Source organism: Podarcis liolepis (assembly GCF_965112155.1).
Source record: "Podarcis liolepis genome assembly, chromosome: 3".
Taxonomy (NCBI): domain Eukaryota; kingdom Metazoa; phylum Chordata; class Lepidosauria; order Squamata; family Lacertidae; genus Podarcis; species Podarcis liolepis.
Window position 1 is genome coordinate 1,180,063 of NC_139557.1, and position 121,896 is coordinate 1,301,958.

At 45.6% G+C, this 121,896-nt stretch overlaps 2 protein-coding genes and 1 long non-coding RNA gene across 5 annotated transcripts; 1 reads left to right on the top strand and 2 right to left on the bottom strand.

The window, feature by feature from the left end:
* Nucleotides 1–8,947: 8,947 nt before the first annotated feature.
* On the bottom strand, nt 8,948–53,894 carry CD2AP (CD2 associated protein). 3 transcript variants are annotated; one of them, XM_083495070.1, is made up of 18 exons: nt 53,708–53,894; nt 47,440–47,600; nt 41,752–41,905; nt 39,784–39,884; nt 36,081–36,201; nt 35,526–35,671; nt 33,741–33,849; nt 32,204–32,298; nt 30,282–30,386; nt 29,619–29,655; nt 28,978–29,040; nt 25,407–25,566; nt 24,443–24,585; nt 23,299–23,414; nt 22,927–23,016; nt 22,031–22,218; nt 20,024–20,087; nt 8,948–12,416 (listed from the first exon to the last, which is right to left on the bottom strand). In XM_083495070.1, the coding sequence occupies exons 1-18, from the start codon at nt 53,709–53,711 to the stop codon at nt 12,375–12,377; spliced, it is 1,899 nt and encodes a 632-aa protein (XP_083351196.1). In that variant the 5' UTR covers nt 53,712–53,894; the 3' UTR covers nt 8,948–12,374. The 3 variants fall into 3 exon arrangements, with proteins under 3 accessions (XP_083351196.1, XP_083351194.1, XP_083351195.1); XM_083495068.1 differs by having other exon boundaries at nt 35,526–35,713; nt 53,708–53,878; XM_083495069.1 differs by having other exon boundaries at nt 35,526–35,713; nt 41,752–41,901; nt 47,436–47,600; nt 53,708–53,748.
* Nucleotides 53,895–60,953: 7,059 nt separating this feature from the next.
* Nucleotides 60,954–62,697, bottom strand: LOC310703085. The gene is made up of 2 exons (XR_014523937.1): nt 61,864–62,697; nt 60,954–61,560 (listed from the first exon to the last, which is right to left on the bottom strand). It is a non-coding gene; the product is annotated as an uncharacterized lncRNA (long non-coding RNA).
* A 1,920-nt stretch (nt 62,698–64,617) lies between these two features.
* Nucleotides 64,618–98,755, top strand: TNFRSF21 (TNF receptor superfamily member 21). Its single transcript, XM_083495073.1, has 6 exons — nt 64,618–64,927; nt 68,259–68,910; nt 71,498–72,004; nt 78,263–78,528; nt 95,994–96,207; nt 97,326–98,755. Exons 1-6 carry the CDS (start codon nt 64,886–64,888, stop codon nt 97,553–97,555), a joined length of 1,911 nt encoding a protein of 636 aa, XP_083351199.1. The 5' UTR covers nt 64,618–64,885; the 3' UTR covers nt 97,556–98,755.
* Nucleotides 98,756–121,896: the final 23,141 nt, after the last annotated feature.

Below are 121,896 nucleotides of genomic sequence, written 5' to 3' on the forward strand. Positions count from 1 at the left end.
GGGGGTTGGACCAGAGAGCCATGTGGTCCCTTCCAACTCTACAGTTCTGTGATTCTGACTTACATCCAAAGCACAAATCATGGATGAGGATGTTTTTATTATGGTCCAATCCGAGGGCTTAATGGATGTGCTTCCTTCAAGAGGAGGGGGAAGGCTGGACAAGGAACAGATACCAAACACCCAGGTCTCTGCCCAAGATGGCACTCCTGAAATTAGAAAACATATTTGAAACCCCCTGGTACCTGCCCACCCATTTTAGCACCATCATTCAGCATTACCATATACAACTGGGAGATCAGGGCCACAGATGAGAAGCTAGCAGTGTGCACATCCCACACTCTCAGGAAAAAGATAGTAAGTCCGCTTCAAGTCTTCCCCCACCAAGTCAAGCTTCCCCTCTGCCAGTCTCCCCAGGGTGTCACAGGACCGTCTCCCATTATGCCTGGCCTACAATTCCACGGCTGGCAGTGGGGGGCGCCCTCCCCTGTGACTGCCACAGGTGGTATCCTGCCACAGCAAAGTCAGGCCCCAGACCTCCCACCCCAGCGATATCCATTCAGCCAGCCACCAAACACAGCCCCACCCTGCAACTGCAACCAACACTCTCCTACCTCCAGGCTGGTATCTCAAAGGGCAAACAAACTGATGCGGGCCAAAGACACAATACTCTTCTTGGCTGGGAGAATGGGGACCAGGATGATCCCAACTAGCCTCTCCTGGCTTAGTCCTCTGCCTGTTGGCTACTACAACCCAAGGTACAGCACAATAGTTGCAGCAAAAGCACTCTAAAACACGCTTTATTGCGGTGTTTCTGCACTCACATTTAGGAATGCCACTCCAATGGAACCCCCCCCCCCAGCCACTTGTATGCCTTAAGGACAGCATTTTGTAACTGCTGAGAAAATGGCAAGCCACTAATTAGAGCAAAAACTTCTAATTATCAACACTCTGCAAAGTTAAGACAAATCAGGCTTTTGCTTACATTGTGTACTTTTACATTCAGCCAGATATATTGACGCTCTAGGAGCATTGGGGCCAACTTAAATTATGGTAACATTCTGATAAATGAAAGAGATAACCAGGCAACACAACCTTTATCCTTTCCACCCCAGAGGGAAACTCATAACCAAATTCAGATTGTGAAGAGAGCTGTAGGGGAGTTTTACATTAAAAGTGTTACTTCCAAGAACGAGCATCTGACTGATTTATTTAGCGTTAGGGATTTAATTAAGAACCTATGCACTCATATAAATAGTGACAGAATAGGTCGGGAGATAGATTCTAATTTTGTATTTCCCACACGATACAAATGTCCTCAGGCGGTGTCAGGGATCAGGCTGGGGAGTCCTACTTTGGTGAGAAGTGGTGGGAGCCCCCCCCCCCTGCACAGAACCAGGATCCTGGGGCTCTACAGGAGCAGGAGAGGAGGACTGACCTGGTATGATGGTTTGCTGAGGGGCACAGTTCGGAGGACGGGAGCTGGGCAGAATTGAGGCAGAACGGGAGTAGAGTTATGTTATGTACTGAAGTTCTCACCCTGGGCCAGCAGGGGGATACTGTAGATAGTTCAGGTCCACATATGCAAATAAGGGATCGAAAGTGATGTTCAGTGATTGGATAGTTACAGAAAATGGTTACTGTTGCGTTCTAGTGGAGCTCTATATAAGCAGGCTGGCTGAACCCTTCAGTTCAGTTCTGTTCTGGCCTGTGAATAAACAAGAGCTGTTTGAAGAATCGATAGGTAGGAACCAACAGGGGAAGATGGCGGCTGTAACAACTTCTCCTTCGTGAACCCTCCGGATTACAAACCTTCTATAGCCTTTTATAGCCTTTTACAGCCGTCTTTATAGCTGTTTTATAAGACTTTTAAATTATTTTACCTCTGTTAGAAGTTTTTAATCGTTTTACTTCCACGGCTGGCCTGTTGGGGCCAATATACGTATAAACAAGGATATTCAAACCTTCTGCTGAGAAAGCCCGCAGCTGATTAGTAACGCCGTCTTGAAGACTGGGTTATGTTGAGCAGTGGAGGAGGAGTGTCATCTGATATATTCACCCACAACTTAACACTGGCAACGAGGATGGGATGGATGGACAACAGAGCACAGCCAGATGCAGCCACCCTCTGAGCGGAGCTGAATCACTGAGCTGAAACATCGAGCGAAATCACTGAACAGAACCAATTCAGAGGTGACCGTTCTGGCTAGAGCACTGTGTTCCATCCATTGCCTCCACATCGGCATCGGAACCATGGCTTCATTCGTGCCTCTATTGCCGTTTGCCCCAGCCTCTGAATCATGGGACTCCTACCTCGCTCGGTTCGACTGCTACCTCCAAGCCAACGAGCTGACGGAAGTATCACAGGAGCGTAAGCGGGGCCTATTCCTCACCTCTGTGGGCCTGAGGTGTTTGAGACGGCTCGAGTATTGGTTGCACCTGTAGCAGTCCAGGCAACACCATGGGACACGATCCAAGAGAAGCTCCACAACCACTATGCGCCAAAGCCATCCAAGATTGCTGCCCGCTATGCGTTCTACCACCGGAACCAGGCAGAGGGGGAGTCAATTAACAACTATACCGCTGCTCTCCGACAGGCTGCAATGCACTGTGAGTTCCCAAGACTTAGACGATGCCCTGATGGATCGAATTGTCTGCGGGGTCCGGGACATCCATCTGCAAGTCTCCTTGCCAAGCCAGAACTCATGCTGCAGAAAGCCATTGAGGAGGCTGTGGCCTCGGAAGCTGCTGAACGCTCCGCCCCGGAGATCCGCAAGGCCAGCAGCCCGCGTCTTGCTAGGAAGCCAGTTCCAGTGCATCATGAAGAGGCCAGCAGTGATGAGGCATCCTCCAGTGAAGATCATGACATGCACCAGACAAAGCGGGAGCGCAGGAAGTTCCAAAAGAAGTCCAAGGGCCAACCAGAATGTGCCGGCTGCGGAAGCAACCATTCCCGTGCCAAGTGTCGATTCAGAGACGCCATCTGTCGGACGTGTTCCAGAAGGGGCCACATCGCTAAGGTCTGCCAATCGGCTCCGTCTGACACCCCCCCTTCACCGACTCGCAAGTCCAAGTCTTCACTGCAGTCTGCCAAGGAAAGCTGTTTCGCTCTCACCAACTGCCGTTGCCCGTCTGGAACCACGATTGGCCAAACCGACTCGCCTACGCGATGCAAGCTGAACGTCACGGTGCTCATTGAAGGAGCTCCATATGACATGGAGATTGACACCGGGTCTGCCCTGTCCATTGTGTCTTGGAGCACCATCAAAAGACTGGTACCCAGAGTGTCCAAAAGGCAACTCGACTCTCACCGTGTACACCTGAGAGACTACCAGGGAAACGACATTCCCGTGGTAGGCGTTGGCTGGTTCCGGATCGCCTTCAAGGATTTTTCGGGCCTGCTCCGACTGGTGGTGGTCGAAGGTCAGCAGCCAAGCCTCCTAGGGCTAGACTGGTTTGATGCCCTCGGCCTGGAAGTCACTGGCATCAACTGCATCTCTAACGCAGAGACTGAGGGTCTGGTCAAAGACTTTGCCAAGGTTTTTGATGGCACTTTGGATCAATATACAGGTACGCCCATCTCCTTTAGCCTTGATCCTGGGCTATCTTATCGATGCCTCCGGCCTTCACCCGACCACATCCAAGATCCGCGCTATCCAGCAGGCCCCCATCCCAAAGAACAAGACGGAGTTTCACGCGTTCCTGGAACTGCTGAACTTTTATAACATGTTCCTGCCCCACAAAGCCAGGGTGGCTGAGCCTCTTCACCGACTCCTCAGCACGAAGACACCTTGGTCCTGGGGTCATCGGGAGACGGCGGCCTTCAACGCGGTCAAGGCTCTCCTTTCATCGGACAGTGTGCTGGTACAGTACAGTGAATCCAGGCCGCTGGTCCTTGCCTGCGACGCTTCACCTTTTGGCATCGGCGCTGTCCTCAGTCACAGTTTTCCAGACAGAAGAGAAGCACTGCTCGCCTACTTTTCCAGGACGCTATCTCCAACGGAACGGAATTACAACCAGCTCGACACGGAGGCACTGGCACTTGTGGCTGGAGTGAAGAGGTTCCATGAACACCTCTACGGCAGGACTTTTGACCTCATCACCGACCACAAGCCGCTTCTGGGCCTCCTTGTCGGTGATCGACCAACTCCACTGGTACTCTCGCCGCGCATGCTGCGATGGACTGTTTTCCTGGCTGCCTACCACTACCTCTATCGCCCGGGTAAATTGATAGGCCATGCTGACGCCCTCAGCCGTTGCCCTCTTCCAGTGTTTGTGGAAGACCCGGCTCCTGCTTCATCGTTCCTCCTGATTGAAGATCTTCCGGCAGCGCCTGTATCGGCTGCCACTGTGGCCTCCGCATCTGCCCAGGATCGCACCATCAGCCGTGTGCTCAACTGGGTGTGGAGGGGGTGGCCACAAGGGCCTTTTGCATCGGAGTTCCAGCCCTTCGCAACCAGACAACACAAACTCTCAGCTCATCGCGGCTGTCTGCTGTGGGGAGACTGCGTCGTGATTCCCCAAAGACTCCGTCAACACATCCTTGAGGCTCTGCACATTGGCCACCCGGGAATCGTCAAAATGAAGGCGTTGGCTTTGTGTTACGTCTGGTGGCCTAACATGGACGATGCCATCACTGCCTGGGTTTCCGCCTGTCAAGCGTGCCAAGAATCTAGGCCTGTGCCACTGGCAGCTAAGGGACACACCAGGGAGACTCCCAAGACACCCTGGTCGATGGTGCACATCGATCTGGCAGGCCCCTTTCACGGCCGGACCTTTATGGTAGTGGTGGACGCCTATTCCAAATGGCTGGAAGTGGCCCTGATGCCCTCCACCACTACTGAGGCAGTCATCCGGGTGCTTCAAGGCCTCTTTGCAACGCATGGGTGTCCTGATGTCCTCGTCTCTGACAACGGACCGCAGTTCACCTCAGGCACTTTTGAGCAATCCCTTTTGGGAATGGGCCTCCGCCATGCCCTAACAGCACCATTTCATCCATCCAGCAACGGGCAAGCAGAGAGAATGGTGCGCTCGGCAAAAGAGGCACTGGCACGCCTGGACCGGGGAGACTGGCATGAGTGGGTCGCTGAATACTTGTTCATGCAACACATCAGCCCTCATGCGGCCACAGGGCGGAGTCCTGCTGAACTGCTTATGGGCCGCTGCCTCAGATCTCCGCTGCACCCTGACTTTGCCGTGGCCGAACCCCCGGGCTGTGCCAACACGCCACGGTCCTTTGTTCCAGGAAACCAGGTCTTTGCCCGGAACTTTGTGGGGGACATTCCTTGGGTGCCAGCCACAGTAGTGGGAGTCACTGGACCTCGCTCGTATCAGGTGGCACTCAAAAATGGATGTTTGTGGCGCCGGCACATAGACCAGCTTAGGCGCAGGGTTGGGGACTTGGACACTACCGCACTGCCCCCAACTGCACTCGTGGCTCCGTAACAGACACTTACAGATGGCGAGGCTCCACCTACACCTCTCTCGCAAATTGCGGGCATTGAGCCGAACCAAGCCACTTCAGAGGGTCTGCCGGACTTACCACAGACTCAGACCACTGCTGTGCCTGACATTCCACCAATTCCACTTGCGGAGGTTCCACCCACAGCAGCGGATCCAGGGGACTTGGTTTCAACACCACCTAGGGTTGCGCCACAGCCTCAGCAAGAATCGGGCGGCCCCCCCCCCCAGACCTGGGTACCGGTCCCCGGCGGTCTGGCAGAGTTTCTAAGCACCCAACTTATTTAAAGGACTATGTTGTTGGACATGTAACACTGCCGATCTAATGGAAGTATGTGAAATGTAACCGATATGCTTTTGTGCCTAATTGAACCATTACGTGTAGTGCTGTATATAAGGAAACCATCATGATTGCAACTAACGCCTTATCTCGGTGGGGAGGGGTGTTATGTACTGAAGTTCTCACCCTGGGCCAGCAGGGGGATACTGTAGATAGTTCAGGTCCACATATGCAAATAAGGGATCGAAAGTGACATTCAGTGACTGGATAGTTACAGAAAATGGTTACTGTTGTGTTGTAGTGGAGCTCTATATAAGCAGGCTGGCTGAACCCTTCAGTTCAGTTCAGTTCTGTTCTGTTAATAAACAAGAGCTGTTTGAAGAATCGCTGTGTCATCTGATATGTTCACCCACAACTTAACAAGTTAACCAAATCTCCCACACTGGAAGGTATAGAGACTCTTAGTCCCAGGGCTAGGAGACTGGATAAGGTAACTTCACAGAAGGCTATTGGTTGAGATTGGGTAAATAAGAGAGGGGGTGGTGGAAGTGGGAGGAACTTAATGGGGAGCACCTGCACTGCGAAAATGGTCGTTTGTTTTTTTGCTGCGTTCATTAAACGTTTCTGATGCTGGCAAGAGACTGCTTTATCTTGCATTGCTTATCTACGGTCCAAGTGAGAAGGAAGCTGGCCCAAAGCCTGACAGGCATCAGGATTCACAGGGGCAGATCCAGATGTTGATCTTTCTTTCTTCCCTCCCCTCTTCTTCCCTGGCAGGGCGTGGGGACACCATTTTGGAGTCTGCCCCAGGTGCCAAAGTGCTTTGGCCCAGCCTTGCACACAGCACCCCCAGGTGGCAGCGTCACCCCATTGGCAATTTCTTTTAGTGAAGTATCTCTCACACATAATCCCAGAATATGTTGACGGAGCTTTAGCATTCACATGACAAGTTACCCACCAATCACAAAACTAAGGTAATGGTATTTAAGCATATGCCTGTATTGCAAAGCTGATTTCAACAGATAGAAAAAGCTCAAGGGAAGATGTCCTGCTGTCGTTCCTTCAGAAGAGTCTAAAAGGCAGTGTGCTGGAGAGTAGACAAAGATCTGCAAGATCTTACCCCCTCTTGTTCTCCCAAAATGTCTGCCAAAGGAGCCCCCAAGTATGCCATCTCTGGAGCTGGCCACAATTTACCCTTACTTCCCAGTGGGCAAATGTTTTCCCCGGCTTTATGAGGAAAGGTTGAAGGAGCTGCATATATTTAGCCTGGAAAAGAGGAGACTGAGAGGAGATACGATAGCCAATTTCAAATATCTCAAGGGCTGTCACATGAAAGATGGAACAAGGCTGTTTTCTCTTGCTTGAACCAATGGCTTCAAGTTACAAGAAAGGAGATTCCAACTAAACATCAGGAAGAACTTTCTGACAGTAAGAGCTGTTGGACAGTGGAGTGGACTCCCTTGGGATGAGGTGGGCTCTCCTTTTTGGGAGGTTTGAAGCAAAATATGTAATGGATGCTCTAGTTGAGATTCCTGCATTGAGGCAGATTGGACTAGATGACCCTTGGGGTCCCTTCCAACTCTACAATTGTATGATCATGTAGCAGGAATAATTAGGAACAGCTGAACTGTTTGGCATTTATTTAAAATGTCATCCAAAGGAGAAAAGGCAATCTTAGTGTTTTATGCTCAAAGCAGCTTTAAGGGAAAATAGTGCTTTGACAACTTCTGTGCAAAACTATCACTGGAGAATAAATTCAGCGCACAGGATTTCCCCCTATACTGTGGTTGGGGAAGTCGGAATACCATAGCAGAACAACTGGAGCATGCAGATGAGCCCCAAGCCATGCCTTGTAAGATAATGAAGAGGAGAAAGTAAAAAAAGCTGGGGGGGGGAGACTTCACCTTGCTCACTGGCAGGTATCTGTGGGCTCCAGTTCACTATGATCTGAAGGGGCATTAACCAATCAGCTCCATTTGTGATCCTGCAGTTATCCACAGAGGCAATAATAATAATAACTAAAACAAGTAATTTTAACACAGTAGAAAGGATGACAAATAATTATGTATATCACTTTACCAAGGAAGTTTACAATCCAGAAAAGCTCGGAGAGAAGGCACAGGCCCGCCTCCGCTACTGGAAAAGTTCCCATTTATATTACACGACAAATGGAACAATGATGTCTCTTGGCACCACGAAGGAAGGGCAAAGGCCCTCACCGGTTTCAGCCAAGGTGTAAAATAGCCCCAGCCGCTTCCTTCTCACCTGCAGGCACCTTGTCCTACTCAGCACACATCCCTTGCCCCACACAGCCCTGTCCTCAGCTGCTGCTCTTCTCTGCAGAGCTGCCACGGGGTGTGCGAAGGCAGTGCCAGCGGAAAGACGGGGCAACATCCCCGGATGCCCATTTCTTTCCAAGTGTGCAGTGCTGGTATTGTTTTGTATGCTTGAACCGCAGAAAGAAAGACATGAGAGGCGAAATGTATCTAAAGAACAGATTAAACATTTTAATAGGCTAATGCCATTTGGCTTTAAGAATATACAGTAAAGGATATTTTCTAACAGTCCCCAGTAGAGCTGTGTTTTTCAAGCTATTACCAAGGGTACTGATCAACAATCCCCTCAAAAGAGAACTTTCTCTCCACTTAAAATCTTGTCGTATAGAATTTTTTGTTACATTTAGATTATGAAAACATGCATCTATATTCCTCGTATACAAAAATGAAGGGGCATAAATATATAGCACCACCCTATAGACATCTATGTCTATGGGGAAAGATTTCCAGTTTTGCAGCTAGGTGTATAAATTTGGATTTTTAAAGAAACCCACAAACAAGAAGCCCACGTGACATTGGATCGTCTTTTCCCGTCTGAAAACAAACTGTATGGAGGGCTGGAAATAAGTGAAATGAAAAGAACTCTCACTAGGGATTCTGAAACACCTCCCCCCCCCAAAAAAAAGTTGCACTCAACTTTCTATAGCTTCCAAATGAGAATATTATGGCAGTTAAAAAGGGCAGAACAAAAGAGAACCATAATAGCCATGACCTCAATACAAATAATGAATATCAGTGGTAGCAATATGGTTGAATTATTTCCATATTGCAGTGTGGACTCTTTAAAGCATGGAAATATTTTGTTCTATGTTACATCTAGCTGAATTACATCTAAGGGGTCTGAATGTTTATGGAGGGAAAATCACATAACATATTAACAGCATATAATTTTATTGTGGAGTTTCAATAGCATGCATAATTTTACAGCACCTGTGAACAAGTCAGTGAAGCATAACTGCTTGAAATAACTTGCATTCTTTGGAATGTCTGCATACGTTCCCTATTTCCCATTATACAATATTAATTTAAGACATATCAGTGAGACCTCTATTGCTAAAAATACTCATAGCAGCATCTTTTAGAAGATTTTTATTATTATTATTATGAAATCAAGTCATTGCACTTCATCATTTATTGCTGCAGCAAAAAAGGCCATTTAATAATTAACACGTCCGATTTCATTGATTGTCAGGTCCTATTCATCTGCTATGAGCTTCAAGGCAGACAAAACTGTCATACAACAACTGATAATTAATACCATTTTGCCTTACACTCTGAATTTTATGTGAAGACCACATAAAAGAACTTTTTTCCAGTAGACTCACTTCTTGTTCTGCACAAGAATAAAACTTCAACAAGCTGGGATCAGAGAGGAGCTCTTTCATTGCCCATTTATCTGCACAGACAGCACAGACTAGTATTTCTGATGCAGCTGAACTAACGCCAGGTTGTAAGGACTAGAGGCAAGGGCCCCTTGCCCAGGGCCACGCAAAACGGGTTGGGGGCCCAAACCAGACAGGACAAATGTAGGCCCCATTTCTACACCTATTTTTATCTGCATTAATCTCTTCTGAATCTTTTAAAAATATTTATATTTTGTGCCCTTGACTTTCTTTACAATACCAATTATCTTTACCCAAGGGTCCTCCTTTGCCTCTGCCAGTGGGGCTCAGAGGGCATCCCTTCAAAATCAGAGGCCCAGACCAACTGGCCCCTCTTCTGTTCTGGCCGGCCCTCACCCAAAGTCCGGCAGGTATCTGTGCTTCCACCAAAAGTTCTGTTTGTGGGGAAATACTTCTCCAAGAAAGAACATAAGGATAAGGTGTTTTGCCTCCTACAAATTGGGCTTCTGTTGTTTCTTTTCCCAAAAACCTTTTTGCACCTCATGGTAGTTTTCTGCAAAAACCCAACAGAAATGGAGAGAAACTGTTCCTCTTTTCTTTCCCACAGAGGGTATTTTTTTTGAGAGGCAGTAAAGAAATGCTACTCCTAAAAATTCTTGAAAAGCCTTTTTTATGGCAAAGGAAAGCAGCTGCTGTTTGGCAGGAGACAGCAGGAGAGTGTGGCTGGTGTTTCTAAAAAGGCCCAACTTGCAGTGCAAACAAAATCACCTCCCTTTTCCTTCATGGAGAATAGAGAAGAAAGGAGTGGCAGTTTCAGTCCTGCAAACTGTGCTTTTGTAGAAAGCTCCAGGAGCAAAGTACTCCTGTAGAAATCCCAATGGAAAGGAAAGAAATGGCTCCTTCTTTTTTACATGAACCAGGGCGGTGGAAGAGATGGCTTCTTGCTCCCCCTTTGGGCTTTTCAAGGCTGCAGCAAAAGCACAACCTGTAGGATGGCAGTCACCTGTCTCCTCCGCTTTTCCTTGAGCTTCTGCAGCAGCAACGGCAGGAAGGTGCCGTTTGAACCTTCTGCAGAAGCAGACGCCCTCCTCCCCACGTCCTCTGCACATGCCAGGAGACTCAGTGGGAGGAGGAATCAATGGCAACACAAGTCACAGGTCTGGCTAGTAAGACAAGACAAAAGTTGTTGACCAACAAAAATTATGAATTAGTACCAGATTAGATTTCCTAGATCTGCCTTTCTTAACCATGGGTCCCCAGATGTTGTTGGACTACAACTGCCATCATCCATAGCCAGCAGCAGTCAGGGATGATGTGAGTCCGGCAATATTTGGGAACTCAAGGTTAAGAAAGGCTGCACTAGACTGATGGTTTGACTAGTAAGTTAGCAAGTGTGAAAAATGGCACCAAAAAAAAGGGGGGGGGGACCATTAACAACTGATTTATTAGATGTTTGCCATTAGTTAAGCACCAATATGGTAACCAAACAGGCATTTTGTTTTTAGACACCCATTTCTGTTCCTACATTTTAATCCACTAATTCATAAGTGATATACCTGCAAGTAGAAATTCAGATTTCTGCACTTGCTAACAATTAATAACAATTAATACAACTATGACAAAATACTTTTGTTTAATTAAAGGAGAGCAGATGAACATGAAAACTACTGACACGGAAAAAGTTAAGATTTCACATTATTTTAATTTGGTTAACTAAAAACCACTCTGGAAATATTGCCTTTTTATATTCTTTTAGAAAAGAAATGAAGGAGAAACAAGAGACAGAATGGGTTTTGTATTTTTAGCATTGGCTTGAATGCAATGTGGAGCCTTTTTAGTTTTCCTCCTTTGTAGGAAGAAATGGGGAGGGGCAAAATGACTCCAAAAAGAAGTCTTTTCTTCCAAACAAAATCAACTCCTTTCATTTAGGAGCACATTGCAGTACTATGATGTACACAAGAATCCAGTCTCTACGAATCCTCTTGTGCCTTAGTGTAGGTAGCAGCAACCCCGGCAAGATTGCATGTCGTCAACAGGTGGGTAGCTCTAAACACTTCACTGTCACATGAAGATTTTAATAATGCTATTAAGATTAGTGCTAAAAATCTGTACAAAGCTGTAAGATACTGTAGTGTTAGAATAAAATTTATGAAAGTGAAGAATTGCTTAGCATGCCATGTGCTGCAATATTTAGGCACAACAGGGTGAATTACAAGACCATTTCAACCTTATGCCCACATTCCTTGTGGAAATTAAGCATTGACCTGGGTGTGGGGGTTTGTGTGGGGTCCAACCCCAAGTCCCTTTCATGACTCCTATAGTGCAAGTGACAGAATATTCTTCTCAAACTATTAAGCAGTTGTGACTTTTCTGCTCCATAGCAAGAAAAACTCCCAGCATCATCCTGAACTATAAAACAGCATATTATTAATACTCTCACTGCAGACAGGCACAACAGTGTAACCCTGGGTAGAAATGCAAAAAAATAATAATTAAAAAAATACAAACATCATATTCCCTTTAGCATTGTGGGGAAAGTAGTGGCTATAATAAGTACAAGGGTAGACCAGGTGCCTCCCTAGAGGCTCCTTTACAGAGTTTCTTTGCAAAGATATACTGCCTTATATATATAGTACAGATCTCTTAAAAATTAGACTATAGATGCTCAATAAAAATCTAATAAGAACCCCTCTTTTTATACAGATTCAGTAGTATTTTCAAGCAAACCAAGGAAATAAAGGTCTGCGATTCCAGCACAGTAAGAAATAAGGCCCCTCCTATATTGCTAAGAAACAAAAAAGCGGTTCATTTTCTTCTCTTAGCTCACTAAATAGAAGATTATATTCATTTATCCTTTTTTATGGAATGCTGCCCATTCATTGGTTTGAAGTAAAAAAAGAAAAGTCAAGTTAGCTTCATTTGTATTTTCTCTGAAATCCTGGCAGGTCTATGGCTCTTTCATGTCGTTATGACAGCTTTCTTCAGCTTCTCTATTTCCACCTGTGGATGAGACACATAATAACTTTGTACCATAAAACACTCCAGCAGATAAACATATTTGCTCACAACTGAATGCGTTGAATACAAATGTGTATTGAAACTGTGGTTTAAAAAATAGTAATTCTAAAGCTTTTCACTAGCACAAATGATAATAATTTCATGTTATTCATTATCTGCTTCTAGACTAATTGCAACTGAGGCTACTTAAGCTTAAGGTGTGATTCATGAAGAAACAGGGCAGAAGCCTGGGCTCATCCCCTCAGTATTTTGGCACCTAGCATTGTTGGTGGAGCATGAGACTCAATCACGGCATCGTGGCTTCAAGCCCCCACTTGAGGCAAGACTCCTGCCTTGCAAGAGGCACTAGATGAGCCTCATGACCCCTTCCAATTCTATGAAAAAACTGTTCCTTAATACAAACCTACATCAAAGTGATACAGCATAAAATTATGATTAATTTAGTCATGAACAGCTGCTAAACAATCTTAAATGAGGCATATACCGTATTTTTCGCTCTGAAAGATGCACCAGACCACAAGACGCACCTAGTTTTTGTTTTTTTTTTTATAAAATTTTTATTGGTTTTACAACATTTTAAAAAGACAAACAGACAATGAAAAAGACAAACAAACACGCATAGTTTCATACATATTTTCTTATAAACCACTTTTCTTGGACTTCCCCATACCCCCCCTCTCTGCATCCCAATGTCCATACCTCAACTAGCAACTCCCAATTATTACTTTCAATTCTCTGTCAACTTAGTCCTTTTCAATCTTCTAACCATATACCCCTGTACCCCCTTGTGTCTGAAAACCACGACATTTTTAACATTCATTAAGTTTATAATAGTCCTTCAGATAACTCTTAAATTTTCTCCAGTCTTCTTCCACCGTCTCTTTTCGTTGGTCACGGATTCTGCCTGTCATCTCAGCCAATGTCATATAGTCCATCACTTTCATCTGCCATTCTTCCAGAGTGGGTAAATCTTGTGTCTTCCAATACTTTGCGATGAGTATTCTTGCCGCTGTTGTAGCATACATAAAAAAAGTTCTATCCTTCTTTGTCACCAATTGGCCGACAATGCCCAGAAGGAAGGCCTCTGGCTTTTTAGGAAAGGTACATTTAAGTACCTTTTTCATTTCATTATAGATCATTTCCCAGAAGGCCTTAATCTTCGGGCAAGTCCACCAAAGGTGATAAAAGGTACCTTCAGTCTCTTTACACTTCCAACATTTATTATCAGGCAAATGATAAATTTTTGCCAGCTTGACTGGGGTCATGTACCACCTGTATACCATTTTCATAATGTTTTCCTTTAAGGCATTACATGCCGTAAATTTAATACCGGTGTTCCATAACCATTCCCAGTCAGCTGACATGATGTTATGTCCAACATCCTGAGCCCATTTAATCATAGCAGATTTTACTGTTTCATCCTGTGTGTTCCATTTCAACAGCAAGTTATACATTCTAGATAGAATCTTAGTATTGGGTTCTAACAGTTCAGTTTCTAATTTTGATTTCTCCACCTGGAAACCAATTTTCCTGTCCTGTTTAAAAAATTCCATTATTTGACGATATTGAAACCAATTTCCAACTTTATGCTTCAATTTCTCCTGACTTTGTAGTCTGAACTTGTCTCCCTCCTGTTCTAAGATTTCCCAATACTTCGGCCATCCGGCCTCCGTATTGAGTCTCTTCACTGCTTTGGCCTCCACTGGTGACACCCATCTAGGGGTTTTATTTTCCAATAGATCTTTGTATCTTATCCAAACATTAATCAATGCTTTCCTAACAATGTGATTTTTAAAAGCGCTGTTTACTTTATCATACCAAAGATATGCATGCCAACCAAAAGCATTGTTAAAACCTTCCAGATCCAAGATATCAGTGTTCTCGAGGAGCATCCATTCTTTCAGCCAGCAGAAAGCTGCTGCCTCGTAGTACAATTTTAAGTCCGGCAGGGCAAAACCCCCTCTTTCTTTGGCATCTGTTAATATTTTGAATTTAATTCTGGGCTTTTTGCCCTGCCAGACAAATTTCGAAATATCTTTCTGCCACCTCTTGAAGCATTCCATCTTGTCAAGAATCTGCAAGGTCTGAAACAAAAAAAGCATTCTAGGCAACACATTCATTTTAATCACAGCGATTCGGCCTAGCATTGACAGTTTCAAATTTGACCATATTTCTAGATCTTTTTTAATTTCTGCCCAACATTTTTCATAATTGTCCTTGTACAAATTCAGATTTTTAGATGTTAAATAAACCCCTAGATATTTCACCTTCTTTACCACAATCAAACCTGTTTCCTCTTGAAATTTCTCCTTTTCCATATCTGTTAAGTTTTTCCCTAAAACTTTAGTTTTTTGCTTGTTCAACTTAAATCCAGCTACCTGGCCAAACTGTTGTATTATTTCTAAAACCTTTTTTGTACTAGTGTTTGGCTCTTGCAAAGTCAATACCAGGTCATCTGCGAACGCTCTTAACTTGTAATGTTTAGCTCCGACCTGCACACCTTTAACCTGCTGGTCATTTCTTATCATATTCAGCAACACCTCCAGAACTGAAATAAAAAGTAATGGGGAAATCGGGCACCCCTGTCGTGTTCCTTTTTCTATCTTAAGTTCCTCCGTCATAACATTATTTACAATCAGTTTAGCTTTTTGTTCAGAATATATTGCAGCCATACCATTCTCAAAACCCTGGCCTACCCCCATCCCATGAAGGTTCTTTCTCATAAAACTCCAAGAAATGTTGTCAAAGGCCTTCTCCGCGTCCACAAAAATCAGTACTGCTTTAGTGTTTATATTCACCTCTAGCTTTTCCAGAATGTCTATTACATTCCTTACATTGTCTGCCAGGTGTCTTTTGGGGAGAAAACCTGCTTGGTCCTTATGAATCTTCTCCATCAATACTCTTTTAAATCTTTTTGCCAAAATGTCTGCAAAAATTTTGTAATCCACATTGAGGAGTGATATTGGGCGGTAGTTCTTAAGTTGGGTCTTTTCAGTCTCTGACTTTGGTATGAGTGAAATATATGCCTCTTGCCACGATTCAGGGGCCCTTTTTCCCTCAAGGATCTCGTTGCACACTTCTCTTAGTGGTTGAATTAGCCATTCCTTCAACGATTTGTAGTATCTGGAAGTCAATCCATCTGGTCCCGGAGATTTGCCCAATTGCATGTTCTGAATAGCAGCCTCTATCTCCTGTTCTGAGATTCTCTGGTTCAACTCCATCTTGCTTTGATGAGAGATGTTTTGTAATCCATATTTTCCAAGGAATTTGTCTATATCTTCTTCATTTTGCGGGCCTTGAGTGTAGAGTTTTTTGAAATAACTTAGAAAGCAGTTTCTAATTTCATTAGGTTTAGTTATATTCTTTCCATCCACCTCTAGGCTTGTGACTGTATTTAGTTTCTGCCTTTTCTTCAATTGCCATGCCAAAAGTTTGCCACATTTATTTGCTGATTCAAAGGTCTTTTGCTTCATTTGCTTTATCTTCCATTCAATCTCTTGGTTCATCAATTCCATATATTGTGTTTGATATAACTTGATCTCTCTTAAGATGTCCTGAGATTTTGGTTTTGTTCTTAATTTTCTCTCTCCTTCCTTTATCATTTCCAATATCTTCTCTTTTTTCTCATTTTGTTTTTTCCTCTTTATTGAATTTTGTTGAATCAAGAATCCTCTCATAACCGCTTTACTTGCATCCCAGATCACTCTTTTCTCCACGTCGGTCCTCAAATTTATTTCGAAATAATCTTTTAAAGTCTTTTGGGCCTTCGTAAGAATCTCCTTGTCCCGAAAGAGGGTGTCATTCATTCTCCATCTGAATTGACCAGTTGTTGTAAGTTTCATCTCCATCTTCACGGCGTTATGGTCGGAGCAAGTTTTTGGGCAGATTTCCACTTTCTTGATCTTTGGAGCCATTCCACCAGTAACCCAAATTTGATCAATTCTGGTCCAGGTCATCATTGCTTGGGAGAAGAAGGTTCCCTCTCTCTCCAGAGGGTTCCTTGTTCTCCATATGTCTATCAAGTCCATATTTTCTGTCATTTCGAAAAAAGTCTTAGGGAGTCTCCCTTCTTTACTGACTGTTAGTCTTTGTGCCTTGTCCATGTTGGTGGAGACCACACCATTCATGTCTCCCATGATTATCATATTGTAATCCAAATAGTCAGTGAGAGTTTCATGAAGTCTCTTAAAGAAGTCAGATTTGCCTTCATTTGGTGCATAAATTCCAACCACTAAAAATTTTTCTCCTTGAACTTGTATCTCCACTGCCAGATATCTCCCTTGTTCATCCTTAAATATCATTTTTGGAGCCCATTTTTCCTTCACATATATTACAACTCCTCTCTTCTTGACTTTGTCTGATGAAATAAATTCTTGTCCTAGCCTTTTATTTATAAGTAGTCTCCTGTGGGCTCTGGTTATGTGGGTTTCTTGTAAACATATCAAGTCCATTTGTTCTCTATTCAATATGTGAAATACTTGTCTTCTCCTCAAAGGCACATTGAGTCCATTACAATTCCAACTAAGGAATTGCAGAGCCATCTTGTTATTTTTCTAAGGCTCCTCCAACAGCTCCAAGTTGTTGCTCTTCTTCTGATGGTGGTGGTTTTTGTCCAGTCGAGAGACTCAGGATCTCCAGTGCTCTCCTCTGTTCTCCAAGTACGTCCACAATCCCCTTCTGTAGCTCCTCCTGATATCTTGCCAGAAATTTTTCTTTATCTTGAATTGTCTTTATTTTTACCTTCTTTAACTTGTAGTCAAATGACAGTCCTTGTGGGAACTCCCACCTGAAACGGATGGAATTTTTCTTTAGCAAAAGAGCTAGGTCCTTGTAGAAGTTTCTTAAATCCAAAATATGTTTTGGGATGTCTTTGAAGAACTGTGCAGTTGAATTTCCAATTTGGAAGGCCTTTTCAAAGTGTAGTCTTAATATTTTGTCTCTTTCCTCCTTGGATCTGAATGTAATCAAACAGTCTCTCGGGGTCTTTCTGTCTTGCTTTTTTCCCAATCTAAAAGCAGTCGTAATTTTGAATTCGTCTTCCTCAAGGTCCCAGCAATCCACAAACTCCCGTGTCAGATATTCCACAAGGTTGTCTCTTTCGTTCTCCGGGATCAGTCTTAATTTTAAGTTTCTCTCTTTCCTCTGTAAGTCCCACAAGGCCAAAGTTGAGTCATGCTCATAGACCTTCTTGGCAATCGGCTCTAATTTCTCCTGTGTCTCTCCCGCCGTAGCCTTGGCATCTTCCGCAATTTGACGCGTAGTGGCATTTTCCTCGACCAGTTTATTTATAGATTCTGTATTCTGGTTTAATCTTACTGAAATTTCTGCTAATTTTAGTGTGTTCTCTGAGGTCTGTTTTGTTAAAGACTCCAAAGTTTGGTTAATCTTAAGCAGCGCATCTGTCACAGCTTCCATAGAGGCGGCTGTCCCTTTATCTTGTCCTGTTGTTCCTGCTGCTCCAGTTGTTGGGCCTGAAATTGATCCTCTTTTCTTTGCCTGTTGTTGCTGCAGCTGTTGTTGTTGCTGATGGTGCTTGGTTTTAGCTCTTGTGACTATCTCTTCTTGTGGGCCGCTCATGTCAAGGTCACTTCCCACGGGAATTTTCTCCCTTGGAAAGTTCCACTGTCAAGCTGTGGCAAACTTTACTTTATCCTCTAGAGGGAGCAAGTCAAAATGGCCATAAAGCAATGTTCCAAGTACAAAAAGCAGGGGAGATTGTCCAGAATACAAAACAGGAGCTTAACACAGTCCAAATCAATATTACTAAAAAGCTTGTAGCTTTAAGCTGCCACAGTTATCCAGTTTGTATTATTTCTTCTTATGCTACAGAGTAGCCAGACACTGTGGGAACTTTGTATCAAGATATCACTTTACAGGGAAAAGTCAGTTCGGTGTGCTAAAAGAAAAGGCAGACCGTTTCATGCTTTCAGATGGGTGAGACGGCAGAGATTTTTAACTTCCAGTAGATCATGCAATTATTAGTCCAATTCACCTCCCCTCTGCCCTGCTAGCTGGAGGGGAGATCAAGGGTTCAAATGTCCGGTTTAGCTGATTAAAGAGCTGGTTTAAACGGATGCAAGTTTGGAGCTCCGTTGCTTTCACTTTCATGCAGTCGGGGGGAGGCAGACTTCCTTTGTTTAGATCTCCCCCGTTTTTAGTTCAAATTTTAAAATTTGGAGGGTCCCAGTTATTTTTCAAATCTTACTCACGGGAATTCAGTCCAAATTTTGTTTTCAGGAAGGAATCGGCGCTCTCCGCTAATGGCGACGCGGCTTCACTTCGCAGGCTGGGTAGCGACTCTCAGCACCGCGCTCGCTCCCGGTGTCGCTTTCACGGTACCGGGGGGCGCAAAGGTGCCCACCGAGTCTCCTTGTTCTCAGGCTTCAGCGCCTGGGATTTTAGGGGTCCCCCGCTTGCCGTAGCAGGTAAGACCCGAACTTGCGAAGCAGTCCTTCTCCGGAGCTCGGAGCTAGGACCGCCATTAAGCGCTGGCACCGACCGGAAGTCTCAAGACGCACCTAGTTTTTGGAGGAGGAAAACAAGGGGGAAAAAATTCTGAATCTCAGAAGCCACAACAGCAAGAGGGATCTCTGCGCAGTGAAAGCAGCAATCCCTCTTGCTGTTCTGGCTTCTGGGATAGCTGTGCAGCCTGCATTCGCTCCATAAGACGCACACACATTTACCCTTACTTTTTAGGAGGGAAAAAGTGAGTCTTATAGAGCAAAAAATACGGTATATACCCAGTTTTCTAGAAAAGGTTTTAGCCATTTTGAATGCCCCCCTTCCTGCTCTCAAAACAACACTCGTGGAAATGGCAACACCTGGATTTCAACCTGAAGGCAGCACTGTTTAGGGAAGTTTTTAATGTTTGATGTATCACAGTATTTTAATATTCTTTTGGAAGCCGCCCAGAGTGGCTGGGGAAACCCAGCCAGATGGGCGGGGTATAAATAATAAAATTATTATTATTATTATTATTATTATTATTATTATTATTATTATTATTACTAAGGGCTGGGAGATATCTCAGGAAAAACAATGCTCCAATATTGTTCCCCCAAGTCTCCTATCCAGTCTAGTGTCTCTACTTTGTTTTGGGGGAATTCTTCTCCCCGTCAGCAAAACAATAAAGTCAATGTGTGAAGCATTTTTTAGTGGCAGAGTTGAATTTAGGACAGAGCGAGCCATGCAGCCACCCTGGGCATGCAGCCGAGGAGGGCACCTGCTCAAGGCCCAGTAAGTGCTTGCCTGTCTTTGGGAAGGAGGTGTGAGGACCCTGAGACGGCCCTAGAGTCCTCTTGCTTCCTTCCTCAAGTTGAGCAAGTATTACCTGTCTTTGGGAAGGAGATAAATGGCTCTAGGACTCTGCCAGAGCCCCACACCTCCTTCCCAAAGCCTGGCTCTGCAAGGGCAGTGGGGAGCGCATCAAATGGACTTGCCCAGGGCAGCATATTGCCACGGTCCACCCCCTCCCACCCCAATAGGGGCTGCTTTATTAAACAATAGCCTCTCACTCAACTTCTAAAAATAATGGAATTATGAAAAACAAAGCCTCCTACTGCTTCAAATAACTTATTCAAACACATTACCTCTAGGTTACTTCGCATCTGCTTCTCTTTCTCCAACTCCCTTTTCAGTTTTTCCAGTTCCTTCCTTTAAAAGTTAAATGCAAACCTAGTTAAATTTTGCCATGTGAAATTTTACTTCTTTTTGTGGTTGAAGAAACATGATAGTATATAAACTGTGCCCAGACTCAAAGCAGAAAGAACGGCCACAGAGGAAAGTTGCGCAAGTGCTTTACCTCCAGAATTACACAGTGTGGATCTAAATCAGCAAGAACATCGGCTGGTTTAAATCCATCTCATTCATATTGCTTTATATAGTTCCTAAACAATTGTGCAAAATCTGACCACTAAACTATGTTAATTTGCAACTAATGAGCATTATTGACACTCATTTCATTTTTATAACTGGGCCTTGCACCATAAACATTTTGACTGCTCCCTCCCCTTTTTTTTACCACTAGAGGGAATGTCTTTAAAATATTACCCTACAGGGTTTCTCATACAAGTAGCACCCATGACAGCTTGTTAGTCAAAAACAATCCTATATATGTTTACACAGAAGTAAGTCCTGATGAGTTCAAGGGGGCTTTCTCCCAGGTAAGAGGGTAAGGGATTGCAGCCAAAGTGTGGGAATATAGGAGCTGGCACACTGGAGAACGGCTTGTCTTCTTTCTGAGGCTGCCCCTTCCTGCTTTCCCCTGTCTTGGCTCAGACCCACCCTCAGAAAAACAAAGAAAGAACTGCCACCACCAACCAATGAAACAAGAAACAAGGAAAACAACCCATGACTGATGGTTCGAAGGAAGGGCTGAGAGGCATGGAGCAGGCTACAGCACAGTAGAATCACACCACATGCAGGAGTTTTGCTCCAGAGGCAGTGCAAAAATGCTTAACGCCAAACTTCTTGGCTGCTGGCTGGCAAGCAGGGGGCAGCCCTGTGTGAATGTCCTACTTGTTTCTCCACTGCCTCCCCTCAGTTCTCCACAACTGCTTTCCCTGCTCCCTGGGTTGTTGAGGCAAGGAGGAGAGAGAGCCAAGAGGCAACCCGGCTCCCTTGGAGAGACACTGAGACAGAAGGGAGGCAAACCCTGAGAAACGCAGGCAGAAGAACAGGGCAGAAACAGGTCTGCAATGGAGCTGCACCTTCAGCCTGCATCCCTGTCTTCCTGCCACTCCTCTGCTGCAACCATTGCTTGGAAGGCCACCACAGGAACCAATCACCCCACCACTGCTTCTCTGCTGGCTGTCCCAGCCATGGGAGCCAAGTTCCTGCTCCAGACTCTGTCCTCCTCACTGTGACACCCCAGAGGGGAGGGGAGGGTGCAGAGTGGCACCCGGCTTCCTCAGCTGAAACAGTGGGAAGCAGCAAGACAAAAAGGGAGCTGGAGGGAGACCCAGGCAGAAGCTGCACTTCCATTCCAGGCTTTTACTTCTGCCTGGAGATCAGCTCGAGCCCAGGAAGTTAAGACTGAATCTGAACAAGTTCAATGCATGGCGATGTGACTCCACTGTAGTATAGTTTCCTCAAGTCTCAGGGTATCATCTGAAGGCACATGAGACCCACACCTTAAAGCTAAGGACACCTGGGTCTGCTCAGCGTCTCGATGGAGAACCTTAGAAAAGGCCTGCTCCCTTGCAATCCATAAGGGAGCAAAGGTGGAACATTGGGAGGTATTTAAATGGAATGAACAAATAAATGAATAAAATGCTGGCTAGATAAAAGCTGAAGCCTAGCAGGCTAGTGCTTAAATCTTGGGTGGTCATATCCACACACACATCCCAATTTGTCCATTTTATAAAAAAAATGCAAGATAGATTCTTTTTTAAAACAAACAAACAAACAAACAAACAAACAAACAAACCCTTACTGCCCCTGCTGATCCCCACTTGATGCCAACCCACTCCCCACCCTGCCCTTAAGACAAGATATAATATTAATACAGGAGGCTATGCTAAAATCCTTGCACAAAAGAGCCATGACATAAATCTGCTGTATCTTTCATCTACAAATCCAGTGAAATTAGCACTTACCCATGTTCTTTCTTTAGTGTTTCTACGACAGCTAGCAGGTCAAAAACCTGTGACCTGAGGTCTTCCAGAGAAGGCTTCTCCCTTTCATCTATTTCCTGTTTAAGTTTCATTTCCCCACTAACAGCACCGAGTACAAAAGAATTTGGTCTGGGTGATGAAGACAGAAGTGGCTGAGCAAACAGAGATGGCTGAAATAAGAAGGAAGTTATCTAATAAGTAAATGTACACTATGCAAATAATGCAAGCTGTCAAAATTGTATATCGAAGGACAAGCAAAGTCTGCTTAATTGCTACTGACCCCCACCCCTGCAAAGAAGTGAAGCTTGAAATACTTCCAGTGACCCCTGGGAAGACAGCTGCCGGGGGCAGGGGAGGCTTGCCTGCGGCCCTTAGAAGGTGAGGGACTCCCTCCCATCAGCCCCTGACAGCCTGCACAATAACCAAGGGGGGTGGAAGTGGAAGTGCAGCAACATTTGGAGGGCCACAGATTCACTCCTGCCACTCGACAGTGGCTTAAAAAGCTGTTTCTTGTATTTCCCACACAGTGGAAAGCCAGGCTTATTTCAGTGTTTCTTAAAACTCTGTCCATCTGACAAAGAGCATCTCCACAAAAGCAAGGTATCAGTTATGACCCTCATTACCTTTCCCAAGCAATCTTCTAAGCGAGTTTTAAAAATGTATGTTGCTAACAAAGTTAGTGCTAATACTCTTGAGGAAATTTTACTTAGAACAGCAGAGAATACATTCAGCTAAAGTGACTTTTTCTATGAGCCACTCAAAATAAATGTATACCCCTTTTCTTTATAGAATCATTACATGAGTGGATACAACAAAATTATGACCTGCTATTATTAGATTTCTTATTACAACTAACTTAAGCCATCTCAATTCTGTACCTTTTTAACTTCGGGTGGCTTTACTTTGGCACTTTCTTCCTCCTCTTTATGCTCCTTCCCACTTTTCTCTATGCTTAAATTCTGAGTAGTCTAGAGGAAAAAAGAAAAGGGAAAATCTGCATTCTGTGTGAAGCAAACCCACCTATTTTAAAAGCTAAAAGCACACATTTCCATCTATTACTCCTATTTGTAATATGCATCTAGTACATTCATTCATACATACATTAGACTTGTAAGTGAAAGAATTATGAAACCTGACATTTCTATGTATTATTATTATTACTATTATTATTACCTATTATTGATTAAATTTATGGTATACCCCCCAATACACAGAAGACAGACAGAAGACACACAGTTCCCTGTACTCACAGAATTACTGCCGTTGAAGCGAGTGGGAAGCCTCCTGCCAGGCATCTTTGGCCGATTAGCAGTGGGATGTGATAAATTATCTGAGGTAGCTATTATATGATCAAAACTTGAAATTTCTGGAAAAGATTTGAAAACAGAGGTCACAATTAAAGCTCAGAAAACAATCTTAGAGGAGAAGTATAAAATGTTGTCAAAATATATGACAAAAACCATCAACACAATATGACAGCTGGGACAGCTCGGTCGGTAGAGCTGGAGACTCTGAAGCTCCACGATGAGCATTGCAGGACTAGATGACCCTCGTGGCCCCTTCCAACTCCACCCTTCTAGGAATCTATGATTCTACCAATATCAGTGCAGAAAATAAAGATTAGAGTGGCAATTAATATGCTAAAAGAGGACTCCATATTAAAAATAAAGGTGACAATGAAAATTGGGAGCAAGACACAAAACTCAACTGACTCTGTAACTTTCTGATCTCTTTCTCAGAATAAGATTGCAATTAAACATTTAGAAAACCATATACAACTACAAGTGTTAAGTAAATGATTCTATGCGATTCAGCCACTCAAGTCTCAACTTACCGTATCTGTAATGCAGCAACCTGAGTAACAAAAGGATGCATGAATGTCTGTATATGAGCAGGGTTGCCAAGTTGTGAAAACTAAGCGCCTTGAGGAGCTCATTTGTGTAAAGCAGGGGTCAGCAAAGTTTTTGTGGCTTGGGGCAGTTCACGGTCCCGCAGACGCTGCGGTGGGCCGGAGTGTGTATGCGCACATGCGCAAATGCTATTTCCAGTGCTCCTTCCGGCGCGGAGGAGGCGTGCGCAGCTTCCCATTGGCTGCAGAAGCTTCCTGCAGCCAATGGGAAGCGAGCCAGCATCGTGGAAGGCGGTCCCCGCTCTGCTCCGCCCCGGTTTAGCCAACTGAGCGGGCGGCAGGAATCCCCAAGCGGCAGCGAGGGTCCATGTGGCCCATGGGCCTTAGGCTGCCGACCCCAGGGGTAAAGTCTATGTGTTAACCTGCTGCAGTAAAAGCAAGCATCATACTATGCCACAGACTAACCCACGCATTTATGTCATTAGCTTTCCTGAACAGAACATTTGTCCAGTTGTTATACTTCTTCCTTTCTTTTTAAAGCTTACCTGCTTCTTTTAAGTTCTTTATTGCAACTGAATCTACCTCTACTGATTTTGGTCTCAGTGGTAACTGTTCAGAATCTAACTTTGGTTTTGTTGCTGGTTCAATTTCCGATTTTGGTCGCCAGGAAACAACATCCCCATTTGTCCTGTGTTTGAAAGAGAAAATGATTTAACATTAGGTATTACAGCAAAATAGGGAAACAAACCCCCCCAGCATAATTTTGACAATTTAAGGCTTATTTTTTGATACACATGTTCATAAAAATAGGCTCATGAATCTAGTTCTCCAAATCTTGATTTGGAGGCTCAGGAGTGGATCTGGTCCCACCTGCGTCAGTCTCTCCTCTTGCGCATGGATTCTTCCCTTTCATCATCCTTCTAAAATATTCTCTCAAGGAGAATTACACGCAGAATAATTTAAAACAGGTAAAACAACAACAACAACTACTACTACCACTACATTTAAAGCAAGACTGAAACCCTAACAAATGGATACTTGTGGTAAAGACCCATTTACCCAGCAGGGAAAAGCCTTTGGGACAAAACCATCTTCAAGTGCTTCTGGAAAGAGCTGCTGGCAGTTGCTTGTCATAGCTTGACAGAAAGCTTGCTGTTCCACAGAACAGGGGCAACCACACTGTCAACCTGCTGAGTTACTGCAGAGGGGCCTTTGGAGAGCTTAGAGCTTGCAGGAGGAGCTCTCCTACAGACTGCAGCGACCTACTGGGTAGATAAGGAATAAGGCAGTGTCTTCAGTAACTGCTAGTTATGACAGCCACCTCCAGGATCAGAGGCTCCCGTCTCCAAATACTGGCCACTGGAGAACAGTGGAAGAGGGCAGTTGCCCTCCTGTTCTACCTGTGGGCTTCCTGTAGGCATGTGGTTGGGGTTGGACTAGATGATCCTTGGGGTCCCTTCCAACCCTACAATTCTGTGGCTTTCACATGTAAGGAAAGGGCATACTTACTTAGATATTGGTGGTTGCACAACTGGTTTATCTGGCCATTTTAAAGGCGAAATCCCAGATCTCAATGAATTATTTGCCTTGTTTGGCGGGATAGGCTTTTTGGGTGGTACTTGAGGAGCTGCTGGTTTAGATATTTTCTGATCCAAACTTGATTTTTCATCTGGCAAATAAAACAGAAATATCTGTCAGTAGTATTTGGGTGACTGGAAGAAAACAACCTTCTACAACTACCATTAGCTATTTCATAAGCTGACATCATACAAACAATGCAGTTACAATTTATTAGGAGCTTCTCCCAGATATAGGGTGTTCTGTCTAAGCAGAGGGACCCAAAATGTGTAGCCCTGCTAGGAAGAATTCTGAACAAGGCTGGCTGTGAAAGAAGTAGAGAAAGCCAAAACTGGATTAAGGCCTAAAGCAACAAACGACTCCCTTCTAGTCGGTATTCTCAGATCCAGAAAGTCCCGTGGGGACTGAAGCTGGTGTCCAGAAAGTCAAGAGCTGAAAAAAGTTACACTTCTCAAACATCAACATTCATGAACATTATTAAGTTCTCTAAATCAGTAGGTGGGTCAACAAGAGCCCTAGGAAAGGAAGAGCCATCATTTCTAATGGGCTCCTTGACTTTTAATCAAAAGATAAAGATGTGTACTGTAAGAATTTCAGAATGATCAGAACAATGAGGAAACTCAAATATATATAAATAGTATCTATATAATACTGAATATAAATTATCAAGAACATTTTTTTTAAAAAAAACCCCACACTCATACAAAATATCCAACAAGAAATACTATGAACCACCAACTACAGGTACCCGGTAAAAAGTCAATTTCAGCTATGAGTCTCTCTCAAGTTTATACAACTGATTGATGGCTTCTAACTTTTTAGGAAATGCTCTTTATCACGTAGTCCTTCCAAAATGGCTGTGTAATATGTACAATTCTTCAAACTTGCTGCACCGCTCTTTATACTAAACTGTTTCCTTAAAATGTAATTCTCTCCATAATAATATGCTGCATAATATTAGAATTAGAAATACTAAAACAAGTTTCACATCCAACATACTTGTTATCAACTAGACCTCCGTATAAAATGCAAACTGGCTGAAAATCAGTCTTAATTCCACAACCCTAAGGAAGAAAACTCACCCCAAATGTATCTCATTTTACATTAACTGTAACATCCTTAAAATGGCATAGTCTCTATAACAGACATGGCTATTTATTTATTTCCTTTGCCTGTCCCCCTACTCCTGAGTAGGTTGGTGAGGGTCCTGCTGTCCCTGAGGAGAGCCAGGCAACAGCAGAATCCTTGCCAAGGGGCTTCTTCCCTTCTAGGTTTGTGCTGAAATCGGTGGACATGGTTCATGGCAGGCAACGTGCAACAGGCAGCAAGAAATGAGCTAAAGAAGAAGAAGCCATAATCTTTCTCTTATAATGCTTTATAGGCAATTTCTCTAAATTTCGAAAACCTGAGTTTTGTAGTTCTAAAAGCTCTTGGGTCTCCCTAGCTGCTTTGGATACTCACCTGCTAGGAAAGAACAAATCAATTTGCTAAGTGCCCAAAATAAGAGGGTGGAATCTTGTAACTTCTACACGCTGTTGAAATCTCTCCAAGGTTCAGTTTACAAGCTGGCTTGCAGAGCAAGAACAACCCATAGTTTCTTTGTTTACATGAACATCAGACAATACCGTATTTTTCGCCCTATAAGACGCACTTTTTCCCCTCCAAAAATGAAGGGGAAATGTGGGTGCGTCTTATGGGGCGAATGCAGGCTTTCGCTGAAGCCTGGAGAGCGAGAGCGGTAGGTGCGCACCGACCCCTCTCGCTCTCCAGGCTTCGCGGACCTCTCCTCAAGCAGCGGGAACGTTCCCGCTGCTTGGGGAGAGCTGCAGGCATCCCGAAGCCTGCGCGCACTGATCTCAGCGCGTGCAGGCTTCGCGGATCTCTCCTCAAGCAGCGGGAACGTTCCCGCTGCTTGGGGACAGTTGCCGGCATCCCGAAGCCTGCGTGCGCTGATCTCAGCGCGTGCAGGCTTCGCGGATCTCTCCTCAAGCAGCGGGAGCCACCGCTGGGCTCCCACGGCTTGCAGAGAGCTGCCTGTTTGGGGGCTGGGGTCGGGGGAAGCTCGGGCTGCCCCAGCCCCGCGCCTGGGGGGAAATAATTTTTTTCCCTTTATTTCCCCCCCAAAAAACTAGGTGCGTCTTATGGGACGGTGCGTCCTATAGGGCGAAAAATACGGTATATTGCCACCAAAAAATACATTTGAAGTACAGAGCCTGCGTGAAGGGGGAACATGCCAGCTCAAGGTTCTTAAGTGTTTGTTCACATAATGCTTTGATGCTCTGTTTTCATAAGTCCACCATTTGTCGGTCTTGACATACGCGGAGCCCTGAGTTACTATCCTGCCCTTCCTCCCAAAGGAGCCCAGGGTAACAAACAAAGCAGTAGAACACCACACCATGATGAAAAATAAAATAAGGAAAAACATTTAAAAATTGTACGAGGATCAAACAATAAAGACTACTGCATGCCCTTGTAGCTAATACTGTAACCCCACAGTTGCCAGGCGAAGTCTGAGGTCTGAAACAGAACTCGCCCCACCTTCTGGGAGCTACAGTCCAATGGAGCTAAGGTTGGTATGGCAAATAGCAACTGCATCACCACAAAAAAGAGGCATCTATCTCGCCCCCCCCCCCCCGCTCTCTCTCTCTGCCCTATTCTAATGTTAGATGACTGGGGGCGGTTTGCCCAAAACACATGGCAGGGCTTACTGGACCTGCAGACTCCCCACTGTTGCCCTAAGGGCTCACTTCTTCTCTTATGACTGGTTTTAGAATTGGCTTATTCCAGTTTTAGTAATTAACCTTTAATTGTACACCACTGTGAGCATTTTTTAACAGAGCGGCAGACTATAAATGTTTAAATAGAGTAGTGTAAAGTAATTCCATAAAATTCTCAGACCTCTGTAGCACAAAGTCTCAATATAAAATAAACTCGGCATGCTATAAATTAAAATCCTACTTGATTGCATCTCCTTTGACTGATAGATAGCCCAGAATTCAATTAAGAACTTTATTCAAGAGAAGCATTAAAAGGGGGTGGGGGTGAGAGAAACAGTGAGCATGTGCCAGAAGAGGAAAATAAACCACACTGGATTACCGGTCTTCCTAGCTCTGAACTGGATAAACAAGAAGAGCAAACTTGTCCCGCTGTTGCTTCTGCAGTTGGCAGGCCCTTGAGATGGTTGACAGAGGAGTGACAGAGCATAAAGACAGAAGGGCATGTTTTACGAGGCCCTAGTGAGGGGGAAGCCCATGCAGGTGGCGGAAGCACCAAATGTTAAGAATTGGCAAAGATGCAGCGAAGGTTTCCCTGTCAGAGAGCCCTGTGGATGAAGAGGGAAGGTTTCTTGGGGAGTGTAGAGTAGTAGTCAACTACAGAGAAATTGTCAGGCATGGCAGGTTCAGAGACACTGCCCATGTACATTTTTTAAAAAAATAATTTATAAACTACTGTGTCAGTCATTTATTGTCTTGATGTGATCAGGGATCAAACTGGCCTTTACCTTTTTCTTCATTCTTAGGAAGAGGAAACTTCTTCTCTGCCATCAGAAACTCTGGCTTTAAACCTGAAGGCAAAGCCAATAATTAACTTAGGAACTATGTTTTTTTCTTTTTTGGGGGGGGAGGGAGGAAGGGAGAATCAGAATCCTTATAGTTTTTAAGTTTATACAAAAATGGCAGGCAACACAAGAAAGTAGAAGTATTTCAAAATGTGTGTTAAGTCAACAGTCCTTGTAAAAAAAATAATAAATTGAAATAATTCCATGACATGGCCATGGAAAACCCTTTATACTATTATATGCATTGCTACAAAGGGAACAGTAGGAAAATGTTGGATACATGACATTCAAGGTATCACACGAAAGCAACTCATGCAACACACTGGTGTTTATGCTTACATACACATTGCAAGGTAAGAACTCATGCAATCTCAGCCATAGCAAGATTTCCCCTACGATCTTTAATACTGGTCAACTGTGTTTCAGTATATTTTAATGTTGGACCACCTTGAGGACTATATTAAACTAAAAGGCAGGGCTTTAGAAACAAACTTGTGAATCTCCAATAGAACAGTGTACCAGCCCCAAATCAATTCTTCTTCTTTTAGTCAAAAGTTAAAGAGATAAAATCTTGGTTTGCATACCTGGACCTTTTGCAGGAGGTGGTGGCTTCTTTGGCTTCTGCAAAGGGGACATGATATATCAGTCACCACTGAGGGTCAATTATAATGCTGAATGCTATATGCTGACTTAGACAATGATCCCCAGGTGTATCCAGCAAGTCCATTTTCTTTGCTGTAGGTTAGCTGCACTTGGATTAAGGACACCTCTGGTTTACTGGATGTACCCAGGGACAAACTGTGCCATTACTAGTCTCTGAAATGCCACAGGTATTGTAAAATTTTCAAGAGTTGCATATATTTCTGTAACTTAAGTGCTATGACTAAGAAGTAATTTTAAAAGAAATTACCATATTTTTCGCCCCATAGGGCGCACCTAGTTTTTTTTTGGGGGGGGGGGGGAATAAAGAAAAATTTTTTTATTTCCCCCCCAGGCTGGGGTGGGGGAAGCCCGACACCTCTCACTCTCCAGGCTTCAGCGAAAGCCTGCATTCACCCCATAGGACGCACACACATTTCCCCTTCATTTTTGGAGGGTAAAAAGTATGTCCTATAGGGCGAAAAATACGGTAATAATGAGGCCTAAAGAGTAAAAATGACTAATGAGCTAAATATGTTCAGTATTTGTTCTATCTCTGCCTTGAAGTAGGGGTACATGATTTCTATAAAATGATAGTGAGAACTTACAGGAAAATCTTTATCTGATTCATAAATCTGAACTGCGAAGTTGTCTGGAAAAACTCCTTCTTTTCCACCAAGCTCGCCTTTCCACCACCCAGCCTCTCCAGTATCCTAGAACAACAAACAGTTCTTTGTAAAAACAATTTTAAAAGTTGTAGAATATGTATTTTTTTTCTTCAGAAAACACATAGTTTGGAGGAAAATATAATTTATTGCTCAGTTTTCAAAATAAATGCAACTTACACAATGAGAGCCCAGATTTTGTTTCTTTAAAACAACAGCTGTTTAAAAAGCCTGAGCGACTAAGAAAGCCTGGCACCCACAACTGGCCTTTCACTGCCAAGTCTGCTGTGTACCTGCCTCAACCTCATTTGGCTGAAACATACAAAGCAGGGACTCTGAATAGGATCTAGAGGTTCAGGCAAGCATATATGGAGGAGAAGGCAATCTCCCAGGTAACCTGGTCCCAAGCCATTAAAGCGTAAACAACAGTACTTTAAATTGGGCCCAGAAATAGGCTGGCAAAACAGGCTCAAGCACCCTGTCTGTTAAAAACCTTGTGGTCCTATTCTGGACCAACAACAGCTTCCAGACCATTCTTGAAGGCAGTCCCACACTCTAAAGGAAATGTGATCATAGCGCCCAAGCTCTTTCCATCTGGCTGTGGTATATTGCAGCTGGTATATTAGCGAGAAAAGCTGATAAAAAGATCTCTATCTACGAGAGGCCACTTGAGCCTCTAACAACAACGCTGGACCAATAAGCACCTCTAGACAGTGGACCTAATTCTTCAGGGGGAGTGCAAGCCCATCCAGAATGGGCTGAATACCATTCACCTGGGTGGACGACCCGCCCACCAATAGTACCTCCATCTTGTTTGGATTGAATCTCAGTTTGTTCACCCTCATTCAGTCCTTTACGGCACCCAAGCACCGATTCAGGTCATCTACCACCTCACCTGCATCTGATGAAAAAGAGAGATAAAGCTGGGTGTCATCCACATAGTGGTGACACCTCAGACCAAATCCCCAGATGACCGCTCCCAGAGGGTTAAATAGCATGAGGGGCGGGGGGAGAACCAGATCCCCCAGGGCCCCATAGCAAGGGGCCAAGGGCTCGATCAGCGTTCCAACAGCACCACCTTCTGCAATCAGCCATACAAGCAGAAGTGGAACCACAGCTAAGCAGTGCCTCCTACCCCAAACCTCCAGAAGGATACCACGGCTAATGGTACTGAAAGTCACTGAGAGGTTCAAGAGAATCCACAGGGTCTTACTCCCCATCCCTCTCTTGGCAGAGGCCATCCCACAGGGCGGCCAAGGCAGTTTCTGTCCCAAAACCATACTAAAACTCAACTGAAATGATTCTAGAAAAACAGTCTCATCCAGGAGTGACTGGAGGTGGCCAGTCACTTAGGAAGGGAATGTTAGTCACTGGCATAGGATTGTTGATATCCTCTGGGTCCAGACTACATTTCTCCACGAGCAATTATCACTTCCTTTAAAGAAACTGGGGCTTCAGTAACTGATGCACGAGTTGTCATATGAGTGCATATTTATGCATATGCTTACAAGCATTTATGTGAATGCTTACATATGCATATCATGGCAAACAAGTCTAATAGACCAATTAATGAATGATCATCATCATCATCATCATCATCACCACCACCACAAGAAGTATGTCCAAGCAAACAAAAAATATATATTATAAAGGTTAATTATATAGGGAAGCTCCAATTCAGATGTACAGAAGTCTTAATCATAGTCTCTTATAAAACATATGAACCAAGAATAGTCCAATACTGAATATACTTATTTGTTAGTTTAAGCATTCAAAACTTAATTTTACTGGACAACATCCAAAAACTTTTGAAACTTCACTTTGGCATGCCTAGAACAGAAAAGGAACATGGATTAATGTCTTACCTTGCTTATTATTTGAATAATATCACCTTCTTTAAAACTAAGTTCATCCTCATTAGTCCCTTCATAGGCAAATAAGGTCTTGCAATATTCCTTGGCTGAAAAAAGAAGTATAAATATTATGCATGCCCAGTGCACTCCTGTTGCGTGAATGCCAGTGTTTCAAAGCTCACCAGTAGGACATTGGGGAGATGGATAGCAACAAAATAGCTAGTAAAATATGCTGAATTTACAGTAATTGAACACAAATGTACTTTTAAAATCCAACATGTAATTGCCCAGAACAAGACCACTGTTTAACATTTAGCTGGCAACAATGTGTTGGTGGTTCCTCAGAACATCAGGGATGTGTCCACAAGACTAGTTAGATGGGCAAATAGCAGTGGGAGGGAGCAAGGATTGGTGAGCTGGAGTTGGCAGCGGGGGGGGGGGGGAGATTCCATTGGTAGCAGAAGAGCAGCAAGTAAAATATAGTCAGCTGTGGCTTCAAATTCTGAGTCATAAAGAGAAAGAGAAGGACAGAGGAAGTGAGCTAAAAGGATAAGAAAGAAAACAAGGAGGATATACAAAGATGCAACATGTGGATTTTATATATCGTATTTTTCGCTCTATAAGACTCACCAGACCACAAGACGCACCTAGTTTTTGGAGGAGGAAAACAAGAAAAAATTTATTCTGAACCCCAGAAGCCAGAACAGCAAGAGGGATCGCTGCGCAGGGAAAGCAGCAATCCCTCTTGCTGTTCTGGCTTCTGGGATAGCTGCGCAGCCTGCATTCGCTCCATAAGACGCACACACATTTACCCTTACTTTTTAGGAGGGAAAAAGTGAGTCTTATAGAGCAAAAAAATACGGTACCTACCATGTGCTTGCATACATTGTCTTGCAATATTCTCTTTCCTTGAAACCCTCATAAAGCAGAAATGCTGTGTTTGTGTGTGGGTATTTTTCTGTCACCCATAAGCTTCCCCCCCCCCCGCCAAATTGGTATGGAGACCATGGCGTATGGGGCCCAAGAAGGTGGGCAGCTGCAGGGCTTTTCTTCAGTGGGAACTCACTGAAACTCAGTTCCGGCACCTCTCAGGTGGGCACCATTCTCATTCTAAGAGAACAAGGGAGTCCCAACACCTTTTTTTCTAGAAAAATAGCACTGGGTGGCTGACAGATGGGGGATTAATATGGCAGCAGGAAAGCAGCGTCTTGAGGGAAGGGGTGACGGAAGAGGCAGAATGCTAAACTATAAGCCGAGAGAAGCCTCCCGCGATCAAGTGTGGCAGGCTGGGAGAAAGCCTCCCGCAGAGCCTGGGGTTGGAGGGGCTACATTATCATGCTGGTAGTAAAGGGACAGAGAGGTAGATGAACAGCCGGACAGGGAGCTATTCCTATTCATCCGTCAAATGAGGAATTCGTGGAAGCGTTTGAGAAAAACACTGGCTTGCTGAAGTTTTGCACAGCCTTAACAGCAAACCTTTCAATAATGGCTTCTATTTTAAAGATTTAACATGAAGATCACAAAACAATATGAAAATATAAAACAATACCTTTCTGTTTGCTTTCTGTTTCTGTTTTTGCTACCTCAGTTGCAATTTCTGTTTTCGTTGCACCAGGAAATTGGGTTACTTTTGGTCCAGATGGATGAGTAAATAATGGCTACACAAGAAATGTGAAGGTTAAAAACGGTCCCTAGGCAAGAGCCAAATATACTTGAATTTGCAATTAAAGCTCCTGCCCATTTGATCAACAAGGTGTAGAACAAGCATTATAATGTAATACCTATGGCAAGAATTTTATTCTTGTTTGGAAAATTATTACTTAAGTTTAGGAACAGTAGCAATGTTTCTGACTTGGAAACAGTCACCTGCCAACTAAAATGCTACTACAGTGGTACCTCTAGTTACGAACTTAATTTGTTCTGGGGGTCCGTTCTTAACCTGAAACTGTTCTTAATTAGAGACGTGCTTTCGCTAATGGGGCCTCTTGCTGCCGCTGTGCTACTGGCACATGATTTTTGTTCTCATCCTGGGGCAAAGTTCTCAACTCGAGGTAACTCTTCCAGGTTAGCGGAGTTTATTATCTGAAGCGTTTGTAACCTGAGGCGTTTGTAACTCGAGGTACCACTGTACAGGAATCAAAGCAGTGTTCCTTAAAGGTAATATGCAGACATTTACACAATTTGTACCTGCTTTCTGTGTCAAGCTACCTGGATTTGCATTTCTACTTCTATGGCTGCTAGTTTAAGAATTAATCCTCTCCAAATGGAGCCCACGAATGTGCTTCCTCCAGCTTGGTCTGTGTTCTAATGGTGCACTCTCTATCCTTAAGAGCTGCCAAGCTCTATGATGAGGCTTCAGCATTCCCAGAGGGAACAGCAGCGTTGGCGAATGACAGGCGGCAGCACCAGAACCAAGGTAAGTGTCGCATATAGAGAATCATGCAGAATAGACAGCTCTCCATTCACTGTCAAATAGCAGAGCAGGAGAAACCTCTATACTACCAGAATGGGATGATGAAACACCCACAAGGGAGAGAGCAAACCTCAACTATGTGAGGGGGTCTTCTCAAGGCAGCTTTGCACCTACACTTACCACATCAGATATCATACATACAAAAACTGCTTTACTACCAAGGAATTCTGGGCATATGGAAAGACTGCACTTTCTCTTTCAAAAGTCAGCCTGGCAGGTTACTGACCAATATACTTCCCGAGGCGAATCTGCCAATTGTGATACGTGTATAGAAGAGAAACAACAGCTTCTAATGCGGCAAGTGCCCACCCAAAACTGCCTTGAGAAAAGCACAGCTACAGCAGGAACTGATTTTATCCAAACGTGTTTCAACAGGCACACTTAGAGGACCACAGACGCGACTCCCTACCCTGACTCTTACCTTGACTATCGGTGGACACAAGAGCGCCAGTCAAACGGGAGGCTGCTCTGCCACCTACAGAAGGGCATTTTTCATTTCATGTAATATCTGAGAACATTTGGCCGTGACTAGTTGATTGGCATCCCAACTTCAGATTTTTTTAAACTGTCACATTTTCAAACTTCTCCCTGTAACGATCAAAGACTAAGGATGTTCCTCTCCCAATGCAAAAAGTGGGATACTGTGCAATTTAACAATTCCGTGCCTGCCACTGCTCTACATAAAAGCCCCCAACAGTAACTGTTGCAGAATGTCGTCTGTGAAGCAGCAACTCTTCAACAGAATAAAAATCTTCGGCAAATAAGTTACAATGCTAATAGACGCTTAAGATGCTGAGTAGTAACTAATGTTGCTGTTTTGGAAAAGATGACATCACAAATTACACATGGAAAATAAAATACCTTATCTTGCTTCTTCTCTTCTGAATCATTACTGGGTGATCTTGTCTTAAGCTTCACAGAACCTTCTTTAAAAATATCTCCAAACCCAACTCCTCGGATTTTCTTTGGCTGTGCTATCACTGCAGGCCCAGACTCAGTAATATTCCCTGGTGGGGTTACAGGTGAGAGCGGGTCAGGAAAAACAGGCTCTGTGTGGAAATGTGTGAAAATAGTTAACAAGCAATCTTAAGGAGGAAAATGTCTTAATACGTATGTGACAGCCCTGCTTCTAGGACTTGTTTCAAGTTTCACTTTTTGTTTTAACTTGGTTTAAAATTTTGAACTAAAATAGAATTACAGTTGACGGTTGACACCTTCATACATTACAACAGCAAAAAAATCTTGCAGAAATTGTTACATATACCAAGCAACCATTTCCTCAGAAAATAGCAGACCTTTTTCCTTTAGTCTATTAAAATACTGTTTTTATCACTGACCCATTTTGCACGAGTGAAGATTGGAGCTGCTGCCCTCTTCTCCTACCATATAACTGTCTGCAAACACAAGACGCGCTACCTGCATCATCCGGGTCTTCATGGGTTTCTCCGTCATCTATGACCTCCAGCTCTTTTACAAAATTAGAAGGAAATAATCCTAATTTGCCATTTAGTGTTCCGCTCCACCAGCCTTCTTCCACCTGTAGAAAGGATGATTACAAGGGGAAAATTAACTCACAGGTTTTGTAATATGACAATTAAAGAAGACCGTCAGGAATTCAATATTGGATAATATGTATCCAATATTAGCACTGGGGGATCAAACAGAACACAGGTTGCTCACAGCGAGGGTTTCTCCTGCCTTGGTAATTCAACAATGGCTTAATATCCTGCACTTGCTTAGGAAGGCAGCAAATAAAGTAGTCTAGCTTTCTGCACTGCAGATTCTGCCATCAGTTCTGCCCCACGACCAAGCTTGAGGCAGAATGCAGAGAGGAGAGAAAAAGAGAAAGAGCCTTAGCAGGGCAAACCACATGCAGCCCTCGTGAATGGGCTAAAGCAGGGGTCAGCAAACTAAGGCGCTCTGGATTTGGCCCGCGGATGGTCCTGGAATCGCTGCTTGGATCAGCGTGATCGTTCAGGCTGTGCCATTTTGGGGGCATTTTTTTTTCCGGGCGTCGGGGGAGCTGGGCTTTGATTGGTGCCAGCCAATCTGAAGCCTGTCGCGGTGAGGCGCGGCTCAGACTCACCACCCACCCGCCGGCCTCTCCGTCCATGTCCGCGCTGTGGGCATCGGGACGGGCGTTGCGGGGCTTTGGCTGGAGCTTGGCGCGCCTTCTGGCCTTGCGCCAGGGAAAGCTGGCCCGAAAAGGAGAGGCACCGCCACTGTCGCCAAAGCGCAGGCAGAGCAGCGGAGGAGGTAGGAAAGCAAGGGGGAGGGGCCGGGGAGAGAGAGAAGCCCCCCTCCACCACAAGGTCTGAGGGATGGTGAACCGCCCCTCTCCTAAAAAAGTCCTGACCCCTGTGCTAAAGAGTAGCACCAAAGGCCCATTTCAAGTTGTTTTGTGCCAGCGCCTGAGAGCAGAATATAATCTTGGATCCATCCATGCACCTAACCAGAATGAATCCTCATGGCAAGTAAGTAACAAATGTCCTGTTCTACATTTTAAGTCAGATATCAAATAATCAGGCACATCACAGTTACATTCTACTTAGGGGGCAGTGGTTGGTCTAAGGCAGTGGGGGACAGAAAATGAACTTCCTCTGAGGCAAAGAAGCTGATTTTGTGGTGGCCCAGTTGAAATCAGAACACGGAGACAGAGATGTATAAAACTGCTCAGATGGGTCATCATGATCAACTCACCTGTAAAGGCAGTTCCAAAAGCTAAGGCTGAAGCTTTGTAAGCTTTCTAAAGTGATAGACTACAGTGTCTCTTGCCCACCAACATGGTGGGTGCCGTCAAGTGCTGGATTCCAGCTTGCATCAGCCCCAGCCAGCATGGCCCAGGTATCCGGAATGAGGGGAACTGGAGTTCAACCACAGCTGGTGGGCACCGCACTGGCAACTCCTACCTCAAAGTACTTAGAAGTGAGATAAGGCCTGAGGCCAAGGAATGGCGAGCAAGGGGAGCAGGAACTTGCTTTGTCTCCACTTTCACCCTTTCCAAGCTGGATACTGTAACTCAGTGTTTTTCAACCACTGTTCCGCGGCACACTAGTGTGCCGCGAGATGTTGCCTGGTGTGCCGCGGCGGCGGCGAGGAGAGGCCGCCCAGCACGGGGCTCTCGCCGTCTGCCTGCCTGGCTGCCTGCGAGCTCGGCGGGCAGCGCCTCCATCCGCAGCGCCCGCCTCGCGGCTCTCATCTGTTTAACCTTGAAGTCCCCCCCCCCGGCGCACTCTCCTTCCTCGGCGCTCCAAGCGGCGCTCCGGCTCCGGGGGGCGGAGGAAGAAGCTCCCGGGCTCCGGTGTGTCCTCCCAGGCGAGCGCCACTCGAGAGCCACGAGGCGGGCGCTGCGGACGGAGGCGCTGCCCGACGAGCTCGCAGGCAGCCAGGCAGGCAGACGGCGAGAGCCCCGCGCTGGGCGGCCTCTCCGGGGAGCGAGAGGCACCGAGGAAGGAGAGCGCGCGCGGGGGGGGGGGGGGGGACTTCAAGGTTAAACAGATGGACGTTGTGACCACAATCAGTTTGAATCCCTCTTTTTTTTTCTAAGAAAATAAACATTTTACTGTTTTTAGGTATTCTCGTCTTATACCCATTCATGCAGTCCAGTGTGTTTAAAGAATAATTGGGTAAACAGGGTGGGAGCAAAGCACCCCTTTGGAATTATCCTGTGAGAGGATGTTATTTTAAAGCACCTGTGTGCCAATTTGGGATGTCTGTAGAGTTTATTTTTCCACATTATAAAAATATGATACTCTCTCTTCTCAAAGGCAGATGTAATATTTTTAACAAATATTGTCATGAGTAAAAATAAGCCTAAGGTTTTTTTTTAAAAAAAGTCAAATTTTCGCCCACTAGGCGGGCGCCGGACTGTGTCCACCCTATTTCCCATCCGTCCTGGGTGGGGATCAGATCGGATGGGATCGGATGAGAGCGGACAGGCGGTCTGCTCTCATCCAATTCCCCATAGAGAGCAGCGGGGCTCTGACATCTCCCTCTCCGCACACAGTGGTGGTGTGCCTCGTGATTTTTTTCATGAAACAAGTGTGCCTTTGCCCAAAAAAGGTTGAAAAACACTGCTGTAACTAACACACACCAAACCCGTCCCCTGTCCCTCCATTCACGTTACACCAGAATCGTTCCAGCAATACCTTGCCACAACTTGTATGGGGGAAGCAAACAGCCAGGTGCTGGGGGATTTCAGGCCCACGACCAGACGTGGTCCTCCAGGCTGCTCTCTCTGGGCCTGGAGGCTCTCCCTAGGCCCTGCCTCCAGGCTATGGCCCTCGCAGGGTGCTTATCCTACTCTGAATGGGCCTTGAACTGGAGCAGGGGCTCTTGTTTGCCTGGGGGGAGGATGCCCCTGGCGCTACTAGAAGCTGTATATTCCATGTAGAGGCCCCAAGCCTGTGCCTCTCCCTCTCTACTAAGATTAAACAAGGACCCTCCTTGCTGAACTTCAGGCACACAACTAAGGTTGTATTGTTCCAGCAGGAAGTTTAAGCTAGTGTTCATTTTCATGGTAAGTTTGTGTGTGTGATTTTCTGTAAATTGTTTTTATGCAAACTGCTTAGAAATATGAATAATCAAGCAGGATATAAATGTCTTAAATAAATAAAATAGATAAGCCTGAGGTTTTTTGCAGAGTTCCAATTTATCTTCCTGAGGATGTAGAAATGGAATTATCCAATCTGGTGATTTTAAACAGATTACAAGTGCTTCCTGCATTTTGCCAAGTACTTGGAATCCGTCACGATGGAACACTAAGCAAGTTATTTCCATTATTTTCCCATGACGTTTTGTATCCCGAAATGCATTTCAGACAGAGCCCCTTACCACCTTCTCAGTCAAGTCTATTTGTTTTATAAAATAGGCAGCTTCACATCCTCCTCTTATCAAATCTAGCTTCCTCATTATTTCACTATGTATACAACATACTTCCAAAATACTCTAATCCTCTAATTTCTAAGTATCTACTTCTAGGTTATCTTCAACTGTCGACATCTTCATTCTGACTATCCCATTTGGTTAATTTCCCAATGTTTATGTGGATAGTTCGGTTATTTCTTTCTGTGAGAAACAACTTTCATTTTATCCCCCATAATTCTGTAAAATGGCTTACCTCTTCATTAACGTCTATAATATCTCCAAGCTTGAGCTCCAACTCATCTTCATTCTGAGGAACATACTCAAAAAGAACTTTACATTGCCGCTTTTTCGATTCTGTTGAAAGTGAGAAACAAATTAACTCAAAGTGAAGTTTACCTTTAAAAACAATTTTATATGTTACATTTTGGAATTAAGTCATTAAGATATGCATTCTTATAGAATGATCAAGGACTCTCATGGCAGCTTAAAGCCTAACATATTGTTTATAGCACAGGCTTTGTGGTCTATATGTACACCATGGCTGAATGTTAAGTGAAGAAGCAACAGCAAGCCTTATGGTTCCTGTCCTAAACTAACGGTGATTTGTCATTATGTCCCCAAAGGATGAATTGTTCTTTTTGCATGCAATGATAAACCAGTTAGTTAAAAGCAGGAAGCAGGTGCTTGTAAACTCTTCCTTGTAGCGACACCCTCTGGAAATTATCCTATATATATATATATGCCTTCTTTCTGGTTGCCTAGAACAAGCAATTTTTGTGTGGATCAGTTTGAAATTCATTTGTGAATGCTGAAACGTAGCACAGGTGTTCATTTTAGTTTCATTACTCATTTCTAAACATGAAAAACTGTTGAGAATTGCAAGGGACTCTCAATTCAAGATGGTGGCTAGGAGACACCTTGAAATTGATGGGGCATTTAACAATGAAAGGAAGACAGAACTCAGTCAATCAATTGTGTCCTGACTTGCATTTGGAACCAAAATTAAACAGATCTGTAAAAGAAACTATACTTATCATTGCACTTGCTGAAGCTGCGTGTGAACAATGGTTCCTAACTGCAGCTATTCAAGTTCAAATACAGGAAGTGTTATGTGTTGGTTTATTAGCAGAACACATAAATATTTTCAGAAATGGGTGTCCTTAAAATCATTAAAGATGAGTTAGCAGACAGCAGTTTCAATAGAAATTGAGTAAATCCACATGAACAGGCAGATACTTGCAGCACTTAGTATCTGGTTACAAGGCTCCACAATGTAGAGCATAATCCGTGTATCTGTTGAAAATGGAATGAAACAAGTTCATGATCTTCTAAAAGTGTGCCTACAAACATGTTTGTTTGGGATCCCTCTAAGGATTTGCACAAACATACTACCAAAGGGGAAATTTTCTACCCTCTTATTGCAAAGTTGTATGTCATTTGAAGATGCATTCATTCAGTGAGCCATATTTGTGCATCATCATTATCCTCTAGTCATGAGGCTCTGGAGGAAGGCATTTCAGAGCAATGTCGAGAAATACCTCCTGATATCAGCACTAATACAGGCCAAATGCAGATATTTGAAGGGATATTTGTAGAGACATTTGGGAAACTTGCTGAAGATCTCTTAAGGACTATTCTCACGGCACCACACACACTTAAGAGAGCAGAAGGAGTGGCATGGAAGAGTTCTGCTAACGGTTCAATAGAAAACATGATGGAAAAAGCAGATACCCTTGCTGGGTGCTGCCAAGCAGATGGAAAATGACTGGAGTCTAGAATGTAAGAAGAGACTGCTGTATCAGGCTAGGAGCCCATTTACCAGGATCCTGTTAATGATTATCTAACTACCAGCAAGTACAAAAGGATTTTCCTGTAGTAACTGTACATTCTAACAGCAGTGGGGCATGGCTGTTAGAATTTGTGATCAGATTTCAACTTCTTCCACCAGCTGATTTCAAAAAATAAATGTAAAAAACATGTCAACATGTGAATAAGAAAAGTATGACAGTATTTGAATTATAATGGTTTGAGAGGGCAGTATAATACCTGCCAATGGAGTGACAATGTTATATATTAAACAGATATCCTTGCATTATTATTTTTTCTGAAATAATTTAGGAAAACAACCTGCAAGACCTATTTGCACATGATCTGAGAGTACCCCAATGATATCACCACTTAACAAGAGATTTATCTAGCTATCAAAGAAATGATTGCATACTCCTCTTGAAGCTTTTAGACTGGGAAGTGGGCAGGAATCCTCCTGCTGGAAGCCCGTAAGTGCTCATGCGCTGAACAAGGTTGGCAACATTTCCATGCCTTTCCTTCTTGACTGGCAAATCATCATTCTGAGAGTCCGTCTCTTTCTTAACTTCCTAGTAAAGATAAGAACAGGGGGGCAGTGGGGTGAGAAGAGAGATTGACTACAGGAGCCTAAAATATTCATAACAAGCTATAGCCCTGCACTGAAGGAAGGGAAGCCTCAGACAGCTTGCTCCCTCCTCCACGGAACAGCCCTGTAGATATCTGAAGATGTCTCTCATATCTCCTCTCAGCCTCCTCTTTTCCAGGCCAACATACCCGCTCCTTCAACCATTCCTCATAATGTACCAGAAAAGGGTCATTCCTGGTCCAAACCATTTATTTAAACCTCTATATAAACTCAGAGTTATCTAAGATTTGCTTTGCCATAACAAATATAGGAGAGATTTGATTTGAAAACACTTTAAAGGACTGACAAAGGCAAAACCACATTTAGAACTTCTGCACTGACGATAAAAGTAGAGAAGTAAAGTTTTTCCTTACAGCAACTGTCACATTTGGCGCAAGAGTTAAGGAAATAACCAACAACCAGAGTCTATTTGTATTTTCACTTTAGAAGACAGCACCAAAGCAAAATTGTACCAAAAAACCCAGTGCAAGCTTCCTGAACAAAGCAGGAACACTGTGAGGAGCTCCACTCCCCAGTATGTAAATTCAGATGAGCTGCATCTTCATGAGTTCACGAAAAAAATTATTAACAACTTGCCAAAAAATTAAAAGCAGCATCTGAATCCAAGCATAATAAAATTGAACTAAACTAGGCAGTTATGTAAACCTAGGAAACTTCACATAATTTACAGACATTACATCAGACTAGGTCATGAAATTAAACATTCAGCTTAATTGTTTTTAAAAAATCAGAGTACAATAACAGTTTAACCAGGTTCAACCCACTACTCACAAAAGGTTGTGTTTCTCATACTATATCACTGCTTTTAACAAGGGAAAAATGAACTTACTGGTTCTAAAGACATATTTGCTTGAACACACCCAGGTATGTCTGTGCGTATTGTGTATTTTGAACCAAGTTTCAAGCCAAGTTCTTGCTCTGGCCAAAGTTCAAGTATCAACTAGCAACTTCCTGGTTCATACGATGTTTCTGGCAGCAGCTGCTGCTGCACAAGGAAATCACCAACCTTTTCTCCAGCAGTGAACTGGAGCTCCAATCACAGCTCATGAGCACAAACAATTAAAAATGAAGAAGTTTTAAAATAAATAAATAAAAAGCTCCTTCATTTGCCTAAGTGCCTTGAACAGATAATCAAAGTAACAGTTCAGTCTGCAATATTAATATCAGAAATATTTATGCAAAAGATTCATTTTCTTGATAAACTGCTTCACAAAGTCAAAATAAATATTTTTAAGAGTACTAGCAGAAAGAACAAATGGTGGGGTGTTCATGACCTATTTACTGGAAAGATAAAGGTTGCAAGTTGAATCCAGTGCTGTTCCTGCGTAAGCAGAAAAGGTCTCCATTTGCTCAACAGGACTTCTTCTCACAGCCCCCAAAATCTGCTCTGGAGGCTGGACTGGGTCTTCCAGGCCTACAGTAGCTTCTGGATTACCTGAGGGACCACAGGGATGTTGCTGGAATGGGGGGGGGGCAGAAATAGGAATATAATCCATAGTTTACAAAGAATGACGTTATGCAGACAGAAACATACTCTGTTTTGCTGCCTGATAGTGGAAGGAGTACAGGCCAGTAATCTTGCACTGGGTCTTGGGGGGGGGGCATTGTTGCTGTTTTGCAGGGGGTTTTTTGTATCTGTATTTTAGATCTTATTATGATTTGTGTGGAAATGGTTCAATTTGGCTGTGTACTTTTTGATGCTTTATTTTAATGGTGACTTTTGTTGTGTTTGTAATTTTTTATGTTGTAAGCCTCCTTGAGCATGGTTTTTACTAAGGGAAGACAGCTTACAAATACCTAAAATGATGTATGTATGCTGTACGTAATCTTGGCAGTGACTGAGAAATCAGAATAGGTACTGCTCTTCAGATGTTCACCTTGTGAGTAAAAAGTGGCAGTTTTACAGGGCAGAACTCCCAGCAGTCCAAAAGCTGCTTTCTCCAGAAGTACCATATTTTTCACCCTATAGGACGCACTTTTTCCCCTCCAAAAATGAAGGGGAAATGTGTGTGCGTCCTATGGGGCGAATGCAGGCTTTCGCTGAAGGCTGGAGAGCGAGAGGGGCAGTGCGCACCGACCCCTCTCGCTCTCCAGGCTTCAGCGAGAGCCCCAGGCTTCAGGAGAGCCCCAGCGCCAGCCCCACAAGGTCGGGGAACAGAGGGAGGCGGAACGCCGCCATCCCCTGCCTCCCGAAGTGGTTTGGAGGCTGATGGCGGGGAGACCCCACCGCCAGCCCCGCAAGTTCCGGGGACAGGGGGGAGGCGCAGCGCGTCTCCCCGCTGTCCCCGGACCTGATCTGAAGGCGGTCGGCGGGGAGAAGAGCGCTTCTCTCCGCTGCCGGCCTCGCAAGCTCCGGGGACAGCTGGGTGGCGCAGCGCGTCTCCCCACTGTCCTCAGACCTGATCTGAAGGCGGGCGGCGGGGAGAAGAGCGCTTCTCCTCGCTGCTGGCCTCGCAAGCTCCGGGGACAGTGGGGAGGCGCAGCGCGTCTCCCCGCTGTCCCCGGACCTGATCTGAAGGCGGGCTGCGGGGAGAAGAGCGCTTCTCCCAGCTGCCGGCCCCACAAGCGCCTGGGGGGGGGGAAATAATTTTTTCCCCCTTTATTTCCCCCCCAAAAAAACTTGATGCGTCCTATGGGCCGGTGCGTCCTAAGGGGCGAAAAATACGGTACTCATGATAAAACAATGTGTACAGCATGTGGCACTCAGGAAATTCCAAGGAATGTGGAGGAGTCTCCTTCTTTGGAGGTCTTTAAGCAGAGGCTTGACAACCATATGTCAGGAGTGCTCTGATGGTGTTTCCTGCTTGGCAGGGGGTTGGACTCGATGGCCCTTATGGTCTCTTCCAACTCTATGATTCTATGATTCTATGAAACTCCTGCTTATGTGAACCTTCTTGTTGCAGGAGGAAGCAGGGCAATAATGGTAATGTGAAAATGCTGGGGGGGGGGCAGGGGGACTAGTCAGTTTCAATCTGGAAATGAAATGCTGGGGTGGGGGAGGGGAACATGCTAGGGCTTCAAGTTGGCTTGTTTCTAACACCCAGTTAGAACTGGATTGACGTTCTAATGGTCAGTCAGTGAAAGGCAGTTTTATAGGCTACGCTTTAGCCTCTCTGAAATGCTCTTCCTTTGCAAAATGTAGCTCTGTGGCAGAGCAGCTGCTTTGAGTGCAGAAGGTTAAACCCCCAGCATCTCCAGGAAGGGCTGGATCTTAAGATGCTCTGTCTTGTGCTGCAGACTTGAGTTCAAAAAGCAGACAACACACATTCAGTAAATCTCACTCACGGTCACAAGTGGGCAGGACCAAAACCCAGAATGGTTTTGTTATCTATTTCAAGATATAAGAATATTTATTCCACTTACACTCTTCTCTCCATACCAAATACGCCATCAGATACACAAAATCAAACTTCAGAATGCACAGGTAGGGCATCCCGCCCCCTGGCAAAAACCCTCTTTTTGTCGTAATTTCCAGTCTGCTCTCCCCACCCCCATGCTCAGCCTGCACTCCTAAAAAGCAAAACGATGCAGCAGAATTCAAATAAAGGGGGGGAAACCATTATTCTTCCTGGCAAGCCAAGAAAAATATAATTATGAGAAGAAATGAAGGAAAATGCAAGAAAAGAGGTCCTTGCACTCTTGAAAAGCAAGATCACCATGAGAAGCCCCTTCAATAATCAACCAGCTCATGAAAGCCTTACAAGTAAAACTTGCCAGCCACAAGGTGTCTCACCCTGAAAGACTGTCTTCAGTTGCTACCTGCAAAGTTCTCGATTTAAGGGGAGGTTTCGCCAAGAGAGAAGCAATCCATTTAACCACATTCACAGCTTGTTTACTTATGCAAATCACACCACCATGGAAAGGGTCCCTCCTCAGCACATCAAAAGGCTTCCTGGGAATTTCGAACACTGCCCATCTGCTGATGCTAAGGGAGAGTGACCCTGCTGAGTTGAAGCACTGCCAAAGCGGGGATCCAGTGCTAAGCAGGACCACTCTCCCTTCAGTCAGTGCAAAGGGGGAGTGAGGCTGCTTGGCACTGGGCTCAGGCGCACAGTCAGCTGGTGCAAAAGAGAGGGAAGCCCCTTGAAACTGGGTCCCAGCTTTGTGCAGCGCTTCAAAGGCTCCTGACAAACAGCTGGTTGCCAGGCACTTTGGGAGCCGCACAAAGCAGGTTTTGGGCAAGCCCCATCCTCACCTGTATGATGCCAGGTGTAGGGCAGGTAGGTGTGGCTTGCCTGAAATGGCCTCAGCGGACAAACGTGGAGAAGCCTGAAGGGGCACAAGGGGCATGCCAGCTGAAGGCTCCTCACCCCTGAGCTAAACGAAGCTTTTGGGAGAACAAAGAAAGCCCACTGCTGCTAAGTTCATTACTTAACATCACCTCACCTGGCAGCTGAGGTAACTTACACCTGGCCAGATCCAATTCTCCAATTCTGTTTTAACAGCTCTTTTCACCACACTCAAGTCATGATATCCAGGGGATCAGAATCTTCTCCATCCCATTTCACCACCAGCTGTTTCTCCTTTTAAATTTATATTATATTATGAGATTTCAAGGAGTCATTATGTCAGGCAAAATAACAAGTAACTCATACAATCCAAATTGCAGAATGTCAGATGGTGGTTGCAAACAACAAAGCAGGTAAATATTCAAGAAGGATGAAAACTTCTGTACAGTGCAGAAGAATCTCTGCATTGATTGAGAAATATCTTGGCCACAGATATTCATTTTTTATAAAGTCTTTGAACTTTAGCTCCAAAACCACTCTGTACAAGCTTCTGTGCAGAGAGAAGACCCATTCAAATGGAGCAGTGAGGGAGACAAGACCCAAACCCATTTCTGGACCAAAAGCCACTAGTGAGGTACCAAACATAAATGACTCTGTACACTATCCATTTTCCATCCAACTGCATCTAGTACACCATCTTGAAGTCATTATATTGGTACAAGCAAAATCGACATAAAGGCTGAGAAGGGGGTAACTAGATGCAGGGATACAATTTTCATCAGTCACCCGTAATGTCAAGTTTGGCCCACTGTGATGCAATATGCATGAACCTAGTAACTTTTTCCTTGCACATTTGTTATGTCAGTTGCAGCAAGGAATACAACTGGCATTAAAGAATAGAATGGGTTCCAATTCAGAGCTTTTGCAAGTTGCAACCTTAAGAAGAAAATGCCATAAAATATAAATAGGGAAAGTCGAATAGTAAGCTGCAATACGAAAGAAAACAAATCACAGCCTTAAATTTACAACTCTTCAGAATATTCCCAGCCAATTTCTAGAACTAATCAATGTCTTTCTTCCTACAAAGGTTTTCGCACACCACTCTAGAATTTCAGCTGTATCATTATTGAAATAGTTCTGATCTCCAAGCTTAATGTCAAGTAGTACAGGTATGATTTAATGTTTGAAGTTGCACAACTGTTATAGTGAAGAATTGCGATGAACTTGCCTTAACAAAGTTGTCAGGAAACATGCCTCTTCGCCCACTGAGCTCTCCTTGAAGCCATCCTTCTTCTTCTAGTTTTGCCACATTCCTTATGATTTCTCCAACTCGAATAGTTAGCTCGTCATCATGCACTGCATCATAGTCATACTCCACAACATACTCAACTAGGAGGGAGAAGAGAAGAGTCAATAATAAAGAATAATAATAATAATAATAATAATAATAATAATAATAATAATAATAATAATTTATAGCCCACCCATCAGGCTGGGGTTCCCCAGCTATGCTGGGCAGCTGCCAACAGAATATTAAACAGAATAAAATTTCAAACATTAAAAAACTTCCCTAAACAGGGCTACCTTCAGATGTCTTCTAAAAGTCAGATAGTTGTTTATTTCCTTGACATCTGGTGGGAGGGCGTTCCACAGGGCGGGTGCCACTACCGAGAAGGCCCTCTGCCTGGTTCCCTGTAACCTCACTTCTCGCAGCCCTCAGAACTGGACCTCAGTGTCCGGGCTGAACGATGGGGGTGGAGATGCTCCTTCAGTTATACTGAACTGAGGCAGTTTAGGGCTTTAAAGGTCAGCACCAACACTTTAAATTGTGCTCGGAAACGTACTGTATGTAATTCAGGCACATGGAAGTACAAGCCCTACTTGTGTGTGTTTTTACCCACACCATTCCTGAACCTGCCTTTGCCCTTCCAATCTTTATCCCTTTTAGGCTCCATGGCCCATCAAAGCTACTGCCACCTGAGGAAGCCACCCTGGCACCCAGTGTTAGCGTTGAACCCTGTGCAGACCCGAGGTTTCCTCAGATGAGGAGCTGGGCCCTCCAGCAGATATCCACCATGGCCACAGTCTTCATTCCAAGGAGCCATCAGATATGTCTATCTGATGAGGAGAAGAGGAGACTAAGAACCAGGCAAGAACTTCAAAGCCGCTGGCGAAGTGTTCACCAGCTGTGCATGGGGCTCCTCAGGAGTACGGGAAAGCACACAGTAATGCTTGCTTGGATCAGAACCCAACTGAGAGCCCCAGTTCCTATAGAAGCTCCCAGACTGAAGCAATTGCTCTTATCAAAGCTTCAGTCTTCCTGACCTGGGAAAACAGACACCCAAATAAGCAGACCAGAGGTTTTTTTAGCACTGGCAGGCAGTCAATACAAAACAAAATAAATCACTTATCAACTGATTAACGGCTAACAATCCCCCCCCAAAAAAAAAACACACACATCACCGATTCCAACATGCTCCGGAGGGAGACAGAATAAGTAACATTCCTGTTCACCCAAGGCAGGGTGCTAGCCTTCCAGTAGGCCCTCAGGCCAATAAAGCAGCAAAAAGAAAGAAAAAAAGGGGGGATAGAATAAAGTGCACTCTAGAAAGAAAAGAACCAAACAAAAGAAAAGAGAAAGCAAAAGAGTTAAAGGTCAGGGCAGTAAAAGGGAGGATGAGCTCTCTGGATGAGGAAATAACTTGACAACAGTGCTCTTGTGGTGGCCAGAAGGGAACTTAATGGGAAGATAGTAATTCCTGCCCCTTGAGTCTTGTACACTCTCATGGGGCAGCAGGCCTCTTGTACCCAGAGGTTTGTAGCTCCCTTCCAAATATTGCTTTGTTCTGGTGTGGCCACACAAAGGCCACAATGAAGAATTTAGGTGACAATCCTGTGCATAATCACATGGAAGTACCATATATACTCGAGTATAAGCCGACTTTTTCAGCAGATTTTTTATGCTGAAAAGGTCCCCCTCGGCTTGTACTCGAGTGAGGCAGGCGGTGGCAGGATGAGCGGCCCAAAAGGAGCCGTTTCGGGCTGCTTGTTCTTCCTGCCGCCGCCACCAGGTCTGTGGTGTGGTGAACCAGCTTATACTCGAGTCAATAAGTTTTCCCAGTTTTTTGTGCTAAAATTAAGTGCCTCGGCTTATATTCGGGTTGGCTTATACTCGAGTATATATGGTAATCTTTATTTACATAGGATTAGGGTGCAAGTCCAGAAGACAGGTTTTGTTGTTATTTTAGTTTGCTTGTTTTTTTAAAGTCACAGATTTAGACCTGAAGGTTAAAAGCAAGTCAATAATCAAGAGTTAATTTTAGCCATTTTTGTGTGTCTGCTGTTTTTCCTCCTCTCTGGCTATAAATAGACCGATATAGCGTCACCCACACTACCACAAGCATTTTCTACATATGCCAGCATTTCCCATTTCAGCAACAGGCCGTTTTTTTTTAAAGAATAAAATGGAAAAAAGGCTTCTGGCTAAACAGTTCAAGTACAGCAATTTACATTTCAGTAACTTTTGGAGATAAAAATATAAATTATGTTACGGAAGGGGGGGGCATGTCTTCTTCACTACAATATATTTGCTCAATTTCTCTAGGACTCCATCACCCCTCCCCTGTCCTCCATAATCTCTCAAGTAATCCTGTCAAAATCACTCTGCCAAACCTTTCCTCGGGCAATGCCAGGGGACAGACTATGCATACATGGACCATTGTCTTCTCAGGATGTGCTTATCTGCGCATATCTCCAGCTCTGCATATTCCCCCCTCCCTCCTCCATATGTTAATCCAGTGTAACCCAACCTCTCCTTAATGTATTCATGATGTAACTAGGATGTATTTTGCACTGTATTCTGGGATATGGAAGGAAATTTCAAAAGTTCATGTCACCCCTTTCTCTCTGTTCAATCTCGCCTTGAACCTGTTGCGCAATAAACTTGGATCTTCTGCAGTTTGCTCCTGCGTCCGGCTGAGCTCATTTTCTTCCGCAGGGACCCACGGACTTAGTCCGATGAGCTGGGTGGCAGAGTAACACCGCACCCAGATTTTTCCGTAACAATTATTAATAGTGGTCAAAAGTTTTTATTTCATTCTATGCACAAGGGAAATAAGGATTACGTTTTGCATTATTTTATTAATACTATTGCCTAATACAAGTTTGTCATGGCTTTTGGCTAGAACAATAAACTTATGAGCTGAACTTGGCAAACTGCTTTGCCACCACTACACGCCCCCCCCCCCTGGCTGCTACTTCCTTATTTCTCTCTCCAACTTACGAAGTAACATTCAACCACTTTAGACTAGTGGAAAAGCTTTAGAGATGTTACACAATATGTATATGTATAACACATACATACACACATACTGCATGTTAAACTTTACTTTGTGCCCAAATGATTATAAAAGGATGACTTTAAATTAGGATAATCAAAGGAAACTTTTACTCAATTTTGCACAAGACTATTGTGGAGTAGATGAGATAAGTATGTTTTGAAGATGTTTCCTACTCATTACATATTTGCAGAATGTTAGAAGCATTCTGATGTGTCTAGGCATGTGACTATAGCAAAACATACTTTGTAACACACAGGAAATTCCTTCCCCACCTCATCCCAGTACAGTGGTACCTCGGGTTTCATATGTTTCAGGTTACATACTGTCAGAGCTGCTTGAAGATCCTAGCTCACAGAGGATCACGCTAGCCAGCGATCATTAAGTAAAAGTCTTTATTGAATTACAGTTTCCATTCTCACGCTGCTGCGCGCAACTCTACGTCTAGTAGCTAGATCGGCGAAGCTCCGTCTGAGTCTCCGCCCCGTGTGCACCAACTTAATATCCTAGCCTTGCTCCACCTTTTCCGCCTGACTGTCCTCCTCTGGGTCCCTCTACCCCCCGGGGCTTCTTCCTTCCGGGATTCTTCTGACGCTGACCCGGACCCTCCTGCCTCCTTGCGCCGGGCTTTAGGACCTGGTTCCCTTTCGGGGCTGCTTACTGCGCCGCCTTCCTCTGCATTTGAACTTGGCGCGCGCGCCCAACCTTCCACTTTCCTCTTAACCGTTTCTTCGCTCCCCGATGGAGGTGTGGCCACTCCTGACTCATGCCCTCCCTCCTGTGGTGAGCTGCCAGCGCTTCCCCCCTGGCTCCCTTCCTCTTCCCTGCTTCCTGGCGGTGACGCTGGTCCCGATTTCCAGCTGCTCCCCCCTGAGTCCCCTCTGGCTCTATCTTCCTGGGGTGCCCCCCTAGACTCCCCCCTTGCCCTGGCCACTGGTGCTCCTTTCTGTGAATCCTCTGATTCACTGGAAAGACTAGGAGATCTCGGGTCGTCGTCATCACTCATCTTTTCTTCTGCCTCCTCCCCTTCGCTCTCTGTTTCCTCCCTTGCCCGTGCCTCTGCTCCTAAACCCCTGACACATACGCTTCAGGTTACAGACTCCACTAACTCAGAAATAGTACCTCAGGTTAAGAACTTTGCTTCAGGATGAGAACAGAAATCGTGCAGCAGCAGGAGGCCCCATTAGCTAAAGTGGTGCTTGAGGTTAAGAACAGTTTCAGGTTAAGAACAGACCTCCGGAACAAATTAAGTACTTAACCCGAGGTACCACTGTATCACAGCAGAAATCAGCGCACATTTGGGTAGGTAGGCTGTCCTAAACATCTGTTTGGTAGAGAAGATACAAGCATTTATAATATGCAAGAATTTCTGAATCAGAACTTCTAGCCTAGTTCACCTGTCACACTAAATCAAGGGTGGTTAACCTTTTTTTGGCCTCGCAGGCAGAAGGAAGTGATGGCTGAACAGTCACATGTGATTCAGGGACTTAAGAAAAAAGCTTCCCAAGTCCTTCTACCAAGCTGTGCTGGATGAAGAAAGCAGAACATGGAAGCCTGAGGCTCTTGTCAGCTTCCTCCTCCTCCTCCTCCTGTTAAACCAGGGTTTAGCAAGAAATGCAAATCAGGTCTTTTCATCTTTGAAAACTGCCCAGTTAGCAGGAAACAAAGGTAATTAAAACTATGCAAGCGGTAACGGACAATAAATTTACCTCTGAACAAAGAGAAAGGTGTAACTTGTAGACCCAGTAAACTCCAAAGAAAAACTTTTCCTTCTTACTAAGAAGTTAGGCACACAGTGCTTCTTTTGCTACACTATGTGATCACTGACAGCATATGCTGGAGTCGTGGTCAAATGTAGAGCAAAGCCCATCAGCAACAACATCCTCTTCCCAAGGAAGAAAAATAATCAAGTTTTATCAAGCAACATTACAATACACAACATATACTGTATATTATTTCCATATAAAAGAAGCCAGAATCACTGTTGAGCCACGTTTAAAGCAAGTGGTAATTAAAGAGTAAAAACAAGCCATTGGGCACTTCCTCCAGTTATTACATGGCATTTGTTACGTGGATTTTATTATTTTCAATAACTATATACAGTTGCTTTTTGAAATGTAGCCTTCTGTAACTTCCACTGCCACCTCCCAAATGTCTTCTCCAAAGAACTGCATGTCATTAGTTTCTCATTAAATTTTTCTACTCTCTGTGGCTCAATGAATTCTTTCCCAGCTAGCCTCCAACGCTACTCTGGCCACAGGTGTTCTTCTTTCACATGAATATCCTCTCCCTTTTACAATTTTGAAAACATGCATCATTTTGCAAGCGGGCTGTTCAGGGGGATTCAGGCTTTGCTGGTATCTTTTTGTGGGTTTATTTCCAAAACCATCAAAACATTCAACAAACACAAACATTTGTTTGGAATTAGGTTCCTCTGGACAAGCAATTATTGACTTCTAAATCGTACACAGGATCAGGTTACATGAAATTTCCCAACTGCCCCTTGTAATTCCAATTTAATCTTAAAGGCAACTGTTGAGAGACAGTGGCCCTTATACTCGACAGAGAAAACCAAGCCATCCTTTCACACTCCCCCACAGGCTGCAGCAACTTTGCCTGAAACTTTCATCTGGAAGCAAAGAGGAGCACGCAGAAGAGTCTTCCAGCCGGGGGGCTGCGTGACCACAAGAGGCCTTTGCACAGCCACGCGGCGCCGGAATCAGGCTCGGAAGAAGCACCGGGCAGGAGGGCCGGGAAGCAGCGCGGGAGGCGCCAGCGGCTTCCCCGGCCCCGAGCAATGGGCGCCCATCTCTGGGACGAAGGATGAAGCCTTTTGCCTCCTTCCAAAATGGAGGAGGAGAGGCTGCAAAGGGGCCGCCCAGCTTCCCGGCCACTCGCTTCCCGCTTCGGAGGAAGCCCCTCCCGCTTCCCAGGTGGGGCGACCCCTCCGGCTCGGAATGCGGGGGGGGGGCTGGCCGTGCAACCCCGGGAGGGGAGCCCTGCCCCCCCCCCATTATAGCCGGAAGGCGAGGCAAGCTGCCCTCTCTCCCACGCCGCCAGTCCCTGGTGAGGAAGGGAAGGGGGAGCGGGGGGGGGAGCAGGACCCGCCATTTCCACGAGGCGCCCCCTCCTTCCCCCCCCCCCCAGGACGCCCCTTACCCATGCTGCGCGGACCCGGCTGGGCGGAGGCAGCGCGCCGCTCGGAGCCCCTCGCCCGACACCGCTCAGGCCGGACGCGGCGGGTCGCCAGGCGAGATTGGCCGCCGCCAGGAAGGGAAGCCCGGCAGGCCCCGCCGCCGCCGCCGCCTCCGCCCTCCTGGGCGCCGCCTCCTGCCCGCCTGCGCCGCCCCCCCCCGACCGCCGGGCCAGGCCGCGCCGGAGACGGGCCGGGAGGGGGCTCGGCGGGGCCGCCAGGCCGAGGGAGGGGGAACCACGAAAGGGAGGCGACGGCGCGGACCCCCCCACCCCCCCCCCCCGCCGAGAGGCGCCAGGTCTTCCTTGCCCGGGAGTCGGCCAAGGTGTCCTCCTTTTTCCTTGTTAAGTCGTGGGTTGACATAGCAGCCGGCACAGCGATTTCTTCAAGTAGCTCTTTATTAAGGTAAGCTGAAATAGAACTGACAGCGAACAGCTCAGCCGGCCTGTATTTATAGGCAGCCGGCTGACAACATTGTAACCACAACCGCCCAGAGTTCCCGCCTAAAATAACTGCCGCGGACCTGAGTGAAAACTATCTACAGACCTGAGTGAAAACTATATACAGTATCCCCCTGTTGGCCCAGGGTGAAACTACACTACATAACACCCCTCCCCACCGAGATAAGGCGTTAGTTACAATCGTAATGGTTTCCTTATATACAGCACTACGCGTAATGGTTCAATTAGGCACAAAAGCATATCGGTTACATTTCCCATACTTAGACCAACAGTGATACCTGTCCAACAACATAGTCCTTTAAATGAGTTGGGCGCTTGGAAACTCTGCCAGACCGCCGGGGACTGGTAGCCAAGTCCGGAGGGCCACACAGTTCTCGCTGAGGCTGTGGTGCGACCCTAGGTGGCGTTGGAACCAACTCCCCTGGATCCGCTGCTGTGGGTGGAGCCTCCACAAGTGGAGTGGTCTGAGTCTGTTCAGAAACGGCTTGGTTCGGCTCCACGCTGGCAGTTTGCGAGGGAGGTGTAAGTGGGGCCTCGCCATCTGTACGTGTCTCTTCTGGAGCCGCAAGCGCAGTTGGGGGCACCTCGGTAGTGTCCAAGTCCCCAACCCTGCGCCTAAGCTGGTCTATGTGCCGTCGCCACAAGCGTCCGTCTTCGAGTGCCACCTGGTACGAGCGAGGTCCAGTGACTCCCACTACTGTGGCTGGCACCCAAGGGATGTCCCCCACATAGTTCCGGGCAAAGACCTGGTTTCCTGGGACAAATGACCGTGGTGCGTTGGCACAGCCTGGGGGTTCAGCCACGGCAAAGTCTGGGTGTAGCCGGTCGAGCGGTGACCTGAGGCGGCGGCCCATAAGCAGTTCAGCAGGACTCCTCCCTGTGGCCGCATGAGGGGTGATGTGTTGCACGAACAAGTATTCGGCGACCCGCTCATGCCAGTCTCCCCGGTCCAGGCGCGCCAGTGCCTCTTTTGTCGAGCGCACCATTCTTTCCGCTTGCCCGTTGCTGGATGGATGAAAAGGTGCCGTTAGGGCATGGCGGATGCCCAGTCCTAAAAGATACCGCTCAAACGTGCCTGACGTGAACTGCGGTCCGTTGTCAGAGACAAGGACATCAGGACACCCATGCGTTGCAAACAGGCCTCGCAGCACCCGGATGACAGCTTCGGTGGTGGTGGAGGGCATCAGGGCGACCTCCAGCCATTTGGAATAGGCGTCCACCACTACCATAAAGGTCCGGCCGTGAAAGGGGCCAGCCAGATCGATGTGCACCCTCGACCAGGGTGTCTTTGGCGTCTCCCCGGCAGGCCCCGCCGCCGCCGCCGCCTCCGCCCTCCTGGGCGCCGCCTCCTGCCCGCCTGCGCCGCCCCCCCCCGACCGCCGGGCCAGGCCGCGCCGGAGACGGGCCGGGAGGGGGCTCGGCGGGGCCGCCAGGCCGAGGGAGGGGGAACCACGAAAGGGAGGCGACGGCGCGGACCCCCCCACCCCCCCCCCGCCGAGAGGCGCCAGGTCTTCCTTGCCCGGGAGTCGGCCAAGGTGTCCTCCTTTTTCCTCTTCACGCAGTAGCTCATTAAAGGCGATTCCAAGCTATTCATATTAACTTTCTCATTAGAGGGTGAAAAATGCAGCTGTTTCCACAGCAAGACAAGGGGAAGGAAAGTCTCCCTCGATAATTTTGCTTCGAGGATTGCTCAAAACCTCTTTAATATTAAAAATACAGAAGCCCAGGCTTTACAAAGGCCATTCAAAAGCAGAAGCGGATGTGCTGGGTTCCCCTCCCAAAATATCTGGGCAGAAAACATGACCCACCAAAGGGGGGGGGGGGAGAAGAAAAGGTGACAAATCAAGCAATCCAGGTTATTTTCCCGTAGGAAGGTGGGTGCCTCACGTTTCCAGGCCTTGTGGTGTACAAAATAAATGGATGCCAAACCCCACAATGCCTTTAAGGTGTTGATTTACCTCTTAGTAGTCCAGAAATTATTGGTTAACTCCTCCAGAAGGGCAGAGGTCCCAATCTCTTGCACAGACTGCCTCCTGTCTGCCTGCCTCCTTCCAATGGTGTGAAATTGTAAGATGGGCAGCCATTGACATAAAGTTTATCAAGTTACCATTTTTGTCCATAAAAATGAAAGATGAGCATAGTTCAGGAGCTCCATTTACAGGTAGACCTCACTCCGCAGAGGCTCAGGTGGTACCCACTGCTGGCCATTCCCACCAGAAGCAGCAGGGTTCCTCCAGAACCACATTCCCTCCAGCACAGCTGAGAGCTTGGTCCCATTATTCTGCAAAGACACACGGGTGTGTTGTGCTAGCACCAGAAGATTTTAACCACATTTGCTAATAATAATAATAATAATAATAATAATAATAATAATAATAATTTATTTATACCCCACCCATCTGGCTGGGCCTCCCCAGCCACTCTGGGCGGCTTCCATAGAAACCAAAAATACAATAAAATATCACACGTTAAAAACTTCCCTGAACAGGGCTGCCTTAAGATGTCTTCTGAATGTCAGGTAGTTGTTTATCGCTTTGACATCTGCTGGAAGGGCGTTCCACAGGGCGGGCGCCACTACCGAGAAGGCCCTTTGCCTGGTTCCCTGTAGCTTTGCTTCTCGCAATGAGGGAACCGCCAGAAGGCCCTCGGCGCTGGACCTCAACGTCCGGGCAGAATGATGGGGGTGGAGACGCTCCTTCAGGTATACTGGACCGAGGCCGTTTAGGGCTTTAAAGGTCAGCACCAACACTTTGAATTGTGCTTGGAAACGTACTGGGAGCCAGTGTAGGTCTTTCAAGACCGGTGTTATATGGTCTCGGCGGCCACCCCCAGTCACCAGTCTAGCTGCCGCATTCTGGATTAGTTGTAGTTTCCGAGTCACCTTCAAAGGTAGCCCCACGTAGAGTGCATTGCAGTAGTCCAAGCGGGAGATAACCAGAGCATGCACCACTCTGGCGAGACAGTCCGCAGGCAGATAGGGTCTCAGCCTACGTACCAGATGGAGCTGGTAAACAGCTGCCCTGGACACAGATTTGACCTGTGCCTCCATGGACAGCTGTGAGTCCAAAATGACTCCCAGGCTGCGCACCTGGTCCTTCAGGGGCACAGTTACCCCATTCAGGACCAGGGAATCCTCCACACCTGCCCGCCTCCTGTCCCCCAAAAACAGTACTTCTGTTTTGTCAGGATTCAACCTCAATCTGTTAGCCGCCATCCATCCTCCAACCGCCTCCAGACACTCACACAGGACCTTCACCGCCTTCACTGGTTCTGATTTAAAAGAGAGGTAGAGCTGGGTATCATCTGCATACTGATGAACACCCAGCCCAAACCTCCTGATGATCTCTCCCAGCGGCTGCATGTAAATGTTGAAAAGCATGGGGGAGAGGACAGAACCCTGAGGCACCCCACAAGTGAGGGCCCAGGGGTCTGAACACTCATCCCCCACCACCACTTTCTGAACACGGCCCAGGAGGAAGGAGCGGAACCACTATATAACAGTGCCCCCAGCTCCCAGCCCCTCAAGACGGTCCAGAAGGATGCTATGGTCGATGGTATCAAACGCCGCTGAGAGATCCAGCAGAACTAGAAAACAGCTCTCACCTTTGTCCCTAGCCCGCCGGAGATCATCAACCAGTGCGACCAAGGCAGTTTCAGTCCCATGATGAGGCCTGAATCCCGACTGGAAGGGATCCAAATGGTCCGCTTCTTCCAGGCGTGCCTGGAGTTGTTCGGCAACCGCTCGCTCAATCACCTTGCCCAGGAATGGAAGATTTGAGACTGGGCGATAGTTGGCCATCGTGGCCGCATCTAAAGATGTTTTTTTAAGAAGCAGTTTAATAACCGCCTCTTTCAGCGGGTCTGGGGAGGCTCCCTCACGGAGGGAAGCATTCACCACCCCACGAAGCCCATCGCCCAGCCCTTCCCGGCTAGCTTTTATAAGCCAGGATGGGCAAGGATCCAGGAGACAGGTGGTTGGTTTCACTCGTCCAAGCAGCCTGTCCACATCCTCGGAGGTAACAGATTGGAATTGATCCCACTCAACTTGACTAGACAGAACTCTAGCACTCTCCCGCCCCGGCCCTGCTCTCACAGTGGAGTCTACTTCTTCCCGAATCTGAGTGATTTTATCTGCAAAAAACTTTGCAAAATCATTGCAGAACATGTGGCCCGTTGCAGGTGGTTCCGCTAAATTGTGAACCACCTGAAAAAGTCTCCTGCTGCTGTTTTCTGCAGATGCAATAGAGGCGGTGAAGAAATTCTTCTTCGCCGTCGCTATCGCCACTTGGTAGGCTCGACGTTGAGCTCTAACCTGTGTCCGGTCAGATTCGGAATGAGTTATCCGCCACCGGCGCTCTAGCCGTCTCAACAATTGTTTCATTGCCCTCAGATCCGTGGAAAACCACGGGGCTGTCCGGGCTCCATGCAATCGGAGAGGGCGCTTGAATTCTAGCAGATCTAGAATGGAGGTGGTTGCCCGTGCCACAGCTTGTTCCCATTTATTTCCCTGTATCTTGTTCCCGCTTCATTTGATTGCTCCAAAGTCTGTTCACTCTCATTTTGAAGAGTGACTAGAAGCTCTGCATGGTCTCATCAGATTTGTGCCTTGAAGGAAAACTCTGCTCTCTTTCACCTGGAGCCATCCTGCCACCTCCCACAGACCATTCTGGGCAGTTATGCTGTAGCCTTTCCTCAATATAATTGTCCTGGTTTTCTTCCCAGGAAGGAGCAGGGGACAGCTGAGCACTGTGTGCCATCATCTTCAGCTAGGAAGCAGAAGCCCTATTTCTAAGGCAGTTTGGCTTCGTGAAGTTAGAGACAACATCTGCTGAGACCAGCAATGTTCAGTGTCAAGGTTTCAGAGCTCACATCCTGCAATGCCAGTAGAGCTGAACCATGGGCGGTTGAGTTTTGACAGTCATAGGCTGCCCGTGCCAGTTTGTATTTGACACTGAACCTCTCAAAAGAAATGATAGCAACTCTGGGCCTGGGGGTAGAGAAGGATGTAGCCTAAGGCCCTTTATGCTCTTTCCAGATCATCTGCCTTAGTAACCAGGTTCAAAAAATTGCCACCGTTTTGAGAACATTTTAGCAGCTCACAGAAATGCACCCTACCTTTCAACTCGTTGGCATACCTTTTGAGCAGAAGACAAGCAGGCTGGCCTCTTATGGCACTTAAAGGGTAATACAGAAATCACGCTGGAGTAATCCAAAGGGCAGGGGAAATGGGCAGATGGGCAATTTTTAAATTTCATGTAGCCTTTTTTCCACCCATATTTATTGGTCAAAGCGGGGGGGGGGGGCTTTAATAAAATATTGGGGGCCCAGGCAAGCCCCACTCCGCATAATCGATAACATGATGCAATGCACGGACACCATTTGAACAGCAATGCCCATCATCTTGTTTGGCAGTCCCCTCAAATATTTAAGGGGGGGCAAAGGGACCTCAGCCCTTAGAAGTTGGCTCCTGTATATGAAGGCAACACCAGACATTTTTTTATATAGAGTACAAAGCTGTTATGCTTAAAATTCTACAAGGAAGGCTCAAGCAGTATGTGGATCGAAAACTCCCAGAAGTGCAAGCTGGATTTAGAAGAGGCAGAGGAACCAGAGACCAAATTGCAAACATGTGCTAGATTATGGAGAAAGCTAGAGAGTTCCAGAAAGACATCTACTTCTGCTTCATTGACTATGCAAAAGCCTTTGACTGTGTCGACCACAGCAAACTATGGCAAGTTCTTAAAGAAATGGGAGTGCCTGATCACCTCATCTGTCTCCTGAGAAATCTCTATGTGGGACAAGAAGCTACAGTTAGAACTGGATATGGAACAACTGATTGGTTCAAAATTGGGAAAGGAGTACAGCAAGCCTGTATATTGTCTCTCTGCTTATTTAACTTATATGCAGAATTCATCATGCGAAAGGCTGGGCTGGATGAATCCCTAGCCGGAATTAAGATTGCTGGAAGAAATATCAACAACCTCACATATGCATATGACACAACCTTGATGGCAGAAAGTGAGGAGGAATTAAAGAACCTTTTAATGAGGGTGAAAGAGGAGAGCGCAAAATATGGTCTGAAGCTCAACATCAAAAAAACAAAGATCATGGCCACTGGGCCCATCACCTCCTGGCAAATAGAAGGGGAAGAAATGGAGGCAGTGAGAGATTTTACTTTCTTGGGCTCCGTGATCACTGCAGATGGTGACAGCAGCCACGAAATTAAAAGACGCCTGCTTCTTGGGAGAAAAGCAATGACAAACCTAGACAGCATCTTAAAAAGCAGACATACCTTGCCAACAAAGGTCCATATAGTTAAAGCTATGGTTTTCCCAGTAGTGATGTATGGAAGTGAGAGCTGGACCATAAAGAAGGCTGATCACTGAAGGATTTTGAATTATGGTGCTGGAGGAGACTCTTGAGAGTCCCATGGACTGCAAGAAGATCAAACCTATCCGTTCTTAAGGAAATCAGCCCTGAGTGCTCAATGGAATGACAGATTCTGAAGCTGAGGCTCCAAATACTTTGGCCACCTCATGAGAAGAGAAGACTCCCTGGAAAAGACCCTGATGTTGGGAAAGATGGAGGGCACAAGGAGAAGGGGACGACAGAGGACGAGATGGTTGGACAGTGTTCTCGAAGCTACCAGCATGAGATTGACCAAACTGCGGGAGGCAGTGGAAGACAGGAGTGCCTGGCCTGCTCTGGTCCAGGGGGTCATGAAGAGTCGGACACCACTAAACGACTAAACAACAACAAAGATGTTCCTTTAATCTCCATTTTGGGATCCCAGAACTTTAGCAGCCTCCATTTGTTTAAGAGAATTAATAGGAACATGCTAATCAAAAGATGTAGAACTGGTCGTGCAGTTAATTATTATACACAGGAAGGTGGGGTTTTCCTTGCATTGTTCAAAGCAAATATTTTTCCCCACAAGGAAATGCGATGAGATGTCGGTTATTAAGTGTTTGCCGCCACCTCCTCAGCTGTACTCAGGTTCAAGATAATCTCTAGAGCTTTAGTGTAGCAAGTTTTTGGAAATGTTTGAGGAATGATAGCTGACAGCTTTGGAGCCTTTAATCTTCAGCCCCCCAACAACACTCTTGACATCTAAATGATGGATCTTTCAGCATCCTTGTCCATTGGGTGACACTCCTGAGATGTAAATAGGCACAGGAGACATACAAGACTCAAAAGTAGAAGCCTCTGACTGAAGGTCATTTCAGCTCTTTAAAATATGGCGAGTTGAGGACATGTCCAGTCGCTTCCAGTGAGAGGCTTGCTGGTGCGTTCCTGAAGACTGCCATAGCCTGTAAGAATGTTTGTGGTTTCTGGGCTGCTATTGCCACCTAGGGGTACTGTAAGAAATAAAACAAGTCACAGTGTTCTCATTTAGTAGTGCAATTTCTAGCTAAACCGTTACCAGTCCTAGACCACTTCATTTTGACAGCTTTATTATATTGAGTAGTTTGCTTGTTTCCTTACATGTTTCTACCCTACTTTTCTTTATTGAAAAACAAAAACAAAGCAGCATACTAGATTTCCAAAACACACACAACAATCCAAAATCATTAAAAACTGTACCTATGATTAATATTAAATATCACTCAAAAGCATTAAATTACAGCACTCCTGATTTTAAAAGAGAGGGAGCAACTAACCCCTGTCAAAAAGGCCTTGTCTTGTGTCCCAGCCAATCAGTTGTTGTTGGCACCTGTCTCAAGAGACAATGGAGTGTGCCTCTGGAGGCAAAGTCAAACTGCTGCTTCAGCAGCACTGAAGTGACCTCCTCAGCGTGTGAGCCTGGCCAGTGTGTCTGCAGGTCCTGGGCTGCCCAGACAAGACCCCCCTCTCAGCCTCCCTGATGGGGTCCAAAGTAGAGCAGAGCAATATTTTTGGCAGCAGCACATGCAGAAACTGCCCTTTTGGCCATTGGATCCACTATTGGTCTCACCCACTCAATCCACCGGAGCCTGTCCGTAACTCACTGAGGGTTTGAGACCCATCGGCTGCCCTCTCCTGGTTTAGCCGGCCAGTCAAAGCCGTTTCCCAGAGTGTGGCTGCTGTCCCAGGCTAACAGCTTCTAGGAGCCACAGGTGAGAGCTGAGTGCAGCCGGGGGATATTTCTAAATTTGTTTTATAACCCCCAAACCTCCCCAAAAGATTTATAAGCATCTCAGTTTGCCTAATGACTAAATTCCTTTTATGTGCTTTATCTCTCACTGGGTTAATAGAAAATTAGGAAAGGTGTTAAGTTTCACAACTTATTTGCAATTTCCATTGTGAACATTTCTTTAAGCCAGTGGTTTCCAATTAGCTAATTACTGAGGACCCCCAATTTTTCAAAAGCCAATCCAACCCCTACTTTTGAAAAAAAATTGATAACTCTATGGTGGTTACCTCTGCAAAGCAATTTATTGAAAATGTGGGGTAGCCCCTGATAAGCAAAGGATTTTAGGTATACAGTGGTACCTTGGTTCTCAAACACCTTGGTTCTCAAATGGAAGCTTTCGGAAGCTGAACTTCTGATGCGGCTGTCAGCTATTGTTTCCGGGGCATCTGCACCAATCAGAAGCTGCACCTTGGTTTTCGAACATTTCGGAAGTCAAACAGACTTCTGGAACGGATTACATTTGGTGCTTTTGTTTTTGCAATTTATTTTGCCTTTTTGTTTTTGAGGCTTTTTCAGTTAATTTGTTTTTGTGACTGTGTGGAAACCAGTTCAGCTACTGATTGTGCGACTGCGGAAATGGATAAAAGCCCCCATCTAAACAGTGACTATCATCAGTGCAGCTAAGAAAAAAAATTAATATTACTTTTTATCATCTACAATACTGTCTTATTTATTTTATAATACAGTACATTGATTATTGCTTTCATTTTATGGATCAAAGGTCTCGTTAGATAGTAAAATTCATGTTAAATTGCTGTTTTAGAGGTTATTTTTAAAAGTCTGGAACGGATTAATCTGTTTTGCATTGCTTTCTATGGGAAAGCACACCTTGGTTTTGGAACGGACTTGCAGAACGAATTGAGAACCGAGGTACCACTGTACTAAAAAAACAGACTAGGGCTGATTGATATCTGGTTTTCAACATTGTGATGTATTAGCAGCTAAACATTGCAATATTCCAATATATCATGATGTCTGAAATTGGAGATCAGGTGTGGGGATGAGGGAAGGCGCGGTCACGGAGATTAGATGGGTGGGGGAGCCCCACTGCATGTTTTGAGTGGGAGCAGGTGGGGTGGGGGTGCATCAAGTCAGTGGGGCAGCCAGCGAAGATGCCCGTCCACTGGGGCTGCTGTTGCTTTCCTCTCACTGAAGTGAGGGCGACCGGTTTTCCCTCACCCTGAGGGAAGACTGCAGCTTATCGCTGCCCTCATCGCCCTTCGTTTGATATCAATGGTGCCTTGAAATCGGCTGCCTTGCTCTCCCTCACACAAGGAGCGATATATTGCTGCGTATTGCTGGGTCAAAATCGTTATCACGATCTGATTTCAAAAACAATTTTGGTCAATGTACTGAAAAATCTTACAGCATTAAAACAGAGAATAAAACTTGATATCACCATGCAAAATGACAAAAAATTAGTTGGGGGAGGCAAGAGATGGGGCTGCAGACCCCTGTGGTCCCTGGACCCCCAAATTGGGAACCACGGCCTTAAGCAATAACTTGCATTGACTGCTCTCTTTAAATTAACTCACAGTTCCCAAGTCGAAACAATAAGCTTTTTACAGTTTACGCTTACAGCTTCGGATAATCTTATCAACAGCTACTTAGAACATGTAGAACCACCTCTCCCCAACAGACAATAAACTATTGCAGGTGTGAAGCAATATTCTCCCATTTCGAAAAACAACAGCAAGACTTTGATTGAGCAATGAAGAATAGGCTTTGTTTAAGAGAAACAGTCAAATACGGTGAGCCCCAAACCAAGCCTACCCTAAAACACCCGGTTTAGGAAGTCAAAGGCAGCACCAGGTTTTTGCGCCAAAAATTATCCCGATCCTACTCCTACGCCCCCCTCCCCCTCCCGCTAAGGTCACCAGATTTTTTTTCAATGAATCGGGGTCACTTTTCAGCTTTGATGGATTTTGTCTGGGGCTGATTTGTAAATCGGGGGACTGTCCCGGGAAACGGGGGCGCCTGGTCCCCTTCCTCTTGCTCCCCCCCAGGGATCTGGCAAAGCGACGGAGCGCGTTTCCTGGCGGCAATTGATCGGGGCCAGAGGAGCCAGCTGCGAGGAAGCCGCTTCGCCGCCTTTCGCGGCTCCTCCTCTCCCGCAGCCCAGGTTCCCCCCCCCCGGGGGGGCAGTTCCGGCCCTGACGCCACAGGAAGGCGATTGTGCGGCGCCCGAGGCGGGGCGGGGCTTCTGCGGAGTGACGTCGTGGGAGGGAGAAGCCCCGCCTCCGCCGCTCCCCGCCCATTCCGCGGCAGCAGCAGCAGGAGCCGGCAGCAGCAGCGCGGCGAGCGAGGCGTCGTGGCCTCGGCTGGGTCGCTATGGGAAGCCGGCCGCGCCCGCCGCCGCCCCCGCCCGCCCCGCGCCCGCCGCCCTCGGAGGCGGCCTCTCGCTGAGGCCCCGCGCGCTCCCTCCGCGGGCCATGCGCCGCCCGGGGCTCTGCTAGCGGCCTCCATGGGCGCCTAGAGGACCCCGCCCGCCCGCCCGCCCGCCCTCCGCCATGGGCGCCCCCGGAGCCGCCCTCGTGGCCAGCCTCGTCGCGGTGAGTGGGGCGGGGAGGCGCTCTGCACATGGGCAGAGGCCGCGGGAGAGGGGTGGGGCGGGGCCGGCGAGCCAGACCTCCGCCAAGGGCCCCGGGAGCGGGGCATATTCCTCCTGCGCATAAGGCAGCCTTAGGGTGCGGCTGGAAGTCCCGCTGGGAAGCTGCTGCCGGGGTTGGAAGAAAGGAGGCAAGAGAGGGTCGCTTGGTGACCGGGGCCCTGGACCCTGCCACCCGCTGCCTCATAGTCCAGGCGCCAAGGAACTGGATTTATTCGGACCCTGTCTAGTACTGTTACAGCAGAACACTTTCATGTTGCTATCATTCATTTTAATCTTGCGTGCATAGAAAAGTGACTATTTTATTGTGATAGATGCGGGGGCATAGATTTGTTACATTTTCTCCCATTCTTTGAAAACAGCCTGGTTACCAAAATCTCCAGCATGAGTCTTAAAAGGAAACAACAACAACAAATCAGTGGTTTTGCAGAAGTGGAGGCTGAGTGTCCTGGTGGAACTGCATCTATTGTGTGCTCATTCTGGAAGGGGGGGGGGACACCCAAGTTGAAAAGCAAAAAATGATGGGGAAATGGCAAGCACTCCCACTGCACCCACCCCCAGCCGTGGTTGTGATTGTGCTTATCTACGTTTTCTGTCAGGGTGAGATTGTAGCTGATGCAGGGGTGGCCAGCTTTGAGTAAATTTCCCTTTCCATTGAGCTAGTGGGGAGAGCTTCCCCTGCCACTTTGGAGCTGGAGTGTGCCTGGCGGTTGGCAGGGCCAGCCATTGTGCTGGCCTGTCTGCCATGCCATGGGCTTCTCCAGCGGCAGACCTTCTAAGTCAACTTAACCGGCTTAGCAGGGGAAATGAGCCCAGGTTTCTCCTACCCGAGTGCAGCAATCTGTACTCAAGGGGGGGGGGCAGAACATCTCCTGGGATCGAGTGGTAGATCCCAGGACCATTTGCCTAAAAGATATCCTTGCTGCTGTGATCACGCCCCCTCAACTCAGGCCCCGGGAGATGGAGCGGCTGCCGAAAACACTCTTAAGGGGTTGTGGTTGTTACTGGAGAAGAAGGTAAGAAGGCAGGCCATCTGTGGGGCAGGATGAAGTGAATATCTGGGGTGGAAGCATTTTGTACTGGGGAGAGATTGGAGAGAGAAGAGGAAATGTTATAAGGCCGCTTCCTATGTTCCTTTCTGCAGTCGAAAAGCTTTTGTAGCTCTGCTTCATCAAGGGCTCCCTATTAAATTTCCGTCTCAGTGGGTTTCCACAGTCTTTCCTGCCCTGCCTGAGAAGCCATGTCTGGGCAACCATTAATCAGAATATTAACCCTGGGCCACTCCCCATTTCTCAACTATGAGTACATCACATCTTTATTGGGCCTTGACGACAAAAGCAACAAAATGACCTTCCATTGTTGGTACAGAAATTCTACTCTTAAATCTCTAGAAATCTCCAGTGCAGTTGCGTAGCTGCTAGGATGTGAACAGCCCTGTGGCCATTTATTTGATAAACTTGTAGGTTTTAAATTTCACAGGCAGTTGTGGTAGTTTAGTATTTAGGGCCGAATCTTATTTGGGAAGATATAATGGAAACAGTTCTTTGCTCTTCCAGTGACCATCGTGCTCAAAATGCTGCACACCCAAAATTACCGTCACTTGGTTGACTGCTAAGAATTCAACAAAAGTGTTAACCACTTGCATGTGCAGGCTAACTGCCGCTGATCCCAACAAGAGCAAAAATGCAGGATAACAGTCTTGAAGGGCACTTAATTCCAGTTGCTATAACCATGTGGAGTGGACTTAAACTTTGCAGCCCTGAAAACTGAGCCAGTTTAATTTAGCAACTCTGTTTTGTTATCTACTGGCGAAAATCTTACGTTGAAAAGTATGATTTCAAAATAGATTTGAATTTTTTAAATTGACACCTCTTCAGAGATCTATTTTATTATGCCAGCATTAAATCTGATGTGCTGGCATTGGGGCTTCTCCTGACCCCCACCCCTAGCTGATGCTCATATGGGGGGGCATGGGGAAGGAAAAGGGGGGAGGCCCCATCGTACTAGCAGAAGTCTTTCTGCAGGCTTCTGCAAACAGGCCTCGTTGGTTGAATCCAGTGCACAATAAAATGGATATTTGAATCAACAGTCATTAGTGACTAATGCATGGAGATAATAGAATACTAGAACTGTAGAGTTGGAAGGGATCCCTAAGGGCCATCTAGTCCAGCCCCCTGCAATGCAGGAATCACAGCTGCTGAATCCCTGGTAGATGGCCATCCATCCTCTGCTTAAAAACCTCCAAGGAAGGAGAGTCCACTACCTTCCAAGGGAGTCCGGCCTGCATAGCCATTTTAATGCCCTTCCTTCTAGTTGGGAGAGATGGGTTTAGAGCTCTTTCCTACCTCATTTAGTCGTGTGTGTGTGTCTCCTCCCCCGAATTATTTGATGTCACCGGCAAGCTTGACCACCCTGCTGTTCACCCCCTTAATGCTAGATAATTTATAAACAAGCTAAAAAGCACTGGCGCCAATATAAATCTCCCCCTCCACACTGATTACATCCCTCTATTAGGAAAGTTGTCAATTAATTCCCAGTCTTTGCTTCCTCTGTTTTAGCCCGTTTCCAGTCTATAAGAGGACTTCCTCTCTTACCCCATGTGTCTTTGCTGAGAAACTTTATCTAACACTTTTTGAAAGTCCAAGTATACTGTGTCTTTCCGCTCTCTTGGATCATTCCTTTCCATGTGTTTATTGACCCTGTCACAGAACTGAATGATTCTTTCACCAATTTACCCAGAAGTTATGCTAACAGGCCTGTAACTTCCTGGATCTTTTTTCCATTGGCTGCTTAATGTTCTCTGGCAGATGAGGGCACTTGGAGAGGCTGTTTTAGGGCTACAGGAGGAGGACAACAGTTCCGGGATGGGGGCAGCTCAAAGGGTCAAAGGCAGCTTCTCCTCAGAGAGTCTTCTGCCAGTCCTCTGCCAGAGGCTTTCCAAAAGGCAATTCAGAGGGAATGGGTTACACCTGCCTGTAAGAAAGAACCGCTCAGGGTCTATACTTGTCTGTCAGGATGCTATGGAAAATCTTTAAAGTGCCATTAGTAGACATTTTGTTGGCAGCTTTTTAGCAGCTTGCGTATTTCTCCCTTCAGAAGCTGATGACCTGCCTAGAGATCAGGGCTCATGGATTGGTAGATGGGCAAAAACTCTTCCAGGCCGCGAGCCGAGCATGTCTTTCAAATGCAGTTACCTAAATAGAGTAAAACTGATACGGCTTGCTGTGACCTGCCTTATGGTCTGTAGCTAACTTACATTTATCTCTGTGTTTCAGGGATTTATGTTCCTTGGTAGCACTGATGCTCAGTCAAAGCTGACATCTGAACAGAATGCCATAAGCCTCTCTTTTGGCACATACAGCCACTTGGATCGTGCCACTAACACAAAGCTGACTTGTGACAAATGTCCCGCAGGAACCTATGTGTCTAAGCACTGCACAGCGACCAGCTTAAGAGAGTGCAGCCCATGCGCCAGTGGAACATTCACAAAGCATGAAAATGGGATAGAGAGATGCCATCCATGTAAAAAGCTGTGTGAGCCGCCGATGGTTGAGAAAACCCCTTGCACTGCTTTGACGGACCGTGAGTGCATCTGTCCGCCTGGTAAATTTCGAGACGGTGATGCTTGCAAATCTTACTCCGTGTGCCGCGTTGGGTGGGGCCTAAAAAAGAAAGGAACTGAAACAGAAGATGTCAAGTGTAAACCTTGCCCTCGTGGCAGCTTCTCTGATGTGCCTTCTAGCATGCTGAGATGCAAAACATTCACTGACTGCTCACGAGCAAACATGGTTGTGATCAAACCAGGGACAAAAGAGAGAGACAACACTTGTGGACTTTCACCAGCTTTTCTGACTGGAGCTGGGCTTTTGTCACGACCAGAAGAGGGTGGAGAACATTACAAAGTTCCTTCTACTTTTCTTTCCAAAGGTAAGTGAACAGCATTGCCAAACATCTGTAGCTAGGGCATGCAAGATTGGGCAAGAAGTATGGTATGTTACATTTTTGTATATATTTATATCTTTTTTATTATACACATCTTTGTTGTCATCCCCCATCCCCTCACTTCCCCCCTTTTTTCTCTGTATCACCTTTTCTTTAGAATTGAAATTATTTCAATAAAATATTAATATTAATTTTTTAAAAATTAAGTGTGCTTTTCTGAGAAAGGAGCTGGTAAGGCGTTAGCTGTGTTTTGGAATGCCTTCTGTACAGAGGCACTTCCAGCTGATGCATTACATGGTATTAGAGACCCTTTACCCAGCTGCCAAGCCGTGCAATGATCTCTTGGGTCAGCTCCACACTGGTCAGGGTCTATTTCTGCCCTGGTGGTGGTTCTGTGTTTAGCATACATGCCATGTCTTTTCTGAGCAGTCTGAAGCCATGGAGATGGGAGAAGCTTTTATCTTGTAATCCTCCTATGCCTGCATCCCTCACAGGGACTCTCATGGAACTTCGTGGGACTTCTGGGTAGATATGCCTAGGATTATATCAAATAAGATCTTCTTTTATCCCAAACGCTTCAGACTAGCGCCATCCTGTTCACGATTCTGTTGCTTTGCAGCAGTCAGGAGAGTAGGTGCTGATTGAATGGTGGCTTGTTCCATTTTGTTTTGCAATTTATATATTGTTATGTAAACGCCTCCATGGACACACAGGTGGACATCCCTCCTTTGGATACAGTCTAAACTGCAACCTTAGTAGCTCTTGCATAGCAAGGGTTGTGGAATCAGTTTGTACTCAATGTCCATTCACTGTTATGGATCAAAACACCATTACTGCAAATGTTTGCCATAGCATAAAAATCATAATTGGAATAATTTTATGATTAAGTACTATTTCTTTGGAATGAACTAAAAACTGGGTTGACATGCAATTGGAATATTCCCAATGTTCATCAGATACCTCCAGCCCTTTTCAATACATAAACTATTGTATTGGGGGGATAAAATGTATTTTTGTTAACTTTCTGGCTGACATAATGTAGCAACAACTAATCTTAGTACAGTGGTACCTTGGGTTGCATACGCTTCAGGTTACATACGCTTCAGGTTACACTTTGCTAACCCAGAAATAGTACCTCGGGTTAAGAATTTTGCTTCAGGATGAGAACAGAAATTGTGTGGCGGCGGCATGGCAGCAGCAGGAGGCCCCATTAGCTAAAGTGGTGCTTCAGGTTAAGGACAGTTTCAGGTTAAGAACAGACCTCCGGAACGAATTAAGTACTTAACCCGAGGTACCACTGTATTAATAAAGCTACTGATCAGTTTCGCTGAAACTTACCAGAAAAATAATAAATCAAGATAACAAACTTTTAATAAAAGAATGGAAATGGTTTATTGAATATCTACAAACTGTAAACGGATAAGAACATTGGGTGGATTATTGTAATAACCTGTAGTTTTATAAGAGTATACATGAATAACTTAAGTTAATTTAGAATATGCAGGAAATGTAATTAATAAATTTAAGGAACCGCAGAAAGAGGAGGAAGTAAGTTAGGGACTTTAAAATGGCTTCAGTGGATCCATCGTATTACCCAGATGTTGCTATTGAAGTCGGATCTGATTGTGGTAACAAAGTATTGTATCAAAAATATGAGGGACTGAATCAAGGTTGTTAAAGTAAGATCCTGGTTCATTGCTGTGCGATACATTATGACAAAGCATGGCTGCCAAACTGAAAGAGGCGAAGCAATAGACGTGGGCGGACTTGAGCCAATATATTCTCTTGGTCTCAGCATAGCATGTTTAGAAAACTTCATTCATTTCTGACACTTTTTCTTTGTAATGAACTATCAATGGCTTTCACCATAAAATCTGGTCATGCTTAATCTAGAACAAGGAGAAAAAGCATGCTTAATGTCATGTGCTTGTTTGATTATTTTTGCAAGTTGGGGATCCCTGCAAAACAATGGCTACACTTTGTCAGAACGATGAGCAAGGTGTTGGTTTGATTTTTGCTGTTTAGTTTTGGTGTTGTAAACATTTTTGAATATTGCAAGACTTAACTGAAAGCTTAATTGTGCCTGTGACATTTGGGGCTTTATTTATAGCCTTCCCCCCACTTTTAGATCATCAAAGCAGCTTGCAAACTTGTTTGGAAAAAATTGTTCAGAATCTCATCAGGGACAGGCTTCCACATACAGACCACCTATCCTAGAACTATCTCCCTTGCCCTTTGCAATTATTCGCAACCTCTTCAGTCTGGCTGTCTTGGCCTCCAGCAGTCGAGCAACAGAGCGCCCCTTTCCCAGAAGCGCATTCCCTATTAAACAAAATTTGGGGCTGTTGTTGATACCAATGTATGAACCATGAGGTTCAACTTGCTCCTTCCACCCAGTTCTTCCTGTGGATGCTGTTATATGTATATTTGTTTGCACTCACATAACATAAATGAGAACCCCCTTTGTAAGTCCTCTAGGAATCAATTGTACTTCAAGGGCATTTGGGCCAGAGCTACAGTAAGAGTGGGTAGGTTCTATACCTGCTGCTCTAACATCGCATTTGTTTTTCAGGTGTGAACGCTTCGGTTTCCAATTTTTCTACCACCCCTACCCCAAATGTGTCCGTTGACATGGTGGAGCCAACCAACAGCTACAATGGGACTTCAAAGAATGAGACTGTAGTTGTCAACGTGACTGATATGGGATATGCTACGCCTTTGAATCACCAGCAAACCTATTACCATAAGCACGCCCCTCCCATCCCGAAAATACAGCCAGCGCTGGAAATGAGTGGCAGTGTGAAATCCAGCATTCCCTACAACCCCCCCAAGAGAGGCTCTCCCCGGCAGGCGGCCCACAGGCATTTTGATATCAATGAGCACCTGCCCTGGATGATCGTGCTGCTGCTGCTGCTGGTGCTGGTGGTGATCGTTGTGTGCAGTGTCCGTAAAAGTTCTCGAACTCTAAAGAAAGGACCAAGGCAGGATCCCAGTGCCATTGTCGAAAAGTCCGTTTTGAGAAAGTCTTCCACTCTGACTCAGAACAGGGAGAAATGGATCTACTACTGCAATGGACATGGTGAGTGATGTCGAGCAAATTCCACAAATGAAACCGAGAGAATTCTGTTCATAACTGAAATTGTTCGTCCTGTTTAACTTAAAACAAGAGTTTTGCAGCACATTAAAGCCCATGCTATTTCAGTTGGGGGAAAACGGCTTTGTGACAAGATGGGATGGCAGCTTGGAGTAGGAAAACAAGCGATGGGGATAGGATCTCTCCCACCTCCACCTGCCCCAGAACTAGAGATTGGAATCTCCCATGGCTACTTTTTGGAAAGAAGCACGGCCATTCCGAAACAGCAGCTTAAAAGTTGCCTCTGGTTTGATCCTAAACTTAAAGCACTATGGAAGTGGAATGGCGTGCCTTGACGAACTTTGTATTCGTAAAAGCTGTTTGCTATTAACTCCTGAGCCTCTGTGATGTGGTATTTATCTCAAAATGGCTCAGCAGGTTAAAGCAAATGCTGAGGTGGTCCATTTCTCTTGCGTGTTTGCTGGCTTATCTGCCTGTGTCTGTGCCAGGTGTATTCTTGCATTACTTAAGGCACGGTTCTTCAAATAGTTCCTATAAGGATACTAGTATAAATGCATAACATTTCCATTGTCTTCAGCAGAGAATAAAGGGAGAAAGCCCAGAATGGCTATCATAATACTGTTGATAGATCAGTCAGCTGAAACAAGTATGCAGGCTTCCAAGTTCGTTTTCTTCTTCTTCAGCAGAATAGAAATATGCTCAAGTTTGTGGAGAGTCCTCAGGACTACTTTGAATTACTGTCTTCGGAGATGGCTAAGCCCCAGTTCAGGGACCCAATCTGCCCCCTTCCCAGGAAAAAGAAATAAAGTAGGCTGTGCTGGGGTGAGCAGAGCCCAGTGCCTGCTGCGCAACTGGGACTTGCACAGTTGGGTGGAGATCAGCTGAAGAGAGAGGGCTTATTTGGCTTGTGGGGGTGGTTGCCCTCTTTTCTGGCTACCCCAGCTGTGTGCATTGTACCCTGCAATGCTGGCAAAGGTAAAATTTAGCTCTTGGGTCAGGAAAGGTTAGCCAGCCCTCCATTAAACTATGCCACAATTTTATGGACCCCTCAGCAGGTTTAATCTTCCTCAAAAATATATTCTGCTACAAAACTTAAATACAGAATCAGTGATTATACATCACAGATGGTTTTAAGACTTCCACCGCTTTTATATATTTGCAGCAGGAGCTCCAGAGAGAGAGAGAAGCTATGCTCCTGGCCTTTCCCCCCCTGTGATACCCCACCATTGCCATTAGTTTTAGTCTTGCCCACAGTTGGCATGTGACCCCACCCAAAAACCCTAAGAGGACGTGCCTTTTGACAAAAACAGGGGTGAAAATCTATCTAATGTCTTCCTTTCTTTCTAAAATTTATAATAAGAAAATTCTACCTCTAGCACACTTTTGTGCCCCCTTTGGCAGGCCCACTTGCAGCTTCGCCCCCACCTCTGGCATTAAACCTGAATAGAGAATTCTGCATTCATTCATAAAGCCAAGGCTCTTCTCTCCGCCTCCAGTTACTTTTGGCAAATGGGAACACACAGCTTTTCCAAGTGATTACATGAAAGTGAGGCGCTGACTGCATCTTCCTCAACTTCAAATGCTTCTCTAGAGGCTGTACTCTTTTCTTTTTCTTTTTAAACAAACATAGACGCTGCCTTCACTTCACTCTAGGGGAGGCTCCTTGTTTAACATGAACTGCCTAGTTCCTGGAATATAGATTTTCAAGCAACTTATAGGGTCTTCACCTGAGTCACCCTGCCAGTGCATTCTTTCTCTGGAATTTGCCGATAGCTGCCTCCAAGCTGGCTAATGCTTAATGGCGATATGCAAGTATCCTGGGACGGGAGCCCACCTGTTAGCCTTTGCTTGCTTGATGCCTTACTCCTCCCCAGGAGGCAGGGAACCAAACAGTAGCCACTCTTAGCAAAACAGGTCACTGTGGCGCACGCTGCCAGAAAGGGCTGCCTTTCCTAGTTGTTTCAGTCTGTTGCTCTTAATTGATCCCTTTGCCCTTAATTTGCCCCTTCTTTTTTAAAAATAAATGTTATTGTTGCAACACAAACACACACGACACTACAAGAATAAACTTAAAAAGAAAATACTGTACAAATACAAGTACGAATATAGACACAAATACTAAACAAATAATAAACATACCACCATATTTCACTTCTTGCTTTCTTCTAATTGACTTCCTTCGTCCTCAACGCGGGTTTAAAACCAGAGCAGCGCACAGAAATGCCATTTGCCTTCCTGCTGGAGCGGTACCTATTTATCTACTTGCACTTCGTGCTTTCGAACTGCTAGGTTGGCAGGAGCAGGGACCGAGCAACGGGAGCTCACCCCGTCGCAGGGATTCTAACTGCCGACCTTCTGATCGGCAAGTCCTAGGCTTTGGTTTAACCCACAGTGCCACCCGCGTCTACTTTCATATTTAATAAACTGTTTCCTTCTCATTTCATTTTCTCCTACTTTTCTTTCTATTTTAGACTTTTACAGCTTAATTTGTTTTGCAAAAGTCAATCAAAACAAGTCCACATATTAATTTGAGGACACTGCTTTTTAAGATAATCTCTATTTTCCCCATTCCTTTTGAAATTTTTGTTTAGACTGACCCCTAACTGCATCTGTCATTCTAGCCAACTCAAAGTAATCACATAATTTTTCTTGCCATTCTTTTTTTGTTGGTCTGACTTGTTTTTCCAATTTTTGGCAATTAGGATTCTTGCCGCCGATGTTGCATACAGGAATATTTTTGTGTTTTCCCCAGTGATATCTGAATCTAATATTCCCAATAGAAAAGCTTCTGGGTTGTTGTTTTTTTACGAAAGTTTATTTAAATATTTTCTTCAACTCCTCATATACCAAATCCCAGCAGTTCTTAATTTTATCACAGGTCCACCACATATGTAGGAGCGTCCCCGCTGCTTGATTGCACCTCCAGCAGAATTTAGATTTTGTTTATACATTTTAAATATTTTGCGTGGTGTTAAATACCATCTATAAAACATCTTTAACAAATTTTCCTTTATCGTCTCACAAGCTGCAAATCTCCAATTCTCTTTCCATAATTTCCCCCATGATGATAACTGAATAGGTCTGACAATGTCCATTGCCCATTTAATCATTACCTTTTTTACTTGTTCATCCTTCACCTCCTACTCTAGTAAAGTTTCATACGTTTTTGAGATTACCTTTGTCCTATTTTGTAACAATTGTTTGTCCTATATTCGAATTTCTCTTGCAAAACCTTTTTTGTTATCTGTTCTGAACACTTCAGAACAGTGTTCTGATGGTGGTACTGAGTCCACCCTGTTTGGTGATGTTTTACTTCCTCATATTTTTTCAGTTTCAATTTGTTATCTTTTTCTTCTAGTAATTAATTTGCCCCTTCTAGGCAACTATGCAAGTTGAGCCCTGAAGGAGAAAGCTGGACTGGGCAGGGCTGACAGGGGCAATGAAGTAGGGTGTTCATGAGCAGGGGGACAGAGGGCATCTTTCCCAAGCACCCCCCCAAAAAGAGGGGGGGACTGAAGCCAGCACAGGAAAGGAGGATGGAATCATGGAAATTAAATGGAAAAGAAAACAGGGAGGGTTTAGATAAAGGAGGAAATTAATTGGAGCATATGTGATTATTATTATTATTTTTGATCCATAAGCCTATAATCTCATGGAAGGTAGTAGCATAGAAAATGTTTATATCCTACAAAATGGATCATTTTAATATTTTTTTTATAATAATATTTTTTAGTTTTCCAACAAATTGAATACAACACTACAAAAAACCAAAAAAGAAAAAACATACAACAATACAATACAAAACAAAAAAAAACTGCAAAGCACTAACATTTTAATATTTTTTCCCAAGTAAATACCACCCAGTCATTTTTACGTACGTAAAAATGAAAGCTCGGGATTTGTGACTTTGCCAACTGCTGCTATTTGGGGATAAGGGGAAAGCCGATCTGCAATATCTGTTCAATGAGAACGGCAGTCTGCAAATACTCAATAGTTTGCAGCTTTAAATTGCCTTTGTCCTGCTCCCCTTGCCCCCCCCCCCAGTCCTCCTCACAAGCTCTTCCAGGTGATTTGTGTTTATGATGTGGTGTTGTTTTCTGTCCATGTTTGGGTTATTGTGTGCTGAGCCTAGTTAGCTTTTTGTTAGAGAAAGGCACTCCATGCGTGTTCAGAGGTACTGGCTTGAGTTGGGCTGGTGTTAGACTCTGTAGTGAGGAAGTCTCAAGCTTGTTGAAAGCCTAACGTAATATAGTGAATAAGAGCAATTTATCAGCTGGCATTCCCCCTGCTTCAAGTCTCAGCACTATCATGAACTCACAAGGTGACTTGAGGCAGGCCACAGTCTTACACCCCCTTGATGTGAGAGTCTGCCTAACTTTCCAAAGTATTGTAAAGATTGCTGTGATATATATTCCAGGGAGTTGTTAGACTGCGGAGAAAGCAATCATTTTAAGGAGTAGTAGATTTATTGTGGCATAAGTTTATGGACTGGAGCTCACTGCATGCATCTGTGAGTACTCTGTACTACAAAATGTCATGCTGCAATAAAGCTGTTTGTTTTCCAGTGTCAGAAGATTCTTGCAGTCAGTGGAATTCAGTGAGTTTGGCAAGAGTTCCCTTAAGAGATTCTTTCAATACTGTTAAGGGAACTCTTCTCGAACCCACTGAATTCCACTGATGGTAGCAGATTGGCAGGGCGAATGGAGGTGGATCACCCCCACTTGATGGACGCACTGACAAACACAGCATTCCTCAGATCCAAAGATCTTCCAAAGGACCGCTGCAATGTCCTACAGGGGCAGTGGGAGGGCAGCCCCCCTGGGGCATGGACAAGGCTGTCTTCCTGAGGAAGGGAAGACTGATGAGCCAGAAGAGGCTCTAGTGGCCTGTTGGCTTGCTTGATCAAGAACTCCATTCTGAAACTGCAGAGGTGCTTTCTGTGCAGCCAGTTTGCAATGGGGGCACATTTCACAGCTGTGTTCTGAGAGACTTGCAGCCAAAATGCCTTATCATGCTGGGACTTCAGCTCATATGTTGTGTTTGTATTTTTCATCTCTCCATCAGTACTAAACAAGGTACCTGGTCCCTGAGTTTTGTTTTAAAGCTGCTCTTTGAATAGAAAGGTCACTGCTTGCAAAAAAAGGAACGTTTTATTTCCTTATACTAGTGAGTTGGCTGTGCAGTCTCTCAGAATTTGGCATCAGCATAAATGCCAGAGTAATTCTGTAATACATTTGAGTTGTAACCAAGTGTTGAAGGTGTAATATATATCTTGGTCTTTCAGCTTCATATCAATTTAATTGATATGCTTTATATCAATTTAATATATTCAGCTTTATATCAATTTAATATATATCTTGGTCTTTCAGCTTCAAATTCTTCTATGTGGTGCATGGCTTCCATGCTCCTGGTGGCAACAAACAAGTCTCCTTGTCCTTTGCTCCATTGCCAACGGGAAGCAGAAGCAGAAGACAATTGGCTGGCAGCCTTTGGCAATGAAGACAAATTAAAGGAGCCCCCCCACCACTTAGGGCATATGGGAAAGGGATGTTGAGGCCCAAAGTAAGCTGGATCCACAGGTGGCAAGAGATATTTTCCTCGTGTTCTCTCCTCTGGAACTTCACATAGAGGGAAATGGGGAAAGGTGCCTTCCGGATGCCTGTAGAGCCCAGAGGTGCTGTATGGATAGATAAGTGAGACAGTTTCTACTAAGCTTTCTCCAGAGGTGGTCCAGGTCATCCATCCTTTTCAAATCCCAAAACTCTTCCTATTATTATCTTTTCAGTCATGGGGGAATGTTGCTCCCCATGGGCCCAACTCACCACTGCCAGAGTCCAGTAGATAGAACTTGGGGTTCTAGTAAAAAACAAAGTAGATCTTGAAGGTCCAAAGTTTGCCCATCTCTGCAGTATGGGAATTGCAGAAGCACAAGCAATAATACCCATTTTTTAAAACCCTCCAAATTTAGGTGAACCAAAGTGGCATTGCCATAACAGCATGAGGCAATGATCAGGGCTACTCATAGGATCCCAAACTTGGCACATTTTTGGAGGACGTAAGGTGGCACCCTCAACTATTAAGAAAGCTTCTCAGTGAACCTTCTGGTTCAGAAAAAATATTAACCAGTAGACTATAAAAAAGCTTTTGAAGTGCCGCTTGTTGCTTGGTCCGAATATGCAACGATGACCCCTGGGAATACTAAGCGAAATTCAATTTTCTTTTGGTTTATCACCCGTCAAACAGGCATTGACATTCTGAAGCTGGTGGCAGCCCAAGTTGGAAGCCAGTGGAAGGAGATCTACCAGTTCCTGTGCAATGCAAGCGAGCGGGAGGTGGCTGCTTTCACCAGCAGCTATTCTGCAGACCACGAGAGGGCCTATGCAGCTTTACAGCACTGGACTGTCAGGGGCTCTGAAGCCAGCCTTGCCCAGCTGATCAATGCTCTCCGTCAGCACCGGCGCACAGATGTGGTGGAGAAGATCAGGGGCTTAATGGAAGACACGACACAGGTAAGATACACATGTAATGCTTGACTCTGTTAGCTCACGCCCAGCACAATCCTGACCATGTCAGCTCAGAGGTAAGACCTATTGGATTCAATGGGACTTACTTTCAGGTAAGTGGAATTAGAGCTGCAGCATTAGTGAATTAAGGCTCAGTCCCTGCTGCTGATTTTGAGGCCTACAAACAGGATAGCCCTTTGTAGGGTTTAACTACCTTCATAGCACCATAGACTTGTAGAACTGGAAGGAAGACTGGTGGTCATCCAGTCCGGTCCCCTGCAATGCAGGAATCTTAACTCATATCTTTACATTCCTGGCAAAATGTTGCCAGTTTCTTATGGCCTGAAAGATTTTCCTCAACGATCTGATGGAGCTCCACTTACTTTTTTGTGTACTGTGAATTCATGGAACCTGGAGGAGATCATACTTCCCGTTTTGAGAGGTGGCTGTGCCGATAGATAATAACGGAACCCTTGTGTTCTATCCCCCCTTGGATCAGACCTTCGCCTCCTTCAGGCATCCTGGTATTGGTTACAGGTGTCAAGCAGGAATTGTACAGCAAAATACAGGGAGCTAGCAGAAGAATTCCCCTTTCCCCTTGTTTCCTTGTTCCTTGTTTCACTCCATGCTTCTGTAAGCAGTTGGAAGCCCTGAAATGACACTAGTACCTACCAATTAAGCAGTGCATAATGTAGTTTAAAGTTGCTTTCTGAAACAATTGGTCAGTGTCAATCCTATAGTTAAGCAGCAAAGTGGGACTTTACCACTATCTTCCAGCAATCTCTCAGTATTACGGAGATCCTGATTATACCACAGAGAGTGCACCATTTCATAATGCCAAGTCAGCAGCAGGTGATTTTCTACACATTTGTTTAAATCAGGTTTGCCTCTGCCTTTTATTTTTAAACTGTATTATACTTTTCCAAGCACGTTTCTGAGCACAATTCAAAGTGTTGGTGCTGACCTTTAAAGCCCTAAATGGCCTGGGTCCTGTATACCTGAAGGAGCATCTCCACCCTCCTTGTTCAGCCCAGACACTGTGATCCAGTGCTGAGGGCCTTCTGGCGGTTCCCTCACTGCAAGAAGCCAAGTTACAGGAAACCAGGCAGAGGGCCTTCTCGGTGGTGGCTTCCCTGTGAAATGCCCTCCCATCAGATGTCAAGGAAATAAGCAACTATCTTACTTTTAAAAGACATCTGAAGGCTGCCCTATTTAGGGAAGTTTTTAATGTTTAATGCTGTATTGTGTTTTTAACATTCAGTTGGGAGCCGCCCAACTGATGGGCAGGGTATAAATAATATATTATTTATCATTATTTTTATTATTATTACTGATTTTGCTGGAAATCCTTTTTGCTGGAAATCTTCTCTCTGAAGAAAGACCTGACTAACGCAATTATGTGGGTTGTTGGTCCAAAGCCAGAGGCTTTTCTGACAACACTGAGCTTTTGTTCTTATTCCTGTTTTCCCTAGTAAATATACTTTGCAATAGATCACGGTGTATCAAAAAGTTTTGTGTGTTATTGTGTTACTTTCAGTGGGGCAGTTTTTTTACGGACAGGGTGCCGTGTGAGTGACTCCTCCTCAAGTCTGTTTTGTGGTATCTGAAATTTGCTCTCCTAGGCTTCGTTCTTGTGGGTGCAGGATTCTCAGCTGTAACCTGAGCAGAGTCATCTGTGCACCAAGCTTGGCTTCTGATTCATTGTTTTAAATAATGAATACCTTTGTCTCACCATGTTATGCGCTGCAGTTCCTGTTCTAATTTTAAGCAGCAGAAAGCTAAGCATTTTTCTCTAACCTCTTCTTAACTGTGCCACATACAGCTGTTGTCTCTGTGTTCGGTGCTAGATGAGTTCTTGCATCAAATATTTGTGTCTAAAAGCTTAATGCAACATCACCCTACCTAAAATCATGTCATGAATATGATTCTTTGTCTGTTATGTTTCTGTGGGAACTCAGAGGAAATGCAGAATGTGGTAGTGGGTGCAGACTTCAACTTGTATCTTAAGAATTCATTCCTTCGTTCATTCAAAGCTTCACAGAACAGCTTACATATCAATATGATGAACAAAGTCCCTGCTCTCAGGCTAGCAGTGTGAAAAGACCTAGACACACGAGGAAAATGGACTGCCTTGTGAAGTGCTGGGCTCTCCTACCTTGGAGGTGTTTAAGCAGAGGTTGGACGGCCATCTGTGAGGGAGGGATGCTTTGGCTGAGATTCCTGCCTTGCAGAGGGTTGGACTAGATGACCCTCAGGGTCTCCTCCAACTATGTCCCTTCTATGACAAAGGAATGGGGTGAAGTGTAAAGCAAGTAAATTCAGACAACAAATTCCTACTGCTGCTTAGAAAAAACCATATGGATTTGAAACAGGTGGTTCACAGTTCGAAGCACAGGGCTTGTTGGGCTTTGCAAGGGAGCCAGAGGTTGCAACGTACCCTTACAAGGTGTGGTCTTGGTCATGGCTTTCATTGGCTTTTCTGGTTGCAAATGTACATTTTCAGTGGGTGATATCCAGCCAAGTCATAGTCTGAGTACTTAAAGTAATTCACTTAAGTCCATTGATTTCAATGGGCTTACTGTGAACATGACTGACATTGACTATTGCTCAATGCCTCACCCATGCCCGATGAAGTCTCCAAAGTGAAAGGAATACAGTGGTACCTCGGGTTAAGAACTTAATTCGTTCTGGAGATCCAGTTAAGAACCTGAAACTGTTCTTAACCTGAGGTACCACTTTAGTTAATGGGGCCTCCCACTGCCGCTACACGATTTCTGTTCTCATCCTGAAGCAAAGTTCTTAACCCGAGGTACTGTTTCTGGGTTAGCGGAGTCTGTAACCTGAAGCGTTTGTAACCCGAGGTTCCACTGTAGTTTCCATGGGGCAGATGGTGGGGCTTCAGTGCCTTGTGTGTAATTAATTCCTTGGCTCATCCCTATGACTACCGGAAAGAGAATAAATTGAGGTAAAATGAGGAAGTGTGTAGATTTGCCCAATTCAAGCCAGTTGCAGAATTTGGTTACTTGGTGCAGAAGTTTGATAACAGTTTTGCATACAGTCTTGAAGGTGACAGAAAATCAGTCCTGGGTTGTTGTGTTCAGTATTCTGTTAGTATTCATTCCTGCTCCAGTAGGATATCCGATAAGAAGTCACCATCGTCTGATCTGGATTTTGCATTCCATTGTCCCAGTGCAAAATCCTGGACACTGTTCATTTGAGTCTTCTGGTGTGGCATGTTTAAAAGCCGCTCTGTGCAGTACATGGGAACAGGAGAAACTGCCTTTTGCTGAGCTCGGCTGCTGGTTCATCTCTCTCAATATCAGCTCTCTGGGGTTTCAGAGGGGATAATCCCAGCCCTGCCAAGAGGGCCTTCTTCTGCATGCCGAACAGGTGCTCTGCTGCTGAGCTACAGCCCGCCCTTCTCCATCGCTGCAGTTTGTCCAGGAACATCAAGTGTGTACAGGACTGACCGACTCTTTGGCAGAAAGCCAGCGGTGTTTCATAACAGCCTCCTAGTGTTTTGCTTACAGTACATGTACAGTCAGCAGATTTGCATGACATTTTTCCTGCATAAATTGGGCTTCTAAAAACTATTATTGCATGAATGCCATAAAACTGAAGGAAAGGAAAGCAGTCCCCTTGAGTGCATCTGGCTGGCTGGCTAGCTAGGTGGCTCTTTGTGTTCCCAGACCCTTGTCCCCATCGCCAGGATACTGTAAGTTGTTAGTGGTTCAAATAGACTAATAATCCCTAATTCTTCCCCTCCCTTTTTAACTGACACTCTCAATGTTTCATAAGTCCTGGAATATTGGTACTATCAGGCTGTTCAGGTTCTTGTTTGCAAACTAATACGCTTCTGTGTAAATGGGAGGAGGGGGAAAGGGACCTAAGTATGCAGAAATGACTGACTTGTTTTGGGTGGTTTTGCATTGCTTTGCTTCCCAACCACCGAAGTTTGGTATTAAAGGTAAAGGAACCCCTGACCATTAGGTCCAGTCGTGGACGACTCTGGGGTTGCGGCACTCATCTCACTTTACTGACCGAGGGAGCCGGCATACGGCTTCCGGGTCATGTGGCCAGCATGACTAAGCCACTTCTGGCGAACCAGAGCAGCGCACGGAAATGCCGTTTACCTTCCCGCTGAAGTGGTACCTATTTATCTACTTGCACTTTGTGCTTTCAAACTGCTAGGTCGGCAGGAGCAGGGACCGAGCAACGGGAGCTCACCCCGTCATGGGGATTCGAACTGCCGACCTTCTGATCGGCAAGCCCTAGGCTCAGTGGTTTAACCCACAGTGCCAGCTGCATCCCTATGGATGCTTGCAACAAAATGCTGCAGTGTGACAAATCCCCCAACAGGAATGCTCCTGTTCAAGCTGCGACCAGTCATGAGCATTATGGGGGCTTCCCTGTGCCCCACCCTTCTGAAAGCTTTCATTCTGTGTCAGAGGGTTTCAACTTTCTTGGGTCCACGGCTCACTTGACCAACGACCTTCTTTCTGCGGGACCCCCGTGGGGTTCAGGAGACCAGTTAGGTCACCCCTTGCCTGCAGCACTGGCAGCCCCTCACTCTTTTTCAAACACCCTTCCTTGTGGAGTGTTCCCTCAGCCTCCTCTCCTCTCACCTCTCCTTGGGATTCTTTTGGGCAGCCACTGCTGCCGCCCCGAATCTCTTGAGGTGCCTCCCAGAGGAGCCTGTAGCCAAGGCTGCTGCAACATGCAGCTGTGGAAGCCTTTGGGAGGCAGAGGCGCAAGAGGGCATCAGAGGAGGGAGGGAAGGAAGGAAACAGGGCCAGAGGGCAGTGTTGCCCAAGGCACCCCTAACCATCATGCAAGGCACCCCAGGGTGCCACTGCACAGGGGTTGAAAACCACTGTTCTATGTGATGTAACATGTGGAAACCACCAACAGGGGTACACAGGAACCGGGCCACCAACCAGCAGCAAACTCCGACTCCTGAAGACTTTTTGTTGTTGTTGTTTGGTCGTTTAGGCATGTCCGACTCTTTGTGACCCCCTGGACCAGAGCAGGCCAGGCACTCCTGTCTTCCACTGCCTCCCGCAGTTTGGCCAGACTCAAGTTTGTAGCTTCGAGAACACTATCCAACCATCTCGTCCTCTGTCGTCCCCTTCTCCTTGTGCCCTCAATCTTTCCCAACATCAGGGTCTTTTCCAGGGAGTCTTCTCATGAGGTAGCCAAAGTATTGGAGCCTCAGCTTCAGGATCTGTCCTTCCAGTGAGCACTCAGGGCTGATTTCCTTAAGAACGGATAGGTTTGATCTTCTTGCAGTCCATGGGACTCAAGAGTCTCCTCCAGCACCATAATTCAAAAACATCAATTCTTCGGCGATCAGCCTTCTTTATGGTCCAGCTCTCACTTCCATACATCACTACTGGGAAAGCCATGGCTTTAACTATACGGACCTTTGTTGGCAAGGTGATGTCTCTGCTTTTTAAGATGCTGTCTAGGTTTGCCATCGCCTTTCTCCCAAGGAGCAGGCATCTTTTAATTTTGTGACTGCTGTCACCATCTGCAGTGATCATGGAGCCCAAGAAAGTAAAATCTCTCACTGCCTCCATTTCTTCCCCTTCTACTTGCCAGGAGGTGATGGGACCAGTGGCCATGATCTTCGTTTTTTTGATGTTGAGCTTCAGACCATATTTTACGCTCTCCTCTTTCACCCTCATTGAAAGGTTCTTTAATTCATCCTCACTTTCTGCCATCAAGGTTGTGTCATCTGCATATCTGAGGTTGTTGATATTTCTTCTGGCGATCTTAATTCCGGCTTGGGATTCATCCAGCCCAGCCTTTCGCATGATGAATTCTGCATATGTTAAATAAGCAGGGTGGCAATATACAGCCTTGTCATACTCCTTTCCCAATTTTGAACCAATCAGTTGTTCCATATCCAGTTCTAACTGTAGCTTCTTGTCCCACGTAGAGATTTCTCAGGAGACAGATGAGGTGATCAGGCACTCCCATTTCTTTAAGAACTTGCCATAGTTTGCTGTGGTCGACACAGTCAAAGGCTTTTGCATAGTCAATGAAGCAGAAGTAGATGTCTTTCTGGAACTCTCTAGCTTTCTCCATAATCCAGCGCATGTTTGCAATTTGGTCTCTGGCTCCTCTGCCCCTTCGAAATCCAGTTTGCACTTCTGGGAGTTCTCGGTCCACATACTGCTTAAGCCTGCCTCGTGGAATTTTAAGCATAACCTTGCTAGCATGTGAAATGAGTGCAATTGTGTGGTAGTTGGAGCATTCTTTGGCACTGCCCTTCTTTGGGATTGGGATGTAGACTGATCTTCTCCAATCCTCTGGCCACTGCTGAGTCTTCCAAACTTGCTGGCATATTGAGTGTAGCACTTTAACAGCATCATCTTTTAAAATTTTAAATAGTTCAGCTGGAATATCATCACTTCTACTGGCCTTGTTATTAGCAGTGCTTTCTAAGGCCCATTGGACTTCACTCTCCAGGATGTCTGGCTCAAGGTCAGCAACCACACTACCTGGGGTGTACGAGACATCCATTTCTTTCTGGTATAGTTCCTCTGTGTATTCTTGCCACCTCTTCTTGATGTCTTCTGCTTCTGTTAGGTCCTTTCCACTTTTGTCTTAGATTATGGTAATCTTCCTACGAAATGTTCCTTTCATATCTCCAATTTTCTTGAACAGATCTCTGGTTTTTCCCATTCTATTGTTTTCCTCTATTTCTTTGCATTGCTCATTTAAGAAGGCCTTCTTGTCTCTCCTTGCTGTTTTTTGGAAATCTGCATTCAATTTTACTAGACTTTTTACTAGCCTGCTAAAAAGGCTAGTCTCTTGTAGTTCAGGAGAGGAAGGGAAGCCTTCCTCTGTGCTGGCCATAAATATAATGTCAAGGCCCCCTGAAACCTGGAACCCATCCTGAAGGTTGGTCACAAGGAACTGAAATATGTATCTGGACCTCTTGTTCATTTTTCCTTGTTGCTTTCCCTGCAGAAGGGTATCCTGGCCATTTGGTTGATAGAAGTCCAGCAAAAGTGGTGGAACTCTTTATGTGATGATGCATGTGCTGGCAAAGCATGTTTGTGTTGGCAAAATAGTTATGCCCCTTGTCAGGGGTTCAGGAGCAGAGGCGAGGGCAAGGGAGGAAACAGAGAGCGAAGGGGAGGAGTCCGAAGAAAAGATGAGTGACGACGACGACCCGAGATCTCCGAGTCTGTCCAGTGAATCAGAAGATTCACAGAAAGGAGCGCCAGTGGCCAGAGCAAGGGGGGAGCTTAGGGGGACACCCCAGGAAGAAGGGTCCAGAGAGGGTTCAGAGGGCAGCAGTTGGAAATCGGGGCCAGCGTCACCAACAGAGCGCAGTGGGGAGGAAAGGCGCCAGGGATCAAGCGCTGGCAGCTTGCAGCAGGGGGGAGGGCATGAGTCAGGAGTGGCCACACCTCCATCGGAGAGCGAAGAAACGGTCAAGCGGAAAGTGGAAGGTTGGGCGCGCGCGCCAAGTTCAAATGCACCGGAAGGCGGCGCAGTAAGCAGCCCGGAAAGGGAGCCAGGTCCTAAAGCCCGACGCAAGGAGGCAGGAGGGTCCGGGGGGGTCAGCGTCAGAAGAGTCCAGGAAGGAAGAGACCACGGGGGGCAGAGGGACCCAGAGAAGAACGGTCAGGCGGAAAAGGTGGAGTAAGGCTAGGATATTAAGTTGGTGTACAAGGGGCGGAGACTCAGACGGAGCTTCGCCGGTCTAGCTTATAAGACGTAGAGATGCACGCAGCAGCTTGGAAATGGAAACTGTAACTCAATAAAGACTTTTATAAAGTGAACGCTGGCTAGCGTGATCTTCTGTGAGCTAGGATCTGGGAGCAGCTCAGTTTTATTTATCTTAGCAATGGCAGAATTAAGAATGTTCTCCAGTCTCCCCATAAAATGAGTGGGAACTAAGTGTACTCCATTTTTGCCAGATTATGCTCTTAGTTCCTTTCCTTTGTACATTCTGTGTCCTAAACAGACGCACTAGGATGTCACACTAGGAGAACCCCTTTAGGTAATTAATTTCATACTACCTTCTAAAGGAAGTGGTGCAATGGTCAGAAGAGAAAGGCTAAGTAGGAGAACAAGAGGCCCGAGAAAATATAAGTTCCCAAGCAGTAGCAAAAAATTGGACATGTTTTTCTTAGGCAGCTGTGACAGCTGGGAAGTTGGAAGGGTGTTTTTGTTTGTTTGTTTGTTTTTTGTTTTACAGCTCTGCATTCATCAATTACCAGCAGAGCAAGTTGTGGCTTATGCTAGAAAGTAATGGAATTGGGTCATTAATCTCTTCAGTAAGCTGTACTTAAGTCTTTTCAGTCACTTCCACACACATCTTAATAGCTTCAGGGAAGTACAGCAAGGTCTTTCCTTTGTAAGCTCGCCACGAAAAGTGAACCCATGGAAGGTGTCCCTTTGGTTATGATAACTGCAAACACTTGCAAATATGTCTTTAACAGTATTTCTCCAGTTCAAGCAGTAGCATCAGCTTAGTGGGAAAATGCCAGTTTATTTTATTCCATTTTCCATGAAAGCAATTTCCCCCACATCTTCCTTAGTCAAGGAATTTGCATCTTCTCTGTGGCGCTCAGACTGCAAGGCTGGGATGCAAGCATTCCAGTTCCTACATCTTGATTTGAAGGCTCCAGGTGTTAGGGAATAAAGACTATATCCAGTGACTCTGGCACTTGTGCACTTCATTGGCCTCGCTGCCTTGCTATTCTGTGCTCCCACACTCAGAATTCCTAGATCTACTCCCCTCCATTTAAATTTTATCTTCATCCCAAAGGGAGATTTGTTCCAAACCAGACCCTCATTTCTGCTCTGAGTAAAATTTAGTTGTGTGGACACTGGTTTTAGAGGACAGCATAAAGTGGCCAAATCAAAACCTGGTAGAATGGAGGGCGTGATTGTTGTGGAATTTGGCCTCAAAGGTCAGTGCAAAGGTGCCTGTTTTTGTGCCATTTTTTCAATTTTCGTGTTCTTTTAGGACCGCTTTTGCCGCTTTTAAGGCCCACTTCTGCCTGTGTGTGCAGTTGTGTGTGCCTTGAACTCACGTAAATGGCAACTTGCCTGTACCAGTTTCTGGGAGTCACAGCTGGAGAGAATGCTGTTGTGCTTCTGTGCATCTCATAGGTAGCTGGTTGGCCACTGTGAAAACAGGAAGCTGGGGGTTAGATGGGCCCCTCCCTTAATCCATCACATTTGTTCAATGTCCTTATCTACAAGAAATATTCAGCTAAGAAGGTGGCAGTTGTCTAAGCTGGGCAAAGCATGTTGCAGTCTCCATTGAGCGTGATGAACGTATAACAATAAAAACTGAATGGATCAGTAATGCCTGCAAATGATTATTGGTCATTAAAATTGTCCAGAAATCTAAGTCTTAAAAAACATAAAAAGAAAGGTATTACTGTGGCAAATATGAAGCACTTTCCCTTTTATTTTTCAGTGTTATTGGAACCCAGAGAATTCCTGCTTAGGATGCAAAGTATCCTTCTATAACACAGCTGGCCCAATCTGCATCTGTATGGCCTGGCTGTAGAAAAATGTTCCTTCAAGGACAAAGTGCTTTTCAGATTTGAGGTGCATTTTACAATGAGCACAGTTGCACTGGCTCTTCAGATAGCATCTCCAGCCATGCTTGTTCCCAGAGGCATCGATGATGCAATGTAGGTTAAAGCAGGATTAGCCTTCTAGACTTCTGTGAAATCTGGATCACCAAAGGCAGCACAACCTCACAAGTAGCCCCCCCCTCTCTCTCTCTGTGTGTGTGTGTGTGTCTGTCTGTCTGTCTGTCTGTCTGTCTGTCTGTCAGTGGTTCTGGTGGGATTTAGCAGCTAGCAGGTGCAGTTTCGGATAACTGTAATGCAAAGTGACTGTTTCTGGAAACTTAAACTATACCCTATCTTCTTGAGCTTGCCCTATTAGGAAAGGGAAGGGAATTTAGTTGAGGCAGTTTTGGAAAAGACTCAAGAAATTATGCAAAGAGATTTTCTTTTGCAGAAAATGTTCAATTGTAGTCTATTTCCATGAAAAGTCAATTTCTACAAATGCACAAGACAATGAATTGAAGCAATCATGGTGAAACTGGGACATTTCAAAGTCTTGTGGCATCCGAATGACTTAACACATTTGTCGCAGCAGAAGCTTCCCAAACTGCAGTCCGCTTCATCAAATCACGAAGTTTTAGCATGTGTATATACAGGTGAAACTTGGAAAATTAGAATATAATGGAAAAGTTCATTTATTTCAGTAATTCAACTTAAAAGGGGTTTTCATCAGCTGCATGCCATGATCATCACAATTATAACAAATAAAGGCTTGACATATCTCGCTTTGCGTGTCATGAGTCTATCTCATATATTAGTTTCATCTTTTAAGTTGAATTACTGAAATAAATGAACTTTTCCATGATATTCAAATTTTCCAAGTTTCACCTGTAGACATGATGGTGTGAGCGGGGAATTGTAAATAGCAGGGTCTTGGAAATTGTTGAACCTTTCTTTTTTAAAAACACCCACATGTAATATTTCTGTGAGATTTGTCTGCATTACAAACCACGGTTTAGTATTGCATCTGATCTGGGCCATAGTCGCCTTGGCTACTGGGCAAGCTGGCTGTTGTTGTCATGCAGGTGCTATAATTAATACAACACTTTCCATTTACACAGCTCTTTATCTCACCTGGCCACCACCTTCTAAGGTAGGCCAGCAGGATTACCATGTGGACTGAGGCTGAAAGAATAGTGACTGGCCCAAGACCATCTACTGGCTTTGTGACAAATGCGAGATTTGAATGGAAGCGAGTTGAGTCCCGCTTGATCGTTTCACTTCCCCAGCTCTGCATGTGGTTGGAAATTTGAGCTTCTAATCTGCTCTTTGGCTACAGAATCCACCCACCTCTGGTGAAAATAAAGGAAGGGGTCAAGTATGCCCCCGGGAGAAAGTCTGGCAGACTAGACACCTACCATTTTGATGTTGGCGCTGATAAGGAAAAGTTCTGGGGTGAGAGACTACTCAACAGCCCAGCTTGTCGGGGTACAAGTCCCCCCGGGTCCATGCGGTCAGTAAAAGAAGGAAATTCTAGCCAAACAGTGGTCAGTAGATCATGCTCAGCAGGTCATAGAATCATAGAATCATAGAATCATAGAATCATAGAGTTGGAAGAGACCACAAGGGCCATCGAGTCCAACCCCCTGCCAAGCAGGAAACACCATCAGAGCACTCCTGACATATGGTTATCAAGCCTCTGCTTAAAGACCTCCAAAGTAGGAGACTCCACCACACTCCTTGGCAGCAAATTCCACTGTCGAACAGCTCTTACTGTCAGGAAGTTCTTCCTAATGTTTAGGTGGAATCTTCTTTCTTGTAGTTTGGATCCATTGCTCCGTGTCCGCTTCTCTGGAGCAGCAGAAAACAACCTTTCTCCCTCCTCTATGTGACATCCTTTGATATATTTGAACATGGCTATCATATCACCCCTTAACCTCCTCTTCTCCAGGCTAAACATGCCCAGCTCCCTTAGCCGTTCCTCATAAGGCATCGTTTCCAGGCCTTTGACCATTTTGGTTGCCCTCCTCTGGACACGTTCCAGTTTGTCAGTGTCCTTCTTGAATTGTGGTGCCCAGAACTGGACACAGTACTCCAGGTGTGGTCTGACCAGAGCAGAATACAGTGGCACGATTACTTCCCTTGATCTAGATGCTATACTCCTATTGATGCAGCCCAGAATTGCATTGGCTTTTTTAGCTGCCGCATCACACTGTTGGCTCATGTCAAGTTTGTGGTCAACCAAGACTCCTAGATCCTTTTCACATGTACTGCTCTCAAGCCAGGTGTCACCCATCTTGTATTTGTGCCTCTCATTTTTTTTGCCCAAGTGCAATACTTTACATTTCTCCCTGTTAAAATTCATCTTGTTTGCTTTTGCCCAGTTCTCTAATCTGTCAAGGTCGTTTTGAAGTGTGATCCTGTCCTCTGGGGTGTTAGCCACCCCTCCCAGTTTGGTATCATCTGCAAATTTGATCAGGATGCCCTTGAGTCCATCATCCAAGTCGTTGATAAAGATGTTGAATAAGACTGGGCCCAAGACAGAACCCTGTGGCACCCCACTAGTCACTCTTCTCCAGGATGAAGAGGAACCATTGATGAGCACCCTTTGGGTTCGGTCAGTCAGCCAGTTACAAATCCACTGAGTGGTAGCATAGTCAAGACCGCATTTTACCAGCTTCTTTACAAGAATATCATGGGGCACCTTGTCAAATGCCTTGCTGAAATCAAGGTAGGCTACATCCACTGCGTTCCCTTCATCTACCAGGCTTGTAATTCTGTCAAAAAACGAGATCAGGTTAGTCTGACATGACTTATTTTTCAGAAATCCATGCTGACTATTGGTGATCACAGCATTCCTTTCTAGGTGCTCACAGACTGTTTGCTTAATGATCTGTTCCAGAATCTTCCCTGCTATTGATGTCAGACTGACTGGGCGGTAATTATTTGGGTCCTCTCTTTTCCCCTTTTTGAAAATAGGGACAACATTTGCCCTCCTCCAGTCTGCCGGGACTTCGCCTGTTCTCCAGGAATTCTCAAAGATGACTGCCAGTGGTTCTGAGATCACATCTGCCAGTTCTTTTAATACTCTTGGATGCAGTTCATCTGGCCCTGGAGACTTGAATACATCTAAACTAGCCAAATATTCTTGTACTATCTCCTTAGTTATTCTGGGCTGTGTTTCCTTTGCTGAATCATTTGCTCCAAATTCTTCAGGTCGGGCATTGTTTTCTTTATCGGAGAAGACTGAGGCAAAGAAGGCATTGAGGAGTTCAGCCCTTTCTGTGTCCCCTGTTTGCATTTCACCATCTTCTCCTCTGAGTGACCCCACTGTTTCTTTGTTCTTCCTTTTGCTACGAACATACCCATAAAAGCCTTTTTTGTTGCTTTTAACCTCTCTAGCAAGCCTGAGTTCATTCTGTGCTTTAGCTTTTCTGACTTTGTGTCTACACGTGCTGGCTATTTGTTTGAATTCCTCTTTGGTGGTTTCCCCCCTTTTCCATTTTTTGTACACATCCTTTTTTAATCTTAATTCATTTAAAAGTTCTTTAGATAGCCACCCTGGCTTCTTTAGGCATCTTCCATGTTTCCGTCTCATTGGTATTGCCTGACGTTGTGCTTTTACTATCTCCCTCTTAACAAACTCCCAGCCATCATGAACTCCCTTTCCTTTTAGTATTGCTGTCCATGGGATCTCACCCAGCACTTCCCTAAGTTTTATGAAGTCGGCTTTCTTAAAGTCAAGAAATTGAGTCCTAGTATGCTTGGCTGCTCCTTTCCGCTGTATAGTAAACTTCAGAAGAGCATGATCACTCGCGCCTAATGATCCTTCCACTTCTACCCCACTAACCAGGTCATCAACATTGGTTAGGACCAGATCTAAAATGGCTGTTCCTCTTGTTGCTTCTCCCACAACAAGAGGCAACAGGAGTAAGGAACCCCGAGGATGGGGCAACATTGACTTTTAAAACTTCCCACCACATCCCAGAATACAGTTCATACAGCATCATTGATACATCATCTTTACATCACTGACATGTCACAAAGGGGGAGGGGTAGACAGAGGTTACACTAGTTCAACCTTGGCAAACCTCTCCAGACGAGACCTTGGTGCAAGATGAGCATAGGCAAGACATGTCCAGGCGCCTCTCATGGGGGTTTGTTTTTGTTCGCATTTTTTATTATGTGTTTTGTGTTTTTTATCTCGTATTTTTTATGTTGTGAACTGCCCTGAGTTCTATGGATCAAGGGTGGTGTACAAATTTAATAAATACATAAATAAAAATATTTTTAAAATACAGGATTTTAGCAGAGAATTGCATGACTGGGATCTGACTGTTTAGCCTGAAGGCTGCCTAGAAGGAGACACACAGAGTCTGGAGAGTCGTGGTGGATTATGCTGGGTTCATGGAGATATTGTATTAGCAGTCATGGGAGCTAATTGCCTTGAGTAACTGAGGGTAACAGTATCTGCTCTCCTGGGCGTCCTTTTCTGTCCTCCTATGACCCCTTTTCATTTCCTCCTGTCTGTCTCTCCCTTCCCTGCCAGCGCCAGCTGCTCCTGACGCAGGCCCAGTCAGACGCGTTGCGCAGAGGCAGCCCTTTCTTTGGGAAGGACCAGGAAGCTCTGGGTCCCAGGTTCTCCATGCTGCCATTTAGGGAAGCCACGGGGCTGAGAAGCAGTTTAGGAACCTGCTTCTGAGCCCAGCGGAGATTGGGCCGGCTGCTTGAACGAACGGCTCAGAATGTGTTTTTATTGCCGTTAAACCTTCTCAGTTTAACAGCAATGACTTCTGTATATTGATGATTCTGACTGTGGAATATTTACTCATTTTGCCTCTCGTGTTTGGGCCATGTATTGAGGCCTTTTTACTGGTGGTTAGCAATATTAATCTCTCTTGACTTAAACTGCCAGGAATGCCACAGCTACGACTGTTGGGTTGATCAAGAAAGTAGCAAGCTATCTCTAGTTAGCAAAGCAGTAAGTATTCGGATGTTTGCGAGACCTCACACCCTTGACGGAATGCTTGTGAGCTGGAGGGAGGCAAGCAAGTCCTGTGCTCACCCTGGTCCAAAAGAAAAAATTCCGTCCAGTAGCACCTTAGAGACCAACTAAGTTTGTTATTGGTATGAGCTTTCGTGTGCAGGCACACTTCTTCAGATACACAAAAGCTCATACCAATAACAAACTTAGTTGGTCTCTAAGGTGCTACTGGACGGATTTTTTTTTATTTTGTTTCGACTACGGCAGACCAACACAGCTACCTTCCTGTAACTAGAACTATGGAAGGCATCACCTTGGTCCAGTGAGTCCCACCACTGAAAGGCCCTTCTACTGACTCTGGGGAATGGAACGGAGGCGGGCAGATACTCCCTGAGCCCAAGTAGAGCAGAGTTTTCTCCTGGGGAGGCAACTTGGCGCTCCAATGTCATTCTCCCCAGTGGAAATGACATGGATAATGTTAATTTCCACCTGGAGCTCTGTGACTCGTGGTCCCGGCAGGAAAAGGCGCTCCACCAGTAGCAGAATACAGTGGTACCTCGGGTTACAAACACCTCAGGTTACGGACTCTGCTAACCCAGAAATAGTACCTCGGGTTAAGAACTTTGCTTCAGGGTGAGAACAGAAATCGTGTGGCGGCAGTGGGAGGCCCCATTAACTAAAGTGGTACCTCAGGTTAAAAACGGTTTCAGGTTGAGAACGGACCTCCGGAACGAATTAAGTTTGTAACCAGAGGTACCACTGTACTGGGCTTTGGGAGCAGTCCTTGAACTTTGTGTGACTGTTTCATTTGAACACTGGCAAGTAAATGGACCCTTTTGGGCTGAGCAGTTCAGTTGCTCGTGCCTTCCTATTTCCAGCGAGGAAGGCAGCAGCTATTTGGCGGAAGTGCATTTTTAAGGCTTTGATGATGATTGAGCCTGAGCAAGTGGCTTTTCTTCTAGCTTTAATACAATTCTAATTCCTATTAATTCTCTTTCCTTGCCATATTCAAATATATGTACAGGCCGTAGCTCAGAAGCAAAGCACATATCTGATGCCAACATCCATTGTCCCCAACACCTTCCATTAAAAACATCTCTGGTTGCATGGCTGGAGGTACATGCGGCCGCAGGAACATTTTAGCTTCTGCTTTTGCATTGTCTCTGAGCATGTCTTCTCTCTCACACAGTGTTCTGTATTCTGTAACATTGTACAATGACATTGTAGCCTAGCACCTTCTTTAGCATGCTAATTTCCTACCCACAAAGGGAATTTCCAATAGGATGAGCCCCTCCTGCGATCTGGTCCCCCTCATTCTGCTGCCTCCTGGCCTCCATTACGTGTGCTCAAGCACAAAGCCATGCACAAGGGCGCTCATTCAGAGGGGGAAGAAGAGAAGAGAACGGAGCTACCAATCATCTAAGCTCCCAAATATCAAAGCCCAAACAGCTGCTGTGTAGGAAACTTGTTTCTGCTTCTCTATTTTTGCATGTGGAACCTGCACGTGCTCAGCTGAGTTCACTTGAGTTTTAAGACATTTTTACATGAATGCTGCTTTGTTCAAATTGAGAATTGCATTGGCTAGCTGAGCACTCTGTGTGTGTGTGTGTGTGTGTGTGTGTGTGTGTGTGTGTGTTTATTCTCCTTTTGTTCTTGGGAACCCTCCCCCCCCTTTAAAGCAAGGCTCTGTGGGTGAGTCAGCGTTCAGCCCCGGCTGCAATAGACTTGCTCTTGATGTCAGAGCATTAGGCAGGATGCTGGCATGCACAGAGGGTCCTAAGAGGCTCTTTGTCCATCTAGTGGTTAAATAATTCAGTTTTGCTTAACCCCCCCCCCTTTTACTGTGTCCACTTCTTTAAAAATTCACTTTAAAGTATATTACTTTAAAAGCCCCATTGGACGTTCAGGTTCCAAAAGAACATTCTCAAACTGGAAAAATCACTTCTGGGTTTACAGTGTTCGGGAACCAAAATGTCCGAGTTCCAGGGCGTTTGACAACCAAGGTACGACTGTATCTTCTTGGGGAAAGGGCAGCCTCTTCTTACTATTCAACACAGGCACTTTTGTGCAAGTTACTGATGCCTCAAAGCCATTTATTAGTTTTAGTGTTTAACGGAAATCCAAATGAGTAACTGTACATTCAAAAGTAATTGTTATAAACTACTATAAGATGGCATGCAGTTTCATAGTGCAATGAAACCAGAGTTTTTGCCCTCCTGAAGAAGGTCAAGCAACTGCCTCAGGCAGCGGCAACAGACAAGGCAACAGGAAGGGAGCTTCAGAAAGCAGAGGGTTGTCTGTTGCTCCCTCCCCTAGTCTGGCGGAGTGGCAAGAAGCCCTTGCAGAGTCTGGCCCCGAGCCCCGAGCCCCGCATGCTCAGCAGGGAAGCTTTGCAAGGGGTTCTCCTTAAGGTCGTTCCACCCAGCTGTGAAAGTTAGACCGTGGGGTGCAGAGAATGACCTGGCCCACCAGCCCAGAAGGGTTCTCCACTCCTGCTCAAAACCAGCATTTATTGGCCTGTGATTTTAAACCTGAGTGAGAGAGAACCTGCACTGACTCATCTTGTGTGTGTGTGTGTGCTCTGAAGTCAGCCCTGGTGCTGCAACTGCTTCATCATGAGGATCAATCATTGCATTTTTTCTGCCCCTGAATGAACAACAACACCCCCCCCCCAAAAAAAAGGTACAGGAAAGATTGGCAATGTCCTTCTCCTTTTATTGGCCCCACACTCAGTTGTGGAGTGGAGAATTTCTTTAGCTAATAAGCTTTTCATGTTAATGCCGAATAATTCTCTGCAAGCGGGTTGTTTTAAGTTCCCCTAGAAGTGGATTGGCTGGTGGTTCTTTTCAGCCCTGCAGGGTGTGACCTCTTGCACTGCAGAGATGCAATGCTGCCGACTTCTCATGTCCGATGCATTTTGCGTCCTTGTCTTTCAGCTTGAAGTTGACACATCGTCTCTTCCTGCAAATCCTGCTCCTCCAAGTCCTAGCCCAGCTCCAAAGCCAGATGCAGCCATTATCCCCGTGGATCCATCTCCCTTGGAGAAGAACAAGTGCTTTTTTGTGGATGAGTCAGAACCGCTTCTGCGTTGTGATTCAACCTCCAGTGGCTGCTCTGCTCTGAGCCGAACAGGCTCCTTTATTACCAAAGGTACTGAATTTTGCCAGTCTGAAATCTCATCTCATGCTTTAGTGTTTTTTGTCAGACTTCAAAGTAAATGGAACAACAGTAACATATTAGGAATGCAGACTTAGATTTTGTTGCCCAAAATACAGCAGTGTGTGTTTCTAAACATTCCTTTTGATGATCATCACCCATAAGGCAAGTTATCTACAAAGCAGCTTTGTTGTTGATTTTATGCCATGCCACACATTTTAAAATAACTGCAATTGTTAGTTCCATTTTTTCCTGTCATTGCTCAAGGTGCTAAGGGAACATACACAATTCCCTCCCACTACTTTATCCTAACAAACCTGTGTGGCCCAGGTGGGTCATCTGGGGTACCATTTTCTATAAGCCAGGCAAGAGGATGCTGAGCTACCGTGATAGAGGGGTTTAGAAGAAGAACCTTAGCCCAAAAATGCTGGAATCTGAGCTGATAGGAAAACAGGATAGAAATAAGAAGCTCAGGGTATTGCAAACAGGCCTTTAAGTGGACAGGAAGCAGATTCCACATGAACCAGATATGGATGGATTAATGAGCAGCATTTGCATAGCAAGTTTAGGGATGGGGGTGGGCTGATTTGCTGCAAGAATGCAGATTTCCCTGTTGGGTTGGATCCAGACTTACAGAGCAGTGCAAACCCTTGTTATTCCAGGCTGGAGGGGTTTGGGATGAAGTGGAGGTGTCTTTCCATTCAGTTCTGCTTGGTTGTGCCGTTGGATGTTTTACTGTTTCACCCTTAGTCTCTGTTAGATACTTGCAGCTATCAGGCTGCCCTTAGGACTCTGGGATAAACAAGAAGTGGGTGGTCTCCATTTTTCAAAACATTAAGCTCATCTGTTGCTGCAGTCTCTGCTACAGATTTCTGGCTAGGCAGAAAGCAGGTGCAAAGAGAAATATGACAGTCTTAATAGTATAGCAGAATTTCCTTTGATTAAACAGTGTCTGCTCTAAGCACGCTGAGAGCCTGGATCCAACCTCAGGAGTGTAACTTATAGTTTGGCTCTGTGTTGAGGCTTCAGTTTGCAGCTGCAGAGGTTGCTGTGGCCAAGGGACTTCTGGCAAATCCTGGGTTAATAGCAAAACGCCCTCTTTCTTTCCACAGAAAAGAAGGATACTGTGCTGCGACAGGTGCGCTTGGACCCCTGTGACCTGCAGCCCATCTTTGACGACATGCTTCACATACTGAACCCAGAAGAGCTGCATGCCATTGAAGAGATCCCACAGGCAGAAGATAAGCTGGACAGGCTTTTCGAAATTGCTGGTGTCAAGAGCCAGGAAGCAAGCCAGACTCTCCTGGATTCGGTCTATAGCCACCTGCCTGATTTGCTCTAACTGGCTCACCAAATGATTGCACGCTGCACACACATTCTGGCTGCTACTTGCGCTCGCTTGGTGCCTGTTAAAGTCAACATGCCGGCAGGATATTTTGTAGAACTTGTGGCCAGTATTTTCTTCTAGGTTTTGCTTTTTTCTTCCTTGCCGGAGGAGGGAGGGGCAATGTGACCCTTTCATGTTTATTATCTGAATTAAAAGGTCTTGTTTCCCCCTCTAAATTACAACATTTTAACCTGTCATTCTAACCACTTAAAAACAACAACCACAGGTATTCTTTTCAATTTTATCTGTTGAATTTGGACTGGCTTCATCTACTTCTAATCTCATCATCAATTAGGGGTGTTTTTTGTTCTTCTTTTGATGTTTTATGTGTGGTTGTTTTTTTAACTCCAACTTGAAATATATATATTTTTTCTCATGGCAGGTATTTTTAATTCTCATTTACTGCCCTGCTCATAACTGGAGGCTTATGTGAAAAACGGTTGTCAGTTTGATCAGCTTTTCTTAAGACGTTATAAAGAAAAAGCACCTGTACTGCTGGATGATTCCAATTGTTGATGTTTTACGAGCTCCTTGTATGGTTTCCAAGTGGACAAAGCAGATATTGGTGGGCGACTCCTCCAAAACATGTTACATGTAATTTCTCCAGCCTTCAAGATAATGACATTTTGGCCTGCAGATGAATGTAATTCTGTCCACTCAACTCAAGAGGAGTACTTTGCCTTGCCATTTTAGGATTTCAGTAGGCTTGGTAATTTGGGTCATTTTTGGAGTAGCACCTGGAGCTGGACTCTGGAAGGTAAACAAGAACCCTGGCAGGGCCACATTTCTCATTCTACAAGACTTATTGATTTGTGCTTCAATTTTTTGTCTTTTTGTGTGTGTGTTTTTTTAAAAAATCTATACGGATGTGGCCAATAGGTTTCAAATACCTCACTTGGTCTTTGCATTTCCCCCCTCCACACAGACATCACTTTTTATTAAAAATGCTGCATTGTAAGAAATCTGCCTCTATTATATTTGCAACTACTATGCCAGTAATAAACCAGTCCATGGTAATGCTTACTTTGGAGAGGACGTTGCAAGGTGGAATGTCCTACCTTGCATGGGGAGGGGAAGGGGAAGGAGAGGATGACGTTGAAAGAAACTTGCCTTCTGGTATACTAATTTATTAATAAATAGGTGTTTGCTATGTGATGATGTTTCTGTCTTAACCGCCATCCTTTGTTGGATACATTGAAAACAGAGTTCTCAATGCAGTGGCTGGGATTTGAATGAGTAGGTGTCCTGTCCTGTCCCGTCCCGTCCCGTCCCCCCACTTGTCCAGTCTTGAGACTGCAATTCTGTACTCACTCACCAAGCTGCTTTAGATCCTTTGGGAAATGTTTCTGCCATGCCTTGAAGTCTTTCTACATCTTCAACCATGAATGAGTTCAGGTATCCATTAAAAACACCAAATACCTGTTTTGCCTTAAACTAGTTGAATTTGGTTTGAGCAGTTACACATTCCTTGTGCTGCTAATCATGGCAAAGAAACCAGAAATATTTTGTGTTCTGCTAATGGGCTTAATGGATGTTGCAATCCTTGAACAAAGAACAGAGTGAGCACAACTGGAAGGAATGTGGAGGCCAAGTCTCTGTATTGTTTCCTGTCTCTGAGTCACAGGGATCTTTCGACAGGCTTCCTTGGCTGGCAAGCCAGCAGCCTCATTTCCCCACGCTTCTGTCCTGGCCCTGCATATCCAGCTGGAAAACACAGCTTTTCCTGCACTTTCTAAAATAAAGGTATTCCCTGACATACTCCGCAAGAGTATTAATTAAAGGGGCAAGCATGCTCTAAATTAATTTTGCCACCAATGGGACGCTAAGAGTTGCCAGGCGTGTCTGTCTGCTTTAGAGACTGCCTTTTGCAGTCCTGGTGAATTCCTCTTCAGTGGACGTAAAAGACTTGGTTGGTGTGTCAGAAGTGAAGAGTCGTTGGGGGGCAGGTGGGGATGTCCAGAGAGAGCCTGAGACCCCAAGAGGCATTTTCTGGGTTACATTGACAAGCTAGCTATACTCTTCTGATCAAGTTGCTGTGGAGTACAGTATACTCAAAACATCAATTTTTGTGGAATCAGCTCAATTTTAAATCTAAAGTGACACTACGTGTGGATGCAAAAGCAACTTTAAACTGACTTTTCAGAATGAAACATTTGTAACTCTGTTGCATTCATCTCAAAGATCCTTTAGAGCATTCCAATAAGCATTTATAATCTAATCTGTGAACTAATGATTTCCTCCAGCAACACAGTATAGGAGATGCCGAGAATCTCAGAGGTCGGAGTCCAAAGATAGACTCCAAAAAGCAATGCCATTCAGTGCTAGCAGAAAAGTATTATCTGAACAGCAAAACTCATAATGGCAAAAATTCACCTGACCCTGTTAATTGAGCTGACATAAATCCTACTTATAAATCCTACTATCAGCCTCCCTCTTGCACAAAAAGGCTGCCTCTCTATTTTCTAATCAGAATAACCCATGAAATTAATTTGGCATGAGCATGTGACTCAAACTAAGCGAAGGGATACTATAGACCAGGGCCTCCCTAGCTGTTGCAAGCGCACATGGAACTGGTCCTCATATATATATAATTTATATAATGCCACCCATAAAGGGGTTGCCAAGTAGGTCATCTCCAAGACTACCCATGAAAGGGTATTAGCAGAAAGAGAGACTTGCACCTCTCGGCACCAACAAAATTGCCAGTTAGAATATAAACTAGATAACTTTGTAGTGCCCATTGGCTTTAATTTGGATTTTGACCAATTGATCACCTAGCCAGAAATTCTGATATGGATGATTCAGGCCTACTAATAAACTATTCATCTGCATGCATGGCTATTTTAAATTCCACTCATGTACAAAACCATCAACCTGTCTTTAGTGCCTAACTGCACATCCCAATGGATATAAACCTAATGCAAATAGCAGCCCTTACATCTCTAAACCAGGCAAGAGAAAGCCATTTGGCCTCATCAGTGATTTAGTCCAGGGTACAAGTACAATGGGGACGCGGGCAGCACTGTGGGTTAAACCACAGAGCCTAGGACTTGCCGATCAGAAGGTTGGCAGTTTGAATCCCTGCGACGGGGTGAGCTCCTGTTGCTCTGTCCCTGCTCCTGCCAACCTAGCAGTTCGAAAGCACGTCAAAGTGCAAGTAGATAAATAGGTACTGCTCCGGCGGGAAGGTAAATGGCTTTTCCGAGCACTGCTCTGGTTCACCAGAAGTGGCTTAGTCATGCTGGCCACACGACCCGGAAGCTGTATGCTGGCTCCCTCGGCCAATAAAGTGAGATGAGCGCTGCAATCCCAGAGTCTGTCACGACTGGACCTATTGGTCAGGGGTACCTTTACCTTTACAAGTACAGTGGTACCTCGGGTTACATACGCTTCAGCTTACAGACTCCTCTAACCCAGAAATAGTACCTTGGGTTAAGAACTTTGCTTCAGGATGAGAACAGAAATCACGTGGCGGCAGCATGGCAGCAGCGGAAGGCCCCACTAGCTAAAGTGCTTCAAGTTAAGAACGGACCTCCGGAACTTAATTAAGTACGTAACCAGAGGTACCACTGTACAATAGTCTAATCCGAAGGAAACCCAAATTTTTCCTAAGCAATAAAAGCCTTTTTCAGCATGTTGTTGTTTAGTCATTTAGTCAAGTCCGACTCTTCGTGACCCCCTGGACCAGAGCACGCCAGGCACTCCTGTCTTCCACTACCTCCCGCAGTTTGGTCAAACTCGTGCTGGCAGCTTCGACAACACTGTCCAACCATCTCATCCTCTGTCGTCCCCTTCTCCTTGTGCCCTCCATCTTTCCCAACAACAGGGTCTTTTCCAGGGAGTCTTCTCTTCTCATGAGGTGGCCAAAGTATTGGAGCCTCAGCTTCACGATCTGTCCTTCCAGTGAGCACTCAGGGCTAATTTCCTTAAGAATGGATGCGTTTGATTTTCTTGCAGTCCATGGGACTCTCAAGAGTCTCCTCCAGCACCATAATTCAAAAGCATCAATTCTTCGGCGATCAGCCTTCTTTATGGTCCAGCTTTCACTTCCATACATTACTACTGGGAAAACCAGAGCTTTTACTATACGGACCTTTGTTGGCAAGGTGATGTCTCTACTTTTTAAGATGCTGTCTAGGTTTTCAGCATAAAGAGACATAATTGCAGCTGTGCCATATCAATTACTGTTTGAAGCAATTAAATTTGTTAAAAGGGAAAGGTAAAGGTACCATTAGGTCCAGTTGCGGATGTCTCTGGGGTTGCGGCGCTCATCTCACTTTACTGGCCGAGGGAGCTGGCATTTGTCCACAGACAGCTTCCAGGTCATGCAGTCAACATGACTAAGCCGCTTCTGGTGAACCAGAGCAGCGCATGGAAACACCATTTACCTTCCCGCCAGAGCGGTACCTATTTATCTACTTGCACTTTGACGTGCTTTTGAAATGCTACATTGGCAGGAGCTGGGACAGAGCAACGGGAGCTCACCCCGTCATGCGGATTTGAACCGCCGACCTTCCGATCGGCAAGCCCAAGAGGCTCCATGATTTAGACCACAGTGTCACCCGTGGTCTAACAAATTTGTTACTAGCCTTAAATTATCTGCACTCTGCCTATGGTGAATAAAACTCACCTGACCTGGGTGAGCTTGCAGGGCAGCAGCTGAAGGAGGAGCAAAAGGGTTTTCTTGTGAGTGTGTTTCTTTGTGGCTGATTAGCTGCTCTCCCTCTGCAAAGGTCAGAGGGGGCAGGGTTTCTGTTGAGTCAGGTGATTAGCTGTGGGAGGAGCTTATCAGAGCTTGCAGGGCAGCAGTTGAATAAGGAGCAAAAAGGGTTTTCTTGTGTGTGTGTTTCTTTGTGGCTGATTAGCTGCTCTCCCTGTGCAAAGGTCAGTTTGATCCATCTTTTAGATTTAGGGGAGCTAGTCTCAAACGTTTGTTGGGGGAGACCTAGGTTTTTTGGGGGGGTTATTTGTCCTGTCTTCATGCTTTTTAAGATGGAGGACCACTGTAGCCACCCCCAACGACATGTTTTCAAGATGGAGGGTGAGGGAACAGCTGCAGTCGCCTGCGGTTCCTGCGCAATGTTTGCCATCTTGCCAAAGGTTGCAGGCAGCTTTACCTGCAGCAATTGCATGTTGATTGCCCTCTTAAAAGACAAAGTCCAGCAACTGGAGGAACGTGTAGCTACGCTCCAAAGAATTAGAGATCTGGAGCTCTTTTTGGAAGCAACAGAGCACACCGTCTCCACCAAGGAGGAGACAGGGGACTCCCCTGAGAAGGAAGCTAGTTCACCAACACAGGTGCCAGATATATGGAGAAACGTGACTCAAAGAAGTAGGAGGCCCAGGGTTCGCTCTGATTGTTTAGAAATACACAATCGCTTTGAAGTCCTCTCCCCTAGCATGGAAGACGAAGAACAGACTCCATTTGAGGATCTCTCCCTCATTACAGTTGATCAGGTATATGAAGACGAGCAGCAAAGTCAGTCCTCAGGGAATGTGCAGGCGACCTTGGAACGGACAGCTCACGGAAGAACCCCAACCAAACCTAAGAGGAGGCGTGTAGCAGTGATAGGGGATTTCCTACTGAGGGGAACAGAAGCAGTGATCTGTGGGCCTGACAAGATGTCTTGGGAGGTGTGCTGTCTCCCCGGGGCTAAGATCCAAGATGTAACTGAACGACTGCAAGGAATCATAAAACCCACTGACAAATACCCCTTCCTCTTGGTTCATGTGGGAACCAATGACACTGCAAGCAATAGCCTCCAGAAGATCAAAAGAGACTACGAGGCTCTGGGCAGGAAATTGAAGCAATTAAATGCACAAATTGTCATCTCATCTGTCCTCCCAGTTGAATGACATGGCCCAGGGAGAGAGGGAAAAATAGTGGAAGTGAACAGCTGGCTTCGCAAATGGTGTAAACAGGAACGGTTTGGATTCTTAGATCACGGACTGCAGTTTCTTGAAGATGGACTTCTGGCAAGCGATGGGCTGCACCTCACAACGGTTGGGAGGAATGTTTTTGCCAAAATCTCAGAAACCTCATCAGGAGGGCTTTAAACTGACTAATGTGGGGGAGGGAGACAGTGCTCCTGAAGGTAGGAGTCTATCAATTGATGAAGATGATCATCCAAATGTCATAGACCAAATGGAGCAAACAGCACGCAGACCTAGTGGTGGGAGGAAAAAATCCTTAAATAAGAGACACGGGGTAATGATTAATGGACTTCAATGTCTGTACACTAATGCGCAAAGCATGGGAAATAAACAAGATGAGCTTGAGCTCTTGGTACAGCAAACGAAATATGACATAATAGGCATCACTGAAACCTGGTGGGATAAGTCCCACGATTGGAATGTAAAAATGGAGGGATACAATCTATTGCAGAGAAACAGACCAGACAAGAAAGGAGGAGGAGTGGCGTTATATGTCAGGGATGTGTATACCTGTGAAGAGATCCAAGATTTAGAACCTCAAAGCCAAAGTGAGAGCATTTGGGTCAAAATTAAGGGAGAGAAGAATAACAGAGACCTCATTGTGAGAGTTTACTATAGATCCCCAAGCCAAACAGAGGACATAGATGATGCCTTCCTGGAACAGATGGCCAAGCATGCAAAAGGAAGGGAGATAGTAGTAATGGGGGACTTCAATTACCCGGATATTTGTTGGATGTCAAACTCAGCCAAGAGCATAAGGTCCAACAGATTCCTCACTGGCCTTGCAGACAACTTCATTGTCCAGAAAGTGGGAGAAGCAACAAGAGGAACAGCCATTTTAGATCTGGCCCTAACCAATGTTGATGACCTGGTTAGTGGGGTAGAAGTGGAAGGATCATTAGGCGCGAGTGATCATGCTCTTCTGAAGTTTACTATACAGCGGAAAGGAGCAGCCAAGCATACTAGGACTCAATTTCTTGACTTTAAAAAAGCCGACTTCATAAAACTTAGGGAAGTGCTGGGTGAGATCCCATGGACAGTAATACTAAAAGGAAAGGGAGTTCATGATGGCTGGGAGTTTGTTAAGAGGGAGATAGTAAAAGCACAACTTCAGGCAATACCAATGAAACGGAAACATGGAAGGTGCCTAAAGAAGCCAGGGTGGCTACCTAAAGAACTTTTAACTGAGTTAAGATTAAAAAAGGATGTGTACAAAAAATGGAAAAGGGGGGAAACCACCAAAGAGGAATTCAAACAAATAGCCAGCACATGTAGACACAAAGTCAGAAAAGCTAAAGCACAGAATGAACTCAGGCTTGCTAGAGAGGTTAAAAGCAACAAAAATGGCTTTTATGGGTATGTCCGTAGCAAAAGGAAGAACAAAGAAACAGTGGGGTCACTCAGAGGAGAAGATGGTGAAATGCAAACAGGGGACACAGAAAGGGCTGAACTCCTCAATGCCTTCTTTGCCTCAGTCTTCTCCGATAAAGAAAACAATGCCCGACCTGAAGAATTTGGAGCAAATGATCCAGCAAAGGAAACACAGCCCAGAATAACTAAGGAGATAGTACAAGAATACTTGGCTAGTTTAGATGTATTCAAGTCTCCAGGGCCAGATGAACTGCATCCAAGAGTATTAAAAGAACTGGCAGATGTGATCTCAGAACCACTGGCAGTCATCTTTGAGAATTCCTGGAGAACAGGCGAAGTCCTAGCAGACTGGAGGAGGGCAAATGTTGTCACTATTTTCAAAAATGGGAAAAGAGAGGACCCAAATAATTACCGCCCAGTCAGTCTGACATCAATACCAGGGAAGATTCTGGAGCAGATCATTAAGCAAACAGTCTGTGAGCACCTAGAAAGGAATGCTGTGGTCACCAATAGTCAGCATGGATTTCTGAAAAATAAGTCATGTCAGACTAACTTGATCTCGTTTTTTGACAGAATTACAAGCCTGGTAGATGAAGGGAATGCAGTGGATGTAGCCTACCTTGATTTCAGCAAGGCATTTGACAAGGTGCCCCATGATATTCTTGTAAAGAAGCTGGTAAAATGCGGTCTTGACTATGCTACCACTCAGTGGATTTGTAACTGGCTGACTGACCGAACCCAAAGGGTGTTCATCAATGGTTCCTCTTCATCCTGGAGAAGAGTGACTAGTGGGGTGCCACAGGGTTCTGTCTTGGGCCCGGTCTTATTCAACATCTTTATCAACGACTTGGATGATGGACTCAAGGGCATCCTGATCAAATTTGCAGATGACACCAAACTGGGAGGGGTGGCTAACACCCCAGAGGACAGGATCACACTTCAAAACGACCTTGACAGATTAGAGAACTGGGCCAAAACAAACAAGATGAATTTTAACAGGGAGAAATGTAAAGTATTGCACTTGGGCAAAAAAAATGAGAGGCACAATACAAGATGGGTGACACCTGGCTTGAGAGCAGTACATGTGAAAAGGATCTAGGAGTCTTGGTTGACCACAAACTTGACATGAGCCAACAGTGTGACGCGGCAGCTAAAAAAGCCAATGCAATTCTGGGCTGCATCAATAGGAGTATAGCATCTAGATCAAGGGAAGTAATAGTGCCACTGTATTCTGCTCTGGTCAGACCTCCCCTGGAGTACTGTGTCCAGTTCTGGGCACCACAGTTCAAGAAGGACACTGACAAACTGGAACGTGTCCAGAGGAGGGCAACCAAAATGGTCAAAGGCCTGGAAACGATGCCTTATGAGGAACGGCTAAGGGAGCTGGGCATGTTTAGCCTGGAGAAGAGGAGGTTAAGGGGTGATATGATAGCCATGTTCAAATATATAAAAGGATGTCACATAGAGGAGGGAGAAAGGTTGTTTTCTGCTGCTCCAGAGAAGCGGACACGGAGCAATGGATCCAAACTACAAGAAAGAAGATTCCACCTAAACATTAGGAAGAACTGCCTGACAGTAAGAGCTGTTTGACAGTGGAATTTGCTGCCAAGGAGTGTGGTGGAGTCTCCTACTTTGGAGGTCTTTAAGCAGAGGCTTGACAACCATATGTCAGGAGTGCTCTGATGGTGTTTCCTGCTTGGCAGGGGGTTGGACTCGATGGCCCTTGTGGTCTCTTCCAACTCTATGATTCTATGATTCTAGGTTAAGAACCGTTTCAGGTTAAGTACGGACCTCCGGAACGAATTAAGTACTTAACTTGAGGTACCACTGTATGACAAGACTTGGCCCTGCAGCTGTGCCTTCCAATCTAAGGAGCACGTTGTTGCTTGGATTAAACATGGGGGGGGGCTGTTAATAAAGGGGGCTTGCAAAGCCTCTTTTTTTGCAGAGAAGTTGGCAAGTTCACTTTCAAATGGGAATGTTGCCTCTTCTAAGACTTCCTTTCAGCTGCACTGTTTGTGAAACTCTTGCCAGCAGTTTGATATTCACAGAACGAAGCAGCTCTTCTGGGATCCACAGGGGCTAAGGAAGCACTGACTCAGCAAAGATCAAGGCAGCAGCAACTAGTTGTAACCTTTACGGGAGGCTGGTCCTTGCTCCCGAAATACCTCCCCACGTGTGAGGTGGACGCCATGGACTCCTCTTGAGTTTCTGGGAGTGATGCAGACGGCAGCTGCCACCCCTCCAGGTTACCTTCTCTCCTCATTTGCTCCCAGATTCCTCACTTGTCATGGCAAAGTCCAAGACACTGATGAAAAGAGCAATATTTAGACACAGGAGCTATTTCTGAGAAGCTACAAAGAGAAAATAGAAGGGTCTGGGGAAAGCAGTCTGAGGCAGGAGGCCAGAAGACCAGTTGCAGGAAATCACATGTGGGGAGAGGGCTTCTGGGCTTGAATCCTGCCTGTGATTTCCCCACAGAACTCTGGTTAGCCCCTGTGGGAACTGGATGCTGGACAAAATGGGCCATTGACCTGACCAGGGCTTTATTCCAGCCTAAGTTGTTGCTTCAACAGCTTTAACAGCCCTGAGGTCATCGTGTCTTCAGTCTCATGCTTCTCTTCTTACTCTTGGAAGCCACACTTTGTGGTGGGATGTCCGTATATGCAGGCCTATGCACAGGGGGGTTTTCAGCGGGGACTCAGTTCCAGCACCTCTTTTTCTAGAAAAATAGCACTGGACCTGATCCAGTAGACTCTTCTTATGTGAAACCGCTCATTAGGTCTACCTTAGCAGTCAGTGCTGTAGAAATCTCATGAATATGCAATAAGAACTCTAGCCGGTGGGTTATTTGTCTGCTGCCCCCCTCTCCAGTGGCTGAAAGGAAGAGATGGCCTTCCGTTCGGCTTATTGAGAAACAAATGTCCCAGATCTGTATTGTTCAGATGCATTTTAGAAACAGAGATACACTCTTCCTTTTTGCAAGTGAACTTATACAAATTCCTCTCCTATGCCTTGTGAAAAGTCTTGTGAAAAACACAACACAAATGTGTTTCTGGCATCACTTTCACACCCCAAACTGAAACTGAGCACAAAGATACCAAATCCTCTACTGACACTAGTTTCTGTGGGCTGGTGCATCATTGCGCCTAAGAGGTTGACCTACTGCGGACCCAGAAGTCACTGGGTCCCAGGCTGCCCATGGGAAGCCCTGCCTTTGAAAAAGAGGGGGAATAATCTAACATGATTATCAAAGGCTATCGTAGTGCAACAGGGAAACTGGAATGGAATTGGAATAATATATGCTTAGCCCTTTGAACACAACACTGTAAAACTAGTCCTCCTCCCTAGGCCCCTAGCAAGGAGTACGCCTCACTGTAGGCAATGGGCTTTGCTTTTGAGTAGATTACATCCTAAACACTAGAAATGCAAATAGCAATGGTAATAGCACTGCCATAATTCCCACAAAGGTGACCCCGGTTTGAGTGTCAATTTCTCAGTTTGTGGGGTGGCACAAAACATGGGGTTTGCCGTACAAAACTAGCACAAAAGCTTGGCACTTGTTTGGAGTCAGTCAGACAAGGCTGGATTTTCTGGCATTAACTTGTAACCTTAATTTGTTTTGTCAATTGCTTGATTTGGGGGGTGGCACAAAATGTAGGATTCATTACACAAAAGAGCACAAAACATGCGCAGAACTTTGGCAACAGTTTGGGGGTCACATGTTAATGACGGTCTCTCTATTTGGCAGCTCCACAACCTTTGTGCCAGGGGGGCATTTCTGAAACACAACACCCCTGTTTTGATTTTCTCTGTCCTGAGGGCAGCTGCTGCACATATATGTCAACAAGGACCAGTACACCCCCCTGGACCTCTGCCCTGCCCCCTCTCACTTCTCCGGGAGTCCTTGGCAGATTAGGGTGTCCCAGAGGCATTTGCTAGAATTTTGAAAGGGCAAAGTTGTATATTACAGTACAGACTTGGAACCATTTTTAGCTGCATGGGAATTCATTTGCCAGCAATGAGACCATTTCCAGTGGCGTGCCTAATCCTGCAACGTGGAGAAGGTGAGTGACTGACCAAAGCTGCCTGCTCACTCTGACATACATGCGCTTCACTTTATAATGAAAACAGAAACAGCCGAATCCTTGACAGCAGGCAAAATATTTAGAATATTTAGAATACAGTGGTACTTTGGTTTATGAACTTAATCTGTTCCGGAAGTCCGTTCTTAAACCGAATCTGTTCTTAAACTGAAGTTTGCTTTCCCTAATGAGGCCTCCCGCCACCAGTGCCCTTCCACCGTTTGGATTCCGTTCTTAGACCGAGGTAAAGTTCACAAACTACTTCCAGTTTTGCAGAGTTCGTAAACCAAATCGTTCGTAAACAGGGCTATTCTTAAACCGAGGTACCACTGTATATGTTTGTATTTTATACGCTTACACCCATTTTTCATACATCGGTTTTTTGATGTATCAACCTTTAAATGCCTGCTGAAAAAAATTCCCTTCTTTTTTTAAAAAATGAAACATTTCATTTATTCATTTAAAGTATGTCTTCTAATGTTTAGTTCAAACATTTCAAAACCACACTTACCTAACAGACCCCATGGTGTTGGACCATAAACATAGAAATCTATGTTTGCATTTATTGTTGATTCTGCATAGCTCTTAACCACGTTATATAAAGATATATTTTGCAGCCATTGATATAAAAGGTTCATTAGACTGCAGTGCCCAACGTCAGGAAAGTTCCAGAATTTCTTTTATTTATTTTTATTTTTGTTTTATTTTCCCCCATGCTTATTTCCATACTTATTACATACAAAATAATAATAATACTGAAAAGGGGTACAACACAATCTGTTAATAAGATAAAAATTATGATAAAAATTTGTGATTGCAATTTCATGTTACAATAAAAATAAAAATCTCATTATCTTTTATACCCAACCTCCCATTTATTCCTTAATTCTTTTTACATAAATTTACTGCCATAACAAAATACTAATTTTTATGTTAATATTGTCACAATTTATAAATGTTTATATAAGCAATTAATAAAAACTGCTGGGATCACTTAAAAGCTGCTACAGATTTTAACATGGTATAATTTTGTTCAAGATATGTTCTGAAGGCCTCCCATTTTGATACAAATGCAATTCTCGGGTTGTTCTTTTCCAGATGGACTATCTAATTCAGCATATTCAATCAATTTTTGCATCCACTCTTGTCTAGAAGGAATTATGTCGCTCTTCCACCTTGTAGCTATAAGAACTCTCACTGCCACTGTTGAATACAAAAAAACTACCAGTATTTAATTTTTTTAGGAATATCTGAATCAGTGATGCCTAACAGATATGCCTCTGGTTTCCCAATAAATGAGATTCTTAACATTTTTTTCTGGTTCAAAGTGGATTTCCTCCCAAAATTTATTTATTTTGCTACATTACCACCATATATGGTACAGTGTGCCTGTTTGGTCTCCGCATCTCCAACAATTACTTTTGGCTCCTTTGTACATTTTGGCTAATTTCCACGGAGTTAAATAACACCGGTGTTGCATTTTTAACAAGTTTTCCTTATGGCATAGCACGTAGTAAATTTCCAACTATTCTTCCACAGGTTTTCCTATTGGGACATTGTTATAACATACCCAAAATCTTGAGACCATTTTATCATGGCTGTCAACGAACTGCCATCAGTACTGGAGGGGGAGTGCAAAAGCCAGAGGGATTCCAGAGAGCGTCCAGGGATCGGGAGAAGCAGCCCATCTTCTGGGGAAGAGAATCAGCGTAGCACCAGTGGAGAAGGGGGGCAGGTGGGGGAAGTGGCGAGGCGGTCCCATGACTCCTTGCCTGGGACCAGCGGGGAGAGTAGGGGTCCTCCGTTGCCCACGCCCTCCCTGCGCAGAAGGCTTTCGCGCAGAGAGGGTAGGCGGAGACTAGGCGTCAAAGAGCTTCTTTGCTGGAAGAAGTTTAAGAAACGCCCACTGACGGATTCTGCCAGCGATTGAGTCAGCCACGGGTGAGAGGCTGTCCGGACAGAGGAGGTTCACTTTGGCAGCCCAGCCAGGTGTTTGCACCCAGCCAGGGAGACAGGCACCTGCTTACGCACGAGCAACCCCTAGAACCATTTCAATGGCTGGTGTAACTTCCTCCTCCTCGACTTTCCAGTCAAATAGGAGGCGATAAGCTTTAGAGAGGGTTTTACTTTTTGAATTTATTATGTCGGATTCAAATCTTCAGGTTTCCTTGGTGAACCCTTTTTGTTTATCTACTTTAAATCTTTTGAATATTTGATAATATTGGAACCAATCTGTAATGACATCTCTTAATTCCTCAAAGCTCTTAAGTTCCAATCGGTTCTCTTCTTCTTTTAAAAGTGTTTTATAGGTAGGCCAATTTTCCAACAATTTTTTTTTCTTCACCACTGTGGCCTCTACTGGAGAGGCCCACCATGGGATTTTGAACTCCAACCAATCTTTATGTTTCTCCCAAATTTTAAGAAGTGATCTCCTTATGATATGATTTGAGAAATCTCTGTGTATTTTTGCCTTTCCATATATTAAATAAGCATGCCAACCCCAACGGTTATTATGTCCCTCCAAGTCCAACATATCCATATCTTTCAAATTGCACCATACCTTCATCCACGTGAGGCAGGCTGCCTCATAATACAATTTCAAATTGGGCAGGGTGAAGCCACCTCTATCCTTTATATCTATTAAAATTCGATGTTTAATCCTGGGTCTCCTGCCCTTCCATATAAATTTAGATATTTCTTGTTGCCATTTTTTGAGGCAGCCTACCTCACTCAGAATTGGGATCATTTGAAATAAGAAAACCAGTCTAGGGAGAACATTCATCTTTATGATCGAAGTCCTACCAAGGAAGACAACTTCAGCTGAGTCCAGGTTTCAAGATTGTTGTTTTTTATTTCTTGCCAAGTTTTTATATAGTTATCCTGTATTTAATTTAGATTTTTGGAGGTAATCCAGATGCCCAAATATTTTGCTTTCTGGCAAATCTTCAGTCCCGTAGCTTCTTCTATGCCTTTCTTTTCAGTTGTAGGTACATTTTTAACTATTAACCTAGTCTTATTAGTGTTCAACTTAAAGCCTGCAACTTCTCCAAAGTTGTTAAACAATTCTATTACTCTTATTAAACTTTCTTTGGGATTTTCAGTCATGACTAGCACGTCGTCTGCAAATACTCTGATCTTATATGTGTTCTTGCCTAAGGTGATACAGTTGTCTTCCCTAATTTGGTTATTTAATCCTTCCATTATTAATATGAAAATTAGGGGCAATAAGGGGCATCCTTGCCTAGTTCCATTACTAATTTTGCATTCCTCTGAGATATTACCGTTGATGATTAGTTTTGCCTTTTGATCAGAATAAATTGCCTTTATTCCTCCACTAAAATTTTTGACGAATCCCATTTCTTCTATCAATTCTTTCATAAACCTCCAAGACACATTATCAAAAGCCTTCTCAGCATCGAAAAACATGATGGCCTCTGGTTTTCAGTTTTAAGATCCAAGTATTCTAATACATTTATCAGTGTTCTTATATTGGCTTGCATATATCTTCCAGGGAGAAAACCTGCTTGATCTTTGTGAATTATCTCCTTCAACAATATCTTTAATCTGTTTGTGGTGATATCAGCATAGATCTTATAGTCGTTGCTTAGCAGAGTGATAGGTCTATAGTTAGCGATATTTGATGGTTTTGTTCCTTGTTTATGGATGACCGAGATATGGCTGGAGGAGGCTCCACCAAGAGACTGGGGGGGTGAGACAGGGCTGGCTGCTGCTTTGGACCCAAACTGGCTGAAGCTACGTGAGGAGCAGCGAGAGACGCTCTTGGGGTGTAATGTTCTGTACTTCCTCTGCGGTGTAAATATGTGTAAAATGAGCCATATTTCATAAAGACATTAGTCTCATTCCAAAGGAACACAAACCCTGGTTACGTCTAAAGACCCCTGGACTCTTTCTACCGCTAGGCAGAGATTGGGGTTGTGTGTGGCCTGTATCAACACACATTACAAGTGTATGTCCATTATCTACAATGAAGGTAAGGAAACAGCAACTGGATGAATTCAGTCCTCTACAATTTTCAATTCTGTGGAAGGCAAATGTTCTCAGCAAATTTGGTACATTGCTTTTCTTCAGCAAATTTTCATACCAAGTTTATGCATTTTTGAAATTAATATACTAGCTCTTAATCTCACCTGCCCACCCCATACAAAAGAATGACAGAGCCTCCCAATTCCCCCCTGGGAACTTTCCCCTCCCTGTCTCTCACCTGGGAGATTTCCTCTTTCCTTCCTGAATGTTAACTGCTGTACATGTACAGCATCCATGAACATCAGTTTGGCCTCATATAGATCCAGGATACATAGATGATTCTTTTTCTATTTCAAATGCATGCATCCACTCAATAGTTGCCCGTAACTCCCATCCTGCTTGCCTATGGCTGCCCTCCACTGAATATCCCTTTCAGGTCTGCACAGCAATACAGCACCTGGCTCAGCTGAAAGACGTCATCACAGTGCTACTGAATCAAACTGGTACTTTGCCCAGTTCTACCTTCTGAGTAATTGGCCCTCTGCTCCTGAGAGTATTAAAGCTGGTAGGAGAGAGCCTTCCTCTAGAGACAGCTGTCATGGGAGTAAGACAGACAAGGAAATGGAAGGATGCTCAGAGACGAAAACAAAACAAGAGGGTAAGAAATTAGGAAACATATTATTCAATCACTGCTTCTCAAAACAGCTTACTGAGCATATATTAATGCTGAAATGTCACAAAATTGAAAATGAAAAGGTCACAAAATTCACCAGAATAAAGAGAAGAAAAGACTTTATTTTTAATTAAGAGAGAAACATTTGGCCCCTAGGAGAGTGAATATATTTCTAATAACTTGATTACTAGGCAGAAAAGGGATGGATCCACATTACAAGTGTTAAGTCGTGGGTTGACATAGCAGCCGGCACAGCGATTTCTTCAAGTAGCTCTTTATTATGGTAAGCTGGAATAGAACTGACTGCGAACAGCTCAGCCGGCCTGTATTTATAGGCAGCCGGCTGTCAACATTGTAACCACAACAGCCCAGAGTTCCCGCCTAAAATAACTGGCGCGGACCTGAGTGAAAACTATCTACAGACCTGAGTGAAAACTATATACAGTATCCCCCTGTTGGCCCAGGGTGAACTACACTACATAACACCCCTCCCCACCGAGATAAGGCGTTAGTTACAATCGTAATGGTTTCCTTATATACAGCACTACGCGTAATGGTTCAATTAGGCACAAAAGCATATCGGTTACATTTCCCATACTTAGACCAACAGTGATACCTGTCCAACAACATAGTCCTTTAAATGAGTTGGGCGCTTGGAAACTCTGCCAGACCGCCGGGGACTGGTAGCCAAGTCCGGAGGGCCACACAGTTCTCGCTGAGGCTGTGGTGCGACCCTAGGTGGCGTTGGAACCAACTCCCCTGGATCCGCTGCTGTGAGTGGAGCCTCCGCAAGTGGAGTGGTCTGAGTCTGTTCTGAAACGGCTTGGTTCGGCTCCACGCTGGCAGTTTGCGAGGGAGGTGTAGGTGGGGCCTCGCCATCTGTAAGTGTCTCTTCTGGAGCCGCAAGCGCAGTTGGGGGCACCTCGGTAGTGTCCAAGTCCCCAACCCTGCGCCTAAGCTGGTCTATGTGCCGTCGCCACAAGCGTCCGTCTTCGAGTGCCACCTGGTACGAGCGAGGTCCAGTGACTCCCACTACTGTGGCTGGCACCCAAGGGATGTCCCCCACATAGTTCCGGGCAAAGACCTGGTTTCCTGGGACAAATGACCGTGGTGCGTTGGCACAGCCTGGGGGTTCAGCCACGGCAAAGTCTGGGTGTAGCCGGTCGAGCGGTGACCTGAGGCGGCGGCCCATAAGCAGTTCAGCAGGACTCCTCCCTGTGGCCGCATGAGGGGTGATGTGTTGCACGAACAAGTATTCGGCGACCTGCTCATGCCAGTCTCCCCGGTCCAGGCGCGCCAGTGCCTCTTTTGTCGAGCGCACCATTCTTTCCGCTTGCCCGTTGCTGGATGGATGGAAGGGTGCCGTTAGGGCATGGCGGATGCCCAGTCCCAAAAGATACCGCTCAAACGTGCCTGACGTGAACTGCGGTCCGTTGTCAGAGACAAGGACATCAGGACACCCATGCGTTGCAAACAGGCCTCGCAGCACCCGGATGACAGCTTCGGTAGTGGTGGAGGGCATCAGGGCGACCTCCAGCCATTTGGAATAGGCGTCCACCACTACCATAAAGGTCCGGCCGTGAAAGGGGCCAGCCAGATCGATGTGCACCCTCGACCAGGGTGTCTTTGGCGTCTCCCAGGTGTGTCCCTTAGCTGCCGGTGGTGCAGGCCTCGACTCCTGGCACGCTTGACAGGCGGACACCCAGGCAGTGATGGCATCGTCCATATTAGGCCACCAGACGTAACACCGAGCCAACGCCTTCATTTTGACAATTCCCGGGTGGCCAACGTGCAGAGCCTCCAGGACGCGCTGACGGAGTCCCTGAGGAATCACGACGCGGTCTCCCCACAGCAGACAGCCGCGATGAGCTGAGAGTTCATGTTGTCTGGTTGCGAAGGGCTGGAACTCCGATGCAAAGGGCCCTTGTGGCCACCCCCTCCACACCCAGTTGAGCACCCGGCTGATGGTGCGATCCTGGGCAGATGCGGAGGCCACAGTGGCAGCCGATACAGGCGCTGCCGGAAGATCCTCAATCAGAAGGAGCGATGAAGCTGGAGCCGGGTCTTCTACAAATGCTGGAAGAGGGCAACGGCTGAGGGCGTCGGCATGGCCCACCGATTTCCCCGGGCGATGGATGAGCCGGTAGTGGTAGGCAGCCAGGAAAACAGTCCATCGCAGCATGCGTGGTGAGAGGACCGGTGGAGTTGGACGATCACCGGCGAGGAGGCCCAGGAGTGGCTTGTGGTCAGTGATGAGGTCAAAAGTCCTGCCATAGAGGTATTCATGGAACCTCTTCACTCCAGCCACAAGTGCCAATGCCTCCTTGTCGAGCTGGCTGTAATTCCGTTCCGTCGGAGATAGTGTCCTGGAAAAGTAGGCGAGCGGTGCTTCTCTTCCATCTGGAAAACGGTGACTAAGGACAGCACCGATGCCAAAAGGTGAGGCGTCGCAGGCAAGGACCAGCGGCCTGGATTCACTGTACTGTACCAGCACACTGTCTGAAGAAAGGAGAGCCTTGACCGCGTTGAAGGCCGCCGTCTCCCGATGACCCCAGGCCCAAGGCGTCTTAGTGCTAAGGAGTCGGTGAAGAGGCTCAGCCACTGTGGCTTTGTGGGGCAGGAACATGTTATAAAAGTTCAGCAGCCCCAGGAATGCCTGCAACTCCGTTTTGTTCTTTGGAGTGGGGGCCTGCTGGATAGCGCGGATCTTGGATGTGGTTGGATGAAGACCGGAGGCATCGATAAGATAGCCCAGGAACTCTACCTGTGGAACGGCGATCTGGCACTTCTCCCTCTTTACCTTGAGCCCGGCCTCCTGGAACCTGGTCAGCACGGCACAGAGGCGCTCGAACAGCTGCTGGTGTGAGTCTGCAGACACCAAGACGTCATCAAAATATGGTACCACGCCCGGAAGCCCTTGCAGGAGACGCTCCATAAGGCTTTGGAAGATGCCAGGAGCCACACTCACCCCGAACTGCAATCGGCGGCAACGGAATGCCCCCCGGTGGGTGACGATCGTCTGGGCTTCAGCAGTGGCATCATCGACTGGCAGTTGTTGATAGGCTTGGGCAAGGTCCAGCTTAGCGAAGACCTTACCCTCACCCAGGGAATGCAGCAGGTGTTGGACAACAGGAACCGGATAAGCGTGCTGCTGAAGTGCCTTGTTGATCGTGCACTTGTAGTCAGCGCAGATTCTCACCGACCCATCTGGCTTGACAGGCGTGACGATGGGGGTTTCCCACTTTGCGTGGTCAACCGGCTCCAAAACTCCTTGGGCGATCAGTTTGTCCAGTTGTTCGTCCACCTTAGCCTTGAGAGCAAAGGGAACCCGGCGTGGCTTTAGCTTGATGGGGGCGACTTGTGGATCAAGGCTAAAGGAGATGGGCGTACCTGTATATTGGCCCAAGGTGCCGTCAAAAACCTCGGCAAAGTCTTTGACCAGACCCTCAGTCTCTGCGTTAGAGATGCAGTTGATGCCGGTGACTTCCAGGCCGAGGGCATCAAACCAGTCTAGCCCTAGGAGGCTTGGCCGCTGACCTTCGACCACCACCAACCGGAGCAGGCCCGAAAAATCATTGAAGGCGATCCGGAACCGGCCAACGCCTACCACGGGAATGTCGTTTCCCTGGTAGTCTCTCAGGTGTACGCGGTGAGAGTCGAGTTGCCTTTTGGACACTCTGGGTACCAGTCTTTTGATGGTGCTCCATGACACGATGGACAGGGCAGACCCGGTGTCGATCTCCATGTCACATGGAGCTCCTTCAATGAGCACCGTGACGTTCAGCTTGCGTCGCGTAGGCGAGTCGGTTTGGCCAATCGTGGTTCCAGACGGGCAGCGGCAGTTGGTGAGAGCGAAACAACTTTCCTTGGCAGACTGGAGTGAAGACTTGGACTTGCGAGTCGATGAAGGGGGGGTGTCAGACGGAGCCGATCGGCAGACCTTAGCGATGTGGCCCCTTCTGGAACACTTCCTACAGATGGCGTCTCTGAATCGACACTTGGCACGGGAATGGTTGCCTCCGCAGCCAGCACATTCCGGTTGGCCCTTGGACTTCTGTTGGAACTTCCTGCGCTCCCGCTTTGTCTGGTGCACGTCATCGTCTTCACTGGAGGATGCCTCCTCACTGCTGGCCTCTTCATGATGCACCGGAACTGGCTCCCTAGCAAGACGCGGGCTGCTGGACTTGCGGATCTCCTGGGCGGAGCGTTCAGCAGCTTCTGAGGCCACAGCCTCCTCAATGGCTTTCTGTAGCGTGAGGTCTGGCTTGGCTAGGAGACGCCGTTGCAGATGGATGTCCCGGACCCCGCAGACGATTCGATCCATCAGGGCATCGTCTAAGTCTCGGAACTCACAGTGCATTGCAGCCTGTCGCAGGGCGGTGGTGTAGTTGTTGATTGACTCCCCCTCTGCCTGGTTCCGGTGGTAGAACGCATGGCGGGCAGCAATCTTGGACGGCTTTGGTGCGTAGTGGTTGCGGAGCTTCTCTTGGATCGTGTCCCATGGTGTTGCCTGGACTGCTTCAGGCGCAACCAACGCTCGGGCCATCTCAAACACCTCAGGCCCACAGAGGCTGAGGAATAGGCCCCGCTTCCGATCCTTTGATACTGCTGTCAGCTCGTTGGCTTGGAGGTAGCAGTCGAACCGAGCGAGGTAGGAGTCCCATGATTCAGAGGCTGGCGCAAACGGCGGTAGAGGCACAAGTGAAGCCATGATTCCGATGCCGGCGTGAAGGCAATGGATGGAACACAGTGCTCTAGCCAGAACAGTCAGCTCTGAATTGGTTCTGCCCAGTGATTTCGCTCAGTGATTTCGCTCTGTGATTCAGCTCAGTGATTCAGCTCAGTTCAGAGGCTGGCCGCATCTGGTTGTGCTCTGATGTCCATCCATCCCACCTTCGTCGCCAGTGTTAAGTCGTGGGTTGACATAGCAGCCGGCACAGCGATTTCTTCAAGTAGCTCTTTATTATGGTAAGCTGGAATAGAACTGACTGCGAACAGCTCAGCCGGCCTGTATTTATAGGCAGCCGGCTGTCAACATTGTAACCACAACAGCCCAGAGTTCCCGCCTAAAATAACTGGCGCGGACCTGAGTGAAAACTATCTACAGACCTTAGTGAAAACTATATACAGTATCCCCCTGTTGGCCCAGGGTGAACTACACTACATAACAACAAGGTTAGTTCTTTGTCCTACAAACAGTTGTGATCCCCTCATTCCATAGATCATGGCAAGGGCCATGCAGACATTGGCTCATGTAGACACACTGGCAATGGTGAAAAACCTTATTCAGGTAAAAAACAACCCCAACCTTAAAAAATTTGACATAATTATGTGTTGATTCTCACTCTAAGACAGAGGGGAAATGACAGAAGTGATATAAAAAAAAGAGTTATGTTAATCAGCTCCATCCTGGGCTCATGGGAAGAATCCTGCCCAGGTCAATGCAAAATCCATTCTTGGGATGTATGTTGTTTATGCTCAATAGCCCATGGATTCCTGTGGGCCACACGAAACTGCATGGTGTCTTCTATGGAACTTGAAAGCAGCTCAAGTCAACCACATATGGGTTGGTTGGAATCAGTGCCGACTGAGTTCTGCCCCCCTCTTGATGATGGTTTCCCCCCTTTGGTCCAAAGGGACCCCTCCAGGAACAAGGTCTGGCTTCTTTCTTCTAGGCTTCTCAGACTTTGACCTAATTCTGGAGTCTGCCAGTAATGCTAATATTTACTGGGGCAGCTGGAGTCTTTGCACTGTACATGTGGAACCATATAATAACTAGCAGATTGCTAGTAAAAAGCAGCCCGGAGGAATTAAAAATACAACTTTCTGATGGAGGAAGTGACTGTTCAGCTCTCAGTAAATAAGGCAGTGCTTGGAAAGTGAAAACTCTTGTTTGCAGGCCCAGCTGGTGCCAAGTAACAAGGCTGCTTTCACCTGCCAGCAATATTTTTCCATGGTCATTGCCTCACAAAAAGCCGCTTGTTTGCTTCTGATGGCGAGATCCTGACCAAGTGATCCAAAATAAACGAGGGCATGTTGACACACCGATGGAAGTTTGAAATGTGGATGGCTAACGTAAGGTATTGTTGACACAACTTGGTCAGTTATGGGTGGCAGGCGGCCTGGTTCTCCTCGTACCTGAAATTTGCAAAACTGATCTTAACCTTGTGAAATGAGCACAGAGCACACGGGATAAGGTGCAAAAGCTCTGGATGAGGTCTGTATATCCTGAAGGACAAAATGAAGGGTGTGGTGGGATAGTCGTGTGAGTCAGCTTTTGGACCTCAAGTTCTTTGGAGGAAGAGTTGGATACACATGCAATATATAAATAAACCTGAATCTAGAGGGCTTGAAAGGGGCCAGGGTGGCACTGGATTAGAGCTAGTTTAATTTTGCTCCTAAAGATTTTCCTCCAAACTAATGCTATTGTCAAATACATTATAGATATTGCCTAAATCTTCACATATTTACCAAAATATTTGTGTTTTATTTGTGTATTAGAGTGCAATCCTCTATGTGAGTTAGGCATGAGTTACTTTCAGGCAGTTCTACAAGCACACTTTGCTGTGAATGTGAGAAAGAATATGCAGCTGATGACTGGAATGCATATAGAGCAGTCATGGCCCTGACAAGTAAGAAATGTCCAGAGGGAGGAATCAACTCTTCATTGTGGAAAATCAACTTTCAAGTTAGGGAAAGGCATGTCCATCAGTCCTCTGTCTCTCAGCTTCTCCTAGGTGTACACCCAGTGAGGCAGTGGCCACAACAGAGAGGCCTCGCTCTTGCCCCTGACCTTGGCTTGTGCATCTCCCCCATCCGAGCTGTGTGCAAGCAGTGCAGACTGCACCTGCATGTCACCTGCTTCCATCCTTGCCTGGCCCTTGGAGGCAGTAGAGCAGGAGAGGTGGGGGCAGGGAAGGAGGATGTGGGGAAGCCCCTGACTCTCCACCCACAGACCCATCTCGCCCTCCTCCTGCCCCTGTTCCTCACTCTCCAGTCCTGCAGCTTCTCTGCTCAGATCACTGCTCCCTTCTTCCAAGCCGGTCCTGACCCCCACCTTCTTGTGCTGCCCACTCCTCAGTATCCAGGCAGGACTCCTCAGCGCAGGGGCGAAACTGGGTCAAAGACCCCTGCACACGCATTTGTGCACACATACACCCCGTTGGCACCCCTTTGGTGGCTTCACCTGGGGCAGAAAACCTGGCTGGTCCCCCTGTGGCTATGGCTCTGCCTCAGCATCCGGCCAGGCCTGGAAACAGCTAAAGGAAGAGCATGCAGCCAGCCAGCCATGCAGAAGGATATTGAGGATAAGGATAAAGCTGCATTTCTTTTCTCTTGCTTTCTGTCTTTTTCTTTTTCCTGCCTTTCTTTCCCTCCCTCCTTTTTAATTAAAAAGGAACGTGTCCTCTACAAGATGGCATTGACTTGCATCTAACTCAATGCTGAAGATTTTGTCTCAGTAGCCAATCCTACGCTATCATAGAATCTGATGTCTCTAGAAATAGAATGTGGGTCATGGTGATCTGGACTGGAAGCTGACCTTAAACTACCAGAGAGAGATTTATGGCCCAGACATCTGCAATAATAGAATTTGACACTGACATTTTTGGCTTGGGCCATTGACCAAAATATTAATGACTATAGAATGGCCCTGACAGGGAATGGCCACACAGACAGAGGGCAAGTTATTCACAAAGTTCCTTTAACTTGATTCACTGCATAGGGCGAAGTTGCTTCAAGGTTGCATTTGCACTGGCAGCAACTGTGCCATTTCGCCAGAGCTCTGTTGCAAGAAGCGCCATGACTCCCCTGAACATATTAAACTCCTGCAACAACTTCCCGCCCTTTTTTAAATGATATTTATTAAAGTTTCAAAGAAAGGATTACATAAATAAAAAGAGGAAAAAAAGAAAAAGAAACAAAAAGGAAAAAAATACAAAATACAAAAAAGATAAAAAACACTTTAAAAACACATCAGTCTTTCCATGCCTTACATTTCATTTCCTTACTTCCCTGACCTCCTCACACCTCCCTTTTTTGTATTCCAGTTCTGTTAGTTAATTCAGCAATTCCTTTCCCTCTTTGTTTTTGTCTTAATCCTTTAACAATATATTATAACTTTGGATTTTCACCTGTTAACAATCCATTTTTACATACACCTTTATAACATTACTGCTAAACAACTTCCCACAGCAACAACTTCCCACAGCAGTCTGGAGAACTGCAAGGACCGCAAGCACTGCCTATTG

What these genes read in the sequence shown, in the direction of transcription:
- TNFRSF21 (XM_083495073.1), top strand. Translation starts at nt 64,886, where the DNA reads ATGGGCGCCCCCGGAGCCGCCCTCGTGGCCAGCCTCGTCGCG. An exon ending in TCGTGGCCAGCCTCGTCGCG is followed by an intron (nt 64,928 to 68,258) that starts GTGAGTGGGGCG and finishes TCTGTGTTTCAG; the next exon opens with GGATTTATGTTCCTTGGTAG. An exon ending in AGGCTCCTTTATTACCAAAG is followed by an intron (nt 96,208 to 97,325) that starts GTACTGAATTTT and finishes TTCTTTCCACAG; the next exon opens with AAAAGAAGGATACTGTGCTG.
- CD2AP (XM_083495068.1), bottom strand. An exon ending in GTCTAAAAGCTTCAAGAGGA is followed by an intron (nt 39,885 to 41,751) that starts GTATGCAATCAT and finishes CACTTTCAACAG; the next exon opens with AATCGAAAAAGCGGCAATGT. An exon ending in TTATAGACGTTAATGAAGAG is followed by an intron (nt 36,202 to 39,783) that starts GTAAGCCATTTT and finishes TCCTTTCTACAG; the next exon opens with GTGGAAGAAGGCTGGTGGAG.